At 38.0% G+C, this 113,753-nt stretch overlaps 1 protein-coding gene across 1 annotated transcript; it reads right to left on the bottom strand.

Annotated features, from left to right (window-relative positions):
- Positions 1–33,329: 33,329 nt before the first annotated feature.
- On the bottom strand, positions 33,330–92,089 carry TFAP2D (transcription factor AP-2 delta). The gene is made up of 8 exons (XM_004044179.5): positions 91,524–92,089; positions 90,022–90,519; positions 86,471–86,531; positions 76,570–76,735; positions 76,279–76,397; positions 60,385–60,526; positions 54,306–54,419; positions 33,330–33,717 (listed from the first exon to the last, which is right to left on the bottom strand). Exons 1-8 carry the CDS (start codon positions 91,560–91,562, stop codon positions 33,498–33,500), a joined length of 1,359 nt encoding a protein of 452 aa, XP_004044227.1. The 5' UTR covers positions 91,563–92,089; the 3' UTR covers positions 33,330–33,497.
- Positions 92,090–113,753: the final 21,664 nt, after the last annotated feature.

The following is a 113,753-nucleotide window of genomic DNA, read 5'->3' as shown; positions in this document are numbered from 1 at the left end:
ACAGGCATGTGCCACCATACCTGGCTAATTTTGTATTTTTAGTAGAGGCGGGGTTTCTCCATGTTGGTCAGGCTAGTCTCAAACTCCCAGCCTCGGGTGATCCGCCCACCTTGGCCTCCCAAACTGTTGGGATTACAGGCGTGAGCCGCTGAGCCCGGCCAGAAAGTTTTTTGAAAATAAAAATTGTGGTTAGTGATGGTAAATTAAATGCGTATATATGTGTGTGTGTGTGTGTGTGTGTGTGTGTATGGATTAGTTCATTTTCATGTTGCTGATGAAGACATAGCCGAGACTGAGTAATTTATAAAGAAAAGGAAATTTAATGGACTCACAGTTCCACGTGTCTGGGGAGGCCTCCCAATCATGGCAGAAGGTGAAAGGCACATCTTACATGGCAGCAGACAAGACAGAAAAGAGAACCAAGTGGAAGGGGAAACCCCTTACAAAACCATGAGACGTTGTGAGACTTATTCACCACCATGAGAACAGTATAAGGGAAACCACCCTCGTGATTCAATTATCTCCCACCTGGGCCCTCTCACAACAAGTGGGAATTATGGGAGCTGCAATTCAAGATGAGATTTTGGTGGGGACACAGCCAAACCATATCAATAGGGGTTTCTATTTGCTTCATTTCAGGCTCTGAGATTCTGCATTTCTTAGGAGAAACTCTTCCATATTCTGCTAGTGGTGACTTTTTCCCATGAAGTCTCACTCTGAGCATTTCTAAATCTTGATTTATACACTTGCCAATGGAAGCCTATATCCAGGGTCACATCTTTTACCACCTTTTTAGGTTTTGGCTCTTGGTCCAAGGAAAGCAAAGAGCATTGGTCTATGAACCAATGTGAAAGCTAGCCTTGGCCTCGACTCCACGCACTACCTAGACTTGCCTGGTCTTTTACCTCAGAATCCAGAAGCTAGATGTTGTGAGTGATTGTTCAAGCATATTGAATGAAAGCTTTTCTAAGCCTTTCTTCTGTGGAAATACAGCTCAGGGAGAGAGCAGATCAGACAGCAACTAGTAATTGGAGATGATAGAAATGATCTAGGATATACAGCTTTACTTGGAAGCAACTTTTCTGGTTTTTGCAAATCCATAATGAAAGTCTGACTATGGTTTCTCCTTAACCTGGTGTTTTGGGGCAATGGGTCTTTCTTATTAATGACCTTGATATTGTTTTTGCAAATACTTTTTATTTCAGTTCTAACTAGAGGGATGGTCCTAGAAAATGATTAACACAATTTTAGAGAATGTGATGACAGTGGCTCCAAAGTGACCTTGTACCTAAGCAACTCAAAAGAAAAAAAAAAAGGACTTTGGACTTTGGCTAAAAAGAGAGACCAGAGTTCCAGGGCCCTCCAAGTCACATGAGATCTGAAAAGAAGCAGCATACCAGCTCTAGCCTTTTATCCAAATATTATCTAGTGCCTTAGACTATTATTTCCAACCAACATTTATTTTTTTCTTCAATGGAAGAAGAACACCATTTATTTTGGAGTGATTATTGTATTAATATACCCTATACCATCAACTTATATTTGAGAATAAATGCAATTACTCCTATGTGAAATGGTCACATTACAGGCACTTCAATTAAATTAGTAATTTGTGGATTTAACTGGGCAGAAAGACACAAAGGACCACCATCATTAACTCTGCCCTTTACTCCACATTTATTTTATGTACACTGATTAGGATTCTACCTGTTTTGACAACAGCAACACTGCTTTACTTTTTGTTATGGTCTTTTCTACTCTCGAAATTGCTTCCTTCTGTCTAGTAGCCTAACAGTATTAACTAATAGCTGCCACCTATTGAGACCTCACCATGTCTCATGCCCTAAATGAAGCACAGTACTTTACTTTGCTCACTTAATTTCATCTTCACAGGGTGTACGAAAAATGCACTCTTACTTGAGTTTTTCAGATAAGGAAACCAAGCCCAAAGGGATTAAGTAAATTTCATCAATTTTTATAGAACTTTTAAATAACAGAAATAGGATTTGAGCCTAAATTTGACTGCAAACCTGTCTCCTTAGCCGTGTAAACTTTCAAGGCTCAGAGTCAGCTTTACTCTGACTTCCACAGGCCAGTGGTTTGGACGATGGCAAAACCAGATCACATATAAGAGAGACAGAAGAAAAAAGTAGAATAAAAGAAGGAGGAAAGAGAAATCAAATAGAGGAAAGGAAAGGATGATGAATAGAGAAAGTGTAAAATTTTAAAGAAAGAGAAGAAAACAGACACAGCATGTAGTAGGCTGCTGATTCTCTGAATATTGGTACTCAACATGCAGGTGGGTAATCTTGATCCCCTGAGCTATCTGGAAATGTCTGGGGACATTTTTAAATTCTCAGTTGGCATGGAAGGTGGTGCTGCTTCTGGCATTTAGTGGGCAGAGGCCAACAATGCTGATAAACATTAAGCAATGCATAGAACAGCTTCTGCAAAAAGGAATTATCAGTATGTCAATAGTACTGAGGTTGAGAAACCCTGGTCTAGGGTTTGCTTGTCCAACCTCCCCTAGCAAACACCAATCATTAAAAAAGGACATTTTGGAGACAGAAATGAAGAGATCTTCATCATCTAGGATATAAAAGAATATGAAAGAAGACTTAGTACTGGTAAATTCTTTTGTTTCCCTGCAATATCTGAGAAAAAATTCTATAATGTAGTTTTAGAGTGGCACACTTCATATTTTTAATACAAATTGAATATGTTACTCAATATAAATTGTAATTTAATGTCAGTGAACTCTAAGGAAGCAGAATGGGGTTGAATAATCAGCTAACTCTCCTCTGTGAGGACTTTAAAATCCCAGTGTTGGAAGAGAGAGGACCATAAGGAGCCATTATACCAGGCCTGTCATTTTACAAAGGAGGGAGTCAGGGCTCAGAAAAATGAAGTGACTTGCCTAAGGCCATAGATGGCTGGGTTGAGACAAAACCCCAGTTCTTCAACCTTCTAATTCTCAGTTCTTTCCCTCTATCAAACTTGGTTCTGCAATTTACTACTAACACTAACCATCAGAAATGACTTAAGCATCTTTTTCTTTAACTTATCAGGTCTATTTTTTAAAAGCACACAAGACGCAAGCACAAACCCTGACACTCAGACATAACAACTTACAGATTCCTTTCAAAGTTTTGTAATAGTTAATACAATATCCGCTCTTTCTTCTGGGGAAAGAAATGTAATGATAAGAAAGTACTGCATTTGATTAAATCAGACTATAATTTTGCCATGATGATAGTTGCCAAGCCTTTGTAACTCACAGTAGTAGTAACACTTTGAATTCACCGTTTCTCTTAATTTAATGCAGTTTTCAAATATGTCTTTCTCATCAGTGTAACTTAAGCACAAAAATTAAAATCAGATACATGAATGAACTATGCATTAATATACAAATATTTATTAGGTGCCAACTGCTTGTGTTGAGCACCTCAGATTGTGGCATTGACAGCTAACACTTAAGTGATTCTCTGTGCCAAGCAATGGTGTAAGTGTGTGTGTTATGTGTATTAACTCATGTACTGTACTAACCATGGTAGGATCTGGAGATGACAAGAAACTAAAGGCCAATTCCTCTATCTTTTGAGAATATGTATTTAATTAGAGAAGCAATGCATGTGAGACTGATGCCTACTTGTACATAGAAATGTCTGATCAAGCCTAAAAGGAAAACCAATAGGAGATAAAGCTACTATTAGTAAGAGCATGATTTTAATCAGAGAGGGTTTCTGGGAGAAGGTAAATGTACAACTAAAACGGAAAGGAAGCAGAAGAGAGGGAAAACACAGAGAGGCACAGGAAGATTGGGTGTCAGGCATTGTGAAAGTATAAAGAACCCTTTTATAGCTGCAACTGAGAAACAATATTAATGATATTGTAATATGTATTTGTTTAACTGCTATTTTTTCATAGTTATATTCTAAGGCAAAGTTCTAAAACTAATTAAATGACTCAAGGTGAATTGAATTCAACTTGACCTACCTTAACATGATACCTGAAGCCTTTATCTGCAAGCCAGAAGGGAAGCTTCCCAGAACTGGGAGGGGATCCAAGCAGAGGATCCGGGGTTCTTCCTGAGTGTGAAAATGAATGTTATTTTTCCCTCCAGGCTGCTTCTAAGGAGTTAGCTCACACCTCCAAAAGGCATGTAGTAGTCTGTCTCTTCAGCTAGCCAACAATTTCATTTGGTGGGAGATAAAAACAACAACAACAAACCACTATTTATTTTCCTGGGTAACTGGAAAGGTGTATAGGATGATAGATTAATTCGCTCACTGATATAGTCAAATATTTCTTGTTCAGAGGTGCAACTCACTCAAATATTATGTATAGAGTGAGGTGATAAAAAAGCAGCAATAATACCACCTTTGTTTTAATATCAGTTTATTATTCTAAAATAATGTTTTAGAGGAATTGTAATAAAATCCTAAAGCCTAGATATAAAAATTTCATATGTGGTTGACTACAGATATGTTAAAAATTATTCTACCACTTAAATTTACAAGAAAAAAAAACAACACCATTAAATAGTAGGCAAAGGACATGAACAGACACATCTCAAAAGAAGACATTTATGCAGCCAACAAACATATGAAAAGAAGCTCAACATCACTGGTCATTAGAGTAAGGCAAATCAAAACCACAGTGAGATACCATCTGATGCCATCTCGTGGTGATTATTACAAAGTCAAGAAACAATAAGCCAGGCGCAGTGGCTCACGCCTGTAATCTCAGCACTTTGGGAGGTCGAGGTGGGTGGATCACCTGAGGTCACGAGTTCAAGACCAGCCTGGCCAACACGGTGAAACCCCGTCTCTAATAAAAATACAAAAAATTAACTGGGCATGATGGCGGGCGCCTGTAATCCCAGCTACTCAGGAGGCTGAGGCAGGAGAATCGCTTGAACCCGGGAGGTGGAGGTTGCAGTGAGCCGAGATCCTGCCATTGCACCCCAGCCTGGGTTACAAGAGTGAAACTCCGTCTCAGAAAAAAAAAAAGAAAAAAAAAGAAACAATAGATGCTGGAAAGGTTGTGGAGAAATAGGAATGTTTTTACACTGCTGGTGGGAATGTAAATTAATTCAACCATTGTGGAAGATGGTGTGACAATTTCTCAAAGATCTAGAGCCAGAAATACCATTTGACCCAGCAATTCCACTACTGGATATAAATCATTCTATTACAAAGATATATTCATGCATATGTTTGTTGCAGCACTATTCACAATAGCAAAGACATGGAATCAATCCAAATGCCCATCAATGATAGACTGGATTAAAAAAATGTGGTACATATACATCATAGAATACTATGCAGCCATAAAAAGGAATGAGATCATGTCCTTTGCAGGGACATGGATGGAGCTGGAAGCTATTATCCTCAGTAAATTAACACAGGAACAGAAAACCAAACACCACATGTTCTCACTTTGAAGTGGGAGCTGAACAATTAGAACACATGGACACAGGGAGGGGAATAACACACACTGGGGCCTGGCAGTGGGTAGGATGTGGGGGAAGGGGGAGCATTAGGAAAAATAGCTAATGCATTTGGGGCTTCATACCTAGGTGATGGGTTGATAGGTGCAGCAAACCCCCATGGCCCACATTTACCTATGTAACAAACCTGCACTTTCTGCACATGTATCCTGGAACCTAAAATAAACATGTATATAATATATTATATATTCTACTGATCAATCAGAACAGTTTTGGGGAGAGGGTCTACATCTAGTTGAACAAATCCAGCAGAGGCTTGCTTACAATTGTTGCTTTGTAGAGAAAACAGAAAGAATGGCATGGTTAAGAGACTATTTTGGGTCCACGGAATAAGAGGCATAATTTGTACATTATGCTGTTTTGAAAGCAAGCCTGACTCTATTTTTACTTACTGATATATGCTGGCTCTTGGCTTTTACCTCTTTGATTTTTTTTTTTAGTGGGTCTCACTTGCCCCATTCATTGGATCATTATTAATGTAATCTTTAAAAGAACATTATTAGAAGTTGTTGACATTGCCTGTCCAAGGGATTTGAGGTCAGTAAGAAATTATATTAAAAATCATACTTTAAAAGTTCTGTATAAAGTTAATCGTAATTAAAATCAGACATTCCAGATTAACCTCTGTTATAAAATGAAACAAATAAGATAAACGAAATATGGTGAATGAAGATAAACAATAAGTGGTGATAAATAAAACATGACTCTTTTCATTACTTAGGTAGCTTGGGTTTCATGAGGAATGGGGAATGGCTCTGAAAATTTAAATTTTGGCATAGTTTGCTATTAGACCATGGGAACATTTTAGCTTTCATTCTCTATGCAAATAATGGCAACACTATACTTTGGGCATTCATGGGAAAAGAGACAAGATTAATTTTAAAAGATACTTTAAAATCTTTTTTCATCTTTTGATTAGAGTGAAGAAACACAAAGCAACTTTAGGAGGTGGTTAAAAAAATAACATAATGAGCGATGTTCTCTCTTTCAAAATCTAGAACATTGGATGGGAACTAAGTTTCCCCTTTAGCTCACCAGATTCTGGGTTTACACTTTTATATACAAAGAAAGAGTGAGAACACAACTGGTTAGATACAAAAAGTGGAGGAAATTATGGAAGCCTAGAAATGAGGATATGATAATGAGTGAAAAAAAAACCTGGCATCATTTTCTTTATAGGACTCACCTTTTTCTTGCAAACAATCTAGATCTTGAAGTAAATAAGATGGTTTAATTTAGTGCCTGAAATAGAACCACACATGGTTCATCACTCAATTACAATAATAGATAGTGTAAGGGAAAAATGTTTTTGCTTGAATAGTTTTAGCATATTACAAGAAATAAACATGAAATTAGATTCTGTTATGCATTTTTGGTAGGGATAGCTTGGGAATTATGTATTGTCAACTGCATCATATCGAAGGCAAATGATGTAAACCTGTGCCATTGCTGGTGATATTAATGTTGATTGCTTCGTTAACATAGTGTCTGCTAGGTATCTCCATTATAAATTCATTCTTTTTCCTCTGTGGGGAGGAAGCACAGAACTAATACAATATCAGAGATACACTACAAAATACCTGTTAATAATCATAAAAGGAGGACTGAGAAACTATTCTATATTGAAGGAGATTAAAAAGATGACAACTGAATGCAAGATATAATCTGATATTTTCTTTTGCTGTAAAATATATTATTGGTATATTTGGAGAAATCTAAACAAGTTTGTAAATTATAAGTAATATTTTATTAATACTATGTTTCTGATTTTGAAAATTAGGGTGTGGCTATATAAAAATGTATTTGAATTTAGGAAACACACACTGAAGTATTTTGGGGTAAAGAAGAATTATGTCTGTGATTTATTCTCAAATGGATATATAAAGCAATTTAGGTAGAATGTTAATATTTAGAGAATCTGAGTGAAGTGTATGTTAACACACTCTTCAGCAATTTATAAGGCCAAAGAAAAGACCCAGTTGTGACAGCTGGTTCTTGTTTTGATTTCTTGTCTAATCCTGGGAAAAATACTTAGATCTTGTTCTTTAACTATCACTATCACCATTTTTCACTTTGTTCTGTTCCCATTTGTAATGAATTTATATTCAGACTTTGAAATTCAGTTTCTTTATAGCCTTAGTGAATTCATTTTTACTAGGAATAAAACTTGCTGAAAGACTGTCTTTTCCAGCCTCTGATGGTTATATAGTCATATAACCAGTGAACTGTAAGTGCAATGTGGTGTGAGGCTCTAGGAAGGCTGTTCAAAGGGAGCAACTCATCTGAGATGGGTACATTTAGTTCTTTGTCTCTTTCTCATTCCTCTTGTCTGCAGTGTAGGTATGACGATGCCATGTATTGAAACTTAAAGATGGAAGCTTGTGTTCAGATAGTGGAGCTGAAGGACAGAAAGAGGCCTGGACTACTGATGAGTGAAGTCACTACACCAAACCTGGACTGCCTGCTTCTGTACTTCTTTTATATAAGAGAGAAATAAACTTTTTCTCCTGCAAGTCATTTTGATTTTGGATTTCCTGTTAAACCTATTCTTAACTCATTGACGACATTACTCTGAGAGTCTTACCACAGTAAGATAGTTTCTCCAGCCACCTACTACATTTAGGTATCAAATGTATATTAATTGTATTTTCCCAGTCTTCTGAGTTTGGAATGCTTTATGGAATGACCATGATTGAAGACCAAGCTATTCTTCTTTGGCCTCAAAGAGGAAAGTTGAATCAAAAGTTTTGCTTTACTTTTAGGGTCTTCCCAAATAGGTAGAGATGGAGGATCCAGTGGTGTGGTGATGACAGGTTTCTTCAGAGCATACATACATTTCTCCCCTTCTTCCAAGACTTTAGGATTTTGCTAGGTCTATAAAGGGAAGGCTTCTTATCATTGGAGGAGGCTGACAATGTCAGGACATGCTTATTCATAAGAGAAATTTATAGCAGAAAATCAGCATCTAGTATAGACTCTCCAAAGACAGGACTGTCAGCATCTCTCTTTCATGCTTGAGCCCTCCACTGGCTCTCTGTCACATCAAAACTTCTCTTAGGACTTTAAAGCCACCCAGATGTTTTTTCATGCCTTTTACTTGGTGCATTATTTCTTCCATTTCTTATTAAACAGTCCTCATCATTGTACACCCATTACGTATCAATTCCCATTGCTATACTTTTCTTACTCTGCCTAACCTTAATATTACTTGGGAATAAATTCAAGTTTTACCTTTTTCTTAAATCACCCTCTCATTACTCAGGTGCTCATTGATTTCTCTGACTACAAGCTGGAGTCAACAGCATACAGCTTGGTAATTAATCATCACTGTATGTTTCACAGCACAGCCGTCTCCTTGAGCAAGATTAAGACTTCTTTGAGGCTCATCCTCAGTATATCTCATGGATGTCTCTTGCATGCTTTTGTGTATATGATGTTCTGTGTCTATGCTGCTTTATCAAATTTCTATCCACCTAAATGAGGCAAGTAAAAGGTATTTTTTTTATTTTAGGTTTTTAATTATTATGGGCACATACTAGGTGTATATATGTATGTATGGGGTACATGTGATTTTTGGTATAGGCATTCAATGATACTGGGTAATTGGGTGTCTGTCACCTCTAGCATTTATTTCTTTGTTTCAGGAACATTTCAATCTCACCCCCTTAGTTATTTTCAAATATGCAATAAATTATTGTTGACTACAGTTAGTTACCCCTTTTCATGATCAGATACTAGACCTTATTCATTCAAACTATATTTTTGCACCCATTAACCAACCTCATTCATCCCCACTCTTCCTCATCCCACTACCAAGAACCCTCATGGGCTAAATCTAACTTTGAACCTGGACTGCCCTGCAGCAGTGTGATCGTAGCTTACTGCAGCCTTGAACTCCTGGGCTCCATTGATCCTCCCGACTCAGCCTCTCAAGTATCTGAGACTACAAGTGCAGGCCACCAAACCTGGCTAATTTTTTATTTTTGTTTTTTGTAGAGACAAGGTCTTGCTATGTTGCCCAGGCTGTTCTTGAACTCCTGGTCTCAAGTGATCCTCCCACCTTGGCTTCTCAAAGTTCTGGGATTAAAGACATGAGCCACTGCATCCAGCCTATTTTCGTTTTAAGCAATCATTTAACAGGAAGGAAAGCTGTGAGGTCAAAATAAGTAAAGTGGGTAACAGGAAATAAGTTAGAAGATAAAGATTAGAACCGAAATCTTCTTTTTTCCCAGCTATTTCTCTTCCTGTTAAGCAACACAAGTTAGAATGTAAGCTCAGTGAGGTCACAGTCTTTAGGTTTGCTGATGTTGCTGTTTTTGTTGATATATCCCCAGTATCTAGAAGAGTGCATGGCACCTACTAGGTCCTCAATACATATTTATTAAATAACCAAATGAGAGCTTTTGAGGCTGGACAATAAATTTTGCCCTTTATTATAAAAGACCATAGATATATAAGCTGATTTTCCCATATCTTCAAGAAAGTGTCTTACAGTTAGATAGAAGGAATAAGTTCTAGTGTACCATGGCAAACTATAGTTAACAACAGTATGTACATTAATAATTGATTGTTATTGATAGATGGTGGAACTCCTAGATGGAAATATTAACAGGGGTAGGAATTCGGTGCTTTTTTTTTTCTTTTTCTTTTTTTTCTTTCTTTCTTTCTTTCTTTTTTTTTTTTTTGAGATGGAGTCTCCCTCTATTGCCCAGGCTGGAGTGCAGTGGCGTAATCTTGGCTCACTGCAACCTCCACCTCCTGGGTTCAAGTGATTCTCCTTCCTCAGCCTCCCAAGTAGCTGGGACTACAGGCATGCACCTACAGGCATGCACCCCCACGCCCAGCTATTTTTTTTTGTATTTTTAGTAGAGATGGGGTTTCACCATATTGGCCATGCTGATCTCGAACTCCTGACCTTGTGATCCGCCCACCTTGGCCTCCCAAAGTGCTAGGATTACAGGCGTGAGCCCTGAGCCAGGCTTAGAGCATTTTTTTTTTTTTTTTTTTAGGATATCACCTGCAGCTGGAATGTACCAATTAGTGCTGTGGAAACTGACTTGAAGCTAACTGGAATTCCCCTCAAATGTTCCAACTTAAAGTACAAGCCTATTTTACCAGAGGGTTTATGAATGAACTATAGAATTTTGTGGCTCATAAGTAATGTATAGTAATGACACCTTCCCATTTGCTATTTACTTACACAGGTGGAAGCAGCAGACACATGAAGAAAGATCTGAAGAATATTTTGATCCTTTGGAGGAACCACATCAAGCTTTTGAGGCAACCAAGGGTGTAAATATTCTGTACTGGAGGTCACATTATGGAATGGTTAAGGGGCTAATAGGGGCTGAAGACGTTCTGTGGGTTGAGGAGAGGGAAACAAAAGACATCATTCCTAATACCATTGAAACTTCAGGGAGGGCATCTTGTATTGCCCAAGAAAACTCTGTAAGTCGGGAATGACAACTGTAATACACTGTGGTCTCTGGGTCTGATATTGCTTCTGTATAATGATCCATGAGAATATATTCATTTTGAACTATTCTGTGCATTTTGTACATGTAGATTCTAGGCCCAGAATTATGTAGATAATGGGGTTGCCCCATTACTTAAGATGTAAGAGTGGGAGGTAGAAAAATCTCACCCTAACACCCACTCTAGTTGTGCACACAGTATCAGTCCAGTAGAGAAAGGGGAAGCCATCTTAGGGCTCCATCAAACCCACCTGGCCATGGATAGGCGAGAGAAAAGAAGCCTGGGAAAGCCACGGGAAAGAAAAGGTTATTCAGTGAAGAAAAGGGTATTTTTCTCTCCTTTACAAAGCTCCATGGGGACTCCATTTTCTCCCAGCTGTTCACATTTTTATGGGCCTCCACCTTCCTATCAATTAGCCTTCCGGTCTCCTGCCCCTCATCCTTCGGTTAGCCTGGACTCTGGTAGTGCTTGAGCTACCTGAAGGAGGTGGGTGTGCTTTTTCATGCCTCTTTCTCTCCCCTGATTCATTTTCTCAGCAGACTGGCCAAAGAGAAGTCCTTGAAACCCACTAGCCCCACAAAGTCGTGAAGCGACCTTATTTTGTGTGATTAGCTCACCCCAAATGAGTTGGTCTTTAGGGGTGAACTGCCTAGTTATTTCCATGGAGATTTTTGCCAGTGTCAGAAATAAATTTTGATATTGAATTTAAATATGCTGCAATAAATAAATTAAGAAATGTGATTAAAGCCAACAGTCCTTGACACACACATATACATAACCATAAATACTGATCTGAAATTCATAAGCATCTTCTAGCCTATACAGATCCCATTTTTACCAAGAAGGCAAAAGGCAAAAGAGAAAGAGAAGGAAACAGAGAGAGAGAAAGAGAGAGAGAGACAGGGATGGAGAGAGAGAGAGAGAGGGATAGAGAGAGAGAAAGGAAGAGAGAAACACACGATGGGCATCGGGGAGGGAGTGGGAGCAGAAAATAAAATCAAAAAATCAAACTCAGTCCTGGGAATGTGGGCTTAAGATGTGTAATGTGCTTTCCTCTGTGCTCAACCATAGTTTTCTGCCCTAAGGTGGTAGTTTTCAAGCTTTAGGATGCTTTAATGGGGAGTATGAATTTAATACAATTTCTAAGTCTCCACCTTCAGAAATACTGATTCAGTTTATTCTGTAAATTAGGAGTAGAGTCTAGGGATTTTCATTTTACTAAAGACTTCAGAAAATTCGGATTCAAGTGGTCTTGTGAAACTTTGTAGGGGGTGGTGCGTGTGTATAAAATTTCCTTTTGAATAAATGTGGCCATGCTAGAAATCCAGGGTTGATTACTTGGACAAAGGAAAAATAAAGCATGTATGAGTCATGGAAGGAAATTGAAAATATTTTGTATCTGTGTGCTGCCATGGTATCTAATAATCTAATAGGGAAGATGTACCATAGTTATTTTTCTGTTGTGCTTTTTCAAGCGCTGTATGTGATTTGATGAGGTGTACCATCATCTGAGTTCACATAAAAGGCAGTCTAGAATTTCTCACAAAACTTTCCAGAAGTGAGGCTAAGCAGATGGCAAGCTATATCAGGAGAAAACACAGCATGATGGAAATGGCAAACCCATTTGACCATGAGGGACTCCGGGATCCGGTTTTGGTGCTTCTTTGGGTAAACCTCTGAAGTTCTTTGGGCATCATGATTCTTACCTCTAAAATGAAGAGTGTGGGAAAGATGGCCTTTTGGTTCACTTCTAGAGCTGAATTCTCCAGAAAGACTTTGTGGTTGCCTTTTTGAGTAATTCATTGCTGTCAGAAATTGGATAAAGGTCAGGTAGTCCTTGAGTATCAAGTTGGTAAGGCATAAAATACTAGCAACAATTTTATTCAGCACCTTCTGTGTACCAGGATCTCTGCTTTATGCTTCGTATGCATTTGCCCCAATCCTTCCCTGAATTCAGTTTGGTTTCTCTGCTATCATTTTATGTATTAGGAAAATATGATTCGGGGAAGATAGGCAGCGCAATGTAAGGTTTAAGAACAAGAGTTCTAGAGCCTTTAGACCTGGGCCTGAATCCTGACTCCACCACTCAATAACTATATGACTAAGTATGTAAAAGTTATTGAACAATCTCCATGGCTTAGTTTTCTCATTTGTAAAATGAGAATTATAACAGTTTTTCCCTCATGGGGTTGCTATATATGGTACACGTTATGCAAGTGTTTGCTCTGACAGTTATTAAATATTTTGTTAGAGCTGAGATTTGAATCCAAGTCTGTTTGAATATGAAACCCATGCTAGTTCTTAGCCCAGTGATTGAAACCACATTGCTGAGCCAGTGTGTTTGAGTCCAAATAAAGATTCAGTGAGTCAAGATGCATCATTTAGACTCAAAAATGAATGTCAAAAGTAACTGGCAAGGAAGGATACAACATGTTCCCAAACTGGGACCAATTAAGATTTTAAGCCATTATATTTCACATAAACCTTCTGGAAACTTTGAATTAAATCCATGATTCAAATAAAGTTATGAGATTAAACATAACATCCATACTGTAAGAAAATTCACATACACACACACGTACAAAATAACACACACTGTTTATTTGTCACCCTCAATATGTTTGTAGGGTTGGAGGAAAAATTTCTACTTTAAAGATAGGAGAACCACAGCACAGAGCAGTGAAATCATTTACTGAACGTTGCATTAAGTGCTCTCATAGACTTTACAGTCCAGAAGGGCTCATAAATGGACAGAGAAATGTAATAAAGAATTATAATGTTATGATAAGATCTTCAGTTACCTATCCATTTATTCCTTCTTTATTTATCTGACACCAATTCTCCTGTTTTCTAACCTAGATCCTTCCCTTTACTAAGAAGCTTCATTTTATTAATTATCTGCACATTAGTTAGGATTAATCCTTCCATATTCCCCACTCATTACACGCTTGTCACTTGTTATTTTAAAAGTATTGTCCTATTTTTACTTTGCAGGTTTGAGGAAGTTCAACTTTGTTCTATAAATAGATCTAACATAGTTGTAGAGCACAGAGAACCAATCTTGTCTCTGAATAATATTCTGAATCTGTAGATTGATAGATCAGTCTATCTATTGATCTATCACTTATCTGGTACATTGGCTGGTAGGTGATAAATAACTAGTTGTTGAACGGATATGGGAGCAACTTTTTCCTTCACTTGCTCCAGCAATCCCGTTGATGAATGATAACTCACTTCCTCTTCCAGCAGAGGGCAGTAGAATACACTCTGTAGCACGAAGGCTTTGGGAAATACTGGTGCTATTTTGAAAGTACGGTATTCAGATATGTTTGAAGATAGAGAATAAAGTGACAGTTTTTTGTGAAAAAAAATTAAAGAAAAAGAGACATTATATTAATTCTTGTTATAAGTGAAGCAAAAAAAATTCATTGTAATATTTTTCTTCTTCAGGGAATTGGTAGTTGGTATGTGACTCAAAACTGCTCATCACCAGAGAAGCCTATACTTTGCAATTGCCTTTGTTAATTCCTTCTGTATTTAAATAATATCTATACTATATTTCCTTTGTAGAATGGGTTATAGGGAATATAAATATGTCCCTGTGATTACTAGTTTATTTAATAAGGTAAATGGCTTTTCGGTTTTCTTCTAGAGCCGAATTCTGCAGAAAGACTTTGTGGTTGCCCTTTTGAGTAATTCATTGCTGTCACAAACTGGATAAATTTCAGGTAGACCATAAGTACCAAGTTGTTATGGTATAAAATACTAGTAACAATTTTGCTAGTAGTTACTAAAATATGCTATAGTCAGATAAATCTGTGTCCTGTAATTATTAGTTTATTTATTAACTATTGAATTAATATTTTAAAAGTAACTTTAAAGAAACATTTTTAGGGCAGAGATCTTTTTCTAGAGTTCCACCTGCATAGATAATTTTTTTCCAAACCTTGTTTGCTTATGCCATACTTGGAAATATGTTAGGATATGCAGAGAGTTGTCTCAGCACTAACTCTTTGATCTCACCACCTGCTTGATCATATTTCATATGCAGACACTCACATGTACACATCTCTATCATCCACAACATCCACACTGTCCTTGTTCCTCCTTTTATTATGATTATCTCTGTCTGTGCCAAGTTTCAATTTGGAGGTCAGAAAGTAAAGGAAGTAAGAAAATCTAAATGTTCTCCCAGATCACAACTCTTTGAGGTATCCCAGTATTGGAGACTGCCAGGCAATGCCAGCTATTTATAACTCAGCTACTTTCTAGCCATGATGAAAGTAAAACTGGAATTTGAGGAACCAGTGGGTAGAGAAGAGTGGGCCACAATGGAAGAGATAGGAAGAGTTTTCTGAGAAAAGCAATATATACGGTAATTTTTCATAGTTGTCTTGTATAAGATTTCAAGTCCATATCATCTCAAATACTGCTTTTTCTTGTAAAGGATTAAGTGGCTATATTGCATTTCATTTCTGGTTCACTTCAACTCAAAATTCTCTAAATAGCTCCTCTTATTGTAAGTATTTGAGTGGTTTGCTATAACAATCTTTATCATTACATCAACAATTTTTGCTGCTGTCCCAGGCACTGTAGAAATAAGAGAGGTAGGTTCCTGCTTTTAAAGACTTTACAGTCCAGTTGGGCTCATAAATGAATAAGGAAATATAATAAAGAATTATAAAGTCCCTCCATTTATTCTTTACTTATTTGACTAATATATTTATTGATGACCTACTTTGTGTCAGGTACCCCAATCTCATGGAGACAGGAAATAAATCACTAAACAAATAAATGAGATAATTTCAGATAGTGGTAAGTGCTGTGAAAAAAGTAAACAAATATAACGCAGAGGTAGTAGAAGAAGAGTGTGCTCTTATCACAGCTAATCTTGGTTTAGGTGGTAGTTTTAGTTGGTAATTAGGTGGTAAGGGATGTCAGAGAATGCTTACCAAAGTATCTGGTATGTAAACTAAGACCTGAAGGATTCATAAGAGGGGAAGGAGGTGGGTGAAGAGCATTCCAGGCAAAGAGAATAGTATTTGCAAGACCTAGATGGCATGACTTGTCCTGTCAAGTTGCTAAAAATGATCCAGATCTGCCCAGGAGCCCTCAGTGAGTCTGGTGGGTGATAAGGCTGGAGAGGCTGGCAGGCCAAAAACAAATAAAGGGTCTCTAAGCCTTGTTAAAGTTTTCAAATTTTGGCCCATGAGCATTGGGAACCAATATTCATTAAATGGAATTGCTTAAAGCTCTAAGAAATATTTTCAGAATATGTTTTAATACAGGGCACCATTTTCTAGTTTGTAAACCCTTTCTTTCGGAATGCCAGAAATTTTATTTTATTTTTTGGCAAAACCCCTGTATTATGCATGCATTTTCCAAATAATGCTTCTAATTTCTTTCATTTATTTATCAATATTTTAGTGACACTTCACATCAGCACTGTTTTGGGTGATAGGAATATATCACTGAACATAGATTAAATCCTCCCATATATGTAGATTTATTTAAAGGCATGAATTAGCAGATAATTCCTCAGGGAATGGTTTTGTCAAGAAATGTGAAGGGGCTGAGATTCTACTTGCAAACTAACGAGTTAGCCTGCCACAGTTTCACATAAGCTGGCAGAAGACACAAGACTTATAGTTCAGAGACAAACAGCTTTATTACTCATGGTAGCAGAAGTAGCCAGAGTGTAAGCCTTTGTGCCAGTTCCCAGTTTTCACAGAACTATGTGAAGAGGGTCAGTTGACACCTATACACGCAGTGGGTTGTGTTAAAAGAGAGCAAACCTGAACTTATGGAACACGAATATTTTATAATGGGTAATAAACAGAAGCATGCCTATCCTCTGCTCTGGAGGGGGATATCATCTCTACCTACTAAGGCTATAAGCAACCCCGCCCTTTGCTCAAAAGGGAGACACTATCTCTATCTTCCGCGATGGTACACAATAAAAACATCTTTGAAAAGACTGTTCAGCACAGAAATAGTCAGTGCAAAATACATGTAGAAACACAAGAGAACCACGGAGAATTGTCTCCTAACAGATTTGTCTTTGTTTTAGTTAAAGTACAAGCTACAAAAGTATTATGCGGCCAAAACAAGACTGAACATTCATCTGTTTCTTTTATTAAAAACCGTTTGTTCTGGACGTATCCCATAGTGGGTCCGCATAGGTGAGATTTTGTGAACAGTTGGCCTTAGTGCGTTAGATCTGTGCAGCTTGATTCTGTCTGCAGACGTTTTCTCAGATTGGATGATAATTGAGGGTTCCATATACTCACTTTTGTGAGTGCTTGAAGTTCGATACATCTTTCAGTAAACTTCAAGCCTGCCTTTTCTGTTAATGTTGAATTTATATGTTTATATGTAAAGAGAAGAATCAGGTATAATAAAATATGGTCAAATACATTTCTCCTTAAACATTTTGTAATTTTTTTAATTTTGAAAATTGTTAAGGCTTCAGAAGCTGTCTTGGAGAATTTCCTGGCCAAACTTAACAGATATTTAGGAGTGGGGATCCTTTTAAATGGCTACCTACCAGGGCCTTTAAGTGGTTTTCAATTGTATATATAATATTTTAATTATTATTTTTAATTCTAGAAGTCCAGTTAATTTGAAATTTAATGTTATAATATTTTTTCATATAACATATTTAATCCATAAGTCATAATTATTAAAATAAGAACTGCTATACTTATGAAACATAAGCAAACACTCACTTTTTGGGGTTGTGTGTATAAAAGTATTTTCAAAATATGACAGCAGACAAGACCAATGGTTTAGAATTTTTTTTTTTTTTTAGAAATTCTAAAGGCAAGGCATAAAATCTTAAAAAAATCACACTTGGAAGATTAATTTTGTTTTAAACTATTGATCAATCCAAAGCAACATTCAACTTCACATATCAATTTTAACAAATTTCCATATATTACAGTGGCTTAAGTCTAAGAGCAGAAGTTAAATCTCTTGTCCTTTACTTTTTGGGTAAACAATTGTATTGTAAATGTAGATGACTTTTACCTCAAGGATTTAGATGGGAGTAGTTTTTCTCTTCTCCCCCCCTCCCCCAGAAGAAGGCAGGGTTGGCATTTTGCTGATGCCAATGATGTTTATATTTCTGAGGGCTGGGCAATTGTTTCTTCTTCACCTGGTCCCACTTGCACATATCTGCTTTCCTAAAAAGATTTTAAAACATTTATTTCCAAGCTCCCCAAATCGCCTACCTATTCTGCAACCAGAAGGAAATTGGAAGAAAAAAGGTGTGAGATAAGAGAGCCAAAGGACAGACATTAAGAGCCTTCCAAGAATGACAGGTAAATTGGATTTCATCACTTTCTAGATTAAAACTCCTCACTCGCTGCTTATTGTATTTATGATGAAATACAGGATGTAGAGTGAGGCCACATGGCCCTGGACACTTCTGCAGCCTCCTCTCCACCTGTACTCCTGGCTCACCCATTCCTGCATGGCAATCTCACTGACCTCTAACAGTTTCTACAAATCCCAAGCACTCTCCCTTCTCAGCGGCCTCCTCAGGAACAGTGCATGTTGTTCCTTCATTGGGGGATGCTCTTTCCTTCCCCCTTGGACTGGTTAATTCCTCCCTCAGGTCATTGTCCCTTCAATTAGAGAGGGTTTGCCCTGCCCCTCCATGTCTAAGTTAAATATCTGCCATATTTTTCTTCATAAAAGCTTTTAACATAATTTGTACATTTGTTAGTTCTGATGAAATTATAACTGAATGAGCATTTACTGCGAATCAGGCATATGCTGTGTATTTTACAGAGTTTATCACCTTTAATTCTCACTATGTCATTTGTCCCACTTCACTTAAGTTTTAGAGGGGTTATGGCACTTTTCCAGGGTACAGAGCTAGGAAAGTGGTTGAGCCTAAATTCTAACTGAAACAGTCCAACTCCAACATGTTCCTCACTCCTAATTCTTTGCAAAACTGCCCTCAAAATGGCTTTCTCCATGCTGGGCCCTATGTTAAGCAATTTGCATGCACTCATTCAGTTAAGCCTCACGACAGTCCTAGAAGGCAGTACTGTTAGTATTATCATCCTCATTTTACAGATAAGAAAATCAAGGCATTAAGAGTAATTTGCCTAAAATTATGCCCAATTTGAAAGCATATATCTGTGGGACCTCATAGGACAGTGGCAAGCCAAGGTCACGATCCAGGAAACTTGACCATAGGCTCTCCTTTTAATCAGTCTTGTACGTGGGCCCTAGTGCTGCTCCCTCCCTCTGGTTCCATGGATGCAGGGGCCATTTTGTTCAGCACCACATACCCAGCACTGTGCTCAGACGAGTAAGTCAATATGTATTTGTTGAATCAGTGAAAAGAGAATGTTGGTATTTTCAATCGTGGCTGAAAATTTTGTTTGCGCAAGCCTAAATATATATATATGTTATATATATATATTTAATATATATGTATAAATTTTGTTTGCTCAAGCCTATCTACCTATCTATCTATCTAGCTAGCTATCTACCTATCCAGCTAGCTAGCTAGCTATCTACCTATCTAGGTATCTATCTATGCAGCTGGGGCTACAGGTACATGTCACCACTCCCGGTTAATTTGTTAACTTTTTTGTAGAGATAGGGTGTTGCTGTATGTTGCCTAGGCTGGTCTCAAACTCCTGGACTCAAGCAATTCTCCTGCCTTGGCCTCCCAAAGTGTTAGGATTACAGGCATGAATCACTGTGCCCAGCCCAACATATATTTTATCATCAAAAATTGTTTTACAAAACCTTACAGATATACTTGTTATGTTAAATTATAAAACAGCCTTCACCACCCACTTTTGTCACTGGTCTGGTGTCTTTGGCTACTATATGGGGTATTTCCAGCAGATATATCATCAGCTCACTCATAGAAGAGGTGAGAAGTCCTTTATTGGCCCCTCAATTTTTCTAAGAGGATGTCAACCTATTTCCAGCACAGCAGTTTTAAATTGGCATTTGTCAATTACGTATCTCTAGATAGCAAACTACCCCAAAATGTAAGGAATGTAAACAGCAACCATTTATAATTTTTGAGTCTCTGGGTTGGCTGGGCTGTTCGGCTGATCTTGTTTGAGTTCTCCTGTGCTTGGTCAGACTTGCTCATGCATCTGTGGTCGTCTGAGAGGTTGGCTGGGAACTCTTCTCTTTTCCACAAAATCCCTTCTCCTCTGGCAGGCTAGTCTGGATTTGTCCTCTAGGTAATGGGGATGGGGGATGAGCAATGATTTTTCCAGTCTCTGCTTGTATTGTCTGTTACTATCTCATTGCTAAAGAATGTCACATAGCTAAGTTCAGAGTTGGTGTAGAAGAGTACCACCGGAGGGTGTGGGTAAAGGAAGGTGGAAAAAAAAAGTGTAACATGGAACAATATTTACTTAGAAGGACAATCTTGAAATCAGAGCAACCTGGTATGTATCAGAGGTTCAACTGAGAGTAACAGCCTTAGAAGCCCTGATGGGTGGATATTAGTTAGTTTCTCTAAATACAGGATTAACCCAAGCCTGTAGAAAGCTGAAGAACTGGACTGTTGTTCTGACCAAAAAGGCTCTTGTTTTTACTGAATTGTATTTTGACATTAATGCCATTTGTCTAAGAAACAGTCTTTCTCCTTGTTGGATCTACTGCACTGGCTCTTAAAAGGCAAGGCATGGGGGTGGGGAGATGTGGAATTTTGGCTCTCAGGGGACATTTGGCAATGTCTGGAGATGTTTTTGGTTGTTACAGCTGGAGGAGGAGTGCTATTGTCATCCAGTGGGTAGAGGCCAAGTATGCTGCTAAACCTCCTACAATGCATTGGACAGCCTCCCATGGGACAGACTCCCTCTAGTCAAAATGTCCATGGTTCCAAGGTTGAGAAACTAATCTGCAGAAAGGATATTGTTGACGGGTTTTCCAGATACTCTTTCGAAACACTTTTTTTCCCAATTATGTATCAGAAATAGTTGTGCTGAACAATTGTTTTGGTTTAGTCTTCAGCACAAACACTGTGAATTGAATAAATGGTCAACTTTTCCATTTTGCAGTGGCTGTTAGGATGCTCGTAGTCAAATTTGTTACATGCCTGTAGAAAATAGTCATATCTCTATTTTTTTTGTTTCTTTTAGAGTTGAAGTCTTCCTATGTTGCCCAGGCTGTAGTGTGGTGGCAATTCACAGGTGTGATCACAGCACACTACAGCCTCAGACTCCTGGGCTCAAGCAATCCTCCTGCCTCGCCCTCCCAGGTAACTGGGACTACAGGCTCACACCGCTGCATCTGGCTTTTATTTTTTATTAGGCTCATTTTTGGCTTCATTTTATTGACCTGCCATTAATTTTCCTTAGTCTTTTTCAGCTATTTCTAATTTATGGTATTTCATTATTTTTATAAGTTCCTAGAAGCTGTCTTAAATCTTATGTTTAAAAAGATCTAGGGGCATAAATGAATACCTACTAGCATAAAATATTTCTAGTCTGTGATAAAGGGCTTACTCAAAAATAAGTACAGAATGAGAATTGCTATTTGTAGCCACTGGAAATGAACAGATGCTCTCAGATCTAAGACCTCAAATTAATTTGAGTCTTAAATAAACAAGACTAATGACAACAAAAGATTGAATAACATTTAAAGTTTGAATGCTGAACTTACTCAGCACCTTCTATTATGCGTCTAATGTATTGTCTGGCACATAGTAAGTTCTTAATATATATTTGTTGAGTAAATAAATTAATGATTTTAATTTGATTCCATTTTGATAATGACAAGATAATTTTTTCAAAAAGTTCCAGATTCAAAAAGGTCTTTGTTGACTAAATATGATGGGTTACTGATGGTTAGAATTTTAGCTTTGATCAATTTGTGAAGAAATCTGGAATTTCTGAAGTTATTATTATGTGTTTGAGGAGATACATGTCTCTGTAACAATTAAATTCATGTATTCATACTGGATAGATTTAGCCAGACAATAGGGGAGAAACTTATGAGCAGTGTGCTCTTAGAATAGTACTGCTTTTCCTCATGATCTAAGGAAGTCATAAGCAAACTTCTCCAAAACCCCTTCAACAGAACCATTACAATAATATTTCGTTGCAGAGTCATTATAGCTTTCTAACCTCTAGGATAAAAGACCATAATTTCCAGTGGAATTCTGTCATTCATTAAGAAAACAAAAACCTATAAAATGGAAGTGAACCACTGTAAAATGGAAGCTAATTAATTAGGGTAAACATTTATAAAGCCAGAAAGGAAATGCAGCTTTTCCTTATCCCCTCCACTACTCCCAGGAAAAAACAAACAAACAAACAAGACATCTTGACTGTACTAGTAATTAGGCTCCAATAAATAATGGAAACAATAAACATATTTATATCCTTTTCAGGATATAATGATGGTATTTGAGGATCTAATAATTTAAACAAAGAATGCTTTGCTGTAGATGAGACAATAGCCATCAGTTTTATTTTCCATTACTATTTTATCTAAATCTTGATTTTTAACAATTTACTTGTAGAACTTATACATTGGAGACTGAGCTTGATACTGACTTTCTGTGTTAATACACGAGATATTTTATAGCTGGCATTGTGACACTGTGTATCTGAAAACACTTCTAGGGTGTCCAATAATTTATGCTTGCTTTTATTTCTCCCAGGTAATCATACATATTTTCTCTACATACCTTGGGCTAGTCCCTGAATTATATATTCCATTCCTTCATTTTCCCATTATTTATGACAAATGAATGAACATGTGACAACCATGTGCCAGGTAGATACTTGGGCTAGTGGTTGAGAATGCAACCATAGGCAAGATATTAATACATGATTTTCTCTTTAAATCCTAATGACATTTAACAGGAATGATTCCACCTTTTATTATAATATTAACAGCTAACATTGATTGGGCCCTCACTATGTTTCAGGCATTATTCTTGTTTTACATGAAATATTTTATTTAATATTTATGAAAACCCAATGATGTAAGTACTATAATTGTCCTCATTTTATAGTTGTAAAGACTGAGAATTATTTGCTTTATAGGAGAGATACTAAGGCAAATGATTATTGTAAATGTCTTTCATAAATGACATGGTGGGGCTGGGTGCGGTGGTTCACACCTGTAATTCCAGCATTTTGGGAGGCCAAGGCAGGCGGATCACCTGAGATCAGGAGTTTGAGACCAGCCAGGCCAGTATGGTAAAACCCCTTCTCTACTAAAAATACAAAAAATTAGCCAGTCATGGTGGTGGGTGCCTGTAATCCCAGCTACTCAGGAGACTGAAGCAGGAGAATCACTTGAACCCGGGAGGTGGAGGTTGCAGTGAGCCGATATGGTGTCACTGCACTCCAGCCTGGGTGACAGAGCAAGACTCCATCTGAAAAAAAAAAAAAAAAAAGACATAACTGTGATGAATGGTGGTGTGGGAACACAAAGGAGAGAAAAGAAACATAGTTTAGAAAATCAGAGTTGTCTGCATAGTATTCCATGGTGTATATGTGCCACATTTTCCTAATCCAGTCTATCATTGTTGGACATTTGGGTTGGTTCCAAGTCTTTGCTATTGTGAATAGTGTCACAGTAAACATACGTGTGCATGTGTCTTTATAGCAGCATGATTTATAATCCTTTGGGTATATACCCAGTAATGGGATGGCTGGGTCAAATGGTGTTTCTAATTCTAGATCCCTGAGGAATCGCCACAATGACTTCCACAATGGTTGAACTAGTTTACAGTCCCAACAGTGTAAAAGTGTTCCTATTTCTCCTCGTCCTCTCCAACATCTGTTGTTTCCTGACTTTCTAATGATCGCCATTCTAAATGGTGTGAGATGAGTTCATGTCCTTTGTAGGGACATGGTTGAAGTTGGAAACCATCATTCTCAACAAACTATCGCAAGGACGAAAAACCAAACACTGCATGTTCTCACTCATAGGTGGGAACTGAACAACGAGAACACATGGACACAGGAAGGGGAACATCACACAACGGGGACTGTTTTGGGGTGGGGGGAGTGGGGAGGGATAGCATTAGGAGATATACCTAATGTTAAATGACGAGTTAATGAGTGCAGCACACCAACATGGCACATGTGTACATATGTAACAAACCTGCACGTTGTGCACAGGTACCCTAAAACTTAAAGTATAATAAAAAATAAAAATTAAAAAAAAGAAAAGAAAATCAGAGTTGTCTGCAAAAGGCAAAATTGTAAACATGAACTCCCAAGATTTCTCATCCGAATCCCTGGGACTGGGAATATAATGTGATATCACACTTGTGATTATATTACCTTAGATGATAAACATTTTGCAAATAAAATTATGGCTATTAATCAGTTGCCTTCAAGTTAATCAAAAGAGAGATTAGCTGGGTGGGCATAATCTTATCATATGAGTCCTTTCAAAGCTGGGATTTTTTTTTCCCTCTGGCTGGTAGAAGAATAGAAAGTCAGAGAGATATTTGTTGGTTGGATTCACTGTTGCTGGCTTTGAACACAAAGGGTACTATGTGACAAAGGCCTGAGAGTGGCCCCTCAGAGCTGCTAACAAGCCCTTATAGCCAGCAAAGAAATAGGTACTTAGTCCTACAACCAAGGAAATAGATTTTGCCAACCATCTGAGTGAGACTGGAAGTAGATTTTTCCCTAGAGCCTCCAGAAAGGAGCCCATCCTGGTTGCTACCTTGAGTTAGCCTTATGAGCATCTAAGCAGAGAACGCAGTTGAGCGTAGCTGAGCTTGTGACCTATAGAAATGTGCACTAATAAATGGATGTTGATTTGGGCCACTAAGCTTGTGATAATATGTTATGCAGCAGTAGAAAATGAATACAGCTGCATTGAATTGGTGACTTTTGAGCTGATTGAATCATAAGTAGGAGCTGGATGGTGATGGTGGAATATAATGTTCCAAGCTAAGAGAACCATATTGGCAAAGTCTTAGATTGTGAAGAGTTTCAGGAATTCCAAGAAGCTTAATGTGGCTAGACAATGGACTGTATGTGTGGGGAGGGGATGATGTGGGGGAAACAGGGAAGCAAGATAAAGCTGAAAAGGACTGGAGAAGAGAGCAAGGCCAAGTCAGAATGATATATTGTCAATTGTATAGAAATTTGACTTTGTCATAAGGGCAATAGCAAACCATGAAGAGGATTATTTGGGATGTGCAAATCATATTTACTTTTTACAGTGAATCTCTCCAGTGAGGAGAATGGAATAAAAAGCAGGACTGGAGGCAGAAAATCCAGTTAGGAGGCTATTGCAGTAATGCAATCATGAGTTGCTAGTGCCTGGAACTAAGTGATTGGCTATCTGATAGTCATATTCACTAGGTCCTGACGAATTAATTACTTACTTAATTTATTTATTTATTTTGAGACAGAGTCTCACTCCGTCACCCAGGCTAGAGGGCAGTGGCGTGATCTCGGCTCACTGCAATCTCTGCCTCCCAGGTTCAAGCGATTCCTGTGCCTCAGTCTCCCGAGTAGCCCGGATTACAGGCAATCACCACCACACTCAGCTAATTTTTTGTATTTTTAGTTGAGATGGAGTTTTGCCATGTTGCCTTGGCTGGTTTTGAACTCCTGAACTCAGGCAATCCCCATGCCTTGACCTCCCAAAGTGCTGGGATTACAGGCGTAAGCCACCGCATCCAGCCAAGTTAATTTATTATAATATTTTTATATTAATTTATCAGAATCTAGTGATTAACTGTAAGAGAGGATAGAGATAAGGATAGTTAAGATGGTTCACAAGTTTCTGTCTTGCACAACTGTATGGAGTTGCCTTTAGCAAACATAGAAAATTTGGGATGTGTAATTGGTTGAGGGAGGTTGATTAGGATTCCATATTTTAATGTGTGTTGAGTTCGAAGATGCTATTTTTCGTAAGACGATAATAACCATTGAAAATGGACAACATGGATCTGGAGTGCGGAAGAATATTATGGATTTATAATTCATTAGCATTGTGCCAAGACAGGCAAGCTACAGTAGTAAATACACCCTCCCAGCCTCCCTCATCCCAATTTCAGTGGCTTAAAATAATATATGTTTAGGTCAAAATAATGTGTGCTTCTTCTCCATGTGGCCATTCTGGGATCCAGGTACTCTCTATCTTGTGTCTCTGCCATCTGTAAAACAGTGGCTGTCAACTATGAGTGATTTAGCAATGTTTGGAGATAATTTGGCTCCTTATAATTGTGAGGGATGCTACTGAATTCTACTGCATAGAAACCAAAAATCCACTAAACATCCTGCAGCACACAAGATAGCTCTCATAATAAAGAATTATCTGGCCCCAAATGTGCCAAGGTGGAGAATCCTTGCTCTGAACTTTATCATATAACTCATGTAGAAGAGGACAGAACACAGAGAAAAGTGCATGACTGATTTTTACTGGTAAATCCCGGAAGTAGCAAATATCACTCCCACTCTTCCTCTGGAGATAACTTAATCGCACGGCTGCAAACAACAAGAAGTTTAGTCTAGGTCAGAGATAGGCAAACTATGGCCCTCAGGAATAATCCAATCCCCTGCCTATTTTTGTAAATGATGATTTATCAGAACACAGTCATGGCCGTTTGTTTACATATTGTCTATAGCTATTTTCATGCTACATCAGCAGAGTTGAGTAGTTGCAACAGAGACCACATGGCCTGAATAGACTAAAATATTCACTATTGGGCCCTTTATTTAAAAAAAAATTGCCAATCTTTCATATGGGAATATACGGCAGGACAAAGGAAAACTGGGCTTTGTTAGATGACAATTGGTCTCTGCCATGAGAAAAGACACGTAATTGAAATTATGGTAGAACATTATGTTGCCCAGGGAGAATGCTGATGGTGAGAAAACAAAAGACAATATTTAAACCCACAGTTAGGTTTTATTGACAGTAAGACATCATGACTCAACTTGGAAGGAAGACTAAACATGAATTTATATCATACCTCTGTGCCTGTTTTCCAAATAGCTCTTGATATAAAAAAATTAAGGAAATGCAATATTAAAGAATAGCTTTGAAAACTTACAATAGGTTCTAACTGGCAATAACCAACATGGCCACATTAAACCTTTTTCTTCTGACTCTTATGGGGATTTATTTAGTTATTTCAATTTTTCTTAAGTGTCTTGGTCTTATTAAATTATGATGCAGATGGGAAGTAGCTGAAATAGATAATTTACTTGTGTAGTAGGCGTGTCTGCCAATTTGGCTATATGAGAAATGTCACTTTATTTTCTATAATGTGACTTAATTTCTATTTTTGAGCCTTCATTTGGAAACGTGGCAGAAATTAGCTCTCAGTACACTCAGGGTCTTCCTGGGTTACATATGTGTCCCAGGGTTTCATGGGGAGGGCTTATGTAGCACCAGACATGGAGGAACATCTGGCCTAGGTCTTCATCTGTTGATGCTGGCTTCTGTATTTTGTGATGCTAGGCCTGGAAGTCTGCCAACTACATTTCTCATAACCCTTTGCAAGCTGGATTCTAATTTGGTTCTGCAATGGGGCACAGGTGGGAAGTGGAAGGAAGGAAGAAAGAGGGGAAAGGATGTTCCAGCATATTTCCAGTTCCTGCTATCATCCTTCCAGCAGAAGAGGTAGGTTAAGGCTCCAGCTTCCAGCTTCTTTTGCACTCCCAGAATTAGGACGCTCTACCCTCTCAGAAGATCCGCCAGCATTAATCTTGAGGTGGGTTCTCTCAGAGAGAGGTTCAAGCAACACCCATGGGTAGGGGTGTGCTTTCTTCAAAGTTCCTACATTGACGTAAATTTACTTCCTTACTTTTGTTTCCCCATTTCTGGGGATGGTAGCTGCTTTTTCAATTACGAGTATTTGGGTGACTCAGTGTCTCATTTTTGCTCTTTCAGCCTTCTAACACTTGTTTAACTCATTCTCTTTGAAATCCCTGAGTCGGGGGAAGGTCTGAATTTCTATCTAGTCTTTGATTGGCATGTCTCAGATTTTTCTTGTGTGTCCTTGTGTTCAACCTATGAGGAATCTGCATACTTGCCAGCTATATGGATTGCTCTTGGGTGAACCTGAAATATTCAAGTGCTGCTTCCTTTGTTCCTCTTGCATCCACATCATGCTAGTCTGTCCCTGCCATCTTGAAATAAACTCCTTAGGAGAAATGTGAGTCTGTCTGAGTGCCACATGCCTAGATGCACATCACATAGACAGCTCTTTGCTTCTGTACTGTGCTGGGCTTTCTTCCTCCCCTGGGCTTTTCTCTGGGATGAGGACATAATTCCACCTCTATAACAAGGTTCACACCCCAACCTCAGCCCCAGGACATGGCCCTATCTCAGAGATGCAATGCTACACTAAGCTTTAAACAATTATCCTTTGGCCAGGCGCAGTGCCTCATGCCTGTAATCCTAGCACTTTGGGAGGCCGAGGTGGGTGGATCACCTGAGGTCAGGAATTCAAGAGCAGCCTGGCCAACATGGCAAAACCCCATCTCTACTAAAAATACAAAAATTAGCTGGGCGTGGTGGCACATACCTGTAATCCCAGCTACTCAGGAGGTTGAGGCAGGAGAATCGCTTGAACCCAAGAAGTGGAGGTTGCAGTAAGTTGAGATTGTGCCACCATCTCTAGCCTGGGCGACAGAGCAAGACTCCATCTCAAAAAAAAAAAAAAAAAAAATCTCCATCTTCTTTGTTCTTTCCCCAACCTATGGATTATTTTCTGGTCTCCAGTGTGTGCAGTGTTGTTGGGGAGGTTTCGGAGCGGGTGGAAGTAATAAGGTCCTGATTGAGATGCTTTTAAATCTCAAGTCCCCTCTAGAGCCTAAGATTTTGAAACTGAAAATTTTTATGAAAGTTTCTTTAAAACTTTTGTTGCCTCCATTCTTCTGGGTCACATTCCTTCCCTGAGGCAGTGCAGGCAACATGTTAGCTGCCCCAAAATGTGGAAGGAAGGTAGGAATAACCAGAAATACAAGGTGTGTCTGTTAGTTTTCAAAATAGCTTACTGCCCCAAATGTTTTTAAGTCTCCTAGAATCCTAAAGCCCTTTTTCCCTGATCTCTAGCTTCCCATTTCCCTGATCACAACTGTCCTCCTCAATTTTTCACTCTCCCATCTCCCCCCATCTCCTGTTTCCTAGATCCTGGTCTGGCTTGTGCTAGGCACCCTGTGTGTATTTTCATCATGACACATACCATATTCTAATGGCTATTATCTTCATAGGAGATTATGAGAAGCTTGACATCAATAAAAATATTCTATTCCACTCTGTATCTTCAGTCTCTAGGATGAAGCCTGGCATAGAAAGGGTAAAATAAGCTGAAGACAAACTGATCTCTAGATAAAAAATGATTTGTCCAAATTCTAAGTATTAAAGACAGTAGCTAATATTCACATAGCACTAACATGCCCCTTTTCTGCTCTAAACAGTTTAGATACACCAAGTCTTTGATTCTGACAGTAATTCTGTGAGTAGGTATCTATTATCATCCTCATTTTACAGATGGGAAAATGGAGGAGGCACAGAGAGGTGTGGCAACTTGCTCAGAGTCACACAGTAGCAAGTAAGAGAGCCTTGATTTGAACCAGATAGTTTTGGCTTTCTAGTCCGTACTCTTAGACACTATAGGTCATGACACCTCTCACATACTGACTTGGCTTTTGTAAGGAGATGGCACACTCATTGTGTAAAGAATTCAAATATGTATGTATGTATGTGTATATATATATGTATGTATATATATGTGTATATATATATGTATATATATATATATGTGTGTATATATATATTAAATTCCACTGCTCTAAAATGCTTCCAAAGAGGCATAGAAGCAAGAAAATATAGGAAAATGTTTTGTATTACCTTACTCATTATTAACAAGAATAGTTTATTGACACATTTATCTTAAAAGCACTACATGACAGAGGGCTGAACTCTTATCACTGTCACACTTGGATCAGGGTACTCATAGGTCCTAAAGGGTCATATTTTGTTCTAGACATTGAAGAGAACATACTCTCAAAAAATGGGAAAAAAAGGAACTGAAAAGCCAGGAAGGATTATCTCTATTTTTAAGGCATCTAAAAAGAAGGCAGAAGAAGAATAGATTGGGCATTTTTGCACTGCTCTGATCTTTCCAGAGAAGAAACAGAGTAATTGAATTTTCATTAATTTTTCTAGAGCCACCACTCTTAAGTCAAATGGTAACTCTGATGACATATCCATGATAGTGGCATTAAATGGATTATTGAAACAGTCTTAAAACAAACATATCTTTGTATAAAAGTTTTACTTTCCATTAAGTTTTAAATATAAAACTGTTATGCTGTCATTATTAATTTGGGGTAAGTATGAGAGATTTGAATACGTTTTCTGGGGAAGTAATAGTTTATCTGAAAAAGCATTTCCGTTATTTATCATAATATTAAAAATCAGAAAGATTTTTTTCAAGCTATCTTCTTTTATTTTTAATTTATTTAGATTTTTTTTTGTTTTTTTTGACGAAGTCTCTTTCTTGTCGCCCCAGGCTGGAGTGCAATGGTGCGATCTCGGCTCACTGCAACCTCTGTCTACCAGGTTCAATTGATTCTCCTGCCTCAACCTCCTGAGTAGCTGGGATTACAGGTATCTGCCACCACGCCCCGCTAATTTTTGTATTTTTAGTAGAGACGGGGTTTCACCATATTGGCCAGGATGCTCTTGAACTCCTGACCTCGTGAGCCACCCACCTTGGCCTCCCAAAGTGTTGGGATTACAGGCATGAGCCACCACACCCGGTCCAAGCCATCTTCTTTTACCATAAACTACAATAAAGGTAATAACTTCACTTTTGTTGAAATCCTAATACCTAACTAGTTTTCTTTATTGTTCTATATGAAATATATCTATCTGAAACTAATGTGTCTTCTTGGAAATGTTTTCTCATTCAAATAAAAATAATTATTTATAAATTACAATGGAGGAAGCAAACCAGATTAAAGCACTGAGTACTGAAAAAAAATCAAAATTAAAAGGTCCTTTGGCCCATTTTGGACAAAGAACACACACACATTCATTTATTCTTTTATTTAAAAAGTGGTGAGTACCTATTATATACAAGGCAAAAGTTGGTATGTTAACAATGTCTATTAGAATATGATAATGATTCTAAACACGACCAGTCCATCAATTCTTTTATATCCTAGTGGCTGGTTAAGTTAAATGATGGGCGCTGTCCATTTAAGGCTCTTAAAACACCCCGAATCCTGGTAAATAAAATGCATTGTAGTTATATTTTTGTTTCCAAGGCTAGTAAGTAATAACATCCCATTGAGGTGTTTAGAATGCCAACTAGTCACAGCTAAAGGTGAAAAAGTAAGCTGGTAATATAAGCCAGATCTAATTTTTTGTCTGATTATTGTTGAACATTTGCCATGGTATATAACTACATAAAGTACCTAGCAGATATGCATATCAAAATGCCATGTTAAATACATATGTATTGTTAATAATAAATAGAATAAAAGCAAGTTAATGTGGAAATTTAATTGAGGAAGTAATTGTCCACATTATCTGTACATAACTTTCCTATTATTAAACTGAAATATTGATCATTTTTATTTCATGTGTATATTTTACAATATGGGAAATATTATGGAAGATTAAATCATATATTTTGTGAGAAAATTTGGAACTGCGGCAGAATTTTGGCTTTATTCTATTTTATTTAAAAAAAATTGAAGCCATGAATAATAGAAAAATTTTAAAAATGGAACTAAACACATGAAATCACAATTCATTATTTCACATTTCTTTATTTTAAGCTCTTCTGTTATGGAATTCCTTAGTAGTGCTTTCTGTTAGTTAAATTTAGGCTAGAAAATTTAATTTTTCATTGGTATGGTTCTACTTTTCTGTACAAGATTGAAGATCAAGGTCAAATAATTTTTAAGAATTATTGTTAGGTAAAAATAGTTTTTGTGATCTCTACATGAAAACTCTTGAGCTATTTCCCCTCAATTAAAAATAATACTAATATTTCCCATGGGGTTATAATATGATAGAGGCTTTTAAAACGTAATTAAATACGTTAATGAGAGGAGAATGTTTTCATCTTAAACTGTCAGGAGTCCACACATTTATAAAAGAGTTCTTTTTTTCCTTTTACATAGACAATGACCTACATTTTTATTGGCCTAGAAGTTTGAGAATTGTTAACAGTAGAAAGGTTAGTACAATGTGATACCAATCAGGTTTTTTGACACATTCAGGTTTATACGGACCAAACTTTCATTCAATTAGCCCCTTGCCTTTGCAGCCAGGAACCTCTTGTTTTCAGTGTCTTAACTAAAGGACAATGAAGTTATAAAAACAAGCTATAAAAAAAGAAAGCATCTTAAAAGCAAAAGTTTTCTCTGATCACTGTTTCTGTTTTCTTTATTGAACACAGACCTGAATGCTTTTGTGTCTCTAAAGGTTTAGAATACAGCCATCAGGCAGGTAGAAGAAGCACAAAAGCAGAAAAAGGAAGGCTCTCATCTTAACCATACAATCATTGGCCACCAGCACTTCCAGGGGCCCCTCCTAGGTCCCTGTTCTTTTCTTCCATCTCTGAGAAGCAAGACTTCCCAGAAAGATCACTGTTCCTATTCCCATGCTTTTCCAGGCAAAACAATGCCACTGCTTTCCATCAGGAGCCCAACAGAGGCAAAGCTACTCTTTCCTATATCCATCCTGCCCTGACCCACTAAATGCAGTGGGTCTGTTTTCTTGAATTGCTAGGTTGGTGATGTGAAGAGAATGGATGGAAGAGTTCATCTCTTATCCCTTGGGTAATATACTTTTCCAGTATCTTCTTAGCTATTGGGGTGGGGTAAAATGAACCTGGGATTAGGTGGGAGTGTCATAGATAGGAGAGAGTTTCCTGGAATTTTTAAATACCACCAAGGCACTGGTAGTTAAGTGGGCTAGGGGTGATCAAAATTTTTAGATCTGTTGTCAATTCACAGATTCATAACTGCCCTTTTCAGTTACCCAAACATTTATTAATAGACTAATTTCCAGATTGATCTATTTAGTGGAATGAGGCACTCTTCAGTTAAAGGGAGTTAAGTCGAGAAAGACTGGAGCTGTAAGTACTGGTGGTGGATTCCAGTTTGGTTATGCTTTCTGATCCCTACCTAGATAGTTGGGTAAGAAAGTGCATCAGTTAGATGTGAAAAAGCATGTGCTGCCTCTCCAAAGTCCAGAAGTGCTTAAAAACTGTGATGTATATAATTCAGACAATAAGTTACGTGCACAAAGGAGTTTATCATAACATAAAATTAAAAGGTGACAATTTCATCACACAGTTACACTGCTGTTTTCCTTTTTTTTTCTTTTTTTTTTTTGGTTTTGTCCTGTTTTGTTTCATTTTTCATTTCCATTTTTGTTTTTTATGGAGGGTTGGGGAAGGGTAGAGATTTGGTCCACTGAAGATTAGTCACCCTCAATGATATATATATTAGAAAAAATATCAGCAGCAAGCCTCTCTGGAAATAGATTCTGTTTGATGTAGCTAGTCTGTCTTTTCTGTTTTGCCCTCTTTCACGGCAGCCTCTGAAGTTTTCCGCAGGGGAGCTTTCTCCGAGTTGGCATGTCCTTGGCCAGAATCCGCCGCTCCGCCGTTTTTGTGAGTAGTGTGTTTTTCCAAGTAGTTCAGCATTTCACTGAGAACTGTTTGGAAAGTGCTTAGAGCTGCACATATTGCCGGAGTCCCAAAGCCATGAGTGATCAAACTGGAAATGAGAAGTGATAGGAAAAAAGAGGTGAATGATTTGCAGTATCATGTGAAATAGCAAATCTCTCCATATAATTCAGAACATTCAATTAAACAGGTATTCATTGTGTTCCTAAATGATGCTAAGCATTGTGGAAGATACAACACAGTTGAAGGTATTGCTCTTGACTATGTAAGAAATGTAGGACAAGTTTGGAAGACTTGTCATTAATAGAGTTGATATGCACTAATTATTATTTATATATATATATATTTTATTATACTTTAAGTTCTAGGGTACATGTGCACAACGTGCAGGTTTGTTACATATGTATACATGTGCCAGCTTGGTGTGCTGCACCCATTAACTCATCATTTATATTAGATATATCTCCTAATGCTATCCCTCCCCCCTCCGCCCACCCCATGACAGGCCCCGGTGTGTGATGTTCCCCTTCCTGTGTCCAAGTGTTCTCATTGTTCAATTCCCACCTATGAGTGAGAACATGCAGTGTTTGGTTTTTTGTCCTTGTGATAGTTTGCTCAGAATGATGGTTTCCAGCTTCATCCATGTCCCTGCAAAGGACATGAACTCATCATTTTTTATGGCTGCATAGTATTCCATGGTGTATATGTGCCACATTTTCTTAATCCAGTCTATCATTGATGGACATTTGGGTTGGTTCCAAGTCTTTGCTATTGTGAATAGTGCCGCAATAAACATACGTGTGCATGTGTCTTTATAGCAGCATGATTTATAATCCTTTGGGTATATACCCAGTAATGGGATGGCTGGGTCAAACGGTATTTCTAATTCTAGATCCCTGAGGAATCGCCACACTGACTTCCACAATGGTTGAACTAGTTTACAGTTCCCCCAACAGTGTAAAAATGTTCCTGTTTCTCCACATCTTGTCCAGCACCTGTTGTTTCCTGACTTTTTAATGATCGCCATTCTAAGTGGTGTGAGATGGTATCTCTATGTGGTTTTGATTGATATGCACTAATTATTACCAAGTCTAAATATTTAACACATGACTTGATTCTCCACCTCATTAAGAAGTAGCTGGAAAACACACCTTTAGATTCTATGTGTGGAAACATCTTGCTTTCAAGAATGGCATATATGGCATAGACTACACATGAAGAAATCATAATTGGCTGAGTGTGCCTCATGGCTAGCTGTCCCTCTGACTTCATTCTCCTTTTCCATAGTAATGCACTTTAATCTGGGCATATGGCCATCCAGCTAGAGACTACATTTCCAAGCTTCTTTTGCAGTGAGTTTTGGACATGGGACTTAACCTACCCACAATGTAATATAAAGAGAAGTGATACATGCAATTCCCACTTGCTTAAAAGGGTAGCTATGCCCTATGTAGATAATCGCTTAGGTGGCAGGGACAAAACAAGTTAGAAGGAACCTATTCATCTCCAGACTCCTAAATGAGAGAGAAATAAAACCCTGTCTTATGTAAGCCACCCAACATTTAGGTCCCGAAAACTAACTAATTAGCTAATAACAAAAACTATTAAGCAAATATAAGGAATGTTATGGTAACCTCAGCATAGGTTGTTCTTCCAACCACGACAAATGTCATCTTTGGTTGAACAAACACATAACTGTAGATTTAGTCTTCTTGTGAACAGAAGCTACCCAGATTTTTCACTTATGTTAACTGTCCCGAAGTGACACTCTACCAGTTTGCTTCCTATGTCTCATAATAATATAGAAAAATATCCTTGTCACATAGTATGCCCATGTTATAATATATATATACAACATTGTGCATATGTGTATAGTACATTTAATAAAGCCATTAACTGCTAAAGTCCTAGCTTGTAACTATTATGACATTAGTAGTTTTTGAATCAGATAGTACCACCCTTCATAATACTTTAGCTACCTATAGTTTTCTTTCTTAAGTTACATAATCTTTAACAGCAAAAATAATAATATTTTATAATAATACAAATGAAGGATTTGGGGTTTAAGGCAGCCTATTAATATGCCTCAGTGGAGGTAATAGTAAGATCTACCATGTGGGGTTGTTGTTTTTTTCAGTCTATGCAAAGGGCTCAGGAGGATGCCAGATCTAAACAAAGTCTTAGATAAATGATAGAGATTGTTGGCTGGGTATATTTTCTGGGTAGAGGGTAAAATTTCTGCATGTCCCTCATTATTCCATAGGTTGTTACCATCTTTCTTCTGAATATATTACAAAGTTTTCCCTGAGCCTCCATCATAGTTAACATATATTAAAAAGAAAAAAGAAAATTCCAATCTCTGATTATGTGGGAAACAACAATGGCCAATGCTTGGGCAATTATCTGCACCAAAGTTTGTGGTGTAAGACATCATCACTGCTCAACTACTATATCCACACCTCTGCTACAAGGTCTTGCATTGCCAAACAGGAAAAATAATTTAAGCTCTATTTCTACAATGAGACAACTAGAGGGGAAGCCAAATAATTTGAAATCTATCTGGGATCTTGGACAAGAAATGGAATTGTTTGAGTGGTGGAAGAATTAATCATGGTGATACCCACAAAAAGAACTGGGTAAAGCCAACCATTAATGTCCAGATATTTGACCCCAGGCACAAACTGTCTCTTTTCTCATGTTTTATTCCTGTTTAGAGCTCCTTTTTAAATTTTCTTCTATATTGGCATGTCCTCTTTGTTGTGACTCACCTCTTCATCTATAGCAGAATATACAATATTATTTAGTTTCACAGGGTATTATTGAAGTTAATATCTAATTTTTGAGTTCTGAACATATGTCAAGTCCTATTCTAAGTTTTTTATCTGTATCACTTCATATAATTCTAGTTACAACACTAAGAACTAGATAATATTATTTCCATTTTACAGACGAAGAACTGAGTCCCAGAGAAGTTAAATAATTTGCCTGAGAAATTGGATATTCTGTACTTATGTTCCTCCCAGGCTGAGGGTACACTTTCTCTGAGAAATCACATTTTCTGTGGGCAGTTTTAGCTCAGTTCCTCTGACTTAACTTTGTACTTGGGCAGCCTTGATGGCTGGTAAAATCAGATGCTTTTTACTCACTTTCCTGCCTAAGAGCAGGGTTTTTAAAAATCAAGCACAGGTAGATAGTTATATATAAATGCTTTTATTATCCACTTTGAGAAAAGAGCTGTTTCCATATTTAAAGATTCCTCTTAAGCTGGTATCACTTCTTGACTGATGGGCTTTCTTGTTCCAAAATATGGATCTGATCATTAGCAGTCTGCATTGTCATCTTTGCCTTGGATTGAGAACCAAGTGTACCAAGTCCTCACACTGGCTTTGACGTCAGGCACTTCATGATTTGGAGGAAGTTATTTAGCCTTGTAAAATGACAGTAGTCTAACAAGAACATCTGCTAGGTTCTTTCCAACTCTAAGCTTCAATTTAAGAGTATAACATCTTTATGGTGTTATTAAAATCAAGGACATGGACACAGGTTATGGAAGTTGAAAAACCACTTCAGGGCTGGACGCAGTGGCTCATGCCTGTAATCCCAGCACTTTGGGAGGCCAAGGCGGGCAGACCACAAGGTCAGGAGTTCGAGACCAGCCTGAGCAACTGATGAAACCCTGTCTCTACTAAAAATACAAAAAAAAAATTAGCCGGGTGTGGTGGTGCATGGCTGTAATCCCAGCTACTCAGGAGGCTGAGGCAGGAGAACCGCTTGAACCCAGGAGGTGGAGGCAAGATCGTGCTATTGCATTCCAGCCTGGGCAACAGAGGGAGACTTTGTCTCAAAAAAAAAAAAAAAAAAGCCACTTCGTTCAACAAATAACTCTAAAATCAATTGAAGGATATTCAATATAAAAAAAAGTCATTTTGACTTTCATGACCTGAAAGGTCATCTTTCAATATGAAAAACATTATGTAAATTTTGTTAATTACCTAATTTAACATTACCTGCATATTAAAAATATGCATAGCACACTGCACAGAATGATAATAAATGTAAGGCAAAGATTCTTTTCTAGCAGTTTTCAGTGAAATTTATGAACCCCAAATAATTAAAGTAATTTAATGTACTACAATAATGTAAAAAGAAGTGTGCAATCACAGTATGTTTTAAAAAGTTCTGGGAACATCATGCTATTCTTTTAGCCCCAGTCATCCAGAAAAATAGGTGTGTATCTCATTCACAGTGACATACAGAAAAGGAGGGGGCTGGGTTCAGTGGCTCATGCCTGTAATCTCAGAGCCTTGAGATGCCAATGTGGCAGGATCGCTTAAGCCCAGGAACCTGAGAGTACAAAGAGCTATGATTGCACCATTGCACTCCAGCCTGGGCAACAAAGCAAGTCTCTGTCTCAAAAGAAAAAAAAAAAAGGGAGAGAAAAAAGAAAAGGAGAGAGGAATAATGTAGAATCTCAAAAAAAAAAAATAATTAGAAATAGAAGGTCTGACTTTTGATCCTAGACAGGAAAAAAAAAAAAAAAAAGACTAAGGTCACCTGCAAGGTAACGAACTATAGTCAAATCTTCAAACTCTTTGACAATAGAGATGATTTTCAACTTTGGAAAATATTTTTCAGTTACAGGTTTGATATTTAAGTTACCCTTGGCATTTGCACATAATTTCACCAGATTACTGATGAGAGCGCATTTCACATGCAATATCACCAGGGTTAAATGGCCCATGATGGTTTGAAATAGGCAGTCAAAATATAGAAGTTACTTAAATTCTAAATTCTAAAACTCTATCCTCAATGAGGCCCTGGAGACAACTTGCATTGTGTTAGATAAGTCATGTCTATGCTACATTTGTAAAAGAACAGTGACTATAGAGGATTCACAGGTCATATCAGTTTTCTTAATGTTTCCCAAGTCGCCTTCCTTCACCCTATGTAATCACGTGCTCTATTACCTTATTTTTGCAAAGTTTATCTCAAGCTTATCTCTTTTTAATACCCAAACATGACCGTTATTCCTATTTGTGTGTGTTTGTGTGTCCTCCCTCTCTCAGCCAATTGAAATTCCACTCAAAGAAACTCACAATTTCTTTGATGATACTGATGAAAAAGGGATTAGTTTCCTCATGCCTTAAAAACAGGTGTGTTACTTCCAAAGGATAGAAACTTGCCAAAGTGATGAGAGGACTTAAATAAAATTCCTGGGAGAAAGAAGTAACAATCCCCAAACAAATGTAAAACTATAGCACAGAGGGGACAATGGGAAGAAAACAGGTGAGGCTAAACTCTCAGTCACAAAGTGAGGAAGAGGAATGGGAATAACATTGGTAGCATCAGAGCATAACTGACAATCCAGGTATATCAGATTTTTACTACAAGTGGTAAATCATGTTCCTCAACATAATAAAGACCATATATGACAAGCCTACAGCTAACATCATACTCAATAGTGAAAAGCTGAAAACTTTTCCTCTAAGATCAGGAACAAGAAGACGGTGCCCACTCTTACCACTTTTATTACTATTTTACATAGTACTGGCAGTCCTAGACAGAACTATTAGGCAACAGAAAGAAATAAAAAGCATCCAAATCAGAAAGGAAAAAGTTCAGTTGTTTCTATTTGCAGATGATATGATTTTAGAAAATCCTGAAGACTCTGTGAAAAACTTATAATAAATGAATTCAATAAAGTTGCATGATACAAAAATCAGTTGCATTTCTAAGCAGTACCAGTGAACTATATGAAAAATTAAGAAAGAAATTAAGAAAGCAATCTCATGGTATCAAAAGGAATAAATAGTATCGAAAAGAATAAAATACTTAGGAATAAATTTAACCACAGAGGATTAAAGATCTGTACACTAACAATTATAAGACACTAATGAAAGAAATTAAAGAAGGCACGAATGAATGGAAAGCGATAACCTGTGTTCATGGATTGGAAGCATTAATTTTGTTAAATGTCCATACTAAAACCAATCTATGGATTCAGTGCAACCCCTGCCAAAATTTAAACAGCATTTTCACAGAAACAGGAAAAACAACACTAAAATTCATTGGGAACCATGAAAGACCCTAAATAGCCAAAGCAATCTTGAGAAACAAGAACAAAGATGAAAATATCATGCTACTGATTTCAGATTATATTACAAAGCTATAGTAATCAAAACAGTATAGTACTGGCATAAAAACAGACACATAGACCAATGGAACAGAACGAGTCTGGAAACAAACCCTCATATATGTAGTAAGCTAATCTTTGACAAGATCTTAATGAATACACAATGGGAAAAGGATGGTCTCTTCAATAAATGGTTCTAGAAAAACTGAATATCCACATGCAAAAAAGTAAAATTGGATCCTTATCTTACACCATACACAGAAATGAACTTGAAATTGATTAAAAACTGAAACATAATAAAAGACCAAAACTATAAAGCTCCTAGAAGGAAAAATATTTTTGGTATTGGTCTTGGCATTATTTTTTGGATATGACACCAAAAGCACAGGCAACAAAACCAAAAATAGGGAAATGGGATTAGGTCAAATGAAAAACACTTCTGCACAGTAAAGGCAACAATCACAAAATGAAAAGGCAACCCATGGAATGGGAGAAAATATTAGCAAACCATACATTTGGTACAAGAATTAGTATCTAAAATATATAAGGAGCTCATGCAACTCAATAGAAAAAAAACAAATAACCTGATATTAAAAATGGGCTTAGGACACAAACATATAGTTTTCCAAAGATGACATACAAATGGATAGTAAGTATATGAACAGATGCTAAACATCACTAATCAGTGATACACAAATTAAAACTACAATGAGATGTCACTTCACATTTGTTAGGATGGCTATTTTCCAAAAGCTGAGAGATAAGTGGTGGTGAGGGTATAGATAAAAGGGAACCCTGCACACTGTTGGTGGAAAAGCAAACTGGCGCAGCCATTATGCAAAACACTATGAAAGTTCCTCAAAAACTTAAACATTAGAATGACAACATGATCCTGCAATCCCATTTCTGGGTATTTATCTAAAGGAAATGAAACCAGTATCTGAAAGAGATATCTAAACTCCATGTTCATTGCAGCATTGTTTCTAATAGTCAAGATGTATATAAAATGGAATATTATTTAGCCATAACAAAGAAGGCAATTTTGCCATTTTGACAACATGAATGAATCTGGAAGACATTATGCTAACTGAAATAACCCAGACACAGAAAGACAAATACTGTATGGTGTCATTTATATGTGAAATCTAAAAAAGCCAAACCATAAAAACAGAGCAGAGGGTGGTTGTCAGAGGCTAGGAAGTGACGAAAATGGGGCGATGTTGGTCAAAAGGTACAAACTTTCAGTAATAAGATGAATAAGTTCTGGGGATCTACTGTATAGCATGGTGGCTATAGTTAAGAATAATGCATTATATATTTGAAAATTATATATATTCAAGATATAATTAAGAGAGTATATCTTAAGTGTTGTCACCACACACACCCAAAATGTAACTATGTGAGGTGATGGATGTATTAACTTGATTGTTGTGATCATTTCACAATATATATCAAATCATCATATCCTGCATCTTAAATATATATTATTTGTATTTGTCAATTACACCTCAATAAGGCTGGTAAGAAAATAAACAGGTCTGAGATGGAAAACTATTATTATCAATGCATACTTCACCTGACATTATCTGCCAGCAGTTAGGTATTAGTCACCTCCAGGAGGCGTCTAGCCTGGGGAAGAAGGAGTGGGGACACCAGTTTCTGGAGTGATATTTTTTCCTTAAACAGTTTTATTTACGTTTGTTTTAATTACAATACTAATTCCTTTATTTTTATTTTTATAGGTTAAAGGGATATAAATGTAGTTTCATTGCATGGATATATTGCACAGCAGTGTATGTAATAATTGAATTAATGAATAGCTAAATGTTTCTTGGTTTCATTTGGGAATCTTTGATGCCCAGATTTGTAGGGTTTTGTTTCAAAGTTTTGTTCCAAGAATGAGAAAAAGGAATAGTGCAGATAGGCCTAATGTTTGCAGGGAAGAGTATTCTGTTAGCATATGAAAGATTAAATAATTCTTTGCTTTCTTTTCAGAGCTCAATCTTTAAAGCTGGCAATAGTATAATAAATAAAGTTGAAACCTTTTTTTAAGTCTAGAAATCACCTATTTATGGACAAAGAAAACACAAGCACATATTTCAGAGACAATGAAGTTGTTAGGTAATCTTTAATCTTTGAGAAATCCTGGAAGATGGGACATAAAGTAGTACAATTAAACAGAGAGAAATGCCTTAATAGTTAAAGCAGGAGGAAAAAAGATTTTAGAAACTCTGGGTTATTAAATTATATTTAATTAGTCTAACACATTTCTGTAATGGGATATTTTCAAAATTTGAATTTATCAAGATTGAATTTGCATATAGTAATATTTACTCTTTTCAGGCTTACAGTTGGTTGAAATTTAACAAGCCCACACAGTGGTGTAACTACCACCATTACCCAAAAAGCTTCTCGTGTGTTTGCCAGTCAATTCACTCTCCCAAGCCCCAGCTCCTGGCAATCACTGCTCTCATTTTTGTTCCTATAATTTTCACGTTTCCCCAGAGTTTCATATAAACTGAATCATGAAGTCTATAGACTTTCATGACTGGCTTCTTTCATTTAGTATAATAATTTTCAGATTCATTTATGTTGTATTTATCAATATATTGTTTCTTTTTATTGCTGGTAAGTATTCCATTGAATGGATTTATGACAATTTGTTCACAATGGGTTATTAAAAAGCTGAAGTGTTAGTATTTAAAAAGTAGAAGTAATCACTGAAATGCTGCATGGATTTAGTAAGATATGTAATAAAGTAAGTGTATTTCCTTTTATAAATGAGTTATTAGAGCAGTAGCAATATAATTGAGTGCAGGATTTCAGCAATGCATCTGACAAAGTCTCCCCACATACTGTAAGAAAAGTTGGAGGGGAGGAGGAAGGTAAGCTAGATAACAGCAAAGTAAGGGAAATTCACAGCTGGTTGTACAATGACACCCAAAGCGTGGATGTAAGGGCAGTTGTCAACCTTGAAAGATGTCTCTTGTGGAGTGCTGCAAGGCTGTCATTAATCCCACTCTGCTGGACACATTAATTAACAATGTGATTGAAGGCATCATAGATTTTTAGCTTAATGGCTGATATTAAAATAAAGAGGAAAGTTCCTGCATTGTATAACAGAACCAAAGTTCTGAAAAACCTTGATGTGATCGACAGCTTAATTGTTGGGCCAAAATCAATGATAGGAAATTTAGGGGAGATTAAGGAAAACATGTCTACTTGGGTAAAAAGCAAATTAGTGTTGCAATATACTAAGAAGAAGATCTGACTCAAGGGCTATTCATAGGAAAGAGCTTTACGAAATCAGTGAAGTCTAAACTAAAAAGGCAAAGGTCAAAATTTGAGGTTTGGAGCATAGCTAGGCGGACTTAGAGACTACATCTAGCTTGGACTATATTCTCATTCATTTTCTCTTTCTTTCTCTCTCTCTGTCTCTCTCTGTCTCTAACCAGATTACAGCTCATTGATTTCATTTTCCTATTACTAATTTCACACTGAGGAGCAGAAAGGCTCTGACAACTGACTGTGAACAATACCATCACCTGCTGAGAAAATTCAGACTAGTGTAGTTTATGGCACCTGATGTTAGGGAAAATGTAACTTATATTTATAACAGTCATCTTCCTAATTTTATTCATGGTTTTAAAAGCTCCTATTTTGCTAGACCTCCCAATTAACATTCCTAAAGCACCTTTCTTGCAACATAAACCATCTCCTCAAATTGGCTCAATTCAGGAAGGAGGTAACTGTTTACTGAATTCAGAGGTGAAGCTCTACTTTTCTGTTTTCCTCTTAAGTGTCAGGTTTCTTCCTTAAGTGTTTACATTTCAATGATTTGAAGAATACCACTGGGCAGAGTAGCCATTCCCAGGGAGATTTTGCACTCGTGTGTGTAGCGTGTTTGTGTGTATGTGTATGCGTATATGTGTGAAAGAGAGAGAAAGAGTGTGTGTGCAGCTGTGGACTTGTAAAATGGCATCTTCTTCTTGACCAGTGGCCTTGACCTGAATGTTTTACTGATATAGTCTATAACTTTTTACATGGAAATGTATTGCAACCATTCAAACTGTATTCTCTTAACAGTGGGTGTCAAAACTATAGAAATTGAGGCTCAGAAATGAAAGAGAAGAGGTAGAATAGAGGATGGAAGAAAAGAGACTGCTGTTGGAAAGAAAATACACTTTAATCCTTTCTTCTTTTTCCCTGTGTGGTTTTACTAATAAGGTGGTAGCAACAACCCATTTTTAACTTGGACAGTGTTTATACTTAGAAATTGCTTGACATTAATGATGAGGACCTATCAGAAAATTCCATATAATAGGAATTTCACAAACTTCTCTTCGCACCTTATAATCCCTGGTTAAGTGCATTTCTTGCTCATGGTCAAGGCCTTACCTACATTTATCTTTAAAATCTCCAAAGCTTCAGTTCTTACTTAGAATGTAAGCTAGTATAGGAATCTGAATGTTAGAGGAATAAGAGCTATTTTACTTTCTCTAATCTAAGTAAGTATAGTTTACATTTCACTAGCTTAATTGTATGCTAGATAAATGCTACAAAGCTGTGTCCATATTATTCTAATTGTCCTTCAAAAATGCTTTATCTTTACTTTAATCCATTTGTCTAAACTAATTTAAATTAGATGAGTAAAGCAATTTTCTAAAACATAGCCTGAAGCAACCTTCTATGGAATCCTCTCCTGAATTCTTCCTATCTCGGCAAGAGTTGCGCCTGGTATCCAGCACCTTTCTACCTACTAAGCAAACACTGATTCAATATGTGTTATAAAGGAAATGAAAGTCTCTTTAGTATTTGTCACTGAAGATTAGATCACTCAGTTGTGTCTGCCAACCATAGATAAATTTTTCTAGCTTTCTTTTGGGGTACAAAAAGCTGGAGGTAATAGACACTATTGTGCTACAAACTAGAAGACTGAAAATCAAGAGAAAATAGCCTGCCATCATCATTTAAGTAATTTGACTAAAAGCTAATTTCATTTTGTAAAGTTTCAACTTTTTACCTGAAAAAGCAAGCAAGCTTTTTTCTCCCCTACCTTTTGTTTTTGGTGTGTGTGAAGGTTGAAATGGTGTTTGGGTTATTATTCCTATTATTTTGTTATGTTGCATCATTTCAATGGGTGTTTACTATCACTAATCTTTTTATTTCTAGAATTGCATACTGATGTCACTCAGTTCTGCTTTTAGCCCTCTGGGAAGGATGCAAACAGTAAGATTTAAATGGAAGACAAATCTCCTTTTCCTTCCCTCTAAGATTATTCAGTTACCACAGGCTTAGGTCCAAGTGCAGTCTATAATCTCACTACAGTGTTAGGTGGCCACTAGATAAATGCCTTCTACTCATGAGAACAGCCAGTAGAGAGGGAGTCTGGGGAACAGACCCTCAAAAACAACAGCAAAGAATTGTAGGTCTTCTCCGCCCAACCTTACTTCCTCTCATGGCTCTGAGTATTAGACACTTTATCTCTAAAGCAGCACAACTTCTAAATGTAGGCCATGGAGAGAGACCCTTACCATGGGGCATGTAACTGGGTCTTATCCTCCAGAACTCAATGGCATCTATTCTCTGTAGCCTAAATGATTCAGAAAGCAGATGAAAGGTGAAACCAGTTGATGATGTAATTTTCTACATAGATTATCTTATCTCATGGTCCCAAGTACTTTTAAAATGGAATTTAATTAAGATACACAATTAAAGTATCTAGTTCTCTGGTGGTGAATAATCATTGACATCTACTCATTAAGCAAAACCTTGACAACACTCTCAAATGTTCTGTGGTTTCTTCAGTTGGTGGTTCTCAACCCTAGATGCATAGAAAAAATCACTCACAAAGCTTATTTCAAAAATAGTAACGTATGGGTCCCACCCCAAAGATCCTGATTTAATTGGTTTGGGATGAATCCAAAGCATCAATATTTTTTAAACAACCCTCATTCCATTTAAATGCAGAGAAAAAAAATCAGTATGTCTCCTTAGGACCAAGAAATAATGCCTAACTATTATGTCTGCATTCCTCCTTGGTTTTCCCAAGGTATGCCAATATGCATTGTCATACTTCAAGATAGGTATAATAATTAGGGTTTCTTTAACCAAAAAAATGCTTGGCCATGAAACACTTTCAGAGAGCATCTCATAGGACTGACTAGTGCTCTATGAAACTTAATTTGGGGAAGTATGTTTATGACTACCCTGAATCTCTGTCAGATTGGGAGATGTGTGCTCATCCACTGCCCTAAAGTCACATTCCTTCTGTTCTTCTCGGCCACTTACTTCGAGGTCCCAAAGGGGAATGAATGGGTCCTTGTGACTCCATTTTACCTCAGTTCAGCTCATTAGCAAAGCAGGCTAAAATAAAAATCATTGCACATACATTAGAAGAGACTACAATCAATTACATCCAAGTCAGCTTCTTGAAAGTGATAACATTTGATTCCTGCACCATAATTTTTACATATGAGAATGGAGATTTTTATAGGGGTACATTAACCATCTTGTTACATTTCTCCCTATCAGATGTATTTTCTGTTTGGAATAGAGGAATGAAAATGCCAAGCTTTTTAAAATGAATTTTATCGAACTGTTGATGTTTTAAGATGAACAAGTTGAGAAAACATAAAAAGCAGATATGAGATGATATATAAACTCAGCATAAGTAATGATTAAAATGAATCAGTAAATTCAGAATGGAGTAAAATATTATTGGTCTAAAAAGAACCTTAGAGATCACCCAGCTTAACTGCATTGACTCATGAACATGCAGAGGTCACACGGGTGCAATGCCTATTCTAAATCCACACATCTAGCTGGTAACCAAGTGGAGACTTGAGTTAGATCCCCTGACAATTAATCCCAAGTGCTTCCCACCATGCCATATTGTCTCTCTGTGGATTTCTCTCCAGTCCATAGCTCAACAAAGGTAGACAATATTTAAATAAAAATTAACCAAACTCTTCCACAATGTATGTGTTCCCCAAAGCCAATTATTCACACATGTAGTTATTACCGGGTCATGTTTGCAACTTTTAATTAGAAACAATTACCTCTGGCTTCTATTGTTTTAACCACTAGTCTCCTATGTGCTAAATCTAAAAATCCATAAAAATTCATCAAAAGCCCTGCCATGGATGCTTTAATGTATGTGTCTCATGACAAAGATTCATTGCTTGAGTAAACTTTAGGCAGGCTTCTGAACCTTCTCCTAGGCCCATCTTTGCATTTCCTTGTAAAAATCCAGTTTTAGCAAGGAAGATCTCCCCTAACTCATATCTGCTGACCCTTGCTTTTGAGATTACAGATTTAATTGTAATTTCATTGTTTCTTTTCTCACACTAAAGAATGCTTGGTGAAGAAAACTGCCCACCGTTGATGACCTTCCCAGCCACTTTTCCATCTCAAGAAAATTTAACAAAATAAAAACAAAAAACAAAAACTATGCACACTTTAGGCTTCTTGGAGAAAACTAAACATGCTCACATTTAAGTAGAGACAAATATCTGCTCTTCAGCGTGTTGCCAAGAATAGAGCAATCAGAAAATACCAGTTGAGTTGACTGTAAGGCATGTCATATGTGGAACCCTGAAGGAAATGGGAATGAATAACCCTTGAAGAGAAAACTAGGGAAGACATGAGAACTGCCTTTAGAAAGTGGGAGGGAACCAGGATGAAAGTAACTCTGTAAAGCCCACAAGAAGTGGGACATTGGGAAATGGAAGGAAGGCATTTCTAATAGAATTGTCAAAGATAGAGAGCAGTCTATTATTGAGAGTTTCCAAGCTTGAGATGGATGATAACTTGACAGAGACATTGGAGAGAAGGTCTAAATATTGAAGGAGAGTAGGAAATGTTAGGGGCCTTCCAACACTGAGAATCAATGAAGAAAATTTAATCACCAGCAAGCACACAAATGTCTGGGACTGTCTATACATTCCTTATTTCCCAAGGCAGTAGTAAGAGGGTATATTTCTAAGAAGGTAGGCTGTCAGGATAATTTATGAGTTAAATAGGAGAATTAAGCACATTGATCATTTTACTTCCCTAGTCCATCATCCAATTAAAACATCATGGCCCTGAGAATGAACCAGTGGAGAATATACACAGGACCCAATTGAGATATTATTATAATCTACATTTATTTATATATATTTATTGCATACATACTATTCGCTAGGTACTATGGATAAAAAGATGAAATTTCCTTATTTCCCCAGGAAAAATTACCAGTATGCTTAATCTTCTATTGTAGCATCACTTTTGTATATTATAAGTTTATATATTTATATATATAATTATATATATTCTATATATATAGAATATTATATATAATTATATATATTCTATATATATAGAATAATTGTATATATTCTATATATATAGAATAATTGTATATATTCTATATATATAGAATAATTGTATATATTCTATATATTCTATATAGAGAGAATAATTATATATATTCTATATAGAGAGAATAATTATATATATTCTATATATAGAATAATTACATGTATTCTCTCTATATAGAATAATTACATATATTCTCTATGTAGATATATATATCTACATAGAGAATATATAGATATACATATTCTGTATATATAGAATAATTATATATATAATTATTCTCCACTTTAGAAGTTCTAAAGAATGGGATAATCCTCTAGTCATCTTTTCACTACCTGCCATTAACATAGTAGAAACAATAATAATTCTACTAGAAATAATGCAAACAACAAAACTTAAGCCTCCCAAGGTACATGCTAAGAAAAAAAGTTTTCTCATCTTTTGGACAGGGTGTCTTCCCTGGACTGAGCCTTCAAGATAGTCTAATTTCTTATTACACTGTCAAATGTGCTTTTGCTTGACTTCAGATTCAAGGAGATTATGAGAACATGACAGACAAACAGGGGAAAATTCTAAGATTTCCTGAAATCTCAAAGACGGGAATTCCTAACATTTCAAAAAAGTTAGGGCTCTGGGTTTCCATCTGAGCTGAGGCTACTCTGACCGTGAAACCCCATGCCACCTTGTTCTAATTGCCACCACTATTCCCAGGAACTGTGAGTCTATGTGGCCTTCTGCAGATGTCAATCAAATCTTTTCCCCCTTCTCGTTTGTGTTGTGGTGTCTGCTGTGTTCTCTACAACAATACACACTGTTGATGGTACTCAGTAAATTATAAATAATGAATAAGTCTGCCTTCTGTCATTTTGATGGAAACAAGAAGCTTTCCAGGCTGTGAATTGTGAGAAGGGTCACTGCTATGCATACGGCTTCCCAGAACACACTGATATGTCAACTGCCATGGAAAACTAGAAGTAGTTATTTGTGCTTTGTCTGGACATATTAAATCTGCTGAAAGTAAGCCACAGTTCTCAAGGCACCAAATCGGCCAACCTATAAGGTATATTTTTAAGTGGTCTGCATTGGGAAGGAGGTTTAACTAAATAAAATAGTAACACAAGTTGATGGTATTAATTAGAGTATTCTTTATGCCTATCTAATTACACTCCCTCTTCACTTCTTTCCCAGCCAGCATTCAGTAAAAATGGTGGAAAATCACACTCTGACAATTGTCTGCTTTCAAAGTCAGATGTGATATGTCTCCTTGGTAATTCATCTTTCTCTTGAGCTAATGGTTCTATCGAAATTACATTGTAACTGTCAGCGGAAAATTTTAAAAGGGACACACTTGGCCTGGTACGGTTGCTCACACGCCTGTAATCCAGCACTTTAGGAGGCCAAGGTGGGCAGATTGCTTGAGCCTACAAAGTTGAAACAAGCCTGGGCAACATGGTGAAACCCTATCTCTATAAAAAATACAAAAACATAGCCAAGCATGGTGGCACATACCTGTAGTCTCAAGAATCACCTGAGTCCAGGAAGTCTAGGGTACATGAGACATGATTGAGCCACTGCACTCCAACCTGGGTAACAGATTGAGACCCTCTCTCACAAAAAATAAAATAAAATAAAAATAAAAAAGACACGCTGTATGCTAACACATGTTTACCCAGATTAGTAGAATCATCAATGTAGAATATTTTTATTTTTAATTTTAAAACTTTTGGTAGAGATGGAGTCTCTTTATGTTGCACAGCCTGGTCTTGAAGTCTTGGCCTCAAGTGATCCTTTCACCTCGGGCTCCCAGTAGAATGTTTTTAATATGTTAGTATACAATACAAAACTTGATAGAATTCTCAGTAACACTTTAAAAAGGAATTGGAGTTTTTCTTCTCCCAAATAGGGAAAAAAAGCTTATAGTTACGGAATATCCTAGAACTGTGGTTCTTAAACCTACCTATCAGAATCAACTTGAGAGTTTTAAAAATAACATAGATACCTGAGTCCAGCCCTAGAACTACTGAATCAAATCTTTAAATATTAAATATGTCCTCCAATCCTTGAGTTTTTTTTTTTTTTACAGTTTCAAGAGCGATTCTGATATAAAGCCAGGTTTAAGAGATATACTTGTAAAGAGCAGAGTATATTTCAAGGCTAAGCAACAAGCTGACTTTTGCTATCCTATTGTTAACATATTCTGTTGATGCCTTTTTAAATAAATGTGCAGTAAAGAAATTACACACATTTAAATTCAGTCTACATCAGGAAACTTCACTTCGGGTTTCAATTGGAAATGCCAATCATGTACCTTTTGTTTAAAATGATAAAATTTAAGACATGCAGTGGAATGAACTTGGACCCTCACCTTGCAACATAAACAAAAATTAACTCAAAATGAATCAGAGACCGAAACAAGACATACGGCTGTAAAACTGTTAGAAGAAAAAATACAGGAAAGCTTTACTGCATTGTATTTAGCAAAGATTTCCTGGATTTGACACCAAAAGCACAGGCAACAAAGGTAAAAAATAAACAAATTAAACGACATCAAAATTTAAAACTATGTACCAAAGACACAATCAACAGACTAATAAAGAAATGTACAGAATGGAAAAAAATTTGCAAATTATACATCTAAGGAGAGGTTACTATCTAGACTATATAAAAACCTCCAGCTTAATAAAAAAAAATAACCTGGTCAAAAAGTGGGCAAAGAACTTAAACATTTTTTCAAAGATGATGTAGAAATGGCTAAGAAGCATATGAAAAGATGTTCAACATCACTAATCATTAGAGAAGTGCAAATCAACAATGAAATATCACCTCATACCCATTAGGATGGCTACTATTTGGTGAAGATATGGAGAAATAGACACCCTGTACATTATTGTGAAAATGTAAAGTGGTATAGCTGCTATGGAAAATGGTAGAATAGGCCCTCAAAAAATGACAAATAAAATTTCCATATCATCCAGCAATTTCACTTCTGGGTGTGTATCCAAAAGAACTGAAAGCAGGATTTTGAAGAGATATTTTCACACCCATGTTCATAGCAGCACTAGTCATGATAGTCAATAAGTGGATGCAACCCAATTGCCATCAATGAATGAATCGATAAAATGTGGCATATATAGGCACATACACACTTACACACACACACATACACACACAGAGAAATATTGTGCATCCTTAAAAGGAAGAACATTTTGACACATGCTATGACATGGATGAACATGGAAGACATTACACTAAGTGAAATAAGCCAGTTACAAAAAGGCAAATACTGTATGATTCTTCTTATATGAGATGTCTAGGGTAGTTAAATTCACAGAAACACAAAACAGAAAGGTAGTTGACAGAGGCTGGGGAGAGGAGAAGATGGGGAGTTGTTTAATGGGTACAGAGGCAGTTTTACAAAATAAAAAAAGTTGTGGAGATTGGTTATACAACAATGAGAATATGCTTGACACTACAGAATTGGTTAGAAATGGTTAAGATGGTAAATCTTATGTTACGTATTTTTAATCACAGTTTAAGAAAAAGATATAGTAGGAAATTTGCTATAAAGAAATCTTTGGTTATGTGATTTGTATCATCCTACTACTTTTGGTATGAAATTAGAAGATTTTATCTAAATAAATAATTTTGACTACAATTAAAGAAAAATAACGATTCTGGCAAACATTTAAAAAGCATAATAAATGGGAAATCATAACTTTCTAATATTCAAAATATTCAATATATAAATAATATCAACATTTTATAGATGATACTATTGTAAGTAAATATGTAGTGTTAGAAAGTTTTAAGATATGGTTATGCATGAAATTGTGATTAAGAAACTGAAGCCATATATAATCTTGTGAGTTTTATACCTCCAATATAATCTCACTTTCTTTTTCACTAGGGGTGAGGGTAGCCATTTACCATATATTTAGCTGCACTCTGAGTAACACCAGCTTGTTCCCATATTCTGTATGGGGAGGTAAATAAGAGCATATAAAGCCCACAAAGAAAATGCTCAGCTCACGTTTTGAAGTGAGTTTTCTCTAAAGAGTTCTGTGGCACTAAGTTGGCAACTGACTAATGTATTGACAAATCAGCAAGTTGTGCCTATGCTAAGGAAACAAATGTTTTGCCTATTTATTTCACACCGTAGCTGATGTTTGACTGGTGCTCTGTTTTGTTTTGAGCATAAAAAGGATGGCTTACTATCTGATGAAGGCCTCAGCATCTGTAATTGGAAATAATCTAGCATACATGACAGAGTCTCATTTCTCTGTACTTTAACAGTATGCTCCTTCTCAGAGTAAAATTGTCATTTAACACACTAATTTAAATCCAGAATCAAACCACAATGAAAATTAAGTTCTGAGTTGATCTTTTGTAAAAATTATAAATCCTTTTATTATGCGCACAAACAAAAATGTGAAAAATATTTGTGTAGATATAATGCTGGAGACAAATTTAAACTTGGATCGGTGGTGAAGGTAAATGATACGTCATTTACTAAATGCTTCCTTTACATTCTTTATCTCATTTTAGCTCACCTATGACCATATAATGGAGGGGCTCTTATCCCATTTGAAGCTGAGGAAATAAAGGTTTGGAATGAGTGGGTAAGTTACCCCGAACAACCCAGCTTACATATATAACGGCTCACAGATACAAGGATTTGAAAAGGTTTTGACTCCAAAACCTTTTGCTCATAGCATCTGGGCTTTTTATTTTCCCCCAGTTTTATTACACTTCCTATCACTAGCTCAGTTGAGTGATAGGAGAGAAGTCCTGTGAAATATATCCTACATTTTGTGCATTTTTGGAAGATAAATCCTAAGTTGAGTCTTCAGAGATGTGTGTCTATTACATCTTGAGGAAACTTGTGACATATTGTAAAATAGAATATTCTATTTAACTGTCTCTGATGTTGCAGCCTAAATTTCAACTTATTTAAACACTTGTTATTTTATATAATGAAGTGCCCTCCTCAACAGCTTTACAATTTTTGACAGGTATTGAAAGCATTTTAATATTTAATGTGTATTAGTCTTTCCTTATCATTGTTTAACTAAATGACAATAACTTAGAAAGGATACAATATGCCTATCATGTAGGCATTAAAATTCTAGAGTTTTAAAAATGTAAGGCACCTGAATAATTACATGTTCTTTCTCACATTCCATATGGGGCATAAACTAACCAGATAAATATTTTCTTCATTCCAAAAACACATCAGAAAATGAAATTTAAAATGTGCTTCTAATAATACATTTCTTTTTTATTTTATTATTATTATACTTTAAGTTTTAGGGTACATGTGCACAATGTGCAGGTTAGTTACATATGACTCCAATAATACATTTCATGCTCTTGTGTAGTCTAACTTAAGAACCATTTGCAGTTTCTAATTGCATCAAAATTTTTAACATACTTCTGGAAAACCAGTCAGTGATATCCTGTTAATTTCTGTCATGGCATCTTTCCATTAAACAATTGTGTCACCAAGATAAAAAACAATTTAAAAGATTTCAGAACCCTCATCCAAAAGTGCTAAGTATTATTTGAAATAATATTGTTCATCATTTTTGTAAAGTAATGATTTCCTAACAATGCATAAAGATATAAAATTTTCCAATCTAAAATGCTTCATGCATTGTTATTCTCTCAATTTGATTTTACAAGCTTGGAATTTCAAAAAACTCAGTCAATCACTGCTATGGCTGAATATGTGTGTCCCCTCCACCCCACTCCAAATTCATATATTGAAACCTAATCTCCAATGCAATAGTATTAAATAGAGTCTTTAGGAGGTGATTAGCTTATGAGGGCAGAACCCTCATGAATAGGATTAGTGCCCTTATAAAAGAGCCCAGGGGATCTTGTTTGGCCCTTTCATCATGTGGGAGAAAACGGAGACGGTGCCATCTCTGAAGCAAAGAGCAAGCTTTTGTCTAATTAACTCTGCCGGCACCTTAATCTCAGACTTCCCAGCCCTCAGAACTGTAAAAAATATATTTCTGTTGTTTATAAATTACCCAGTCTAAGGTATTTTGTTATAGCCCATCTGAAAGGACTAGGACAGTCACCATATAAACATATAAGTGGTATCTCTAAATAGAACTGTGATAGGAATACAAGCGTCTGGGTTAGTAAAGAATTTGAGCAAACTGGAAAACCAGTCTTACCTGAAATGTGTTAAATGTCTCTGGATGTCAAGGTCTAGAATTGGAGTGGGTCTGGAGGATCCCAGTGGTGATCTATCTTGGCTCAAGAGGTCTTGGAATTCTTTACAGATTTGTCTAAAATAAAAGAATTAAATTTAAAATTGAAATTTTGAAATTGGGCTTTAATTTCATCCCATGATATTTAACCAAAGGCTTGTTCTCTCTTTTAAAAGAAGTCTAGATAACATTTCATAAAGCAACCTCAAAAGTTCCATTCATAGCATGCAGTTGAGGTTCACAATGGTGACTTTGCTCTCAACGGCTATAGGATAATCATACAACATTTCAAACAAATAACAATCCATGAGCACTGATAAGACCAATGTTTATTTTTAAGACGACTATTCATAAATTAACCTCAGGATAAGGGGAACCCCATATGAAATGGTCACTATGATCTTTTTAATTGAAATGTGATTTTTAAGACATAATATCTGTAAACAAATTTAATTAAAGTTACAGTCTTACTTCAGAGCCATTATTCAAACAGACTTTGGAAAATCCTTTTTTCCCAATATTGCATTAGAATTCATATTCTTATGAGCTAACTTTATATGATAATATTTGAAGCAGATAATCACCAGTAATTTAGTTCACTAGCCTCACAAAAAATGGTTATATTATGTTCCATGTAAGCCAATTTCTTGCAAAATTACCCTCAAGGTAACTTTTCTGCTGCATTTCTTTGCTTTAAATGGTTATGGTTTTTGGTCATTGGTTTCAGTTTAATTACAGTGTTACAATGTAACAATAAAGACTTTGTGATGTACACTCCAAATGATGTAATTCTAAAGGAGCAGAATACACTATACAAAGAGATATTGTTTTTGTTTTTGTATTTTAACAACAAAACACTAAATTAGTCCAGTCTCTGAAAAGTAAAGGATTGCCAAAGAATTGCTTAAAAACATCCATCATCTAAAGTGAGGTGACTCCGTAAATCAAGGGATAATATGACAGTAATTAGGTTTTTTGTCTGTTTTTACAATGGGCAGTCACAAAAATGTAATAATGTAGCCCTGACTTTGATTATCAATGTAAACAAAGACAGGTATAGAAGGGTCAAATTATTTCAAGTGAATATGAACCCGGCCATTATTCTGCTGCAAGGCATTTGTGTCATCAACAAATGACTACCAAAAAGTGACAAAATATCTTGAAGTGCAAATAATTGATCACTGAGTTAAAAATCAGTGGGGACTTCTTAATCAGGTATCTAAAATTTATTGAATTCCATCAAAGATCACTTATGATATTTTAAATGAACAATGAGGGTCTGGTTTAATGCCAGTGTTCAAATATTGTGTCATTTCACAGAAATTGCCTTATTCATGTTTGCAGAACACAGGTGAAAGTAAAAAGGAGTCAGAGATAGGAAAAACAAAGTCCTTATCTGCTTCAGTGAAATAAGATACTTCACATCCCCTTCCTAAAGGGCCAGTTGGATCTCTGAGATACAGCATCTGAATACATGCTTTTAACAACTGTGTGTTTCTACTTTCATTGAGACAGTTTCTTCTGAACTCCTCACATTTTCTGTTGTGAGACTCAGTTGCTTTATGAAATATACCTGTTTTCAGGTGTATTGCCCATATTTTAATCAATGAATGCAACTTAATCTAAGTGTTTGGTGCCATTTTGAGGAGTATATCATAATCTTTTGTGCTTTGTGTTATTTAATATAGATTTGTTGTCTTTGTTTATGGAAATTTCTAACTAAAATTTTAAATTTAGCCTCATGCTATCATTTCCAAATTACTGTATGGTAGGTCATCATTACGATCCATTCTTACAAAGAAAGATTGGTGTTGTTTTTAGACTTTTGTTTTTAGCAGTCTTTTAGTTTTTCTATCAGATTAAAATAAATTTTAAAACATTAGAATAAAGATTGAAACATTAGTTATTGTGGCATAATATCAGAATTAATTGGATAATGGAATAAACTTTTAAGTTGACAAATCAACTTTGTTCCTATATGAATAACACAGCAAGTTATAATAAAATTGATGAAGAAATTAGAGAAAGCTAAAGAGGTGGAAAAATTTAACTCATGCTAAATAATTCACACAGGAGGCTCTACCAGGAGTAATATTGTATTATATTATATCTCCCCCTTTTATATTTAATTCTACAGCTTAACTCACTCACTTTCAAGCTTAGACTTGAAAACAGATGACAATCCTGTAGATTCCCTGTAGGCAATTATCATCATCATCTCATTATGGCACTTACAGAATTATGATTTTATGACTACTTTCCTTCTTATTTAATTTTTTATTTATAAATCTACAAAAAGAAACAATCTTACATCTCAAGGCAAAATGTCATATTATGAATTATGTAACACAAGATGATCTTCAGTGAATCATACATTCTAACTTTATCACTTACATCATTGTCCTTAAGGACGTAAGTTTTTAGCTGATGTCTGAAATCCAAATTCTATGTTTCACCTTTAGATGATTAACAGTATGGTAACACTAAAAGTTGTTAACTATTCTGCTTTACCTTAATGCAGATCAAATATTAGACATATTTAGTTCTAAATTCAATCAAAAGGTTTAAATATGTTTTCTATTAACCAAATAAACACGTTTTGTCTGACTCATTTTTAGAATTCAAAAAATGTTTCAGTTTCTATTCTTTCACCTAAATAAATGTCTAAATTACACAAAATATTTAATCAACGAAACACTGGAAATAAGGCGGCATTAGAAGACTAATGACACTTAATTAATAGGCCCTTTCTACAATTGTATACTTGGCAATATACTTAAAGACAACTGAATCTGTAATCCATGGAGGTAAAAAAGAAATATGTAGGCCAATCTGACAATGTAGATTAGCAATTGGATCTCTCATTCAATAAATTTTAGATTTCATATATATTTTTTATAATGTTGTCCAAGTCTTATGAATAAAGGTGAACTGACCAGGATGTAATGAATATCCATATAGGCTACTTAATATTAACTTTTACCATTTTAACTGATGAAAATACCTAATGCTTTACCATTGGTGTAAAATTAGAAACTTCTCAGAACACATGTTGGGTCCATTCATATGTTGCACAAAAAGGGTATTATTTCCACACATTCCCTAGTTTATCTAGTTATAGTGATTACTGGTTATATTACGTATGTTTGCTATGACTGGAGTGTCTGATTTTTATTTCACATAGTCCAATAAGAAGATAGGATGCATATAAGTAACAAAAATAAAAAATTATAAAGCTGTATTATAATTTTCAGATGTTTATTCCTATTTACTCTTCTGTAAGATAAGTTAATTGAAATGAATGGATTCAATTCTTGCTTGACATTTAATGGTCTGCAAATGTGCAGCTATGAGCAGACAGATAAAATAAAATTACATGTTCTCACAATGTTTAATGAAATCAAAGTTCAAAATATCACCTAAAATAATGTATGTTACTTAGATCCCAGGTAAAAGGAAAATACTACTACCTGGTCAAATACGCTACCTGAAAATAGATGTCTCAGTATAATTTTGACAAACATGGATGCATTTCTTCTAGCATTTCTCCCTCAAATTCTTCTAGCATTTACTTCTATTAAAACAAAATCTCAGTGCCAATTTGAATGTGCTTAGAGACTGCTGCACACTTCAACCGAATGATGGGAATCTCCAAGAAAATAGGAATTGTATTTATTGCATTGATGATGGTAGTGGTCAATACTTCCAAAACCATTTCTGGGGGAAGGAGGACAAGAAGAAGTGTTTCTCTGGATTAAGGAGTGAAGGTCTTTGAATATGCATGATAAAACCACAACCAAGTCATTTTGATGTAGAAAAAATGAAGGTGTTTTCTCTTGGAAATTTGTATTTTGGGACCACAGTAAAATTCACATGGATATGTGCATTGGTAAACCTGCATGATCCTGCCAGCTAGGATGATATGCTATGGAAACACCTGGGAGATATTACCTAAATTCTAGTACTGTATAATTCTCTTGATCTGTAACAAGTCTTTATCTTTCTCCTATGGTAATGCAAAGGATTCAAACTAACTATATGTGCTTTCAGCTCCTTTTGGAGAAACTGAAACATGACTGAAATTATTTGGAAAAAAAAATTTAGTCAATAAGTTATTTGGAAAAGGAAATGAGTACACGGTAAAGATAAAGACTCCCAGAAGACAAACTATGCAAAAGGTTCAGATTTAGGTCTTTTCTACTAGCAAGTTTTCAGGGGCTTCCACTTCACAAAATTTATTCCCAGATTTTAAGTCCAACTTTTATACCTGCCTTATACGTTTCTTTCTCTATCTCTTGATCTTCATACTCTCTTTCTGCTATTCCCTTCCCCTTAATCTTGTTTTGCTTTTTCTCTATTCCTTCTGCCACCAACTTTTGCTTTTCCTCTCTTTGGGACAAGATGAGATAATCTAGTACTTTCAGAACAGCAATAGATAAATATAATCCTAAGCCCAAATAGTGCCAGCCACAGCAAGTGTGTAAACTTCAATTAAGGGACTCAAGTGTCTTGGACAAACCTGTGAGATGGTAAGTATCCCATATACTCCTTAAATTTGTAAAAAGTCCTAATGTTACATAAGAAGCTGGTAGAAAAGAGAATATTTAGTTTTGGTTTTATGCATTTTGAGCCAATTTAAATCTCAGCCAGTATGTTGTAAAGGCATTAAATAATTACTTTTTATCAGTTTCTAAGAAGTGATGTTTTTAATACTCTCTGCCCTAGATTTTCTCTTAAAAAGTTTTCCCTAAGGCTGGGCATAGTGGCTGACGCCTGTAATCCTAGCCCTTTGGGAGGCCAAGGAGTGCAGATTGCTTGAACCCAGGAGTTTGAGACCAGCCTGGGCAACATGGCAAAAATGCATCTTTATAAAAAATACAAAAACCAGGTGGGTGTGCTGGCTCATGCCTGTAGTCTCAGCTACTCGGGAGGCTGAGGTGGGAGGATCACATGAACCTGGGGAGGGTGAGTCTATAGTGAGCCATGATCGCACCACTGTACTCCAGTCTGGGTGACAGAGTGAGACTCTGTCTCAAACAAACAAACAAACAAACAAAATACTTTTCCCTGAATAAAAAATTAGTTCATAAATGACAGTTTAACCAGCTGAAACTATCAGTTCTAAAATCTTAATATAGAATTAAAAATTGTTTAAGATTCTTAACGGCCTATATGTATCAATAACTTATTTCAATAATGAGAGGATAACAAGAATTGGTTACTACCAGAAGGATTTTCCTCTAAAACTTTTGAACGTAACCTGCAGTGCTATCTGCGGTTCTGCTGGATTTTTACACAATAAATGGTAGTATTCCCACTAATTATCGACGAACTTTCAAGTGTCAAGGAATTTAAAAGTCATCTTATGCAAGCTTCCCCCTTTCCTATTGTATTGTCAAATTTGTCTACATCGTTTTCCTCATTATTTTAATTTGCATTTTAATTGGGCTTTTTACAATTTCCAGAAGCTTTGAAATACATTATACCTTAAAAAAAAAAAAAAAGACAATAACACTATGAGGCAGTACAAGGATGATTTACTTACTCATACACAAGAGAGGATGGAGACACTCATGGTGATCCTTGGTCCCAGAGGTCTCCCTGGTACCTCTCACCAACCTGTGACCTCATCTTCTGTCACATTCCCCAAACATTTATGGTGTTTTGAGATCTTTACCCTCATTTATTAAGGCAAAATGAGTGCCTTAGACCAAATTACGTAGCAACCAAAGACATATTTGCCTGGGATCTACATTTCCTAAACATGTTTTTCTCCAAGGGATTTCTGCATATTCTGGAGAAGTTTTCCAAGAACTTTCATCAGTTTCAGTGACAGCCTTATCACTAATCAAGGGCAGTTTGTAAACCTTGCCTGGGCACCAAAGGGTAGAAAATCCTTGTTTAATATATCTAGCTGCTTGTGTGTGAGACCTTCCTTGTTTTAGAGAACGGGTGCCTTCTAGACTGTTTTCCTCATTTCAAAGAAAATGAAAAAAAAAATACTGAAGATGAAAGCACACAGAGGTTTCCCCATTCTGCTTACTTGGTCGCCAGGATCATCTTTTTTCTTGCTGTCTGTTCTTTCTGTTCCATATGTTGTCTGGCAAGATGTTCTCCTACTGCTTTGGCTGGAAACTCTGTTTCACAAGTGTAGCCAAAATCCCGAGCCAAGTGCAAAGCCTCCCCTGTTGGCAGATAACACAAGTGAGTTTCTCACCAGCATCCAACCTTAATAACAGTAGTGTCTTGCATTTTGCTCAAGCCTCACTCCTGGCTGTGGTCAGACAAATCATTTTTCCTACTTAAACTATTCAAGAAAAAAGACATTTTTGGGGGGAGGAGGGGAGGTAATGAGGAAGAATGAGGGGAAATTGAGGAACAGAGAAGTGACTTAGCAGGCAGGGATAGGTGGAAAATTGAGGGGAAAAAAACAGAAACACAATCCAGAAGTGTTGACTCCCCTCATGGCTCTGGCCATTAGACCAGACTGACTTCCCAGGTTTTACACATGATTCCCAAGCGAAATGGCCCCATAGACAAGTCATTTTGTGGCTGCTGAGCCTACAACCTATTCTTAGTGTGTCTAAACTATTCAGATGTTTTTTCCATGAGACCTATTAAAATACCTGCGAAGGGTCCATATAACTTTTCGAGGAAGTCGGAGAACTTTGGAAAATCATGAATAACTTTGTTCTTTCACAAAATCCTAAACCCAAGTAAATTTTTAAGAAATGGGGTATGAATGGCTTCCCAGCAAAGTAAAATTAAGTGATGAAAATCAGTCTAGAAAACAATGGTATTTTTAAAGCTCAGTCAAGGCAAATCTTACCTGTCCACTAAACTTTTATTTAAAAAATCAAGTTTTCTAAACAAATGTAGTACATATATACCATGGAACACTATGCAGCCAGAAACAGAATGAGATCATGTCCTTTGCAAAAGTAGCTGGAGGCCATTATCCTAAGTAAACTACCACAGAAACAGAAAACCGAATACTGCATGTTCTTACTTATAAGTGGGAGCTTAACAATGAGAACACATGGACACAAAGAGAGGAACAACAGACACTGGGACTTACTTGAGGGTAAAAAGTAGAAGGGGGGAGAGAATCAGAAAAAATACCTATTGTGTAGTATGCTTATTACCTGGGTGATGAAATAATCTGTACACCAAACCCCCATGACACAGTTTACCTATATTACAAACCTGCACATGCACCCCTGAACCTAAAAGTTAAAAATAAAATCAAGTTTTTACTGTATATCTGTTAATACTAAGCATCTACTCACCTACTTTATTCAAGGCACAGTGCTAGGTAGAAGTAATGGGGACTATAAAAGAGTACCAAAGATTGCCTGTCTCCAGGAAAATGATAGTCATAACAATAATAGTAGCAACAACAATAAGTATCTTAGTAGCACTTTGTAATTTTTATTGCACCTATATGAATATTACCTATAATCTTTTCATGTTTGTTGTTATTATGGTGACAGTATATAATACAAGATGTTATATTACAAGTACCAGGAAAAAATGAAATAGCTGATAATATGAAGAAAAGGGAGGGAAAGTTTATAGATATACAAAATATACAAAAAAGAACAGTTAATATCAATGAAAATATCCTTAGTAAAGATGCTAGCACTTTGGGAGGCAGAAGCAGGAGAACCCCTTGAGCCCAGGAGTTCAAGACCAGCCTGGGCAACATAGAAAGACCCCATCATCTCTACAAAAATTTAAAAATTAGTCAGATGTGGTGGTGCATGCCTGCAGTCCCTAGCCACTCAGGAGTCTGAGGCCGGAGGATTGCTTGACACCATGAAGTTGAGACTGTAGTGAGCCGTAATTACACTACTGCACTCCAGCCTGGGTGACAGAGTAAGACTCTGTCTCCAAACAAAACAAAACAAAATATACAATTTTTTTCATTCCCACAAGGTGAGACCTCCTGTTCTAGGCCTTAGCAAAAAAGTCTAGTTTAATATAAAAGGTATTGCAATAAGCAAACATATTAGTGCGGTTAATGTTTTGTAAACTCCGATCGTGCCCCTCTCCACACATATTTCACATGAGCAATGGCACGTCTTTAGTTGCAATTTTAATATCTGTGTGGTGGAAAACATCATTGTTTTTTCTTCTATTTTAAATAGAGAGACGATGGAACTAAATGGAAGGGATCTCTATATTAATCTGAATAGTGATAGTTTAATGGGGGGTCACAGTTTAAGGTAAGAAAATATGTGAATATTTGGCAGAAGAAATGGCACAAAGATGTTTGTGTGTGTGTGTGTGTGTGTGTGTGTGTGTTTTAAAGTCATTGTTATGCCATACAGGACACTCACTATTGCTTGAAAAATGATAGAAGGGAGATTATTTGAGAAGTTTCAAATTTGGAAGTAAAAATGTTTTAAACCTTGACCCATCAAATAATGCTACAGCACCTGACCAGAGGATAAACTCATGTGGACCTTAGGATTCAAAAGTATCTTGTAACTAACAGGATAATACCATCAGTGGCACCATCTTTGTACAGCAAGTCAAGTTACATGTATTAATATAGCTGCACATTGTTATTGCTCACACTGAAACAGATATTTAAATAACATTTTAACAGAGTCTATCTATCTAATCTATCTATCTATCTATCTATCTATCTATCTATCTATCTATCTATCTATCTATCTATGTGTGTCTGTCTATGTATCCATCCACCCATCCATCCATCCATCCAGTCCTTTTTCTTTATGTTTGCACAATACTGGGAGAGGTAAAACAGGGCAAACAGGAGGATGGCAGCACGCCTCTTGGATTTTGTGCTAAAACCTGATTCCTGCAGATCTGTCCCATTTTATGCAAAGCTCTCACCGTGTGGCAGTTTTAAAAACAGTTTGAGTGGGACAGCTGCTATTTACATTTACACTGACAGCCAGATCCTTCCTTCCCTGAGTTCTGTTTACTGCTTTCTCCTGCTTGTGATATAACATTGTTACAGGATGTATAGCAATGCTACATCAAAAGAAGTGGCAAGTGAAGACACTCTGATATGTAGTTAAAATATGTATATCATGCCACAGAAGCTTTGTGTGTGAGGGCCCAAAAATGAATGAATAAATGCATCCATTAATTAAAATACACAGTATTCAGAAACAATGACAAATCTATAGTTAAGTCCTTTACAACAGATGTCTTAGTCAACAGGTTTAAGAAAACTAGACATTTTACAGGCAGAAAAGCATATTAACATGACTGTAAGGAGTTTGACTGATTTGGGAAAATAAAAATCCATGAGCTCCTCTGCCTCTGTGGTGGCACAAAATGTCTATATGAACAATGAACTGAAGTGCAATAACCTGTGGTGGAAAGAGCAATCCAGGAAAGCCCGAGGATGTTTTCCCTTCGATTTCCAAACAGCAAATATGGCTGCCGTCACCTCACTCCTGGGAGAGAAGTAGAACACCCTTGTTCTTGTTCTTTTTTTTTTTTTTTTTCAGAGCTACTTTAAGCTATCCCTTTATTTCAATGTATTGCAGCACTTGGCCATGCACCTTTTTTTTTTTTAATTTAATACAACTGAAGCAACACACTAAAGTTGAAATACCTTCATTTTATTCCATATCATTTCAATAATTACATATTTTAGAAGTAGGATAGAATGGTATTTCTGTCTTTAGGTCTTAGGCCAGCATCCTTAGCAAACTAACACAGGAACAGAAAATCAAATACCACATGTCCTCACTTATAAGTGGAGGCTAAATGATGAGAACACATGGACACATAGAAAGGAGCAACACATACAGGGGTCTTCTGGAGGGTGGAGAGTGGGAGGAGAGAGATCAGGAAAAATAACCAATGGGTACTAGCCTTAATACCTGGGTGATGAAATAACTGGCACAACCACCACCCACAACAGAAATTTATCTATGTAACAAACCTGCATTTGTACCCCTGAACTTAAAATAAAAGTTTAAAAAAAGAAGTAGGGTACATGGGTGTGTAGGTGGATCAGGTTGGTGCTTGGAGAAAAGTATTCCAAGAGCAAGGCTTTAGGCTGTATGTGCCACGTAGTAACCCCACCTACTAAAAAAGTGAAAACCATGAAGGATATTCATCTTTTCAATAGTAACAGAACCAGATATTTAATACTTATATTAAACATATCTCTTAAAAAGCAGGCACAAATAAATTTCAGAACATAGCAAGAACGTAAAAGATAAATTTGCTCGTTGATTTTAGAGAATTCATTTTTCCACACTCCAAAGCAAAAACTAAAAAATTAGGAAGAAATATTAGGAAAAATTTAAGTGACATTCACTGATGTTGCTCTGAAATAGAAAGTTAATGGCAAAATGTTTTTTAAGGAAAAACTGCACATAGTGCCAAGATCCTGAGTTTTATAAGAAGCAGGTTTAAATGCATTTTAACAATAAAAATAAATATACCTGACTTTCAATCAGTTATACGGCCATTAAGAATTTTTCTTTCTTTAGGCCGGGTGTGGTGGCTCACGCCTGTAATCCCCGCACTTTGGGAGGCCAAGCCCAGTGGATCACGAGGTCAGGAGTTTAAGACCAGCCTGGCCAAGATGGTGAAACCCCATCTCTATTAAAAATACAAAAAAAAAAATATTTAGCTGGGTGTGGTGGCGGGCACCTGCAATCCCAGCTACTCAGAAGGCTGAGGCAGAGAATTGCTTGAGCTCGGGAGGCGGAAGTTGCAGTGAGCTGAGACTGTGCCACTACACTCCAGCCTGGGTGACAAAATGAGACTACATCTCAAAACAAACAAACAAACAAACAAACAAACAAAATTCTTTCTTTAAAATTACAGTTTTTTTTAAAAATTACACAACTAAAAAATTAATATTTAACACTAATTTTTACTAAGCAGTACTTGTACATTGTTATTCAATAGATAATTCTCATCAACTGTCACTCTAACAATATTGCCTTAAAAACAATTGAGTTTAACTTAGTGTTACAAAACCCAATGTTATTAAATGAAAATAACCATTTGTATGTGTTAAACTCCAGTCATATATTTATGATTTGAATTATATTTTCACATATAGGGAAATAGCACATTCAATTCTATGGGATTATTCCAAGAACTATCTATTAGAAAGCAAATTTAAGAATTAAGTAAATTCTTATACTACCAAGCTTTAGCAAACCCTGGAGCTGAAGCACAAAGTAAGTATATCTGATGCCCTGACTTACAGATTTCCCAGACTCTTCAGAAAGGAATGCATTCTACAACTCTATACATCATACAATCTATGGCCTGGAGAGGTGCCTTATAATATAGTAGTTTTACTAGTTTGATGTTGCTTTTGTCAAACACCAACACTTTGTGTTTCAAAGTGAAAGTTTCATTCCCCATTCAATATCCTGCACTTAGCACAGCATCTGATTCACAATAGGTACTCAGTAGACATTTGTTAAATGAGAAAGCTTTCAGATTATGTTAACAGTATGTTAATTATGACAATAGTCTTGTGAAGCATCCCCTCCTAGAATATAGGGAAGAACTAGAGCAAAAGAGACTTGTTAGAAAGAATTAAATATATACAGAAAAACCTATGAAAAATAGAAAAATAGAGTATATCCCTCTATCAGTGGAACCATTTAATAAAATAGACTATACTTGAAGGCAGGCTTTCTCAACCCTTGCTACTCCCATAACCTAGAAATTTGCTTTAAAAAATGTTTTTCACCAATAGCAAAGACTTGGAACCAACCCAAATGTCCATCAATGATAGACTGGATTAAAAAAATGTGGCACATATACACCATGGAATACTATGCAGCCATAAAAAAGGATGAGTTCATGTCCTTTGTAGGGACATGGATGTAGCTGGAAACCATCATTCTGAGCAAACTATCCCAAGGACAGAAAACCAAACACCACATGTTCTCACTCATAGGTGGGAATTGAACAATGAGAACAGTTGGACACAGGGTGGGGAACATCACACATTGGGGCCTGTCGTGGGGTGGGGGTAGGGGAGAGGGATAGCATTAGGAGATATACGTAATGTAAATGATGAGTTAATGGGTGCAGCACACCAACATGGCACATGTATACATATGTAACAAACCTGCATGTTGTGCACATGTACCCTAGAACTTAAAGTATCATTAAAAAAAAAGTGTTTCACCCCGTATCAATTAATCTCTGGTGCCAGGGCATCTGCAGTTTTTGAATGCTCCTAAAGTAATTCTCTCAAACCAGAGTTGAGAAACCACTGTCCTAAGATAAAGAGAAAGCACTAGGTGAGGATGAACTGCACATCTTCCAAAAATGTAAGGATTCTATGACTTATACAAAAGGGAAAGCAGCCACTAGTGAGTTAATATGAAACTATAAGAACCTGTGTCTGGCTGGGTTCTTGCATGATGAGATCTCCCTTATTTGGCTAATATGGTATGAACTCTATAGACAAAAGAGAAAATGTGGTAGTAGAAGTAGAGATAGCATTGTTAGGGAAACAAAGACTTCAGCCTATTGGAAAAGCATATTTGTTAAGGGTGATTTAATATAAGATGAAGCTTGCACTTAAAGTTAGTAGGGAAAAGGTGGATTATCAATAGAAAATGTTAAGCCAACAAGGTGGCCACCTGGAAAAAAACAAATAAAACTGGATCTATAGCATACATTTAGCCATGAAACAAAAGTCCAGATGGATCATAGATTTAAACATAGAAAAATGAAACCACATAGTAACTAGAAGATAACATGGTATTTTTTATGATCCTGGAATTAAAAAGGCCTTGTACAGTGTTGCAATTAAAATGAAAAGCCATGAAATAAAATGTGAAAATATAATTATATTAATGTAAAAAAGTTCTGCATGCAAAGACCTCAATAAACAAAGCAAATAAACAAAAACCCGTAACAGCCAACTGAAAAATGAAAGTAAGTCATATGAAAGACATACTAACATTTAATAAGCCAATTTTCCTAATAGAGACTGAAAACTTACAAATCAATAAGGAAAGTACAAATATTACTCCATAAATACAAAATAAGTAAATAGAAAAGCTCATAAAAGTCCAAGAATATTCTGAATCTCCTTCATAATAGAGGTTTTTTTTAGTCATCAAATAAGCAATGATAAAAAAAATTGATAGCCTCCTGTTTAATTTAGAGTACAGGAAAGTACTATAATGTCAATGCTTCTTACCCTCATTACTAATAGGATTATAAATTTGCAACCACTATTAAGGAGAATCTGCCAATAATCAATCAAAACTATAAATGCAAATCATTTTTTGACCCTGCAACGCCATTCCTAGACATTTATTGAAGATATGTACTTGCATATCTGTGGAACTATTTATATAAGTTTGAGGTTCTTCATTGAAGCATTATTTGTAATAGCCAAAGACTGAAAACACCTAAATGATATTCAGAAGAGGACTGGTTAAATAAATTGTAATAAATTCATTCAGTGAAATACCACGAGTTTTTAAAAGAACAAACAACTTGTAAGCACTGAAAAAAAAGAATGAACACTAAGACAAACTCAAAAAATTGATTGCAAAATAGTGTCTACAGAATGCTATAATTTGTTTTAAAAATGAATAAAAGAGATACACACATATATCCTTGGAAGGAAAAAGATCAACTAATAACATTTGTTTTCTTCTGGGAGGGGAACTGAATGACTGGGGAACAGAGTGAAAAGGAAGTATTTTACTGAATACTTTTCTGTAACTTTTGAATCCTGAACTATTTGTTTGTATTATTTATTTAAACTTATATTAATCAAAAAGTAAAATTACTCTTTGCCTTATTCTTAGATTTAATTCTGAACTCAAATGTTTATTGTAGATGGAACATGGGTAATTCCAAGTTTTCCATTGTTATTCAATAAAAGTTAGTCATCACTAAGAATAATTACGGCCTGTAATTTGATTAAAATACCTACAAATTTCAATAAATGTAAGCAATGGGGGCCACAGCTCTTTCCTATAATCTAGCCTTTGGGAGGCCAAGGCGGAAGGGTCACTTGAGCCAGGCCAGCCTGGGCAAAAAAGTGAGATCCCCATCTCCACCAAAAAATCAAAAATTAGCCAAGCATGGTGGCACGTGTCTGTGGTCTCAGCTACTCAGGAGGCTGAGGCAGGAAGACCCCTTGAGTCTAGGAGGTAGAGGCTGTAGAGAGCTGTGTTCATGCCACTACACTCCAGTCTGGACAACAGAGCTCTTAAGACTGTCTCTAAAAACAAAACAAAACAAAAAACAAAAAAAGGAATAAAGCATTAGTTGATCCATTAAGTTTTGAAAGGAAGAATCATAGAAAAAAGAAAAGAAAGACACTAAGAAGAGAATTCAAACGTTATTTTTAGTCAGCATCACTATGTGCAAGAGTGAATAATGAGCTAGATCAAAGGTGGCAAGGGAAAAACTGAGGCAAATTGGTTTGGCTATATTTGTCTTTATGTGGCACAGTCACCATGAGTAGGAACAGGAGTTTATGGGCACCCAAGCACATAGTCAGACACAGTGACGTATATATAGTATCCTATTCCTTCTGCCTCTACATGCAAATACCTTCCCCACCACACAGAAATGAATGAAATCTTAAAATGCAGCCCTGGGGAGTGATATTAGAAAGCTTGCAAATAATTTTAAAAGATATACTCTAATATGGTATATATTTATCCATAATATTGTGTGATACTATTTCAGGTTCATTGAGGCCAATTTTTGAATACTGATAAATGTTAAGTTTTTAGATAATAGATGACAATAAGTTTTATCTAATTACCAATTACCGAAGCAGAGTCTCCTAGATAGAAATTATTCTGTGCTTAGAATAAGACATTTATGAATGATACGAAACCTAATAGTCTAAAAACTATGCAAAACTGTCTCCAAGAAGACACTGTGAGTGCCAGAATGTATGTATGTAAAAGGGAACAGCAGAGCTTTTCCAGGTGAGACTGTCTGACTAAAGTGAACATCAAGTAGAGCTATTAATACAAGAGGTCAACGTGCTACACTTTTCATATCAAATATACTTTTAGAAGAAAGCTGAAAACCTTTCTCCCAAAGGTGGGACTAATGTGGGAAAGTAATGTCTGGAGAAGGCCAGTGAAGGAGCTATTTGGGAAATGAGGTCCATGAGTTGCTCAAGTTTCATATGACTTTTAGTTTCATATGTCACCACCACCACCCAAAAAAAGCCCATTGTTGGTACCTGTGTAAGAGCAATGAGAATATTAGCTTTGTTCTAAACTCTATGGGAAGAATGACTTACAATGAGCATTCCCTAAACAGATGTTATCCCTAATAATTGGCAAAATGATTCCAGTTTTCAAGCCTACAAGTCTCATGCAGTCAATGATACTTCTTTCCAAAGTCATAGAATAATCACATCAAGAAAACTTTCTTAGTAGATCTTATCTATAGGAAAGAGTTCATTGACAAATCGGTTGTTTTCCCTTGTTTCTTGGGAATGCAATAATTTAGGCTCAAGATTAAAGGTAGAAGGGAAATACCACCAAGTGGTAGGATTTCTTTCTACTGCCTTTTGGAAGTTTGGCCAGAGTGGAATAAAAAGGTTTTGTAGGGGAATCTTGTAACTAATAACTTAATGAATTGGCATCCTTTAAAAAGTACAATGGATACTATTGATAATTATTCCAGAAGAGATTAAACCAAGATTTAATGTCCCCCTAACTTTGAGGGATTAAGTAGAAGCAGAAGGTTCATCAGGTTTTAAAAACGCTGTACTAGTGAACAAAGTTTTTGAAGCTTGGACATAAGAAAGTTCAAGAAACTTGTTCAGGGTTCCCAGCAGGAGGGGAGGACCAATCTAATGTGAAAAACAGCCTCAGAGATTGGTAACCTTTTTTCTATCTGTGAGTTTTACTTTAGTTAAATTCAGAAGTAACTCAGCAATGAAACTGTTCATGATATATGCCACAAACACAAATCCAAATGGAAAATATGCCATGATGCTGCAAACCAGAAGATCTGGGTTCTCATCCTTGCTGCACCCAATTGTATAATCCTGTGCAGAACAGCTATTCTCACTTTGCTTTTAGTTGTCTCATTTGAGAATAATGACTTTATGCTGGGCACCATGGTAAGTGCTTTGCAAACATTCTGATTTAACCCTTGCAACAGTCTTATGTGAAGGGTGTTATTTTTTAACACCACCTTATAAATAAGGACACTTATGCTCAGACAAGTTATGTGTCTTCCCTTACAGCAACTGTAGAAGTGAGTTCAGACAAGTTTGTTTGACTCCAGAAACCACGCATTAGGATACATGTACTAATTTTTATTTAGTGGCTCTATGAGGGGCCTATTGTCCAAATGTTTAATCTATGTGAATATAGTTAATCCTGCAAAAGAAACATAGGTCAGATGTTGTGGGTAGATATGGGTGCTAGACCATAAAATTTTTATCTTTTCTTTATATATGATAGAGTTGTTTCGGAGAAGACTCTGCCCAGCTAGAGATTACATTTTCTAGCATATCCCACTGTCATCCTCACAGTAAGGTGTGGTCATGTGATTAGTTCTTATAGAATGAGAATAGTAGTAACTGGGTAATTTCCTGGCTAGAGTGGATAAGAAGCAGTATACTTCCACCATTATGCCTTTCCTTATCTGTGAGCTAAATGAATAGGATTCCTAAGACTTAGGCAGAGTAAGCTATGGATGGAAGAATTCTGGGTCCCTGGGTCTCCGAATGAGACACTGACAATAAAAAAGTCCCTGATAATGAACATTCACATCAGACTGCGATGAGTGAGAAATTAGCTTCTATTATGTTAAGCCAAAGACATTTTGGGAACTGTTTTAACAGCTGGCATTATCCTCATCATTATAGATATGATGGTCTTTATTTATGAATTAGGAAAATGAAGCTCAGCTAGGTTAAGTAACCAGTCCAAAGTCAGGCCCTACTTCAAAAATGATATTATTCTGAGGGTAAGAGGTGGTGGGAGGAGTACCAGGCAAAGGGTTAATAGATTTTGCAAGTGGCACAAAACAACTAATTTACATGAGCTAAGATGTCCAAGATAGGGTCTGAGAGTATATATTTTGAAATGAAAGACAAGAGCAACAGTTACTAAGGATTTAAACTGAGAAAGATTGATGGAGATCATACACAATATTTGGAACTGGTTCCCTTTCTTTTGCTGATACATATTTATACCCTCCATTGTCCCACACTGTTTAAACACATACACCTACACACACACACACACACACACACACACACACACACACACACACACAGAGAGAGAGAGAAAGAGAGACAGAGAGAGAGAATTTGATCTATCATAACAAATTTCAGCTCAAGGTATTTATATTTACGAGCTTAAATAATCTATACTTTCAGAACCCCGAGTGTTGGCTGAGAAGGTTACACAAGCTTTTGCAAATGCAGCAAAACTGTCCCAGGAAGCACACCACTCAGGCAGACAGAATTCCCTTCTGGTAATACTCTGTGATGTCATTCATCTTGGAACTTCCTAGATAAGAAGGGAGTGATATGCAGGAAGGACAAGGTCATTGACTCCTCGTATTTATTTGAATAACCACCAACTCTGCAAACATAATTCTGAAGTGAAATATGGAGGAGGCATCCACAGAAGTTGCCAATTCAAGAATAATAAACATATAACAAGGGTTTTAAAACTAGAATTATGATATTGGTCAAATTCCTTGAATGTTTTCTAGAGAGAATAGTTTCCATTCTAGAAGAGAATTATTTCCACTCTAGAAGAGTATAAAATTATTCCAACATCTCTTCAAGAAGATCAGTTAAGCAAATCCAAGCCACTGTATTTTTCAGAGACTGACATCTTTCTGATATTATAGATACTAGAATGGATGAGAGCAATGTAATTGGCAAAGGAAAATGGAAAGAAGAGACTTGTAATAAAACAGCATACAAGGAGTTATATCTAATTATTACCTATAGATTTAAACCACTTAGATGAAGACATATGAGTTGAAAAAGAAATTAAATGTGGTATTGCTTTCGTGGGACTCAATTCAAATATTTCTATCTCATTCAAAATTAAACAGTCTATGTTATGTAGACCCCCCAAAATCCCCAGTCTAAATATCTGCCTTACTAAAATGTTCACTTTTCAAACAACTTTATCAGGTGGAAAAACATTCAGTCAGTCTAAAGTTCTTCATCCTATTAGTTCGTAGGTACAATAATATTTGTAACAGAAAAGTTGTGAATTATTGGAATATAGTATAAATTTGCATCAAATAACCCTATCTTATACATCCCTAAAATGATTTCTAAAAATAATGGCTCTAATATGTGGATTTGAAAACAAAGCTAGGAGCTATTCATACAGTGACTCCATTTAAAAGGAATATAGGAAAAATGATTTTTAAAATAATTTTTTAAAAGTAAAAACCAAAGGCAAGCATAGAAACCTAGGGATATGCTAATGAAACCTGTTGTGTCAGTAACAAGTGTTGTTTTTGAAAAACAAATGTTCATTTGCTAATTTGAATCCCCATCATAAGGCACTTATGTTCATTGATTGGCTCTTCACAAAGATTACATCATCTCTGTGTGGAAAGCCTTCCAGGGTCCCCACACACTATTCCTTCATTGGTAGTCTATGAAAATATCAACAATGGCAAGGCTGTATTCAAATCTTACCCACAAAGAGGCAGAGTCAAGTACTGCAAAGTCATAGAAGTTTAACCTTCATGAGATTTATTTCTAAGTCTGCTCTGTGAGGAATACAATCAATTAGATATTTTTTTCTCCTATGCTCAATATTATGCCAAAATTCAGGGGTATGATTGAACCCCAGTAGTGTATTGGGTCATCAGGATATTTGAGAAACTACTCATCTGGTCATGGCTAGACTACTCTATAACAATTTCAGCAACAGTTTCTAGAGATAGTTGAGAAAAGTTAAGTTACTAACTGTTGGTAATTAAAATGCACATATAAGTTAATGTAGAAAATTCAGAAGATAAAGGAGAGATTTCAGTTTAAAAATGATGAAAGAAATATTCGTATTCTTTCCCAGAAGACCATAAAAAGACCATATAAGAAAGCCAATGGCCTGTTTTAGATACTAAAAATCTAGTTTTTGAATTTTTGAAAATAAAAATGTCTAAAAAGTTTCTGGCTCTTGCAAAAATATTTGATTGAGGGAGAAAACATTACTCAAAAACACGGTCAATCCAAGAATTTATAAACAAGAAATAGTAAGTATGGTGAAATTCATACAGGAGTAAAACTGTAGAAATGGAACAAACATTAGACCCATGTTGGATCAAGTTGCCAAAAATGCTGATAAACATCAACGATTTCAATGTCCCAGGAGGTTTGATGAATCAGAGTTGGGTTACTATTATTCTGTATACACCTAATACTGTCTGCAGAGTTCCAGGGGCCATGATCTAATTCAGAACATGGCATCTTGCTGGCTGGAAAGGAGTCATCAGCTGTTACCACCAACCCAACTGAAATATGGGGATAAAAATATAAAAAAGAGTCATCAACAATGAAGTAACTCTTCATGTCAGCTCAGGGTTATAATGAAGCCTATTTCAATGTAGATATAATGTCCTTGTATGTCAAAGATTAGGTTCTCCTCATACCCCAATATAACTTGTAATTTTTAAAACTGTAGGTCATGACTCATGACTCGACAGTGAGTTGTGAAATAAATGTAGTGGGTTTACAAGGAACATTAAAAGAAACAAAATATGGAATCAAATTAAAATGTCAGAGAATATTGTACATAGTACTAAAACTTCAATATGTGTGTGTGTGTGTGTGTGTGTATGAAAGTGGGTTTGAGGGTCTTACTATGTCAGGAGTGGAAGGGCGCAAAAGATCTCTTTGACTCTAAATCTGTTTTCTAAGGTTTCATCAATGTGCCTGGAATTCAATAGTGAAAGATTTATTTCTCTACATCCTGAAGATACTGGGGATTTCAAAAGCACACAATTAAGATAAGATGCTCCTCAAAAGGATAAAATCTTGTTTCATTAGCAAAGGCTGATAGCTGTCTCTGAGCAGAGGCCACAGGAATAGAATACAAGTCGGGCACTTTTGGGATAGGAGAGGTATGCAGAAAGAGTAGGATGGCAAGACTCCAGAGATCATCCTAGGATTCTACATATTTGACCTGCACTCTTGATGCTAGTACAGATTGATGATTCCCACGCAGGATATCCCAGTGCTCTTGGCTACCATAAAAATCAGTAAGAATTGTGAACATACTTTTTGTGGCTCTTCCGTTAGTACTGACCAGTACTTTCATAGACAGCATGAAGAAAAGTCTTTACTGGGATTGATAATTTTCACACCAATTAGAAATTTCATGAGCATTCATACACAATCATCCCGGGTAGTGAAAAGTGTTCCAAGGAACAATTAAATCAATGATATTTAAACACCACTATACATCAGAATCACCTGGGGAGCTTTAAAAACTTTAGATGCCTAAGCCATCACCCCAGAATGAGTTTCAGTTGATTTGGGAATGAGACCTAGGCACTTTGTAAGAAATCTTTTCAATTGACTCTTCTGTGGAGTTGGGTTTGAGAACTACTCGAGTCCTACCACCCATATGATTCTTGAATCCCCTCTATTATCCTGAGCAACTGTTTTGTTATATTTTTAAACAATGATAACTATAATTTTAACCCACATTTTTACTTAAAATGTGCAGAAATCTGTCTCCCTTTGGAATCAATCCATTAGTCATTTTTTTTTCTACTTTGCTCTTCCCCAATGTGGGTGTATGATAGGTTAAAGCCATCTACCATATGCCAGCCTTTAGTACCAGCACACACAGGCAAACACAACACAAGACCTAGAACATGGTAATAGTAACACAGTAAATGTCAGTTGTCAATGTTATTGTTGTGGTTGTTATTATTGTGACTACTATCAGGGAACACAGCAAAGATGGCTGTTAAGAGCAAAATCACCAAAGCAATTCTGCCAAGACAAATGTCAAGAACACACTACTTCTCAGTGTTGTACAGTAAATGCTACGTATTGAAAATCTGAAAAAAATTATAGATGTTTGGTTTTGTGTTTCATTCACTACTTCCTACAGTGCCATATAGACAAATAATGGATGTATGAAGTAACACAGGTGTGTTCAAGGTGAGGCTTGGCAAAAGGCCCCTGCCTTTTATATTTTAAACAATAGCATTCCACATGATGAAAAAACTTTCCTTTGACATTCAAAAAGTTCCCCACAATGTTAAAAAAAAAGCCTTTCAATAATAACTCTCCTTAAAAGAAGACTGAATAAGAATATGTAAAGTTTAGACCTTAATAGGAGAAAAAAAGGAAAGAGGTAAGTTGGAAATAAAACAACTTCTGGGAATATATTCATTTCCATTTCTCTTTCTATACTACTGGTTAACCTTAACCTCTCTCTGACTGAGCTGAGCTTATCCACCCATACAGCCTTGAAAGTTCACCATGTCTTTAGAGAGGTCTACTAGGATTAATACAATATGCTTTCAGGCTCAGTATCATGCCTAGACCCCTGTGAACTCTTCATAGAGGGTTGTTTCTCCTGTAGATCATGTTGTACTGAATTACAATGGGTTAAGTTAGATTTACTTAAACTCTGAAATAAACAATAATGCAAATGACAAGAGCACTGCCAATTTCATGTTGCTGTTATTTAGAGGCTATTTGGAGAAGTACCCAAAACTTCCATTGTCTTATTTCCTATTACTACCAAGATTAGTAAATTAAATGATATTTTATGAATTATCTAAATCTTAAGTCTAATTTAATCATCATTGTCAAGATAATTTAGGAAATTTACCTTAACTGTTAGATGACTTGCTTAATGGTACAGACAAAAATAAAACAGCATAATTTAAGAAATCTGAGTTTCAAAGACACGCCAACCTTCCAGCATTATTTTGCTAAACTGAAAAGTCATACCTTCGACCAAGGAAGTAAGGAGGGTGACATTAGCTGCTTTCCGTCTTCCTGCTGGTAAGTTTAAGCCAAGCCTATCCAATTTCTCTCTCAGGCAGCGGCCCCCATTCTTTGATTTTGCTCTGTACACAAACAAACAAAAACTAGGTTTTGAAATTTCACATTCTGATGAAAATTATGAGACGACTTGACCACATGGGGAATACACTATCAGATGGAAGACGTCATGACTAAGGGTTGAGGGTATGGTATCAGTTAGCAGAAATTCTGTGCCAGAATACAGCTTTGTCTTACCTTCTCAAAATGCCTCCCAAGAGTGAAGCATTGAGGCACTCAGGTGGGGAGAGGCGCCTCTTTACCTCAGCAATGGTCACCTTGTATTTGGAAGTAGAACTAAGAAGGGACAAACGGCCAGGGACAGAGCAAAATAAGTCTGTGGGGTTGACCACACAGGTGCCACCTTGGGAGAAAAAAAGTATATAACATGTTAGTGACAGTGAAAGAAGCTAACTGCATGAGAGGCAGTTAACATCAAAAGACTATTCTGGATTTGGGAATACATGCTAACAGTTGTACTTATATATCCCCCAGATCATCGCAGGGAGCTGCTCTAAATGTTCTTTCAAATACTACTCAGGGTCATGTCTTTTCAATGTTTGTGAAAATGTCTGTGAGTGTACAATTGTTAGAAACATTGGCATCCTATGGAGTATAGACTGACTCACCAGTGCTAATTTTGGCAACATCCACACTAAGAAACACTTCAATTAATCAAAAACCTGAATTCCAATAGTTAAGCTCACAAAGACTAGGTATTACTTATACATGGTTGTATGTTTATGTACACACACAGATGCACAATGTACACAATGGATGGAAATATTTTATCCACAATTACTGTCTTTTCCAAAGTGTTTGAAAACTGCCATCTTTTCCTCATCCATCTGCCAGTTAAAGGCAAAACAGTCACTCAATCCCAGGCACTGCTAAAAACCAGTTACTCATTGAAAGAAATTTCTAATCCATACAGGTGATGATAGGTTAAATACCTCTATTGTATGCCAGCCCTCAATATCAGCACAAGACCCAGAACATAGTAATCATAATACTTATTAAATGTTAGCTGACAATAATATTGTTGTTATAATTGTCATTGTAAATGTAAATTGTAAATGTCATTGTCATTATTACTATTAGGGAGCAAAACAAAGATAATTGTCAGTAGCAAAATCACCAAGGCAATATTGCCATGCTGGGGTTCCTGGAACAGATGCTTTCTGTCTCCAAGCTCCAGTAAGCCCCCTGAGCTTCAATCTCCTCCAGGAACAACAGTGTATGTTCCCTATCCTCAGGCAGTCGACAATAACTGAAGAGGACTTGACGATCCAAAGGTGATCATCTCTGAGAAGCATTTCCCACTGTCCAATTCCTCCCCCACTGCAAGACTTTGGAGCCAATGTCCACCCTGCTAGCATGGTGACTATACAGTTCCGGGATCCAAAACCGCCTCATGCATTGAGCAATCTGAAGGCAGAGTTTTTAAGGGTCCGAGGCAAATTCAAAGTTGGCTTTTTTGATCATGTATTTTGTTTCTTCAGCTAGGGTCAATCTTACAACCCATATCCAGAAAAGGGACAAGTTCTATGAGAGAAAAGAGGTTTTAAAAAAGTAGGTGGGAGAAGAAAAATGGGCAGAAGAGTGTTGTCTAAAATATTTTTACTTCGTAACTTGTTAGAAGCATAAAATCTCGGACCCACCTCCAAACTTTTTGAGTCAGAATCTCCATTTTAATGAGAGCCTCAGATGATTCACATGGTCATTAAAGTTTGAGAAGCACTGAACTAGGCCTTACCACTTGCCTCCCAGGTATCTCCTACCCTTATTTACTAATTAGCACATATGGAATGTTATACCGGTGGTAGAAATTCTGGCATTCAGATTCTGGTATTTTCCCTGGGCTGGGTTGCAAAAGAACCTGGGAGGACATTTAAAAAGGCAAAGGGATCCCAAACCTGAGGAGACAGAAAAAGTTAACCTTGCCCCACTTTTAAAACATTTCTACCCCTGTACCTTCTGGAATTCTTCCTGACTGTCTTTTGGTCACCCAAGTTTTCCTTGCAAGCGCTGGAGACCAAGATCTTTCTCCCTAAGCATTCTAAAGCCCCTCCAAAAAACAACAACAAACCAACAAAAACCAGAAGAGTAATCAGTGGGAATGTCAGGGTAGCCAACCATCTTCAGGCTAGAAGTTAGGTCCTGTGCACTCTGCCAAAACCTCCATGCCAGTGTCTGAAAACCTGTTCGCAGTTAGAAATCTGAGAGTCCAAAATCTCAATCGTCAAATTAAAATCCATTTCTTGACATCAAACTTGTAGCCGATACAATGGCAAACCATGTAAACACCTGCTTTAGGAGCTAAAAGCAAATTCTCCCTTACTTCCCCCTCTTCATATTCTCACCGAGTTTTAAGCCAAAATACAACAATAAAAATGTTCCCCCAGATTCCTGGACCTAAGACTACCATTTCACTTTTGTTATCGGTTTCACTCTGTACTTACAGATGCAAAATGCATTTCAAAAAAAATTCTTAAATGACTTCTTGAAATTTTAGATGAACAGGAAAGCAAGGTAGGTATTAATGAATCTGTGGTGTAGAGTCATACAGTGAGAATTTTGATCCTGATTATTTTAGGAATTAGATAAGTCTACCCCAAATATATTAAACGAAGAGAAATCAATGTCTTTATGCAAAATTCACATAGCCTTCTTCTAAAAATGGACCTCTACTCACAGTCACTATAAATCATAAGCAAATTGATATTCTGACATAAACTTTCCTCTCTTTCATACTAGCCAGTATACAAATGAGGACACAAGGAATCTCACCCAGTTGCCAGTTAGCTTCAAGTTGATGATGACTGAGAGAACAGAGCGTTTGAGTATATGTATGAATTATTTTCCTGGATGCTAAGGGTAGGGAATACCACAATTTTAGAACTTTCTTATCTTTACTAATCTTCAGTGGATTAGAAACCTAATTTAGGGAGATGTAGATGATTATCATTTTTAAAAGAAGTTGTTAGATCAGGCTCTCCCCAACTGGAAGACTTTTGGCAAAGTGAACCTTATATGTTGAAAGCCAGCTGCTCCCAGGGAAGCCACTGAGTCTGCTACCTACCCACGTGCTAATTCCCTGGGCCCAGAGTCTCCCTCTCCTACATCTAGGTTGGGCTTCTGGCTTATGCTTAAGTAGACATTTATTAGGTAAGTTACACAAGCTGCATATTAAGAGTATGCTTTATGCACACACAAATTGCCTGAAGGATTTATTTTGTATTCAGGATTAGCCATCAACTCTAGAGTCTTTTATTTTTTATGTCACAGCATCTTTAAAGGGAATTTCTGTTGCTTTGATACTTGGCATTGCTGCAGCCTTGGGGAACTCTCTAGTCCTGGCTAAAGATTTGGCAACTTGGAGAGTTTACAGCAACTTGGGGAACCTGATATCTTTCTTCTCGGTGATTTATTCTTCAGAGAGGTGGAAAAAAGTAGTAGGTCAATATCACCAGGGTTTTGCCTTTAGATTGAAGGTGCTGAGGGAGTGATACTTCTTTAAGATAATCCAGACTACAGATGGTAATGATGAGATCTCAAAGAAGAATGTTATGAAACGTTGGCCCACACCAAGCCATTTACAGTAGTCATCCCCAGTGTTACTACTTGAACTTCCTCATGGTGCTTGTGTTGCATGTCAGCTCATATTGAAATTATGTGATAATCATTCTAGATTCAGCATCACAATTAAGAATGTCTTTGATTCTATAGCCAGTGTATTCATGCAGAACTTCTCCAGAGTTCATCCCTTTTCCATATACAGTTCACAGAAGCAATACTTTCACAAAGTTCATTATTTTTAAATTTGGAATTTGGAGATAGGGCTTTCTATTTTCAGTGATGCTGCAAATTCTGATGGGTAGCTATGGTAACAGTGGTAAGAAATCAGAAACTATCTACTCAAGGTCCTTTGCCTAGGACATGGCTTTCATAAAAGGGATGACTTTGCCATAGCTACAGGAAGAAGTCAGCCAGAGACTTCTGGCTCAGGTGTGACAAAACTAGCACAAAATACATGGATGCAGATCCTCCAGCTGCCATATCTTGTTAGATCTTACTCGGTTTGAAGAAGCATGGGGTGGCTTTACCTTGGCTGCCTTGGCATAACGGGGGACATCTGGCCAAGTGTCTGCAGACAGTGTGGGGCAGTGGAAAGAGTACCGGGCTACAAGTAAGAATTTGACCAACTATCGACTCACGCAACTTTGGGCGAATGACTCTGGGTCTCAGTCTGTCCATCTAAACAATGAAGATGCTCACACTTGCTCTACTTATCTCCCCACCTTTTAAGGAGGTGCAACGGGAAATGGATGCACGCTCGCTCGGCAACCTGATTATAGGCCACCCAACCCCGCCACTTTTTTAAAAAAAACAACTACCCCGTTGCAGGGTGTGAACTGCGGGGTAGGACAAGACAGGTCCCCCCACCGACACACACACACACACACCCCGCCACCGTCTGTGCTGCAACTGGATGGGAAAGACAAGCGCCGGCGCCTGGGTGAGCTTTTTCTCTTCTCATCCCAGGCTACTGGGGCAGAGGAAACAGCGGCGGCTGTCTCCAAGGAGCCGCGGGTCCCTGGAGCCTCTAAATCTGCCTCTGAGCCACACGCACGGCCTCCGCGCCTCCCCCCTCTCAGAACGCACCAGCTGTGGCGAGAGGTCCCGCGCGCTCTCCAGGTGCGATCGATACTTCCTAGCGGGCTTCCGGGCGCTGGGCCGGTGCGCGCATCCTCTCCAAAGCCACAGCGCCGCCCCACTCGTCGTAGCGTCGGTGTTGACATAATTAGACCAAATCTTGAGAGCAAAATAAATGATCTGTTCGCCTTACAGCCAAACAGATGTTTACAATTCAAATGAAAGAAATACAAACGGCAGGGATTTTTCTTCTCCCCTTCTTCATCTCCAGTGATCGCTCGTTTTTTTCTGACACATTAAAAATGTGTAAGCGATTACAAGAGTTTCCTGTCCCTGTTTGTTCTGCGGTTGCATTTCTGCGAGGTGCGCCTGTGAGTTGGGTGGGGAGAATTATTCTCTGCTGCTTCCTTTCTAGCATCTCACCCTTCCTAACCCTCCTCCCCCATGTTACCCCTCCCCCCCCATGTTACCCCTCCCCCCACGGCAGCAGATATTAATTGTAATCAAACAGCAAAGGATGCGGACTTAATTGGAATCAAGTAGGCCTTTGATGATGTGTCAGGAGCGAATTGTTTGGGGGGAGGGTATAACGTTACAGGTATAGCTGGATTACCAGGGCCGAATGAGCTTCTCCTTTTGTAGATTCCAGGCAGAACAAAAGAGAGGTGTGCGTGAAGAGACTGGCTGGTTTAATGTGGCGGTAGGTGTGTAATGGTGTATATTAGGGTGTGTGTATGGCGGGGGTTGGGGGGAGATTAATCCCCATTCCCCAGTGCAGAAAGTGTTTTGGTTTCTGCTGATTTTCAAAGCAGTTAAAGAAATTAGAGAAAAGGCTGTAGGCTGTGGGAAAGCCACCTCTTTCCCTCTACAACCCCCAACGCCCACAAAGATTTCCAACAAATCATGTCTCTGGATGCTTTGGTACAAGAGTTTTAGATTTCATATAAAGGAGATTGAATTTCAAACCTGCAGAATCTGCACTGGGGACTAAGGAGGCAGGCGAGGCTTGAGGTGTATCTCTGGCTCTATCTTCACCCATAATGGATGAACCATAGAGATGAGTTTTGGCTAGCGAGAGTAGTGATTCCAGGTAATCCATCTGGAATCCGAAGAGTATTGACAAAGGAAGAAGAGCAAGGCTTCCCACGCTCCTCCAATTGTACTCCTTGAGGAGCTGCTGAAAGAATCCACGGCTTTCTCCATCCCGGATTCCAAGGCTCTGGGCCTTCCTGAAACCCAGAGAAGCAGAGGAAATCGCTTCCTCCTGCCAAGCAGCCTGCTGCCGGCCTTGAGGCCGGCTAAAGGGAAAAGCGATCAGGTCCTTCTACTCTGTTATTGGCAGACTGGGCAATTGAAGCTAAGGTTCCATTTCAAGGAATTTTTTTTTTTAAAGAAATTAAATCAGATCTGACAGTGTTTGTACCGCGGCGTAAATGCCTTTGCCTTGGCGTGCCAGTCACCTCTAAGCGCTCTGACAAACTCAAACTCTCTTAAAACGTGCAGAGTTCAGATCATATTAATTCCTCTAAAATGTTTTGATTCAAAGTAGTTTGTATTTTGTGTAGCCACGGGCAATCAGGAAAGCGCTCCTGCCTGCCCATGGCCGGGTCCGCTCCCTCTTCACGTGGCCCAGAGGCTACGGCAGTATTTAAGCTTCTGAAATTAGCCTGGGGCTGCAAGGCAGAATGATCACAAAGCGAAACAAGGGCGCTTCCCCTCTTCACTTTTTTCATTTTTTCCTCTCCCATCCCCCGCCCCCCCCCTTTTTAGTTGCCATCTCGATTTCACAAAAGAGACCAGGGCCAAAATGTCACTTTCCACCCACGTAAGGAAAAGCTAGGTCTTCTCATCTAGCCCACTTCTGAGGTCCACAGCCCACTACCCACTTGTACCCCCACCCTGCGATTCCAATATGGATCCATTTATTATGAGCTTCATCATCACCATCGTCATCAACATTGTTCACTTATTATTAAATACTCAGAGCAGGAAATGAAAGGGACCGGTGTCTGGCAAAGGGGAGGCGGCCATAAGGGAGCCTCAGAAGATTCAGGGGGGAAAAAAAGAGTGAGATTTTCTTTCTTTTTTTAATGATTAAAAATACAGACGACTCCTGTAAATAGAAGCCTCATTTCTTCAAGAGATGCCTTTTGAAACCCGATATCTGAATATTCAACGAAGGCAAAGCTCCACTCTGTACGTACAACATTAATATGATCTCTGCAGAATTTGCTACTCAGTAATATTAACATATCAAAGCCTACGCCCGAGGCGAAAGAAGCTATCGATACGCGAGCACAGGGTAAAGTAAAGATTATTGGTTCTGATGGTTGGAGAGCCGGAGCTGCGGGCAAAATCGCGTACACCATTAACCGAGAGTCAGCACGCAGGGAGCTGCGCCTCCGAGGCAGTGGCAAATATTTTATCTAGGTGGTAATTACCTAGCTGCTGCCCCCTCTTCCACGCATTCTTTGGCTATCGGGCCTTCATTACAGGCTAAAATAATGTAATTGCCACTTAACAAAATGAGTCAGGGAGACGCTATTTTGTTCTTTACAAGTTGAAGTCACCAAATGTGAAGAACAACTGAGAATGCCCAAGCCCTCCACGCCACTGCAAACCAGGACAATGTCCCTGATTAACTCATGTAAAGTACATAGGCACCCATATTTCTTCAAGAACATCATTTGGGGTCTTTGGAAGTGGAATCTATTTTTTTCCCTCCCATAGTACATTCTAGAAACCATTAGAAATGTAAATTAATCCGGGAACTTAGCAGAAAAGAGAAAATGGTGAAAAATTGTGTTTTGCAATAAATCATGTTTCATGTGGTGGGTCATCTGCATAGCATGAGCTGGAAAAGAAACAGATATTCTTAGCTCTTAGACAATATCGGGTTATATGAAGTATAGCAGTATAGCAGTACTTGAGTTAATGTCTTCCTGATTTTTGATGAACACAAGTAGTCTGAGCTGTTGATATTAGGGGTCCTGTGTACTACCATGACAATTGAGAAAATAGGCTTCTTTAGGGTTTTGTAAAAGGAAGTTCTGAGATGAGGGGCGGGGCAAGCTGCAGCAAAATATACGCCCTCTTTTGGGAATACACTTCCCTGCTATCCACTTGTAAATTGACATGAACATTGATTGTTTCAGAATAAACAGACACGTATAGACACACACCCTCCTCTCCAAGGCTCAACTAGGTTAACTGGCCTTTCTCTAAGACACGTGGAAATGGAATAAACTCAGCAGCTAAAATCTGAATTCCTATGAAGAGGGGTTTAGTCAAACAAGACAGACGTAAACCCCAAATTACATTCCCTTTCTCTCTGGAGCTTCACTAGTCTCATATGACATCAATATTTGGTTTCAAGTAGCAGATTCGACGGTGATTTTTAGTTGAAACGAATAGGGACCGAATTCTACAGGAATAATAAAGCATCACCTAAGGAAGATAATTTCTGTGGCTCCGAAAAGGTAGCTAACATTTTGGAGATACCTAAGAGCTTTGGCCTTTCTTGGGAATTGAGTGAGGGGGTGAGAGGGTGTCCCTTAAATCTCTCCCCAGAAATTCAATTGATTCCAAAGCCTCTTCCTCTCTAACTCCCTCCTCGGCCTCAAGTAATTCCACCCTCTGTCAGGTATCTTATGCTCAGATGCAGTTTCCAAGCATTTGAGAAGGTGATCTTGGTATAAGTGTGGAAGCGAATGCAAAATTGCAGTAGCAAGAGGCCGGCTGTGGGAGAAGCGGGCTCCCGTCCCTAATTAGTGGCGCTGTCCTTCAGCACCACCGAAGTCTCTAAGCGCCCTGAGTGTTCTTGCCTCACCTTATTTTTACCCGTCCCAACAGACCCCTGATCAGCACATCTCACCTGGTCCCCTGTTCACTGTGTAAATCTTTTTTGCCTCCTCCAACACAGTGCATTCAATATTCATCAGTCTTGGGCCTATTTTATTCCATTTCAATAGGTCTGAGTACCAGCGTGGCTGGCAAGCTTAATATTCCTCATTTAAAAAATCTTTGTGGAGTTATACCACCTATATGTGTGTGTGTGTGTGTGTGTGTGTGTGTGTGTGTGTTTTAATCTCCATAGGGTGAAACAAGAAGTGTTGAGCAGCTCTTTTAAATTTAATGTAAACTACCAGCATCCACTAAAACAATAACCAAGTTCCAAAAGGAAAGCACCCTTTGTTTTCTTTCCTCCTCAGTTTAAATGGAGTTTACATTGGACATTGGGATGTAAAATCTGCAGTTTAAACATGAAAGAAGCAACTGATTTCTACCAGCACATCTCTCTATCTGGAAAAGCAAATCTTTCAAGAAGCTTTCAAAGGGATGGAGAAGGGCTGAAGGACACTTATTTGGTCCCATCAGATGAGACTCAGTTTTTAGTGTTCTGTTACTGCAGACAACTGTGGCCCTGAAGCAGGAATTAGTCTTGGTGAATAGACCACATCTTATTAATTCGTATGAAGTTAGGATAACAGCTGGTCCCTCTTGCCTTGTGTGCTGCTCGGGTTACTCAGCTCGCTAGAAAAATAAACTTCAGAGGCTTTGGGTACAGTTAAGTAGGGGAAGCTAGCAAAATCTGCACTGCCTTAAGGCTCTGAGAATGTCATAGTTCAAAACCTTTTGTCAAAATGGAACATCTGAGATGCAGCTCCCTTTAGTGCCCGAGCTGAAAGCAACAGCTCTCTCCTCTCCTCTTGCCTTCCCCCACCTTCCAATTCCATGGGTAACTCTGGATTCAGATGTTTCCCTCAACAGATGGGAACAAGAAAGCTTTATCCAGTACAGTTAACACCACCTCCTCCTCCCACCTTCCCTTAAAGAAAGAAATGCCCTGGACACTTAGAAAAATAAGGGCAGCTACGATATTGGTGTTTCATTAGCCTCCCCTGAAGCCTCAATGATCTAGCCTTTCACAGAATCCCTAAAAGCCTGAAGCTAACACCATCACCTCAAACACCCAGGCTGTGGCTAGCACATTTAGGGCTAAAAAAGACCAGAAATTCTGCTGGAGGATGTGGTATTAGTGCTGGGGAAAGAGGGTGTGAGAAACTTCTTTGCTTCTTTCTTTCTTTTTTCTTTCTTTCTTTCTTTCTTTCTTTCTTTCTTTCTTTCTCTCTCTCTCTCTCTCTCTCTCTGTCTTTTTCTTTTGTCTTTCCTTCTGCCTTTAACTTTGATTCTGTCACTGTTCTGTGAGGAGCAACAAATATCTCCTATCACAAGCCTTCTGGGCACAGCCTGGGTTCAAACCTTAATGAAAGAAAGGAGGCTTTTTAATGTGGATATGCCAGTGTTGGACTAGAATAATTGACTAAGCATAATTGTTTTCTTAATCATCAGAAAAGGAATCTGAGCACAACCAGATCTTCTAAACAAAGTAAAAGATAGGAGAAGAATGTCTAGGGTTAACATGTTTTTACTTGTTACTTACCTCTTCTTATCACTCCACCTTGGCCATTGAGAACAAGCCCACACTGGGCCTCCACAGAGCCCTTAATAAAAGAAACAGAAATAAAATTACTTAAATGGATACTCATATGCATGACCACGTAGGTAAAGTCTTTTAGACTAGCCCATCCCTGAACTCTGTTTCACTAGACATTTGAAAGCAAGCATTGAGCTGAAGCAAGCTTGCCAGCAAACACAATTTTTTAAAAAATTGCAAGAAAAACCACAATCTAAAAGTTGTATAAATCTTAAGGTATGCATTTTACATCACCATACAATATTACACTTCAAAGTGCCTGGGAGTCTTTCATCTTGGCATAAGAGAATGAGAAGCCCTTTGAGTCCCCATCAAGGCACACAGCGTATATACAGACAGTGTACACTCAGCACTTTCTGAGTAGAGCAAATTACACCTAGAGGGTCAAGTCTGGGACTGTGGGTTTCTTGAGGACACAGAGGAGCTATTTCATATGCAGGATACAAGATGTCTTATGGAGGTTCTGTTTTACCCCAAATGTACGAACATCCTGTAATGCTACCCAAAATGGGCCTTATGAAGGAAAAATCTTCAGGTTCACTCACTGTAGGCCTTCAAAGTCCTAATGGATTGAGGAATCCCTAGAGCTGGAAAGATGGAAAGAGTTTGCTGATTTTTGATTAGGAAAAATAAAAATTTCTCCCTGTCTGTCGTTTTCTTTTTTCCCAAATCAAAATGTGTTAAAGCCTCATTTTCCTTTACAAACAAACGAGGTATTGGACATGAAAGAGGCCTTGAAGGGTGTTAACCTACCCAACAGCCCGTGAAGAGTTAAGTAAATGCGGAGAGAGTCGGTGCATAATAAAAACCCACTTTACAAAACAACCTTTACAACCCTGGCTCCCTTTCGCCTCCCCATTTTCACCATATTGAGGCAGGCCTGTAAGACCCCCCTTTTCAACCTACTCACAAGCTCTTTCTTATTTTAAATGTTCTGCCTTAAAGTGATTATCAAATCAATATAAAAAAAAACTTGGAGACTGAGCATAAATTAAAGCGGTGATGGGAAAAGGTGTGACAGTTTCCTTTGTTGGCCATAGCAAATCTTTTTAGGGGACTCAAAGATGGAACTGAAGCCACAAGACTGTTTGCATCTGTTACGCAGACTTAGACCGCCCTCCAAACCATTGGACTTTCACTTAAAATTCAGTGCAGGGAAAAGTATATTTACATTTGTTGCATTTGAAATGAGGCATATGCTGATGAATGTTTTAAAAAGAAAGAAATAAAAGGAGAGAGACGGGTTTCTCCCACACACTCCCTCCCCATTTCTTGTTTTAAAAGTAGCTATGACTCTTTCTTTTTCATTCTGCCAACTTGGGGCAAGAACAGTGGAAGAAAATAACTTGTCAGATTTACAAACTTGCTACATAGCATTCATAGATTAAATAGATAAAGATGGATATATATTATGATATATACATACATGGATATATCTATGTAAAGGTATAAACGTATATCACACAGAGTACTATATTTCTTCTAGTATCTTGGAGTGTGTCCCTTAGTATGAGTAATTTTGCTTCAGTATGAGTAATAAAAGAGAAAAAGGACATTTGTATATAGAAAAAGAGATAGGCTGAAGAAAAGCTTTCAAAATATCTGAAATGTAGATGATAAATGGTCTCAAAGCTCTCCAAAGCAGTGAATCATTTTCCCTCCCACTCTCTGGCGCACGGTTACAATGTTTATTTTCTCAGAAGAAACGAATCTTGGTTTCTTCACTTAACAAACTTTTTCCCCTCATAAGTAAAACATGTTGTTTGGTCGGATGACATTGCATAAATGACCAGTTGAATGGCACTAAGTCGAAAATTGGATAAACTACGGTGTCCTTTTGCACGGGATTCGCTCTTTGTCTAGTGCTTGCAAATGTTCTAATCCGCTCTTTTGAAAAATGCTCGGCTTTGTGCCTAGCACAGAAAAAAAATTTGTACAGATACAAAAAAATCAGCAGCAGACGCGGCTATTAAAAGGAGTAAATAGGTTTTAGTTGAGCTAAGCATTGAATGGCAGATTTTTTTCCCTCTTGAGACATAAGGGGATCCTTGTGAAAAATGTAAAAATGCCCTGAGCGTATAAAATTATTTTGTGAATATAAATGTAAAAAGTCAAGGTTTATGGAGCCAAATCTTTTTTCTTGTGCACCAGTCTTACTGCTATGGCTCTTTGTTGGAACTGTAAGGGCTTTCACTTTAATTTAAAAATAATCTCTTGCTCAAAGGTAAATGAGGAGGAAAGATTTTTTGTGCGCAACAAGGGATCTCTTACGTCTCCAACTTATGTTCTTAGAATATTTCCCTATTTGTCCTGGAGAGTGTGAAGAAGGTGGCCAGCTTTGTGCAGACACAAAAAGTAGGAACTCACAGGTAGAACTGCACTTTTAGCTAAAAGGAGCTAAAAATATGGGTCTTTTGAATTATTTTCTGGGTATTTGTGGGCTCATTTGTTTGAAATATGCCTATGGCAACATAATTGCATAATTATAAATTCTATCGTTGGTAAAGAATGTGCAAACACGTGTTAAGAAATAAAGTAGAAGAGAGATCATCTGATTGAGTGATGGCCTCCACAGTGTCTGAATACCTGCCTTCTTTCCTTCCTTCTTCTTTTTCTCCCTTCCTTCTTTCCTTTTCTCCTTCCTCCCTTCCTTCTTTATTTTTTCCCTCTTTCATTACCGTTACTGCCTCATTTTTATCTTTTTAAGGAGGTGCATTTTACGTAAAATGTAATGGCTGGAAGAGCAAAAATAAACTTGTAAATTACCTAACTGGGCTGCGGTTTTGAGTGCACGTCAGGCAGAGAGAATTAAACTCAACCCTACACCCTGGCAAAGTGCACTGTGCGGATTATTTCCTTGGGGTAGACCTTTGAGACTTTCATTTGCGATTCTTTACTTTCCACAGATATCTAGTGTATTTGGTGAAACTTTTGCTCAAGCTTAGGGTCCCAACAATTTCCTTAGAACAAGCCTGTTTGTAGTAAGATCTCCACAAGCTCAGTCTGAGACAAACACCTGGGACGCCTCGGAAGACCCTGTAAAATGCGGAGATTGAGGGTACGATTGGTCATCAATTTATTGGATCTTACTCTGAGTCCAGTTGGCCCAAACCCAGACTCCTCGATCTCCTCCACCTCATCCCCTCAGGGTCACAAATGTTGATTCACAAAAGACTTCTGTGAGGACAAACCAAAGATGGAGGGCCGCAGCCGCCCGGACTCCCGCGCGTCCAGGTGAAATGCCTGGATCCAATGAGAGGAAGAGAACGGGCACACTCCTCCTCTAATTGTTTTGATAACTTTCCATAAGTGGGGTGTGTGTGTGTGTGTGTGTGTGTGTGTGTGTGTGAGAGAGAGAGAGAGAGAGAGAGAGAGAGAGAGAGACAGAGAGAGGAGAAGAGAGAGAGAGAGACGCTTTACAGTCGGAGCATTAATGGGGCGGGAGGGGGAGGGCGAAGAGGGGAGGGAGCAGACAAATTCGCTGCATGCTTATTTACCTGCAAGTCGTCTGCTCCCGCGGCGGCCAGCCCCAGGCTGGGCCCTGGCAGGAGTCTTTGATCTGGGTGCATTCCATACTGAGAGCCATGGCTCATGAGGGACAGGTCGTGGCGGCGGTAGGCATCGAGGCAGCCCAGCTCCCGCCTCTGCTCGTCCAGGCAGGACGACTTGAGCGCCCGCGCATTGTGCAGGTTAATAAAGTCGGTGGGCTCCCCGTGGTGGATCTGCTGGTAGTACTGTTGCGAGTGGTGGAGAGAGTTCAGAGAGTAGGCGTCGGGGGTGACGGCCGGGTGGCTGTGCTGAAACTCGTAATGGAAGGACTGGTGGTGGAGCGGGGTGTACTGGTGGTTAGTGGAGAAGTAGGGGGACGCAAACTCGGTGCCGGTGGTGGAGTAAGTTAAAGGAGAGGAGGAGGAATAGGCGACAGTGGAATTGGCTACGGACTCCAGACAGCCAAGCTGCATCAAACGGTAGCTGTTTGATCCGTCGTGACGTATCTGGAAGGAAGAGGGGGAAAAGGGAGAGCAGAAAAACTTGAGGTTTGTCATTTTGCAACCAAGGCGCCGCTCTCCCAGAGCCAGGAGCTTTCTCTGGCACTCCAAGGAAAGCGAGCGCGTAGGACTCGGGCCAAGCCGAAGCCGGGTCTCAGCGTCTTCACCAGAGAGCCTTTGCAAACAGGCGAATTGGGGGTGGGTGGCCTCGTCCTCACAGTCGAGAGAGCGGGAAAAAAATCCCCCACCCTATATAGGTGCGGGTGACACCACACACGCACACACACGCACAGACACACACACACAGCCCCTGCCCAACTTGTGCAGGGAGCTTGGCGTTGGGATCCAGGTTTGCAACTGACTCCGGGGCCGCGGGTAGCAGAGGAACGAGTCCACCCGAAAAGAGCGCTGGCCCGCGCCGCCTTGCCACTCTAACTAGACCCCAGCATCGAAATTCTGCGCCTGTCTATGCCGAGATGTTCGCCCCGGGCTGCTCAAAATCATTGTCCATATATTTTAAAAAATCCAGTCTGTGCAAATCGTTCAACTTGCTCCCTTCCTTAGTCATTCGAGGGAGGGAATCCGACTCCCTCTTTTCTGCTTCCCTTTCCTTGAATAAGCCCATTCCAAAAGGGGTGCGTTTTCCCCATCCCCCTTGTCCATCTACTGCTCCCCCACCAGTCCCTTTTCTTTGCTTTTCTGAGAATCTTTCTTTCCGTCTCTATCTCTTTCTCCTCACTCCCCCCTTTTATTATTAGGATTATGTTTTCCCGCTCATTATGGCAAATGTTTCTTAACGTGGCAGAGAGTTGCCCTCCCTGGCGACAGATGTCGTAACGAACTTTCTCCCCTTTCCTTCCTTAACTTCCCCCGAAAGACAGATTATAATTAAACGTAACGGTCCAATATAGATTAGAGACAGGGGAGGCTGCCACCGCCGCCGCCACCGCCGCCACCGCCGCCGCCGCCACACACACGCGCGCTCAAAAAAAAAAAAAAAGTAATAATACCTCGGCATCGTGGACTAGTCCCGGAAAGGTAGTTGACATGTTGGGTTTCTCCGAAAGCTTACGATGCAATTTCCCCCTCCAAAAAAAGAATCGGGGAAAAAAATCCAAACTTCTTGTATTTTCCAATTTTTAAAGGAAAAAAAATGTTCTATAGATAGATATCTAAATTGTAATGGTTTTGCCCGGATCAGATAGCTCCTTGCCTCGTACCCACTTAAAAACCTGTAGGAACAAAATTTTCCCTCTGCACAAAAGCAGCTCCCTGGAACAGATTTTGTACTTGCTGAGTATTTCTTTGGCTGATGTCGTAGGTCCCTTGGTAATATAGAAGTTTTGAAAATTAAGCATCAGCACTGAGAACTGGGAGGACAATAGGCAGAAGAGATTTATCCCAGGAGACAAGGAATAAATATTGTATCTTCGCCTAATAAGGAACTGGAGGTTCTTTCAACATTTTTATCCATTTTTTCCAACCTTTATCATGCTTTTCTATACCGACTGAGTTGGGGACTTATCTCTGTGGAGAGTATTTGCACACATTTTATTGTGAAGCTAGAGATCTAGCTCCAATATATGTATATTAGAGATAGAAATATATATTAATTAAAGCTTCCTTTTATATGGGGAAGTGTTCATTCCTATTGGTTCCACTCCCTGGATGCTGAAAGCTGCTTTTTCCAACAACCACCCGAATCAATTTTGCCCAGATTGGGGTGTCTGCCTTCACCCAAGTGGAAACAATGCTGGTCTTTCCATATTTACATTGAATTTAGGTTCTTTCCCCTTTTTTGAAAGGCAAAATCAAGCGGTGGCTTACACTTTTCAGCAGCTTTAAAAATAAATAACGGTGATGGACAGTCCCAAGTTTCCATCATCAGGAAATGGTGTAACTGGCAATGCATTTAGGAAAAATGCAAGGGAATAAAGATGTAAGACAAGATTCTACATTTAGGTAAAATGTTGTCTTTCACTCCCCAAACCAAACCATATCCCCCCTCTGTTGTGTTTTTCTTCTTCCCTTTTGGAAACACTGCTGGTGGTGGTGGGGTGTAGACCATTTAGCAGTAGCATTAGGTTTTTGAACACTATTACCCCCAAAATAACCCTTAAATGCTTGAAAGTTATATTTTATAAATAGAGGGCAGGAAGGAAGCAGTGCACACATATTTCCATCTCTTCAGTGGATTTCTTGACTTTCAAACAGTTTTTTAGCTTTCCTTCCTTCAAAATTCAGCTTCCTCCACCAAGTTGTCTAGTGCCTGGAGGGGGTGGTGGTAGCTATAAACCTGAAATACTGAGGCTTTGCTCCTCAGTGTCTACATTATAAGAAAGAACTGGCTGGCCCCACAGACTCATCTCATAGATAGAAGGGGTAATTCAGTCTTAATTGCCATTTCATTTGGTTTGCTTTTAAGTGTTTAAGCTGAGAAGGTGTCTTAATAATAAGCCGCAGGCAAACAGGCATGTGGCTTTTTTTTTTTTAGGTTGGGGTTTGGGAGGGTTTATTAGGATCTGCTCATGCAGGCTAACTGGGGCTGTCACTCAGAGCTCTTTGCTTTATACAAATGGACAAAGGCACACGACAAGAATTGAAATGCATTGTCTGAAATGGAGATACACGATTCTTCAGCCCCACATGGGGTCAGCAGCCAACACTTGTTCCCTATTTCAAGGTGTGCCAGTGCTGCCCCCCTCCCACCCCTCCTTGAAATTCCATATTTTGGCCTAATGAAGTAAGGAGACTGAGAGACCAATGATGACAAAAAGGAAGAATATCCAACTTAATCTTTAAGTAAAAGGGGTAAAATGAGTGCTGTTGGCTCCAGGGGTTGAATCCCAAAAATGTTTGCAGTGGAGTCTTTGTTTACCAGGTCTGAGTGGGGCCTCCATAGCTTACCCACAGAGAAAATAACTAATCATCTCTGGGAGATGGAGACTGCCCCCACGACCTTAACTCAGGCACCCCTGCCCCTGGGAAAGTGCAGACCACTCCCTGGAAGAATATGTAGGACTTGCAGGTTATCTTGGGGAATGCCCAGGTGTGCTTTTCCTGGTGGATGTTATTGGCTTCCCAGTTAGCCCCAGTCAAATGGAAGAGGATAGCCCTTCTCAGACATGTTGCAATCTCCTTTCCAACACCCCTACTGTCAGATACACCTTCATTGAAGGTGATGATACCTTCTCTTCCCAGTTTAGGTCCAGGCAGCAGACACAAAACCCTCTCCCCGGGGAACAACAATGAGGAGGCTCAGGAAGATGTGGCCGCCTGCTCTGCCTGCTGGCCCAGAGTGTTTGGTCCACATGTCTGTCCCTGTCTGGAATAAGAGCCACACATAGCCCCCCTCACCCCTGCCACCGCACTCAGAAGATATAGCTTTATGATACTCTCGGTAATGAGATCTGGCCTTGAACTGAGTACACCCCACGGAATGACCTCCAGTAGCCTGGACCCTGTGAACATCAGGACATCACCAACTAACTGGCAATCATCCCATTCCACCCCCTAACCCCACTTTCATGGTTCACTTTCCTGAGTGACTTTTAGGTATCCAAACAAAGAGTGTCCAGGGTTTAACTTACATGCTTGTTGAACTCTTGTGGACATGAGGGGGAAACTAAAGATCCTGAAGAGTGAGAAAAAGACCCTTTCATTTGTACTTAAGGAAAATGAAGCAGGAAGGATAAAATGCCTCTCTTTTAGTTTTGAGATTTCCCTTGCCAGGGCCCTTGACTACCTTAGAAAGCATCCCTCTTAACCCTATGTCTTGGCTTCCCACACCAGCATCTGAACTGCAGGGAAACTTCATTTGGCCAACTGCTCCCTCCCACTTCATTCCAACTTAAAAAAATAAAAAAGCTGTTTTTCCCTGAAAGAAACAAAGTTGAGGAAATCATCCATGCCATATGCACATACTGGTCAGCGCTCCCTTCCATCTGCTCTGGGGTTGCTCAGCGCGCCCCTTTTCTAAAGAAACTCATTGAGGCAGGTGTGTGGTGTGTTTGGTGCCTGTGTGTGTGTGTGTGTGATGTGATGTGTGTGTGTGTAGCGTTCATTTCTGTCAGACACCCCCCCATCTAATTAATAGTCTTGAGCAATTAATAAGTGTGGTCTGACTTGACCCAAAGACTGGGCTTTTTAGCAAAGTTGATTCCTCTTTCTCTGTTTTGCTTCTTTTCCGGAGAGTGATTGGTCACTCATTTTCCAGCGGGTGGCATAATTGAATTAACTGGCCACAGCACTCTGGAGACTCGGTGACTATTGCCTGGGGCCCCCTCCAACAGGGAACCCGTGGTGTGCATTCCAGCCTCAGTCAGAGGCCAGGCTGGCGTCAGTCACTCAAAATAGCCGGCAAGAGCATGGTGGATATGCTGCTGGCCTTGCACCCCAAAAGCGGAAAAAGTTGTTCCTCAGCACTTAGTTCTCCTGTTCTTCCTTCTGGTTCCATGCTCCACATGCCAGGAAGGAATGTCTTATGGCAGTCACTTTAGGAATCTGCAAAGAAATCTTTATATATATATATATCATTATTGTCTTGGTTAGAATCCAGAGCTGGAAGAGTTTTGGGGTAGTTGCAAATTCCTTCCTGGGCTTCTAGGCCAGCGTTGTACAAATCACTCCAATCACAAAATCCAATCTCAAACATCTTCACAGTTTTCATCCAATCTCAAACATCTTCACTGAAAGAGTTTGCCACTCCACTGTGTGTTTGAGGTTGGTGAACAATTACAAACGAACTCATGCTTATCCCTAGCTTTAATAAACATGTATTTCTTCAGGTTTCTTTCTTTTTTCTCTTTCTTTTGGTACTTAGGGTTTCCTTTGCTATTGCAAATTGATTTTGTTTTTTTTGTTGCTTGAATACACTTCTCCCACAAAATTGCCTATATAATACTGAGCAAAGTGGAATAATTATTGGAATTATTTTGGACATTTTGAAACAAAAATATTTTCTTGGATGTATTTAGACACATGAATCAACCAGAATATCTTCTTTGCTCTCTCCCTTTTGCCCTCCCTCCCCTTTTTTTCTTTCTCTCTTTCTTCTTCCTTCATTTCTTCTCTTTTTCTTTCCCTGTTTTTTTTCTTTTATTCCCTCCCTCCTTGCTTCCCTCCTTTCCTTCCTTTTTAACAAAAGGTAGATAGAGGTGGGATTGAATCTCTTATGCTTATGCCTTTTAAGCAAACGTGTGTACATTGTCTAAGAATGAAATTTAGCACGTTCTGCTCCAGTGGGAGGTGCAGCTGTATAACCAGACATGAATTTACACAATAGGAAACAATTTCCATGGTCACAAAGACCCTGTCTTTGAAAGAACAGTGGAGCACTAAGGATCTCATATAGGTGAATGATGTTCATTCCACAAAGCAAAACAAGATATGTAGGTCTGAAAATCAGCACCTCTCCTTACTGCTTCCAGCTTCTGCCCTTTCACTCCTTTTTTGGATGAACATGAAGAGCAGAGGTGCCTTCAGAGAATCCATAGTAACCAAAGGACTCCTGTGACTTATCTAGGGGTGTTTTGTTCCATCTGCCCTCGGGCCCCCTTCCACCATTTTGGGAATCCCCAACCATCTCAGTGCCTCCACTTGGTAGGCTTCCGAGAGCACTCAGCCTGGGGTCTTCTAGAGACAACCACAGAGGGAACCTTCAGGGCCCTTTTACAGCAGGGTCTGAATTTCACAGTCACTCCGGATTCTAATGGTTCAGAAACGTCTTCTAGTCCAAGGACCTCCTGTGGTGTGATTCTTCTAAGCTCCTAACCTCTCCTAGTCACTCAGTCACTGCTCTTGGGGAATGCCCAAGAACTCTGGTGAGCGGGTGGGGGCAATACTTCAGGTGGTGGAAAAGAAGAGTATGTTGGGTTCACCATGCCGTAAACCAACCCCTAGTTTATTCATTTATTCTTCACTAGTCGAGATGAAGACAGAAAAGTGCTCCAAACACCAGGGCAATTCTGGGCAGAGACAGCAATCGAAAACTTGATCCAGTTGTATGGATCGGAATATTCGGAGAGAAAAGGCATGGTAACGGGCATTCATGTGCAGACGCGCGAGGTTTCCCCTCCCATTGATTGCTTCCTTTCCTTCTGGCCTGTGCTGATGCCGACTCTGGGTCTCTTTCGAAAGGTCCCTCCCTTTTCCAGTTATCAAATCTGATGATTCTTAATAAATTATCAAGTAATCAAATTTGACAACTCTTCTACTTCTCGGTATTCTACACCCATCCTACTTTCTATGACAGAAGTGCCACGTTGCATAAAACGTTACCTAATTGCAAACAAGAAAAGGAGGCTTTTTTTTTTTTTTTTTTTTTTTGAGACACAGTCTCTGTTGCCCAGGCTGGAGTATGGTGGCGCGATCTCGGTTCACTGCAACCTCCGCCTCCCGGGTTCAAGCGATTCTCCCACCTCAGCCTCCCAAGTAGCTGGGACTACAGGCGCGTTCCACCACGTCCGGCTAAATTTTTAGTAGACACGGGGTTTCACCGTGTTAGCCAGGATGGTCTCGAACTCCTGGCCTCGTGATCGGCCCGCCTCGGCCTCCCAAAGTGCTGGGATGTAATTACAGGCGTGAGCCACCGCGCCCGGCCAGGCAGGCCATTTTTAAAAAGAACTTTAGGATATTTAGGGGAAATTAACATTTCTGACAGACTCTGCAGTCATTTTAGTTTAAGGGTTGTCATTGATTTTTTTAAACTCCTTTTTCTTTCTTTTCTTTTCTTCTTCTTCTTCTTCTTCTTTTTTTTTTTTTTCAAAACCTCCTCCTTCACGACCCTACCCCGCCCCCTGGGCTGTTTGTCAAAAGCCTAACACGGATCTGTATTCCGCCTTAGCCTTGCAGCCGACAGGCAACACGGATTCCATAATCGTACAGAGAAAATGCATTTGCAAGCAATTAAAAAGCCTTGCGAACGTATTAGTGGAAAATTAAGTGGGAGAACTCCCTCTTCTGAAGTCTTCTGTTTGATAACAATGGAACTTGGAGCCGAGGCCCTCATCTGAGACGGCAGGCTCCCTGCCCTTCTGCAACAGCTGCCAAGCTGTGCTCAGGCAGGGCGCAAACTCACCCACCCTCTGCGCGAAGCTCGGGCGCATGCAGAGCCTGCCTCGCCAGCCCTACCGCGTCAGGGGACGTTCACTCCCAGGCAGCAGAACCGGAGACCGGGAGGGCACGATGCCCTGGAGGCCTCCTGGCTGGTTGCACGCCTTCAGGCAGGAAGCCAGTTCTTCTGGCTAAGGCCTTTCTCCCGTGGGAAAATTGCCTCTTTCGGCCAAGAAATGTTTGAGTTCCGAAAGAGGCTGCACTTTGTCCTCTTTTTCTTCTTTCAGTTGTTTAACCTTGTAGCACTGTAAGGGGCTTTGCAAGTCCGTCTGCCAGCCTTCTGATTGCATATGGAGCCTTAGTTTACCAACGCTTTAAAAAGTATTGATTCATTTGATCCTGAGAACACTCCCCTTTTCTGCCATTCAGGACATATATAATTATTATCCTCTTCGTATAAACGAAAAAATAACAGCAAAGTAGCAGCAACTAACATTTATTGAGCTCTTATCATACGTGCCAGGCCCCGTTTCGAGCCCTTTATAAGGATTGTCTCATTTCATTCTTTCAACCCTTGGATGGTAGGTATTAGTGCAAATGCATTCCCTTTGCAGAAGATGAGGAAAGGGAAGCGTTTGGCGGCAGCTCATCCCAAGCCCCACTGCCCCTCAGCAGGTCTGTGAGCTGGGGAAAGTGAGACTCAAAGAGGTGTGAGTGATCCCTGGGTCACAGGGGCTCCGGCCCCAAATCCGGAAGTTTTACTTTGTCCCCCTCCATCTTCTGGTCTTTACTGTTGCGTCTAAACTTTTCCAGGATTTTAATTTCCTCTTTTTACCCCTCCCCCTCGCCCCCACCCACCGTCTCCATCCCTCTCCAAACACCTAAAAGAAAACACCCAGACGGAGGCCTGGTCTAGGCTTCTTTTGCAGTACGAGTCATCGTCACACCTTCCAGGGGAAGTCGCCTGGACTACCGCGGCCTCAAATTCAGCCTCCCGGAACTTACCGCTAGCTTTCCAGGGGACCGACAACGGTGCGGTGCTCCCAGGGTTGCCCTCTCCCCCTGGCTGGTCCACCTCTGGTTCTCTTCGGAGTCGGTGGCTCCACCTGGCCAGTCGTGGATCTCGGACGCTGTGGCACTCAGCAGGGAAATCAGGCCGAAGGGACCACCAGCTGTACCTGCCAGTCTCCTGCGCCCTCTTCGCATTCAGCGGCAGGCAGCTGCGGCTTGGTGAATTCCGCGAATTCCGCGCTGGCCCCGGGACGCCCTGGTAACTGAGGTTGCACGAATTGAGCCGCAACCATAGGGCCTAGGCACCAACCCTACTTGGGCATCTTCTTGGGCATCAATTCTACTTGAACAAGTTACTTAATTTTCTCACCTGTAAAATGAGAAAAATAATACACTTAGCTGGTCCAGCTGTTGTGAGAAGTAAGTGAATATATATATCACTGAGATCAACGTGGACAAGGAATGCCTTTATAAATATTGACTATTATTTGAAAAGAGGGAGAGTTGTTAAGGAGGCTACTAAAGAGTGACTATATCAGTGGAGACTCTTGCTTCCCTAGGGCCCGTTTTGCGAGCCTTGGACAGATGTTACCAAAGAAAATTCTGCTGGAGGAGACTCCAGAAGCCATCAGATTCTACCCTCTACTGCTGTATAGGGTCACACAGCCACTGGAGCTACAGAGCCAGGGCTGGAGCTAGAATTCAGATGCTTGTGTCCGCTCAGCCCCAAGTCACTGGTTCAGGATTCAGGGAATGGACAGCTCGGTAGTCCAGTCCTTTTTTTACATGTCTATTTTGTATTTCCTCATGGCTTAACTAACATTTTGGTCTTTAAATTTTTTTTAATTTCATTGTTTCTTCTTTCTTCCCCTCCCTTCATGTTCTTCTCTCTTTTTTTTCTCTCTCTCTCTCAATCCTTTCCTCCCTCTCTCATTCTCCATCCTTCTCTCCCTCTTTCTCTCTCCCCACATTTACCCTTAGCCTCTCCTTCCATTCCACCCTGTCAATGTATTCAGGGGTACCGCCTCTTCTTTCCTAGAATTCTGCTCCGACTTAACTCCCTCCCTTCTAATTTCCAAAGGTTTCTGTTTCATTTTGCCTCAACATCCTGTGCATGGTCTCAGTGAAGTGGGGGCGTGGAGGTGTTTCTTCATCCACAATAATTCATGTTCTGGTCACCTTGGTACATAGCTCCTCTCCTACCTTCTAACCAACCCCTGTGGATCTGTTTTGTTGCTGACCCCAAGCTTCTGCCTCTTCTCCTTCCTACTAGCCTTGGGGAGCTTTGAGGCAACCAAGGCCTCCAGTTACTTTTTTTTTTTTTTTTTTTTTTTTTGCTAAAAGAGCTTTGTCTGTTTCTTCTGTCAATTACCCCAGTAGCCTCTCAGAGGCCACGTTTATTTTTCCATTGACCTTTTCTTCCTTATGTACTGGAACAATGCCTTATTATTTTATTTATCTTAATCTCTGGTGCAATCGTCCTTTTTTCTTCAACTTGGCTCTGCTAGTGTTTGCCTTTACACTTTCTTGACTTCATTATGTAATCTTGCCGAATCTCCACACTCTGTGCATGCTGTTTAGACCTCACGTCTGTCTTTTACTTACCCTTGAAGAGTTTTGTTTTGAAACTCCTGGCCCATTCATATTTGCCTTATTCCTTTGTTTCCTACTATCTCTTTGCTGCCTGTAATGCCTATGGATAGTGTCCAGAAATTTGCACAATATCTGCTTTATTACAGATCTGACCCAACAGAACATTCCATTAAAAATATATATTTTCCCAATTTGGCCCTGACACTTTTGGTGGTCTGTGATAATGCCCCTTCCTCCTAAGCTAGTTCTGGTTGTAGGCATCATAGGGACATTAGATAATTGCTAGGATGGCTTTCACTCTTTGATTTCCTTTTGAGCAAGTGGAGGACAATGGAGTATTCACTGACTGTCACTGATTGGCTCTGGGAACTCAGACACTTAACCACTCTGCTCTCTTTCACAGCCAGGCTGTATGAAATGAGGACAAATAGGTATGAAACAACTTTGGAACTGATAATGTACTTTAAAATTATTTAGTATAGTTTATTGCTGCAACTCACATTCTTTCTGGTAGGTCAAGTCTCTTCGTTGGCTTAATATCAATCCTAATAGTGACGAAAAGTATTGCTTTTCTTCTATGACCTCTCCTTTCCAACACTCAACTGTGGTCTGTCTGTCTTGATCATAGATATTTCTACTGACATCCTTGTTAGAGCACTGTGTTTCAAAAGTCTAGATTCAGAATGTGATACCTTTTCTTCAGACCTCGTCTCCATTTTGGTGTCATGAAAAGCCTTGAGGAAAACAATAGCCACCCTACTGAATCCCCTCTCTATCTCTCAATGTCATCTGCAAAGGATGGACATTGTAATCCCAGTAAGAGACTACCCCCACCCCTACTCTTTGGTAATCCTCTCTTGATCAGTTTCCACTCCTACTGTCAACCACCCATCCCTTTTCCAGTCTCTGTTTTTAGATAGAGGGCCTTTACTAAAAAACATACTGAAAAAAAAAAAAAAAGACACAATTCACTCCAGTGATTCTTGGAATGTCTCCCCCTTAGGGGCATCCTGGCAATCTGGCTTGGAATAGGTCATGTAATGGAAAGTTCATTTTAAGTTCAGTGAAATGGGGCAGTATAGGTTTTTGCTTTGCAATATTTAGGTGCGAAAATGTCACCCCTTGCACCCTTCTTTTTTTTTTTTTTTTTTTTTTTTTTTAGACAGAATCTTGCTCTGTCACCCAGGCTGGAGTGCAGTGGTGTGATCTCCGCTCACTGCAAGATCCGCCTCCCGGGTTCACACCATTCTCCTGCCTCAGCCTCCAGAGTAGCTGGGACTACAGGTGCCCGCCACCACTCCCAGCTAATTTTTGTAGTTTCTTTTTTTTCCCCCCATCATCATTATTTATTGAGCATTTACAGTGTACTAGGGACAATACAGAAAACATTGTCCCTGCTCTTGAGGAGCTTACATTTTAAAAGAAAAAATACACCTCTTTTAAAATGGCATTTTTGTTTGGTGTTTTCTGCAAAGTACTGAGGAAATACTTTGTAAAGTGAGCTTTGGGTATAACTTAGCCCCATCATTATTTAGAGAATACAGGAAGAAGAAAGAGGGAGGATTTTAAAGGCAGACAATGACAGACCATTCAGGATAGGTAGGGTTTTAAAGGGAGATAAACACAATCTCATCAACTAAGGAGAGATTTGCCGCAGTAAATAGGATGAGGGAAATAGTCTGTGGGATGCAAGCAAAGGAAGCAGGGTGCCTTAAACATTGAGTGGAGCCAGAAAGATCATGCGGCCTCTTTCCAAGTACATGGCCACCAAGTAGGAATGGTTGGTGACAAGATAGAAGGCTAAAAAAGGAAGGTAATCTTGTGCACCTGACAAATAGGAAGAATAAAGGATCAAAATTGAATGCAAGCTATAAGAGTATCAAGAAATTCTTAAAAACCAAAAAGTGATTTGGAAGCACAAAACCTGTAGTTAATGCTACCCAATGTCATGACGGGGTTTCACCATCTTGGCCAGGCTAGTATTGAACTCCTGATCTCGGGTGATCCACCCACCTTGGCCTTGCAAAGTGCTGGGATTACAGGCGTGAGCCACTGCGCCCAGCCATCTTGCACCCTTCTTTACAGAGAAATTATGACTAAATCTAGCATTGGAACTTCTCGCTAGTACAAGACACTGGAAACAGGTGTAGACTGTGATGTATTAAATATGTACCATATATTAGAAATATCTGTAATGAATGCAGACATTCTGATAAATAATACAATGTAAGGCTCTTTGTATGATTGAACACTATCTACTTCTCATATATTTATGTGCCAGCAGATAAAGAGAACAGGTTTCTTTCCCTAGTTAAATACGTTGAAACAGCATTAGTCATTTAGGAGTGTGTTCCAACCTGAATGCTAAGATTTAGATGGTGGCAAAACTAAGCACATGTAGGTGCTCTGCCCTGGCACATTCAATTTTTACTTAGAGAAGGAAGCTCTCCTGTTAATTATCTGGACTCTGGTGATGGAGGACAGGGAGTAGTGGAGAATGTTAGAAATGCATCATTTTAATGTGCTTTTCATCGACAAGGTCAAGTGTGCTTCAGATGCAGTTGACGGCAAAATTCAAAATCCTTGAAATATAGAAATTTTATACCTTGACACTATACTTGTTCATCATTATAATATAGATTATGGTGGCTAAAATTGCCCAATCTTTAAGGAGTGAGGATTTCAAATTGTTAATTCTAACAATTTTGACTCTTTTTTTCAAAATCAGCAAACCAAAGGTCACTTCACAGACTGTGTTTTCCCAGAGAACATGGAATCTTTTCATACTTCCACAGATAAATATGACTACTGCCTTATTAGAAAATGAATATAGGAAGCTCATCTTGTCTTTCCCCAAGATGGTATATTTACATGAAGATGAGTTTATGTTATGACTCCTACAAAGGTGAGAAGAATGCCAATTGGGTGGCTTGGAATGACATTTAGGGATTTATGATGCCATAGAGTCTAGTCTATTTTTTTAAGAAGTGATTGATTCACTAGATATTTAAAAATGCTAAAGAGTAGGGACATATTTCACTTACTTGATTCAACTGTTCATACAATGGCACCTTAGTGCAGAATATAGGGCCATCTCAACACCTAATTACAGTACCTTACATTATAGGGAAAGAAGACAATGAAAAGATAAACCAAAGAAAATCCAGAGCTCCCTTTACCAGCAGCAAAACTTGCAAAATATCTTTTTATTCTAACGAGAAATTTTCTCACCCAATGTGAGTGTCTAACAGATGGACACAAGCAATATCAAATTGTCTATGACTGTGCTGTCTTATGCAGTGATGGTAGCCACATGTGGCTATTGAGGACTGTCATGGACTGAATTCCTATCTTAAAACCATAACTCCAATGTGAGTGTATTTGAAAATAAGTCCTTGAAGGATGTTAACTGAGGTCATAAGGTTGGGTCCTAATCCCAAACCAAAGAGCACTAGTGTTCTTAAAAAAAGAAGAGGAGACATCAGAGGAAGGTCATGTGGGGGAACGGCAAAAGAAAAATTGCTATCTATAAGCCAAGGATCTCTCCTCCGAAGAAACCAAATCTGCTGAGACCTTGATCTTGGACTTTCAGCTTCCACACCTGTAAGAAAATAAATTTCTGTTGTTTAAGTTCCACAATCTGTGGTATTGTGTTATGGCAGTTCTAGCAGACTAATACAAACACTTGGAGGAAACAACAACAGCATCCCCTGATATCAGGAGTTGGCCTAGTACTATTGGTGAGAACTTAGTGTTCCTGCAAGCTGGTCTGGCACTCGCAGTTAGGTCTTGGTGCTCTCCCGTTGAGCACAATCTTGTAGAACATCAATACCAGGCAGGGCCTCTCTGTGACCATGATGGATGAAGATGAAAGTAATAACTCTAGTAATGCCTGCACACAGACAAAACATGAACATTGTTTAAGCCACCAAATACCAAACATTGTCCTCCTCTGGCCAATAGGAGTGACTGCTACTTCTTAACCATTTATAGCTCCAGGGCCATTCAAGTATTTACACTGTATAAAAAGTTTGTTGAGGTACCCAACCAGAGTTCTTCCTGTTTTCTGAGATAATTCAATACAGTGTGAACCACTGCTTTCTTGGACAGTTTCTGAAATTATCCAACCAAAGTCCAAATCCTTTCTAACACTGTTTTACTCTGATGTTCGGTGGTTTCCCATGACATGTGCCCTTTCTTGCTGAAAGTTGTAAACCAAATTTCAACTACAGCTGTGTGCTTGGTGGTCTTTGGTTAGAAAGCATTGGCAATTTGAAATAAAGCTAGTCCAAATAGAGATATACTGTAAGTATAAAATACACATTTGATTTTCAAATACTTAATATGAAAAAGAGAATGTAAAATATTTCATAATTTCATATTAATTATAATGATAATATTTTGGATATGCTGATAGAATGTATTATTAAAAGTCAATTTGCCTGTTCTTTTTTAATGTAGCCACTAGAAAATTTAAAATTACATATGTGGCTTGCATTTCATTTCTGTCGAATTTGCATTGTTTTATAATGTCCCAGAATAGCCAATAATTGACCATCCTGACCATGCATACACAGCATACAACTTTTTTCAAAGAAGTTAATTAATCTCATTAGGTGACACTATACTGTGAGTAACAAACAACTCACAAATCTCTGTGGTTTAACACAACAAAAAGTTATTTCTCTCAAACACACAATTCACTGTGAGTCTGAATACCTCACCAGGGAGCTGTTCTCCATTTGGCAGCACAGGGATCTAGTGAGATATTTATTTCTGCATCATCATAAGGTGGAGGGTGCTGGAGGGTCTTCTACAAGTAAATAAGTTATTGGTTCCAGAAACACATTGGCCAGATCTAGTCATGTGGCTCTGCTTAATCATAGGGCATCTGGAGAGTGTAATCTCTTCCCCTATTCCCAGAAGAAGGAGAGAAGTGAAAATGAAAAGCAATTGCAATATCTGCCATAAAGAGAAAAATGTAAATAGAAATACATGCTCTAGATCTCTAGTTTAACACAAATGTGTGACATATTTGACACATGCCTAATGTATTTTGCTTAGGAGGCCTGGACTCAGAGGGTATCCACACTGATACTGAAGATGCAATTTTTTAAAAACATGCTTAAATCTTCTAGTTCATAGTTGTATGGCAACAATTTGAAGTTTTCAGCTACTTAGATGAAATGTGTAGTTACCAAGAGCTCGCAATTCTTTACCTCCCCTTCTCATGCTAAGATAAACTTTCAAAACAAAGTTAAAACTATGTTTTGAAAGTGTTATGTAATAAGATTAAATAGAAAAGAAGAAGGTCTTCAGGATCATTGACTTTTTAAAGTTAAGGCCTTATTTAAAGTAAGGCTCTGTATTTAAATCTACATCTATTTCTTTTCCCCCACCATATGCACACACACACAGACACACATACACACACACCATATATTACTTTATTCAACAAGATTTCATAACATTAAAAACAAAGTGTGATCCTGGAGATTTCATTAGTTAGAATCCTCCCATCTGCAGGAAGATTCCTAAAATGCAGGCGAATTTGCCCTTCTTATCTTTAAAGGTCTCCTCCTAGCATCAGAAAAGTTGTTTGTAGTAAGCCCAGGGGAAGGAGGAGGGTCTGACAAGCTTTCTCCTCCCCTTTTGTGGCTGAACTGAGAAGGCTTCTAGTATGACTAATTCTACCAATATAGATCAGTAGGTTAATTTCTGGAGGAGGTAAGCCTATGGCTGTGTGGGGTAGAAGAAAGGGGGGCCACAGCACTTGCTCTCATTTTCCCGCCCCCTCCTTTTCTCCTTTCCTGTCTCCAGGGTCTGCCACTGCCCTCCTAGAATGCTAGCCCCCTGCGCACAGCCTGAGAGAAAGGAGCTGTCCGTTCAGTACCAGGGCCACGTGCAACCTGCCCGCCAAAACACAAAGAACTGAAATATTAATTAAAAAAAGCCAATCTGCTCAATCCTCCGCCTGCAGGCAGGCTCTAACGGAAAATCGCATATGCTTTCCCTTTCTTCTCAATAAATCTTCATGTGGGCATTAAAATACCTAAAAGGATTAGTCATTAAATGCTTGTACATTTGGCTTAATTCGCAAGAAACTGTATGTCACAGGGTTACATCAGAACTGCAGTTTAATCTAATTTGCAGTATTTGTGTAAATGCTTTATTTCTTCTGCTGATTGTTACAGAGGATAATATTAATATCCCAAGCGTCCAGAGGGAGAAGGTTAACACACCAATACGGAAATGAGCTGGATGCTGAGTGATGTATAAAACTATCAAAGCTTCTTTTAAGGTGAAACACACACAAAAAAAGAATAAATGGGAGTGTGGCTTTTCCTCCTCAAGCTGCATTTATTATTATTATTTATTATTTGATCCTAAGGTAATAAGGAAAATGCTTTTTTTGAAAAGGATTTTTACACTTCAGTCGGATATGCTGTCCTACATATTGCATTCAAAAGCTGTCTATATGGTGACAGTGAAACAACCCTTCAAAGGATTTAATTGCAGAATCATTCTTATTTTCTTCTGAGGAAGTTCTTTGTAGCAGCAGCATCCAGTCCAGTTATATTAGCCACACCCCATCCCCCACCTCTCCACCCCTCCAGCCCTCTCTCTAAGCATTTCTCCTTCCACTGAACTACTGGAGCATATATTGTCTGTATTATGCATCTGCATCTGGCCCTGATAATTTACTTCTTGGTCCACCTACTTATTTTTGGACATGATTTATATAATTTACTGGGCAGTAAGTTCCCAGGCAAAAAGGGATCAAAACCTTTATCTAGAAGAATGTGTCTATTCATTGAATAATTCTGTGCAAGCAGCCTGCTGATTTTTACTCACAGAAAATTTTCTGAATTTTTTTGCTAATTACATACTTTGGAAACATCCTAAATTAATGAAAAAAGCTGAGTTCTTTCCTTCTTTGTCCAGAACACCATGGAGTACAAGCCAATGAACTGATTTAAACATACATGTTTAAAAATTAAAAATTTGCATTAATTTTGATGGAATTAACTTTTAAGAATACAGTGAGATATTTGAATATAAAAATCAACACTTGATTGTCCAAATTTTCTCTCTCGTTGAAGTTTGAGTACCCTCGGACTGGTGAAGAATACATGCCAATCCAGGTTTTTCCTTTGTCCATCATGTGTTGTATGAAATGGACAATTTCATTTCCTCTGCCCACCAGGAAGGCTGGCAGTTAATACGTTATTGGCATATCATGCAGATGGTGAAAAGAGACAATAAGTGGAAAATTTGAAGCATTCCTTGGAAGAGAAGAAGGTTGTTAAGGAATTCAAAATAACAGAGTTTACAAATGAGCCAATGTGCATTATTCTTCATGATAGGTGGGTGGATATCTGTATATCGTTATAAAAAGGGCACTGGAAGAGAGATGTTTTCTGTTCCCAGTTTAGTCACTAATTTTCATACCCATGGCAAATCTCAGAAGCTCTCTTGGTCTTAGATACTTCGTCTCTAATGTTAGGTAGGTATATCAAGCACCTTTAAGATTTCTTCATGCTTTGACCTTCTTTGATTCTTTTTTTTTTTTTTGAGATGGAGTTTCGCCCTTGTTTCCCAGGCTGGTGTGCAGTGGCACCATCTCTGCTCACTGCAACTTCCACCTCCCGGGTTCAAGTGATTCTCATGCCTCAGCTTCCTGAGTATCTGGGATTACAGGTACGTACCACCACACCTGGATAATTTTTGTAATTTTAGTAGAGATGGGGTTTTACCATGTTGGCCAGGCTGGTCAAGTGACCTGCCCACCTTGACCTCCCAAAGTGTTGGGATTACAGGCGTGAGCCACCACGCCTGGCCTGACCTTCTTTAGTTATAACTGAACATTTTCAACTCCTGAAGTTTTCATTCCTAGTCCTGCCATGCCATTTGCCTTTCTTCTTTTGTTTTTGTTTTCATTTTTCTTTGAGACAGAGTCTTGCTTACTCTGTGGCCCAGGCTGGTGTGATCATAGCTCATCGCAGCCTTAAACTCTACTGGGCTCGAGTGATGCCATTCTTATATAAGTTAAAAGTTGTCTTCTTTGAGTCACTGTTTTTAGTTTGTTTCTATGTAAACATAAATAATATGGAAATTTTAGTCAACAAAGCTTAAATAATCGTAATTATTTCAACTTTTATTAATTTTCTCTGAAAATTTATATTTTGTTATTTTTACTGCCACAAACCTCCTTTATCTTGTGTTTTTGTGGAATAACTAACCCTTTGTTAAAACAAAATTCATTATTATTGGTTTCTTAATAGTTAATCAGCGTCTGATTTGATTTTACATCATAAAAATTTGTTTTATTTTCAAGAAACTATTCAAAATTAAACTGATTCTGATAATCAATGTTAGTTCTTTTACCTTTCTGTACATATAAGTTTAACATGTTGATTTGCAATAAGTTAGTGAAATTAAAATCATGACAAGTAGTTGTTAAGCACCAATTATATTTATACACCTGTAATATCAGATAGTAAAGAAGACATTGAAAAATACATGAAACATTTATTTTTGCTGTTTGGGGAACTTAAAATTGAGTTGGGACAACAGTATGTACATAGAAAAAATTAAAAATACATAACAAAACATTATGAATGACAAACTCTGGTATCAAAATGTGACTTCATAAAGTGGAGCAGACAGTGGTGCAGGTTGAGTTTTCTGGGATGTGGTGAAGAGGGACATTGTAAAGAAGCATGGTCATAACCTAGTCATTGATATGTGGTATTGAAAATCAAAGTAACAGAATTATAATAATTTATTCACATTTTCAACATCTAGCTTTTCTTCTATAGATTTTATTTCTTCCCACTTTAATATTAGAATATACCTATCATTTTGTCCTTTATATAAAGCCTTTTTCTTTCTGGGAAACTCTCTTTTTTTGTTCTAAGAAAGGAAATGATACTCACATTCAAAGCATAAACCTGAAATTCCCACGAGACTGCTTGGATGATAACTAGATAAGAGAGACACATTAGGGCAGAAGTGCAGGTCACAGCATATCAAACTGAAAGCATGAGGCTAGAGTCAAGTTTGGTAGATTTTGTTTGTATGTGATCATTTTCAAGCCAGCTGTACAATTTAGACTTCCCCAAATAAGAATAATATTCCTGCCACTGAACAATAAATTGAGCTTCTTTTAAAGCAATAGTCTAACCGACTACTACAGACTCAGAAATTAGACTTGATCCAGAATAAATTGGGATGAATGACTCCTAATTGAAATAATGACAATTAAAATTAGTAAGCCATAGAACTGCCCATATGAGCTTTTAGGCTAAAGATGCAGCTTTGTAAAAAACACATGATTTCTAATGGTAATTGTAGGGTAGGAAAGTTTTGGGAAACATATCTACAAGGCTTTCTAATATCATCTGTTGTCTATAAATATACATAACATTTACATCTAATTTGTATTTTGAAAAACTATTTTGAGGAAGTTTCTGCTATGACAAGCATGTTTTTGCTAATATATTCTGTCTGTTACATTTGAAATATATTTACAAACTTTGAAAAGAAGACTTAGGGTAAAGGATGCCATTATAATTAAAAAATATATACTATGTGTGTGTAATAGCTTTGCTTAAATAATGTTTGATTTATAGTATTAGAAATATGTGTTGTGTTCAGTAACTCAGGCCCAGAATACACATATAAAAACTTTAGGACCTTAGTCTACAAATATAACAATTTATCAAGTGAAGGTTTTATCACTTGTTCACAAAATCTTTTACATTCTTTCCACGAGAAGCATGTGTGTGTGTATGTTCTTTAGCCTTGAACCTAGACCGACCTTAATGTTTCTTTTTAACTAACAGAATGCAGTGAAAAAGATCCTGAATGACTTTTAAAGCTGGAAAAATGTCCACCATATGGGCTGGGACACTTACCTTTGGAGATTTTTTTTTTTAGCACAAGAAATCTTATAGTATTTCCAAAACTTTTAAAGTTGGAGGGAGCAATTAATAATTGCTAGAATTTTGTAATATATATTCTCCAGGTAAAATTTTGAAGTAGTTTTAGGCGGTCAGTTCCCTTTTATTTCTATTTTTGTATGTTTATATTTCTGCCTTTCCTTAAATGCCCTCTACCAATTATAGTAGTCCTTATTTCATCTTTGGTCCAGATAAAGATTTAAAAAATATGTTTATCCTTACAAAGCTGAATACTACTTTTTGGCTTTACCCAACCCAATGGCTAATAATGTTGGTAACTGCCATGGGGTCCCACTCTCACTTGCCTTAGGAAATCAATAGATCTATATTTGCCTTATTGTTTTAACATTTGCCCTGTGTCCACAGAAATGTAGTTCTTAGTAATTATTGATTTGACACACACTACGTTCTAGACAATATCCTAACTATGTTAGCATAAAAGAAGGTCTTTTTCATGCTCTGCCATTTTTACAATTCATCTGGCCTTAAATGAATGCTTCACTTCTATCATATCTACCATTTAGCCCATGGAAAAGTGAAAGAGCAAGAAATGGCCCTATTCCACATTTTAAAGGCACTATCAGGAAAATGCAAACAGTATTTTTATTCAAAACATGGTCAACGGGTACATCCAGCTTCAGTGGAAGTTGGGAAATGTAGTCTTATTTGGGGAAACAGTGAGACCAACTAAACTTCTATTACTATAAAAGAGAGGAGAATGGATATTGGAGAAATACAGAGCACAGAATATTTGGCCATAATTAGACTTATTGACTTGGCTTGATGGCTTCCAAAACGTTAGAGTGAAATTGTAGTAGAACAGAGATTTGTAGATTACCTCTGAAATTGAAGTGTGGAGCTATCGATCTCTTGGATTCCAGGGAAATCTTCCCTGAAGAGGTAATATTTGAATTAGATATTTAATGATTACAAGGAAAGTATGAACTAGAAACTAGATGAATTACACTCTATGCTAAGAAAAGCACATCGGAAAAGCCTTAGAATATATAGAAAGTTGTATAGTATATTTGGTGAAACCTAGTAGTTTAACAGGACTATTATGGAGAATGTTTTTGCACAAGTGAAGTACAAGTGTCTTTGTTGAAGCTAGACTGAGAATGTGTCAAGTAAAGACGTTCACAGTTAATCTTGGAGACTTTGAGATCAACTGAAGATTTTAAGCAAAGGATAGACACATTACATTACATTTTAAGCAAAGGATACACACAAAAAACCATGTGTGATCTTTCAGGCTCTACTATAGGCAATGACAAAGGGTTTGCATGACAGGCTTTATGAGGGACAGTTATTCTCCCCACACTAGGTTTGTTGCACAGCCAGTGTACTGTATTCTTTTGGAGGGAGTTGTAGTCAAGAACTTGCACTGCTACTTCCTCCAGAAAGAGCTCCAGAAGAACTCAGAACCTCTTCCTAGAGGTTTGGCTTCCCAGAGAGTGAGACAATCCTTCCCACCTGTGCTGCATGTTATCTGATCCTCTCTTGGTGCTGTTGCATGGGGACATATAGAACATTAGGGAACTGGTGCCTATTTCTGTCTCTTGCTTACATCATTACAGTAAGTAAATAAGGGGTTGATTATTGCTTGAAGTTTGTCTTGTATGAGTGAACTTTAACACTTGGTACTTTGACACCTATATACTACTTTTCCATTATTACTTATTGCTTTTTAAAAATTAACTTTTAAGAAGTTTTTCAAGGTAGCCTTATCCTGAACACAGGAAATCATGGTTTTGTGAATAATGCTATAATGAATGTTCCCATGTTCATTATAGCATCTGTGTCCGTCAGTGGATGAATGGATAAAAAATGTGATATGGCACATAATGAAATACTATTCAGCCTTAAAAAAGAAGAAAATTCTGTCATCTACAACCACATGAATGAACCTGGAAGATACTACATTAAATGCAATAAGTTTGGCACAGAAAGAGAAACACCTCATGATCTCCTTTATGTGTGGAATCTAAAAAAGTTGAATTCATAGAGGCAGGGAGTAGAATGGTGGTGATTAAGGACTAGGGGATGGAGGGGACTGAGGTGATGTACTGGGGTGATATTTACCAAAGGATACAACATTTTAGTTAAATAGGAGGAATGCTTTCAAGGGGGAATGCTATAGTCACCATATTATACAACATAGTAACTTAGATAATAACAACATATTGCATACTAGAAAATTGCTAAGAAAATAGTTTTAAAGGGTTCTCACCCCAAATAAATATGTGAGACAATGCATATGCTAATTAGCTCAATTTAGCCATTCCACAATGTATACATATTTTAAAACATCATATCGGACACCATAAATAGATAGAATTTTAATTTGTCAATTAAAAAGCAAATAATAAAACACCTAAAATATAAAAGAGTTCGATATTTAAAAATACATATTGCTAAGCGAAAAAAGCCACTCTGAAAAGGCTACATACTGTATGATTCCAACTATATGATATTCTGGAAAAGTCAAAAACCATAGGAACTGATGTCTGATGGAATAGGGGCAACTTGTTAAGTGTTTAAAAAGATTGATGGTTACCAGTGATTCACAGAAAAGGGGGAACTATGAATAGGTGGAGAACAGGGCCTTTTTAGGACAGTGGAACTGTTCTGTATGATACTATAATGCCGGCTATATGACACTATGCATTTGTCAAAACCCATGGAACTGTATAACACAAAGTGTGAGCCTCATGTAAACTATGGATTTCTATTAATGATAATAATGTTGAATCAGTATTCATCCATCAATTGTAACAAATACACCACACTGCTATTTTTCTGTAAACCTCAAACTGCTCTAAAACATAAAATCAATTTTTTTAAACTTGATTTTCACTATAACTCTCAAGCTACAGCCAAGCTAGTAGAATGTCTTACAACTTGAATATAAGCACTCTATTTTTTAATTTTTCTACTAAGTTACTGAAAATTAGTTCTAAACATAATGAAAGCAAGAAATAAACTCTAACCATGCTGTCTTGGTACTTGCACATAGACTTTGGGTAAATGTAAAAGGAGTGATGGAGCAGATGGCTCTCAGTGATTTAGTGGCACACATTAAACTCAATTAGGAAACAATAATGGGAGTTTTGTGCCATACAGAGAGAACTGCATGTAATAACTTTCCATGGCAGGAATGCTCTCTGAGCTTATTGGGTAGGAAAGTATGCAGAGAGAGGAAACCAACATTTATGTGCTGTTTATTAAGGACGAGGCACTCTTCACATGCTTTTTGAATCCTCATGACAGCTTTTGTATAAGATGAGTAGTTGTTCCCTCATATGCATTCTCCCTTATCCCATAGTTATGTTGATGTTACATATGGCTATCCAGCTGGAGACCTCATTTCTCAGCCTCTCTGGCAGCTAGGCGTGGCCATATGATTAAATTCTTTCCAATTGAATGTGAGTAGAATTGATGTGTGTAACTTCTACATTCTTCACTTAAAAGGAAATTATGCACTTTCCATGTATTGCCTTCCTCATTCCTTTGGTGGACATCACCCAGCTTCAACCAAACGGATGACGACAACACCCAGACAACACTCAGCCCTCCAGGTTCTTGTTATCTTGTTGCTCTTTCATACCCTGCAGGAGC

Source organism: Gorilla gorilla, chromosome 5 (assembly GCF_029281585.2).
Source record: "Gorilla gorilla gorilla isolate KB3781 chromosome 5, NHGRI_mGorGor1-v2.1_pri, whole genome shotgun sequence".
In the NCBI taxonomy this organism is placed as follows: Eukaryota; Metazoa; Chordata; class Mammalia; order Primates; family Hominidae; genus Gorilla; species Gorilla gorilla.
The sequence above is the reverse complement of the archived record's forward strand: the minus strand, read 5'-3'. Positions and strand labels throughout refer to the sequence as shown.

Bases quoted from the DNA above. Each gene is read 5' to 3' on its own strand.
- TFAP2D (XM_004044179.5), bottom strand. From the start codon at position 91,562: ATGTCAACTACCTTTCCGGGACTAGTCCACGATGCCGAG. The intron at 76,736-86,470 runs GTAAGTAACAAG...TTTTCTCCCAAG, and splicing joins AGGTGGAGTGATAAGAAGAG to GTGGCACCTGTGTGGTCAAC. The intron at 76,398-76,569 runs GTAAGACAAAGC...GTTTGTGTACAG, and splicing joins TTGGGAGGCATTTTGAGAAG to AGCAAAATCAAAGAATGGGG.